The sequence below is a fragment of the Manis javanica genome, chromosome 14 (genome assembly GCF_040802235.1).
Source record: "Manis javanica isolate MJ-LG chromosome 14, MJ_LKY, whole genome shotgun sequence".
Classification (NCBI taxonomy): domain Eukaryota; kingdom Metazoa; phylum Chordata; class Mammalia; order Pholidota; family Manidae; genus Manis; species Manis javanica.
Window position 1 is genome coordinate 49,232,131 of NC_133169.1, and position 133,099 is coordinate 49,365,229.

At 48.2% G+C, this 133,099-nt stretch overlaps 2 protein-coding genes and 1 long non-coding RNA gene across 8 annotated transcripts; 2 read left to right on the top strand and 1 right to left on the bottom strand.

The window, feature by feature from the left end:
* Positions 1-11,160: 11,160 nt before the first annotated feature.
* On the bottom strand, positions 11,161-64,176 carry LOC118969047 (nuclear envelope pore membrane protein POM 121-like). Its single transcript, XM_073221450.1, has 3 exons — positions 63,911-64,176; positions 58,972-60,402; positions 11,161-11,407 (listed from the first exon to the last, which is right to left on the bottom strand). The coding sequence occupies exons 1-3, from the start codon at positions 64,174-64,176 to the stop codon at positions 11,200-11,202; spliced, it is 1,905 nt and encodes a 634-aa protein (XP_073077551.1). The 3' UTR covers positions 11,161-11,199.
* An 8,252-nt stretch (positions 64,177-72,428) lies between these two features.
* On the top strand, positions 72,429-77,411 carry LOC140846164 (uncharacterized). Its single transcript, XR_012125080.1, has 3 exons — positions 72,429-72,866; positions 73,415-73,490; positions 74,910-77,411. It is a non-coding gene; the product is annotated as an uncharacterized lncRNA (long non-coding RNA).
* A 6,980-nt stretch (positions 77,412-84,391) lies between these two features.
* Positions 84,392-120,329, top strand: FLT4 (fms related receptor tyrosine kinase 4). Of its 6 annotated transcripts, none has more exons than XM_037002067.2 (31): positions 84,392-84,540; positions 97,054-97,150; positions 97,754-97,998; positions 98,156-98,268; positions 98,403-98,565; positions 98,771-98,910; positions 99,131-99,299; positions 99,605-99,722; positions 102,164-102,318; positions 102,406-102,568; positions 103,705-103,828; positions 104,827-104,935; positions 105,809-106,171; positions 106,428-106,574; positions 106,669-106,800; positions 106,934-107,040; positions 107,332-107,467; positions 107,887-107,991; positions 108,207-108,320; positions 108,470-108,558; positions 108,690-108,840; positions 109,359-109,453; positions 109,824-109,946; positions 110,972-111,083; positions 112,213-112,312; positions 112,520-112,625; positions 113,163-113,314; positions 113,753-113,873; positions 114,884-114,969; positions 118,504-118,620; positions 119,593-120,329. In XM_037002067.2, the coding sequence occupies exons 1-31, from the start codon at positions 84,474-84,476 to the stop codon at positions 119,648-119,650; spliced, it is 4,077 nt and encodes a 1,358-aa protein (XP_036857962.2). In that variant the 5' UTR covers positions 84,392-84,473; the 3' UTR covers positions 119,651-120,329. The 6 variants fall into 6 exon arrangements, with proteins under 6 accessions (XP_036857962.2, XP_036857964.2, XP_036857963.2 ...); XM_037002069.2 differs by having other exon boundaries at positions 118,504-118,603; XM_037002068.2 differs by having other exon boundaries at positions 118,507-118,620.
* The last annotated feature ends 12,770 nt before the right edge of the window (positions 120,330-133,099 follow it).

Below are 133,099 nucleotides of genomic sequence, written 5' to 3' on the forward strand. Positions count from 1 at the left end.
CAGAGTAGAGGATCGTCCACGTATTGTAATAAGGTGGACTCGGAATGATCATGATTAAACTGTTTGAGGTCCTGAGCTAGGACCTGTCCAAAAATATGGGGACTATCTCGAAAGCATTGTGGCAAAACTGTCCAAGTGAGTTGTTCAGAATGTCTTGTGTATGGGTCTGTCCAGGTGAACATGAAAAAATCTTGGGAGGAGGGGTCCAGAGGGGTAGAAAAATGGGTCTTTGAGATCTAGGACTGAGAATTGGGATGCCAAGGCAGGGATTTGCAATAAAAGGGTGTATGGATTTGGAACTAAGGGATGGATAGGGACAACGGCCATGTTGATGAGGCGAAGGTCTTGGACGAGGCAGAAAGATCTGTTGGGTTTTTTTTAACAGCTAATATGGGGGTATTAAACGGGGAGTGAGTGGGTCTGAGATAATTTTTGTTTAAGAGATCTTGAATGATGGGTTGGAGGCCTATGAGGGCTGAAGTGGTTAGGGGGTATTGAGCCTGACAGATATACTGAGAAGGGTCACGTAATTTGATAGAGGCAGGAGGACATAGAGCCACAGAGGGGCTTGTAATGTCTCAAACTTTGGGATGTCTCAAACAGGGTGTATGAGGGCGAAACTGGAGCTTTCATTGTGTAGAGGGGTTTTGTCAGCTATGAGGGCTATCAGAAAGGGAGTACTGGGGACTGTGGGAGTGGATATAGTTATGGAAACGTGGAGGAGAGAAAGGATGTCCCGTCCTAGTACAGGGATGGGACACTGGGGCATAACTAGGAAGGAGTGGGAGAAAGGTATGGGATTGTCTTGGATTGTGCATAAAAGGGGGGGTGTTTAACGGGAAAATCTGTTTACTTCCTACCCCGACTATAGAAGTAACGGCAGGTGTGGTAGGGCCCCGGTATTCCCGCAAGACTGAGAAGGTGGCTCCTGTATCTAGGAGGAAGGAGATGGGGCGACTGTCTACTATTAAAGTAACCCTGGGCTCCTGTTTGGTGATGGAAATGGTTGGGCGAGAAGCTCCCGAGCCCCGTCAATCTTCTTCTGCCAGCCCCACTATGGCGGACTTAGGATGGGGCTTGTTTGTCCAGCCTCCCCTTCAGGTGGCTGGACAGTCAGACCCCCAGTGGCCCTTTTTGTGGCATCTGGGGCATGGGGTGGTAGGAGATCTGGGGGAGGGGCACACCCTTGACCAATGCCCTTCTTTTCTGCACTTGAAACAAGCTCTTAGGAGGGGCTTGTTTGTAGTGGGGCGCCCAGGTTGTGGTTTTATCAGCTGGGTCAACATTTGGAAATTGGCCTGATCAGCCTTTTGTTTACGGCATTCTTTCTCCTCCTCCCGATTATGGAAGACTTTAAAGGCCACTGTTAGGATCTCAGTCTGTGGGGTAGCGGGGCCCTGTTCTAACTTTTTGAGTTTAGCTTTAATGTCGGGTTAGCTTTGAGCTAGAAAGTATGTCATAAGGACATGTCTTCTATCAGGCGTTTCTGGGTCAAGGCTGGTATAGTGTAGTTGGGCTTGAGTTAGTCTGTCTAAGCTACATCCCAGAAGGGGGCAATAATTTTGGGAGGCCTTCGGGACCTAGTCTGAGGGGGACTGAAGGGTTCTGGCTCAGTCTGTGGGGCAGTGACGCGGTCCAGCTGCACCTAGTCGAGCAGGTCCTGAAGTGCGGAAGGGGGGCGAAGAAAATAAAGAAAGATAGAAAGAATTGGGAGAGCTGATGCTCCCATGCATCGCCAGCCAGCAGCCCAGCTGCTTGTTTCTGCCGCTCCAGTTGGGCTTGAACTCACAACTCTGAGGCTAAAAGGCCCATGCTTTACCAACTGAGCTACAGCAGGCCTCTAGTTAGTTGCTTATGGAATGTGTAAACAGAACGTTCTTTGTTCTCCATTCCTGCCACATTGGCAAGTGGGGGAAGGGCATAGCTAGAAACAGGGGCGCTGTTTCTACACATCTTCAAGGTCTCTCTATTTTCAGAGTGAGGAGTCTTGGCTTGTCTTCGAGGACAAGATATGTTTTTGTGGACAGATAACTTCCAAGGACTGCACCGGTTGTTCTCAAGCTTGTGCTTTCCCATGCTTTGTTCAGACATGGGGGAAGGTACTTTCCCATTCTCCCTACAAACATGTGAGAAGACAAAGGTGGTCCCCAACAGGGGAGAAACAGGTGATGAGGGCAAAGACAGAGGAGGCTCCGGGACCTAGTTCAAGGGGAGCTGAAAGGCTCAGGCTTAATCCACGGGGGACGAAGGTGGAGGAGGTGAGATGGGGAAGGAGATGGTGGGGGAGGAAGGGAGAAGGGCTGTTGTAGGAGAAGAAGGGGAAGGGAGTGAACGGGAGGCCTCTGCGGGGATGGCAGCTTGCAGGCTAGGAGAACTTGGGGGGGGCGGGAGGAGGAGGAGGCGGAAAGCTTCACTATAGGGAATCTCCTTCCTTTTTTTCAGGCACTGGCAGTAGTTAAAGAGATTGCAAGTGATGTTAGGATCAAGAGTTCCCCCTGCAGGCCATTGGTTGTTATTGTCTAGGGGTATGTTGGCCAATCTTGGGAGTAGTATTTACGGAGAAGTTTTGGTTTTATATCAAGCGTCAGGGAGAGGGTAGCCAGATGCTTAAGCAGGCATTCAAGAGGTGAATCTTTAGGGAGGGATGAGGAGGCTCCCATGGCTAAAGGACAGAGAAGGAGACAAACAGGGGAAGACGAACGGAGATCCTCATACTGGAGGCAGACCACAAGGAGACAAAGGTCGTCCCCGATGATCCTTGGTGGTCTGCGGAAACTCGTATACGAGTCAGAATTTCTTAGGAAGTGTGGGTCATCACCCAGACTTCCCTAAGAAGACAGAGTGCCGGAGTCACAAGGTACCTAGTACTAGGAATTTTCGGCAGACAGAACAGATTTCAGCAGACGGAACAGAAGGAGAAGGGGGGAAAAAGGAGCATTCTCATCCTCAAAGGAGTCACCTCGTTTATGGCTGTTGGAGGAGGGGGCCTGAGGGTCTGCTGCAGCGTGAAGGCCGGAGGCGGCAATTTATGGCTGTTGGAGGGGGGCCTGAGGGTCTGCTGCAGCCGTGAAGGCCTGAGGCAGGGAGAGTTCTCTCTTCATCTCTATCTCTGAGCGTCAAGGCCTTGCCGGACGATCACGGTCAATGGCACTGCGATAGCTCAGGGAAGAGTGGCCCACTCCGGGGGAAAACTTACCTAAAGGCCAGAGAGGAGTGGTGAGTGTGATGAGCCAGTGCCAGAAAAAGAGGACGAGGGCAAGCTGCTGCTGGTGTCGAGGGAAGACGGGGCCCAGTTGGGGTGTCCCGTCTCCTGGGTTTTGGCACCAATGAAAGGAAAGGAGCGACACACAGCAGCAATTCACCGGAGAATTCCGCTTTATTAGGGAAAGGTGCTGGGTTATATAGGAAGGGGTATGAGCTGATTGAGGTGTCACTTCTACAAGGCTGGTGGCTATTGGCTAGGTGCTAGGAGTGGGAGGGGGGAGAAAGGTGATTGGTCTTCAGGTGGTGCCTTCGGGAACCAAGAACCTGGAAGAGAAGCCGCAAGTTCGCCATCTTATGGGTGGGGGCCCTTCACAGAATACATAGCAACAGAATACATAGTCTTCTCAAGCTCATGTGGATCATTTACCAAGATAGACCAAATTATTGGCCATAAAACACAGTCCAACAAATTTAAAAGAAGAGAAGTCATACAAAGTGTGCCCTCAGACAGCAATGGAACTAAACTAGAAATAAGCAATGAACAGGTAGCTGGAAAATCCCAGAATACTTGGTGATTAAGCAACATACTTATAAATAACACATGTGTAAAAGAAGTCTCAAGAGAAATTAACAAGTATTTTGAATAAGGAAAATGAAAATTCATTTGTCAAATTTGTAGGATTCAGTAAAAGCAGTGCTTAGAGGGAAATTTATACCATTAAATGCAGACAATAAAAAAGAAGAAAGATCTAAAACCAATAATATAAGCCTACACTTTAGGAAACTAGAAAAATAAGAGCAAATAAAAGCCAAAGTAAGCAGAAGAAAAGAAAAAATAAAGCAGAAATCAATGAAATTGAAAACAGGAAACAGAGAAAATTCATACAGCCAAAACCTAAATGATGCATTTAAAAGACTGATGAGCTTGATAAAACTCTAGCCAGACTAAGAAAAAAAGAGAAAACCCATAAATTACTAATAGAAATGAAAGAGGAGACATCTCTATTGATCCCATGGACATTAAAAGGATAATAAATATTATTTATATTATGAATATGATATGGAATATTACGAATAAGGATATTATGAACAACTCTATGCCCACAAATTTGATGACCTAGAAGAAATGGCCCAATGTCTTGAAAGATACAATTTACCTAAACTCATATTAGAAGGAATAGACAATCTGAATAGGGCTTATATCTATTAGAGAAATTGAATCAGTAATACCTTTCCAAACAGATACCACCAGGTACAGATGGGTTCACTGGTGAATTCTACAAAACATTTAAGGAAGAAGAAATAACAATTCTTTACAATCTCTTCAAGAAATAGAAGCAGAAGCAATCATTCCTCACTCAGTCTATGAGGCCAGCATTAACCTAATACCAAAACCAAAGACATTTTAATAAAGAATTATTGTCCAGGAATATAGATCATATATAATATCTCAGCAAAATATGAGCTAATAAAATCCAACAAGGTATAAAAAGACACGAGGACTAAATGGGATTTATTCCAGATATTCAAGGCTGATTCAACATTTGAAAATGAAAGTACTTCATCACATCAACAGGCTAAAGAAAGGCTCATACAATCATGGCAATAGTTGCTGAAAAGCATCTGACAAAGTCCAACATTCATTCATGATTATAAAATATATATATATATATATTTATCAGCAAATTAAACATAGAAGGGAAATTCCCCAGTTGTTAAAGAATATTTACAAACAATCTACAGCCAATATATTTTTTGGAGAGCCTGCCTATTGTTTTCCATAGTGGTTGGACTAATACACATTCCTACACATTTCTTCTAGGTCATCAAATTTGTGGGCATAGAGTTGTTCATAATATCCTTATTCATAATATTCCATATCATATTCATAATATAAATAATATTTATTATCCTTTTAATGTCCATGGGATCAATAGAGATGTCTCCTCTTTCATTTCTATTAGTAATTTATGGGTTTTCTCTTTTTTTCTTAGTCTGGCTAAGGTGAAAAGGGCTCCCTTTTCACCACATCTCACCACCCCTGTTGTCTCCTACCTTCTTGATGATAGCTATTCTAAGGGGTGTGAGGTGATATCTCATTGTGATTTGATTTGTATTTCCCTGATGATTAATTATGTTGCACACCTTTCCATGTACTTGTTGATGATTTTGATGTCCTTATGGAAAAACGTCTATTTTCTGCCCACTTTTTTGACCAGATTGTTTGGGGGTACTTTTGTTGTTATTATGTTGTAGAGGTTCTTTATATATTTTGCATGTTAACCCTTTATCCAATATACGGTTTGAAAAATTTTTTCTCCCATTCTGTAGGCTGTCTTTTCATTTTGTTCATTGTTTTGCTTGCTGTGCAGAGGCTTTTAAGTTTGATGTCCCATTTGTCAATTTTTGCTTTTGTTATTTGTGCTTTGGTGTCATGTGCAAAGAAATCATTCCTAAAACCAGTATCAACAGCCTTCTTCCCTGCATTTTCTTTTAGGATTTTTATGATTTCAGGTCTCATGTTTAAGTCTTTAATCCACTTGAGTCAATTTTTTTTGTGAAGGGTGTGAGATAGGGCTCCAAGCACAAGTTCTACATGTGCTTCTCACTTTTTACAGCACCATTTGTGGAAGAGTATATCCTTCCCCCATCAGATGTTTGTGGAATCATTGTCAAATACTAGTTCACTGTCTTACACCATACACAAAAGTAAACTCTAAATATATTAAAGAACTAAATATAAGGCATAAAATCATTAAACCCTTAGAAGAAAACAGGCAAGAATCTCATGAACATCAGCATGAGTAATTTTTTTCTGGATACATCTGGGCAGGGGAAACAAAAGCAAAAATGAGTGGAACTACATTAAACTAAAAAGTTTATGTACAGTGAAGGAACCATCAACAAAACAAAAATACAACCCACTGTATAGGAGAACATATTTGCCAATTATATATCCACTAAGGGGATAATATCCAAAATATACAATGAACTCCTACAAATCAACACCAAAAAAACACCAAATAATCCAGTTAAAAAGTGGGCAGAGGGCCTGAATAGACATTTTTCCAAAGAAAACATACAGATGGCCAACAAGCACATGAAAAGATGCTCCACATTGCTAATCATCATGGAAATGCAATCAAAACCACAATGAGATATCACCTCACACCAGTTAGAATGGCCACTATCCAAAAGACATGAAATAACAGGTGTTGGTGAGTATGTGGAGAAAAGGGAACCCTCCTACACTGTTGGTGGGAATGTAAATTGGTATAATCACTGTGGGAAGCCGTGTGAGGATTCCTCAAAGAAACTAAAAATACAAATACCATATAACCTAGCAATTCCACATCTGGGAATTCACCCAAAGTAAACAAAGTCACTAATTTGAAAAGATAGCTGCACGCCTATGTTCACTGCAGTATTATTTACCATAGCCAAGATATGGAGGCAACCCAAGTACCTATTGATAGATGAATAGATAAAGACAATATGGTACATATACACAATAGAATATTGCTCAGCTGTAAAAAGAAAAGAAATCCTGCCATTTGCAACAACATGAATAGGCCTAGAGGGTATCACGCTAAGTGAACTAAGTCAGATAGAGAAAGACAAATACCATATGATTCCACTTTTTTGTGGAATATCAAAAATAAAAACAAACAAAAGTACATCCATAAATACTGACAACAGACTGTTGGTTACCATAGGGAGGGGGTAAGGGAGATGGAAGGGTGAAATAGGTAAAGGGGATAAAGAGGTACAAATTTCAAATTATAAAATAAAGTAGTCATAGGAATTGAAGTACACCTTTGAGAATATAACCAATAATATTGTAACATCTTGGTATAATAACAAGGAGTAACTACACCCACTATGGTGATCATTTAATAATGTGTATAGTTAAATCTAGTCACTATGTTGTATATCTGAAACCAATATAATATTGTATATTAGCTATATTCCAATAAATATTATTTTAAAAATACTAGTTGACCATATCTACCCGGATTTAATTTAGAGCTCTCTTTTCTGTTCCTTTGATCTGTGTGGTTTTTTGTAACAGTACCATGCTGTTTTTATTACTAAGGCTTTGTACTGTAGTTTGAAATAAGGAAGTGTAACCACTTTGGCTTTGTTCTTTTTTCTCAGTATTCCTTTGACTATTCAGGGTCTTTTGTGGCTCCACACAAATTTAGGATGGTTTCTTCCATTTCTGTGAAGAATGCCTTTGGCATTTGGATGGGGATTGCATTGAATCTGTAGATGGCTTTGGGTAATATGGCCTTTTAAACATTTCTTCCAATTGGTGAACCCCAGTTGCCTTTCCATCTGTTTTCATCTTTTCAATTATTTTCATCAAAGTCTTGCTGTTTTCATTGTACAGATCCTTCACTTCCTTAGTGAAATTCATTCCTAAGTATTTTATAATTTTTTGATGCTATTGTGAATGGGATAGTTTATTTCTTTTCCTGATGCTTCATCGTTAGTGTAAAGGAATGCAACTGTTTTCTCCCTGTTGATTCTGTATCCTGCCATTTTACTAAAGAGTTTGCTTAATTACAACAGCTTTTGATTGATTCTTTGGGGTTTTCCTATATATAAAATCATATCATCAGCATATAGCAACAGTTTTATTCCTTTCCAATTTGGATGCCTTTTATTTTTTTGTTTTACCTAAATGCTCTAGTTACGGCTTCTGAAACTATATCACATAGGAGTGGTGAGAGTGGTAAGCCTTATCTTGTTTGTGAATCTTACAGGAAATGATTTAAATTTTTCTCCATTGAGTATAATATTGGCTGTGGGTTTATTGTATATGGCCTTTATTATTTTGAGACATATTCCTTCTATACCTAATCTATTAAGTATGGATTTTATAGTTTTTGTCATGAAAGAATGTATTTTGTCAAATGTTTTTTCTGTGTCTATTGAGATGATGTGATTTTTATCTCTCATTTTATTGATGTGATGAAATACACTTACTGAGTTGTGCATGTTGAACCATTCTTGCATCCCAGGAATAAATCCCACTTGGTCATGGTATATAATCCTTTTAATAGGTAAGATCTTGATTTTGTTTGCCGGTATTTTGCTGAGAAATTTTACATCTGTATTCACATACAGTTTTTCTTGTGATGTCCTTATCTGGTTTTGGTATCAATATAACACTGACTTCATAGAATGAGTTTAGAGTGATTCCCCCAGCTTGATATTTTGGAAGAGTTTAAGGGAGGTTGATATTAATTCTTTAAACATTTGGTAGAATTCACCACTGAAACTCCTGGTACAAAAGTTTTCTGTGTTGGTAGTTTTTAAATTACTGACCCAATCTCTTAACTCGCTACTGGCCTATTCAGGTTTTCTATTTCTTCTTGATTCAGTTTTGGTAGGTTGTATATTTCCAGAAGTGTATCCATTTCTAATATGTCATGTAATTTATTGGCATGTAATTGTTCATAATGAGAATCTTTTGATTCTCAATATTTATAGTATCAGTTGTAATGTCACTTTCATTTCTACTTTGTTTGAATCTTTTTTCTTAGTCCAGCTAAAGGTTTGTCAATTTTGTTCATCTTTTCAAAGAACCAGCTTTAAATTTCACTGATCCTTTTCTATTATTTTTCTTGTGTCTCATTTATTTGCACTCTGATTTTTATTATTTTCTGACTTCTGCTAAATTTGAGCTTAATTTGTTCCTCTTTTTCTAGTTCCTTAAGGTATAAGTTAGGTTGCTTATTTGAGGTCTTTCTAATTTCTTACTATATGTGTTTATTGCTATAAACTTTCCTGTTAGAACTTCTTTTGCTGCATCCCACAAAATTTGATATGTTGGATCTCATTTTCATTTGTTTCAAGATAATTTTTTATTTCTGTTTTGATTTATTTGACCTATTGGTTGTTTAGAAGCATTTTGTTTTGTTTCCACATATTTGTAGATCTACTCACTTTCTTCATATTGATTTCTAATCTTATACTATTGTGGTCTGAGAAGATTGTTGGTATGATTTCAATGTTCTTAAATTTGCTAAGGCTTGTTTTGTGGCCTATCATATGATCTATACTGGACAATATTCCACATGCACTTGAGAGGAATGTGTATTCTACTGGGTGGAATGTTCTGTATATGTCTATTCAATTTCTCTAAAGTATGGTTCAATTCCAATGTTTCCTTGTTGAGATTTTATCTGGATGATCTATCCATTGCTAATAATGTGGGCTTGAAGTCCTGTGCTATTATTGTGTTTTTGTCTATTTCTGACTTAAGATTTTTTTAGTATTTGCTTAATATATTTCAGTACTCTGGTGTGAGGTGTATTTATGATCATTATATCTTTCTTGATGTATTGACCCCTTTATCATTATATAATGACTTTCTTTTTTTCTTGTTACCATTTTTGGCTTGAAGTCTATTTTGTCTGATATAATCATGGCTACATCCACTTTCTTTTGGTTACCATTTGCTTGGAGTATCATCTTCTACCTGTTTGCTTTGAGCCTATGTGTATCTTTAGAGCTGAATTGAGTCTCTTGACAGCAGCATATAGTTGGGTGTTCTTTATTAATCCATCCAGCTGCTCTGTGACTTTTGATTCCTGAGTTCAATCCATTTACATTCAGAGTGATTATTGATATGTAAAGACTCACTAGTGCCATCTTATCTTGCATTTTTTGGTTGTTTTGTATCTTATTTATTTTTCCTTGAATTTTTGTCTACCTTTTTAAATTGGTACTTTTCATGATGATTTGCTCAGTTTTTATTTTTTTTATGTTTGGGGTCTCTGCTCTAGATTTTCATTTTGTTGTTATCATGAGGTTTGTATGAAATGTCTCATGGATAAATATAGTCCTGTTTCTGCTGAAAGCAATCTTCATTTGCTGCTGGTGCCACTGGGATCACTGCTATGGTTCCACCAGTTGCACTGCCTCTGTGTCCCTGGTACCTCATCGTCCACAAAACCCAATTTACCCACCTTCAGGTGCACAGATGGATGGGTCTCTCTCATGCTCTGGTGTGCTGTGCAGAGAAACCTTTGTTGAATTACTGATGCCCTACTAGTAGGAAATTGAAGCGCAGAGACAAAGGAAATGACTCAAACTGCCATGATGCTCAGTAGGAGAATTTTTTAAACACCTTGATATAGTCTTACCATATGACCCAGCAATTGCAATCCTTGGTATTTTCCCAAATGAGCTGAAAATATGTCCACACAGAAATCTGCACATGGGTGTTTATAGAAGCTTTATTCATAACTGCCAAAGCCTGGAAGCAACCAAGATGTTCTTCAGTAGGTGAAGGATAAATAAACTGTGGTACATCCAGACAACTGAATATTATTGAGCACTAAAAAGAAATGAGCTACCAAGGTATAGGAAACATGGAGGAAACTTAAGTGCATACTATTAAGTGAAAGAAGCCAATCTGTAAAGGCCACATAAGTCTGATTCCAGCTATGTGACATTCTGGAAAAGGCAACATTGTGGGGACAGTAAAAGGATCAGCGGTTGCCAGGGGTTAGGGGACAGGGAGGGATGAATAGCAGAACACAGAGGATTTTTTGGGCAGTGAGAGTAGTCTGTATGATACTGTAATGGTGGATACTTTGCTGTGCTTTTGTCAAAACCCATAGACTGTGAACGGCAATGTAAACTTTGGTTAATAATAATGTATCAATATTGACTCAGTACTCTTAACAAATAGAGCACACTGATGCAAGATGTCAATAATAGGCGAACTGTGAGAGGAAGGAGTATACGCAGACTCTGTACTCCTGCTCAGTTTTTCTGTAAACCTAAAGCTACTCAAAAAAATAAAGTGTATTAACTTCAAAAAAAAAATACCCCAATAGAGGTTCCAGAGGACAGGCGAACAAAACCTAAGCAAAACATAGAAAAAGCACACAGTTCAACAACAAAAAATAAATTTATTGAAAAAAAGGTGGTGTTTTTTTTAATCAAGAGGTGCGGTTACTTCACTCTGGTTGGCCACTAAGGTGTGTGTAGGCGGGGGGGGGGGGAGGTGGATGATCTTCTGATAAAGGGGGAAGGGACTGGGCCCGACAGCAACAGGGTGGGATTCTGATGACGGCTCACTGGCAAGACCGAGATGGAGAGCACCACCGAAGCCGCGACAGTGGCTCGGAGCAGGTGCTGGTCCCTGCCGTCCCTCCTCCTCCGCATGGTTCTTCGCTCCAGCCTAGGAATGAGGGCGGGTGGTGTGAGCTCAGGCCCCCGAGACGGGGACCGGCACCTCAGGAGGGGTTGGAGTGCAAAGGTGTGGGGAAGAAAACCTGGACACAGTGGCAAGAATGGGAGAAGAGGGGCTGGGAAGGATGGAAGGAAGCCGGGCCAGCCGTGCGGCTCCCAGCACGGGACCGACCTGGGAGCTCCAGCCCCTCAGCGCGCCCTCCACCCCGCGCCCTTCCCATCCCCGCCCCCATCTCCGAGCTCGGGGCACCGTCACGGCCGCAGGCTCAGGCCCAGGCGGCACCCCGGGAGAGACCTGCCTCCATGTCCCTGCCGCGCTTCTCCCTGGCGGGGGAGCCGGAGCCTCCTGGGAGCCGAGGCCGGGCAGCCCTGGGGACGAGGGGGGACACCATCGCCTGACAGGGCCAGGCTGCCCGCTCCCCGCCCCGTCCGGTGCGGCCGCGAGTCCCGGCCCCAAGGCTGCCACTCCGAACCTGGTGAAGGAGGAGCCTCTCCGGCGCCCATGAGCCAGCCCACCCGAGGCCCGAGACGCAGCGGTTCCTGGGGCGCCGCCCTGCGCCGGCTCCCTGGGGGCTCCCCCAGACCGGGCAGGCGAGGGAGTGGGGCGGCCTGCGAGGCTCACCCTAAGTGCTCCCGGGACCCTGAGCAAGAGGAGCGGACGTGCCTGCTCGGGTCCCCGTCTGGAGTAACTGACCAGAGGTGAAACCCGAGATGCAGGAGAGAAAAATGCCTCAAAAATCTTAGTCCCTCGCCTCTGGGTATTGACGCTCTTTACCGATTCTTGGAGGAGCTGTCACAAACTGCAGTCACGGCTCCGGAACGCAGCTAGGTGATGGCCTGGAGAGGCTGTGACCGCCAGACATCGACAGGGGAACAGCGCCGCTTTGTCGTCAAGGTATTCAGTGGTGATGCGAAAATCTCAAGAGCTGGTGAAGCTCAGTAACAGCAGGCAAATCACAGAAGCTGCTGCGCGTGGGAAGGACTTAGAGCATATTGTTTCTCCTACCAAACGGGAGACGTTATAAAAATAGATAACCCCTAGAGTTGGCAGGAATACATGGGAACTGGCGCAGTTGTAAACTGCCTGAAGAAAAGGGAAAAAACGGGATGCCTTTGGAACAAGGACTCAAAAGGCTTTGTCAGAGTGCATGAAGTTGATGTAGCTATCTGTCTATATGAATTTATCCTTAAGGTTCTGACAAGTAGAAAAAAAGAGTAGCAAATTCAAAGATTGCACAGAAGCATTGGTTATCATAGCAAAATTAAGAAAAATATGAAGTTGTTTAAACACATTAATAAGATCCATATAATGGACTACTATGCAGGTAATAAAAATGATACTGTGACTATTTTGTTATTGGACTGACTACAAATATTGCTAAATTAACTGAAAAGAGTGTTTAAAACAATATGTACACTCTGCGTCACAGGTCAGGTTCTTTGGTCTTTGGAGCAGACAGTGGAGAGCCTGTGGTGTGTGGGGATCTCTTAGGGATAAACACCTCTGGAAGAAGCAAGCAGAAGCAGGCTTAAGTAGAGGGAGATACCAAATCCAGATTCAGGCTCAACAAAACCTCAGCCAGCTCCCAGGGACTCCCAAACGAGCATGACCCATCAGAGCTGTCTGAGTCAACACAGGATGGCCAGCTCTTTTCATTCCCTTGCCTCTCTCAGGCACGGGAGAAAGCTACCAGAGAAGGGCCTCACCTCAAGAGGCATCCCTCTGCAGCTGAGGCTGACGCTGAACCTGACCGCCCAGGGCTCGCCACTGAACAAACTCCCGAGAGGGAGATCTACGCAGTTCATCTCTACACCCACCACACTATATACATAGATGCTACAACATGTATCATGTATGTTTCTTGCTTTCTCTTTCACTCATCCTTCTTGCACTCCATCTTTACAATTATATTAACAATAAGAAATTAATAATTTGAGATTAGTAAGCAAAATATTGTCGAGGTGAAGTAGGGATTCCAGGTAAGCTCACAGTCTGATCTCCCTCTCTCAGGCACAGGCACGGAAAACCATTAGTAACCCTTGGTGCCAGGGCCCATTCAGGAAGGGGCAGCGAGTCAAAACCAGATCAGCCTCTGGGACAAAGCTGTCTCTTGAGCAAAGTCTTTAGCCCTCACTTAACCTGGGTTTCCCAGTCTGTGGTACAGGGGCCATTGAGGATAAGGCAGGGTTAGTTTAGGACATGCCTTTGTTATTTTAATTAGGAAATTATCAGGGGGAAACATCTGAAAGCAATATCCACAACCATAGTGGTACAAGATCTGGAGATACAAGGGAATTTAGAAATATTTAGGATATATACATGTCAGAACTTGATGTTGTTAGATTTCATAGGTGAGGAACATGAGAGTCGAGAAAGATCACAGATAAGATCAGGGTGAGTGAGACAGGCAGAAAAGTGAAAAGGAATGTGACAAGGGGATGGTTGAATTTATGGGAGTATCTCGGTCAATCACTGGGGAACAGACTCTTACCACTTTGTGTACTATTACTACACGTGAAAACTGAGATGTAGGCAATGATCATCCATCAACAACACCATAAAAAGAAAGACACCTAGACAGCCGGACAGAAGCCAGACAGCTCAGCCAAAGTTTCTTGGCAAGCAAACCAAACCTCAATGTGACCCAGCCTTTGGATCAACCACCAAGGCAGGGGAGGGCAGAACACACTAGAAAATACCTTGGGTTGCAGTCAGCCACATCTAGAGAGGGAGCAGCACCCTGGAGAGGGAAGGTTGGCAAGCATGAGGCTGCTGTTGTGAACCCCTGTGCAAGAGCTACCTGACATGCATGGATGGCCTCCGGGGGCTCCAGATCCCAGCTCTTGGTCCCCCCTCCCTCCACAAACATGAGCTGGCCACCAGCGGAGACTGGGGTCCTGCACTGGGCAGCAGTGCTGTAACTCCAGGCTGCCATTTCCAGGTGAGGAGGAGCCAGTGGTCAGCAGAAGCCCTAGCATCTTTCTTGGCTCTGGGTGGCTCCCCTCATCCTGACAATGCAGGGATCAGCATTTGGGCAGGAATCTGTTAGGCAGAAAGACAGACCTGAGCAGGGTGGAGAGAGAATAAAGCAAATAAAGCCCACTTATGGGGATTCAAAGAGTTAATCAGATAAAACCAGAGAGCCAGAAAGGACTCATAGTTAGTTAATTAGCTGATGTTTCAAAGGGCAGGTAAATAGGACAAGGGCTGTGCCATTGTAAAATTTACTTAGCCTGTGAAAAAAAAGCCCAGCTTATTCTTTGATTTAATCTGTATGCTGTTCTTCCTCTTCTTCCAGACCCTCAATCAAGTAACTTTGTAACCAGGACAGAAGATAGGCCTCCAAAGAGTAAATGAACCTATATGAATAAAGAATACTGAGATCTGGACCAACACAGTCACCTAAATAACCCTATTCTTAGGATAAAATTTCAAAGGAATTATAAATTGCCTGTATACATACATTATGCTGACCCCTACCCAAAAGGCCCTATAAAACTCCAAACCCTAAACCCTTAAGGGTGCCTGCATTCTTCTGAGGTTGCCACACTCTCCTTTCTTCAAGGGTGTGCTTTTGCCTTAAATAAAGATTTCCGACTGCTTAATGTCTTGCATTTTGTCTCTGTGCTCTTCCAGTGGTGTCTTTGTTACCTCACTAATTCATTCTATTTTCGAGACTTAAGCACAAGTCTTCACTCTCTCTTCCCCTTCAGATAAGTAGGGAGGAGCTACTGAGATCTCTGATTTCGGCTTCCTGTCACCTGGGTGACCCAGACGGGACTGCAGCTATAGGATCATGCTTTTTAGTAGCCTGTGTGAAAATCTTTTCTTTGCCTTTGGGAAGTTCTCAGAACATAATCTCACTCCATCCAGTGCTCTGCAGCTCCCCCACATCCTCGGGTGGAAGGGACTTGTTTTCTATGCCACGCAGATGCAAGTGAACACTGGACACCAGATGACACTGGCTTTAGGAGTTGGCAAGGGATTTGCCCTACGCTGAGCAGGAGCTCAATGAACTCTCCCTTCCTTCCTCTGCTCTTTCTTGCTCTCTCCTGCCTGCAGGGCAGATGCCATTCCCTGATATTCTGGCATTAACGAGTTCCTTCCTTACCTTTCACTCTTTAAGTTCCCTGTATCTCCGAACCAAATTCCTTCCCAACAAGTCCATGGGTCAAAAATTATTACTCATCCTTTATTTAGGCCCCTGTAAGGTACCTGCCACCTCTAGTAGGCTAAATTCCCTGGGAAACTGAGGGAGAAGGCTGGAGAGCTGGGGGAGCAGGGTCTCCAGACAGCCTGCCTTCACTGTCCGGGAGTGGGCTGAACCCCAGCCAGAGTCCTGCAGCCAAGCCTCTGGTCCAGGGGCAACTGCCCCACCAGCAGTGCTCCAGCAGGACTATGGAGGGACATCCCTCGTCTCCCAGGCAACCCCTGGCACCAGCAGCCTTGAATGCCCAGAATAAAGAGACCCTCCCCGACCCCCAGACTCCAGGAAAGGCTGTTAGGGCAGCAGCCTGGCTCCAGGCTCTGCGCTCCACCCCAAAGCCATAAGAACCTCGTCTCCCATGTCAATTTCCCCAAGAAATAATGGGGTCCTCAGGGCACTGTGGATACAAATGTGGGGGGGGGGGGCATGAAGTTCCTGCCCCCAGTGACCTCAAGGTAGCAGAAACTGAATTGAATGTGAGTGTGACGGTGGTGCCGAGAGAGCAGAGGGTGGAGGTACAGGAGGACAGCATGGTTCCTGCTGGAGAAGGGGGCCATCAGCTGGGCTGCACCAGACCCAACGTGGAGGTCTGGGGCCCTGCGGCCTGGGTGCCCCTGCGCGGGGGCGGGAGGGAGCAGCTGCACCCTGGATTCTGGAGGCCCTGAGCCCAGAGCGTCTCCAGGCCGCCCCCAGGACTTGTTTCCTCTGGGGTTTGGCTCCTGGCAGGGCAACTGTGTGGGGGCTTTAGAGGCATGCGGGACCAGGAGAAGGGCCAAGCCTTCAGGATGGGAGGAGATGGAATGGTCAAGGGAAAACATCTAGGAGGGAAGTGGGGTGGGATGGGGGAACTGGGGGGAAGCAAGGGAGTGGTGGGAGCTGTGTTCCTGCCAGAGTAAGAAGTAGCTGGTGGGCAAAGTTAGGTACTGGAGCCCCGACTAACTCCCCTCTGCCCAGGAAGAGGAGAGTCCAGGAGCACAGCCCGGGCATGGCATGGTGAATTGCAGTCCTGTTACCTGTGTCCCTGGAGGCATCTCTACTGAGCAGCCCCTTCCCCTTGGGCTGCAAAGGACCCTGCCTGCCAGTGTGCCCAGAATCTCCAGTCCCCTAGGATGGAGGACCCCAGTGAGTCTTCTGCAGTAGGCCAATAGATGGGCCTGCAAATGTGTCCACATCTTTAACCCCAGAGCCTGGAAATGTCACCTTATATAGCAAAAGGGATTTGTAGATGTCAAAGAATTTTGAGATGGGAAGATTATCCTGGATAATCTGGCTGGGCTGCATGTCCTAGTAAGAGGGAGGCAGGAGAAATCTGTCAGAACTAAGGGGATGTGATGATGGAAGCAGAGATAGGAGTGGTGTATTTGAAGACAGAGGCAGGGGCCACAAGCCACTAGTAGCTGGAAATGGCAATAAATGGATTCTCCTCTCAGCCCCTCCAGAAGGAACCAGACCTGCCAACAGGTTTTCAGCCCAGCAACTTCTGACCTGCAGAACTGTGGAAGAATAAATGTGTGCTGTTTTAAGCTGCTAAGCTTGTGGTAATTTGTTCCAGTGGCAACAGAGAATTCACGCATTCCCAAGGTAGCAGCAGGCAGGCTGTTCTCTCCTGCTGCTCAAGGTGCCTGGATGGCTGCTGTCTCTGATCTTCCCGCATGGCACCCTGTTCCTGTGGGCTGGGCTCCCATTAGGCCTGGGGAGAAATGGTCACTGCCAGCTCTGTCCACCAGAGCCCTAGGCCTCAGCAAGCTGTCCAGGCCTGTCTACTCATCCACAGCCCTCTTGCCAATGGGACTCCCTGCTGGACTAGAGAGGGTGGGAGCCCGACCACCATGCATTCAAGCTGCCATGAAACCAGGATCCCCAACGTGAGTTCAAAGATGAGTGAGACAGTGTTCAGCGTCAAGACCTTAGAAACGTCTGAACACCCCCCTTGACAGCTGCAGGGAATCTCTGTCCATCATACAGGACAAACCAATATGACTAGAAGCATACAGCAGCCAGAGAGAGAAAAGCACAAGTGAAAGACCAGGGACAGAGTGCAGAGTGTCCCTGGGGTCGGCCCCCCTCTAGGACCCCTCCTGAGAGTGTTTTCCTCCTGAACAAGCAGAGCTGGCCAAGAGGCCCCTCGGGTGGAGTTTTCATTGCTCTGTTTCCCAGGCCCCCTTCTGCCAACACAGCTGAGTCCCACCTCCTAGAACCCCCAGCTCTGCCCCCTCCTGGAGGCTGTGAACACTGAGCAGCCCCTTCTGCCACAGACCCTAGCTGAGTTGCTGACCTTGACTTTTCCTCAATCCCGGAAGTACAACAAGGAGAGCGAATGGTCAGCCCAGATGCCACTGCAACGAGGCGGGGCAGGCATGCCCCTGGAGGGGGCGCACCTTTATTTCTCGTCGGCCCTCTTTACACTCCATCTCTCATTTTGTCCTGTTCTCTGTTTTCTTCCCTAGAAATTCTCCACCTTTTTCATTTTCATGATGCTCTTAAAACAGGCTTGCCCCATGCGTTAGTGGAAAGGGGGGATCCTTCCTGGCTTGAGTCGGGGGAGGCTGTGGGCAGCAGCGTGGACCAGACCCCTAATGTGCACCCTCCCAGACCCCAGGGCAGGGGCTGCCAACCGTCCTGTGCGTGACAGGTCCTTCGGTTCCTCCCGCGTCTCCCCGATTCCACTCTCCTGTGGCCCCCTCATCGTCTCTGTGGCCCACTCCATGCTGCCTTTGGTTTACGTAGGGCTTATGTGGGTTCTGGCCCCCATTTTTTCTTGCCGTGCTCTGTTAGATTTCCCACCCCAATGAAACATGTGTGCTCCGATTTTTAACGTGCAGGTGGCTTGCTCAGAGAAGTACCTCCTGTCCACAGGGCCTGCTGGCCTTGCCCAGTTGGGCTCTTTCGGGAACACCTAACAGTCAGACTGCAGAGGTATCCCACTTCAGTCAATGAGAGCTGGGGGTCGCTGCCCTGCCCCAGGAGACCATCCCTCTTCCTTACCGTGTGACAAACGCCCTCCTGGGGCCTCTCTCACCTCCAGGGGGCCATCCCCAGGGACCCTCTGAGAACGTTAGCACAGAGAGCGGAGGTGGGTGTCAGAGCCACCTCTTCCCAAGCCTCCTTCCTCTCTGAAGAATTGGATCTCTGGAGAGCTTTCTGGGCACCCCAAGTCCTTTAGTTTTAGGAATGAATGGGTGAAGACTGAAACAGCCTTCCATCTTTTTTTTGGAAATCAATTTGGGAACATCCAATAGAATTAAAATATATCTACCCATAGAGCAAATAATCTCATCCCTGAATACCCATTTTGAGAAAATAAGTAAAGATCACATACAAGGATTTTCCCCAGTGCTCCTCCCTAGTGAAAGGGTACATTGCCATTTATCTCCTCAGAATCAGTGGTAGGATTAGTAGGATTAGGGCCTGAGCATTAGTGTTCTTGTGAGGAGTTAGGAGTTAGGGTATGTCCTCAAGGTTGGGGCCTTACACTCAAGACTGTAAGGTTAGGATTTGGGATGTTGCCTTAGGGTTAAGGTGACTGTCAGGGTCAGGGTCTTAAAAGGACTGTGCTAGATCCCCATCAGCTGATTCACATAGACCTCTCAAATGTATTAGAAGAAAGGTAAGATGCCAAGAAATGCATATAATATAACCCAATTTTGTAAAACAAAAGGTGACTTTTTCTGTGTGCCATTTATGTTTTTACATATATACATTCATATGAGAATGTCACTAACATTGGATATAAGCAGGGACGGGAGGGGGAAAGAATTTTTTTTAAAGCTGCATTTTAAAAGAGGTGTCACCCAACCCTTTTGACCTCAGTGACCTCACAGGGAAACAATCACTGGTCCCCAGGTTCTCTCTTCTGCCTGGCTCCCGTCCACCTTTCCATTTTAGTCACCTGTCTGTGGGCACCTTAATTTCCAAATTGAGGACTACAAATGATATCCACATCCTTTGGGAAAGATACAGATACTGCCTCTCATGGCCACAACAGACAAAACAGAATATGACACAAAATGCAACATCTCAGATAATAAACTGAGGGCCTCTAGGAGAGAGTCTCACCTACAGATGCCAGGGTGTTGTCGTTTTGCAGAAGACCATGCAGGAGCGGCGGAGATTCCTGCCCCAGGTCAGCACTTGCCTCATCTAAGAGGCTACCACGGCAGGAACCCAGGGTCTCTTCAGTTGTGCTAGACACTGCCCTTGCACACAAGCCATGTGGAATTTGGTGTGTGTCCCCTGAATCACCCATCATATTGTAGGGCCCTGAGCTGAACGCCAGCCTGCTGTGCACCTACACTGCTGGGGGTCACAATCGGTCTTCCTAGTCCCCTGGTGCTTCCATCCCACTGCTCAGCCAGCAACACCAGGCTCCAGCCCTAAGCAACGAGGGTCATAGTTGCCCTATCAGGCATCTGTCATTCCACAATGACTCTGCCCAAGACAGGCTACTATGGGACTACCTCTTCTTCCACGCCTGTGAAGGGACATTTGTGGATAATTCAGGATAGATTGTTTCTCTCTCCATCTAATGCTAGGCTGTCCCCTCACCATGTCTGTATGTAAAATAGGATCAGTAACCTACCTAGGACATGTACCAGGATGTACAAGAGTCCACATTCAAATGGCTGCCCCTGACACCACAACACAAAATCTTTATCCATGGAAATCTGCTTTCCCAACAGACTTAAACTTTATACTGTCTTTATATGACCAGGCCCTAATAGCAACTGGTAAGGAGATTTATGAGCCAAGCCAAAATTGTCTCACCCATGGTCTCTTTCAAAGGAGCAGCTAAAAAACGTCACTGAAGACATAAAATGATTGAGCACTTATTCCCATACAACCTCACCAAAAGAACTACTGAAGAATCATTTGAGCAACAATAAAGATGGGCCTAGAAAAGAGTCACAAATACAGGAAAAATGATCCCAGAAACGTATAATTATATGATACAATCAATTTCTTTACCCATTTAAAAAACCCATATCTTTAAGTAACAATGAAGTATTCATGGAATAGTTGATGGGTATTTAGACTATGCTAGGACCTTTGAGAAGAAGATACAAATCTGAAATAAATGTAACTTTTATTAGAAAATTTATAATTAAACTCATCTTGTAATGGGACTTCCAGAATGGCAGAGCAAAGAAGTCAGCGAATCCATTCCTCATAAAGCAGTATTAAGACACCAGCTCTATAATGAGATAGTGTGGATTTACTTTTCCCTACTTCTCCCTTCTAATGCAACTAATTACTTCAGAAATTATTACACAGAAAAAAATAAAAGGACTCTGAAGTCTGGAACAAGAAAATGTTCCCTCACTAGGGACCCTAGGGCTTGAGGAATGACATGTGGTGAGTTCTCTGTTTGTTTTTTAACCTCTCATATAACCAGGACTTGCTGTCAGGGAGGTCTGAAATCTGAAATCACCAACAGGCATACACAACAACAGCTACAGCAAAAACCTGTTCCCTCTGGCCAAAGGACAAGAAAGGAGAAGCCCAGCAGAGACTGAGTTGGGTGACCCAAACCTCACTCTGCAACTGAGTCACCAGCGAGCAGCCCCAAGTGTCTGAGGCAGTGATGGCAGGAGCAAAGTGCTGGATCTCCCTTTCCGCCACCAGCTGCAAAAGGATAACCAGGAGAAATGGCTTCTGATCCAAACTGTCTCCAACAGAAGGTGGCCTAATGACACCAGGGAATACTTTCTCTCCCCACAACAGCACCAACAGGAATTAAGCAGGAACCCAAGGAGCTCCAGAAGAATGAAGAAGACAAGAATAGTATTGCAGGACTCTGAAAATTAAACTGTCAAGCTCACAAAAATAGGCCAAAACATAGGCTAAAGCTAAGCAGCAAAACTGCCTGCCACTGGAGACAGTTTTGGAGATTGATCTAGGGTCAAAAGTCTCTTAATATAATAACCGAAACACTGAAGACACAACAGCAAATCATTCCTCATATCAAGAATAGTGGAATCAAAATTTGAATGAGAAAAGACAGTCATTGACACCAATACCAAGATAAGTAAGATATTCAAATTGTCAGACAAGGATTTTAAAGCATTCATCATAAATATGCTTCAATAATCAACTGTAAATTCCCTTGAAACAAATTTTAAAAATTAAAATGCCATGCAGGGGAAAAAAGATGGCAGTATGAGAAGTAAGGAAGAAACCTCCTCCCAAAACCATGTGTAACACCAAACTATAGCAAATACAATGCATCCTGAAAAAGCAACCAGAAAGAAGACAGTGACAGATGGCCTACATCTGAGGAAAAGAGAATGCTTCACAAAAAAGGGTAAAGTAGCAAAGCCATGATCCAGCAGGACCCAAGCCCTCCCCTGACCTCAGCTCACAGGTCAGAGGAAGAGAAGCGGAGTGGGAATGGAGTAGAATACAAGGACTGCTACATACCCAACCCTGGAGATATACTCCAGGAGCACAAACCTGCATTACATGGTGCTCTGGAGATTAGAGGGGTTGGAAAGCAAAGACAGGCAGAATACTCAGAAAGACAAAGATTCCAGCTGCTTGAAGAGAACAGGTTCCCACAGCTAGCCACTCCAGGACAAAAGAAAGGCAGGCACTTTAAATATTTCCCAACACTGAGAGGGGTGCTAAAGGGGCAAGGATTACAGAGAGCTTGCTGCTCAGGAGAAAGGACAGGTGGTCAAAATCATCCCAGCACATTCAGCTCAGCTCCGTCCCTTTTGCTGGCAATGCAGCCTCGAGGCTCCCCCCACCACCACTGTGATACACAGCCTGCTGCTCCTTCCTCCTGGCAGGCAACAGTCCACACACATGCTGCACCAAAACTGCACCAGGCCAGCTGGAGGGCAGCCCTGCCTATGGCAGTTACAGGGGCATAAGGTAGAGGCTCCTCCCTACATGCTCAGCCCACTGGACCTGGCAGTGGAAGCAGGCATTGCAGCCAGGCAACTCCAGAAATAGAGCTACTGGGCACTAGAGGGCACTACCTACACAAAGTTATTCCATAGTAACCATTAGAAATATGAAATAGCAAAAGAATTTCATACAAACCAAAAATACCTCAAACATCAGAAAGAGGGCTAAGTGAAACTGAAATCACCAATCTTTTTGATAAATATTTCAAAATGAAAAATGTAAACATGCTCATGGAGCTAAAGAAAAATATTCAAGATATCAAGGAGGACTTCAGGAAAGAGATAGATACTTTGAAAAATACAGTATCTGAAATGAAACATACAATGGAGCAATTTAAAAGCAGATTAGATGAGGTAGAGGAAACTGTAAATGAAATAGAAATTAGAGAACAAGAATATAAAGAAGCTGAGGCACAGAGAGAGAAAAGAATATCTAGGAATGAAAGAATAAGAGAACTGTGCAACTAATCTAAATGGAATAGTATTCTCTTTATAGGGGTACCAGAAGAAGAGAGAGAAAAGGGATAGAAAGTCTCTTTGAGGAAATAATTGCTGAAAACTTCCCCAGTCTGGGAAAGGAAATAGTCTCTCAGGTCATGGAAGTGCACAGATCTCCCAACACAAGGGACCCTAGGAAGACAACACCAAGACATATAATAATTGAAATGGCAAAGTTCAAGGACAAGGAGAGAGTCTTAAAAGCAGCCAGAGAGATAAAAAAGATCATGGACAAGGAAAGCACATCAGGCTATCATCAGACTTCTCAACAGAAACCTTACAGACCAGAAGGGAGTGGCATTATATATTTAATGCAATGAAACAGAAGGGCTTCCAACCAAGAATACTCTACCTGGTAAGATCATTATTTAAATTTTTTTTTTTTTTTTTTGAGAGGGCATCTCTCATATTTATTGATCAAATGGTTGTTAACAACAATAAAATTCAGTATAGGGGGGTCAATGCTCAATGTATAATCATTAATCCATCTCAAGCCTAATTCTCGTCAGTCTCCAATCTTCTGAAGCATAACGAACAAGTTCTTACATGGTGAACGAATTCTTACAGAGTGAATAAATTCTTACATGGTGAACAGTACAAGGGCATTCATCACAGAAACTTTCGGTTTTGATCATGCAATATGACCTATAAACCATCAGGTCAAATATGAATATTCATTTGATTTTTGTACTTGATTTATATGTTGATCCCACATTTCTCCTATTATTATTATTATTTTTCTTTTTAATAAAATGCTGAAGTGGTAGGTAGATGCAAGATAAAGGTAGAAAACATAGTTTAGTGCTGTAAGAAGGCAAATATAGATGATCAGATGATCAGGTGTGTGCCTATGGACTAAGTATTAATCCAGGCTAGACAAGGGCAGCAAGACATCCACGGATGCAGAAGATTTCTCTCAAAGCAGGGGGGGTGAGGTTCTGAGCCTCACCTCTGTTGATCCCCAAATTCTCACCTGATGGCCCCCCTGCGACTGTGCCTGTCTTAGGTTGTTCCTCCCTTGAGGAATCTTACCCGTCTCTGGCTAACCAGTCATCTTCCGGGGCCATACAGGGAAATGTAAAGTTGGTAAGTGAGAGAGAAGCCATATTGTTTGCAAAGGTTAGCTTTTTACTTCTTTGCAGATTTATGCCCTGTGGCTTCTATGCCCAGCACTTGTCTCGAGGTATCTTTACCACCTGGAGGAATTATGATACTCGGTAAATTCGATATGAGGCACGAATTCTATTTAAGGTTTGTAATTAGGAAGGAAGAAGAAAAGCTATAGATGTAGCATATGAAGGAAACTTGGGAGGATTGATTATTTCTTTGACATATCTTCTTGTATAGTACCTTAAGTATGTATAGGTTTTAAACTACTAACTAATTTGCACACACATATTAACATAATAGGAATACGGTGACATAAACAAAGCAAATCTATAATTACCAGCCATCTCCAGTGAAGCCAAGAAAACCATTTAGGCACCCTAGGCATTTGTGAAAATTTATCTATGATATGATGGATATTGTCCAACTGTACTTGAACCATCAGACAAATTAAAGCAGCCCATTTCTGGGATCTGTTCACATCCCATATGTTCTTTTAACCATAGATAGTCTATAGTCATGAGATTTTGGGGTGCTACAACTTGCACCCCTCCCAACTCCTGGTTGAGTTCCAACAGTACAGATCCAGTCAAATTCGTTGTCTCACTGTATGCACATGCCAGCCTAGACATCTCCCTCCTCCTTCTTATGGCAAGTCCAGGAGACGGTGGGCTGGATGCAGCCACAACCGCAGCATCGTCCGGATCCCTGTGGAGGCTTTTTGATGATCATCCCCCGGCACAAGTCCTCCAGAGAGTGCTGATGCCGGAAGCTCCTCCTCATATCGTATCTTAGTTCATTTTCTGGGTATCCAAGCTAGGCCTTGATCTTCTGCGTAGAAACAAACAGACCCTTTGCCCACACTTTGACATGCCCTCTATACCACTGTGCAGAACTCATTGGAGGTCAGCACACAGTAACTGCTTTTTTTTTTTTTTTTTAATTAAGAGAAAGGAATATTATCAGAAAAGAGTACCTCCATAGCTGATCATCTGACACCCTTTAAGTGATCAACATTAAGGATATTTAAAGCATGCGTTGATCTTTGATTTACCGATAGTTTTATCCTGTTAAGGAGTAATCCCCCTTTTCTTTCTTTCTTTCTTTTTTTTTTTAAATTTTTAATCTACACTTACCTGAAGAATACTATGTTTACTATGCTCTCCCCTATATCAGGTCCCCCCTAACAACCACATTACGGTTACTGTCCATCAGCTTAGCAAAATGTGGTAGAGTCACTACTTGTCCTCTCTGTGTTGTGCAGCCCACCCTCCCCTTTCTCCCTCCCCCCCATGCATGCTAATCTTAATACCCCCCTTCTTCTTCCCCCCCCTTATCCCTTCCTGCCCACCCATCCTCCCCAGTTCCTTTCCCTTTGGTACCTGTTAGTCCATTTTTGGGTTCTGTAATTCTGCTGCTGTTTTGTTCCTTCAGTTTTTCCTTTGTTCCTATACTCCTCAGATGAGTGAAATCATTTGGTATTTCTCTTTCTCCGCTTGGCTTATTTCACTGAGCATAATACTCTCCAGCTCCATCCATGTTGCTGCAAATGGTTGGATTTTTCCACTTCTTATGGCTGAGTAGTATTCCATTGTGTATATGTACCACATCTTCCTTATCCATTCATCTACAGATGGACATTTAGGTTGCTTCCAATTCTTGGCTATTGTAAATAGTGCTGCGATAAACATAGGAGTGCATCTGTCTTTCTCAAACTTGATTGCTGCGTTCTTAGGGTAAATTCCTAGGAGTGGAATTCCTGGGTCAAATGGTAGGTCTGTTTTGAGCATTTTGATGAACCTCCATACTGCTTTCCACAATGGTTGAACTAATTTACATTCCCACCAGCAGTGTAGGAGGGTTCCCCTTTCTCCACAGCCTCGCCAACATTTGTTGTTGTTTGTCTTTTGGATGGCAGCTATCCTTACTGGTGTGAGGTGATACCTCATTGTAGTTTTAATTTGCATTTCTCTGATAATTAGTGATGTGGAGTATCTTTTCATGTGTCTCTTGGCCATCTGTATTTCTTATTTGGAGAACTGTCTGTTCAGTTCCTCTGCCCATTTTTTATTTGGGTTATTTGTTTTTTGTTTGTTGAGGCGTGTGAGCTCTTTATATATTCTGGACGTCAAGCCTTTATCAGATCTGTCATTTTCAAATATATTCTCCCATACTGTAGGGTTCCTTTTTGTTCTATTGATGGTGTCTTTCGCTGTACAGAAGCTTTTCAGCTTAATGTAGTCCCACTTGCTCATTTTTGCTGTTGTTTTCCTTGCCCGGGGAGATATGTTCAAGAAGAGATCACTCATGTTTACATCTAAGAGGTTTTTGCCTATGTTTTTTTCCAAGAGTTTAATGGTTTCGTGACTTACATTCAGGTCTTTGATCCATTTTGAGTTTACCTTTGTATATGGGGTTAGACAATGGTCCAGTTTCATTCTCCTACATGTAGCTGTCCAGTTTTGCCAGCACCATCTGTTGAAGAGACTGTCATTTGGCCATTGTATGTCCATGGCTCCTTTATCAAATATTAATTGACCATATATGTTTGGGTTAATTTCTGGGGTCTCTAATCTGTTCCACTGGTCTGTGGCTCTGTTCTTGTGCCAGTACCAAATTGTCTTGATTACTATGGCTTTGTAGTAGAGCTTGAAGTTGGGGAGTGAGATCCCCCCTACTTTATTCTTCTTTTTCAGGATTGCTTTGGCTATTCGGGGTCTTTGGTGTTTCCATATGAATTTTTGAATTATTTGTTCCAATTCATTGAAGAATGTTGCTGGTAATTTGAGAGGGATTGCATCAAATTTGTATATTGTTTTCGGCAGGATGGCCATTTTGACGATATTAATTCTTCCTAGCCATGAGCATGGGATGAGTTTCCATTTATTAGTGTCCCCTTTAATTTCTCTTAAGAGTGACTTGTAGTTTTCAGAGTATAAGTCTTTCACTTCCTTGGTTAGGTTTATTCCTAGGTATTTTATTCTTTTTGATGCAATGGTGAATGGAATTGTTTTCCTGATTTCTCTTTCTATTGATTCGTTGTTAGTGTATAGGAAAGCTACAGATTTCTGTGTGTTGATTTTGTATCCTGCAACTTTGCTGTATTCCGATATCAGTTCTAGTAGTTTTGGAGTGGAGTCTTTAGGGTTTTTTATGTACAGTATCATATCATCTGCAAATAGTGACAGTTTAACTTCTTCTTTACCAATCTGGATTCCTTGTATTTCTTTGTTTTGTCTGATTGCCGTGGCTAGGACCTCCAGTACTATGTTAAATAACAGTGGGGAGAGTGGGCATCCCTGTCTGGTTCCCGATCTCAGTGGAAATGCTTTCAGCTTCTCGCTGTTCAGTATAATGCTGGCTGTGGGTTTATCATATATGGCCTTTATTATGTTGAGGTACTTGCCCTCTATTCCCATTTTGCTGAGAGTTTTTATCATGAATGGATGTTGAATTTTGTCAAATGCTTTTTCAGCATCTATGGAGATGATCATGTGGTTTTTGTCTTTCTTTTTGTTGATGTGGTGGATGATGTTGATGGATTTTCGAATGTTGTACCATCCTTGCATCCCTGGGATGAACCCCACTTGGTCATGGTGTATGATCCTTTTGATATACTGTTGAATTCTGTTTGCTAATATTTTATTGAGTATTTTTGCATCTACATTCATCAGGGATATTGGTCTGTAATTTTCTGTTTTGGTGGGGTCTTTTCCTGGTTTTGGTATTAGGGTGATGTTGGCTTCATAGAATGAGTTTGGGAGTATTCCCTCTTCTTCTATTTTGTGGAACACTTTAAGGAGAATGGGTATTATGTCTTCTCTGTGTGTCTGATAAAATTCCGAGGTAAATCCGTCCGGCCCCGGGGTTTTGTTCTTGGGTAGTTTTTTGATTACTGTTTCAATTTCTTTGCTTGTAATTGGTTTGTTTAACTTTTGTGTTTCTTCCTTGGTCAGTCTTGGGAGGTTGTATTTTTCTAGGAAGTTGTCCATTTCTTCTAGGTTTTCCAGCTTGTTGGCATATAGGTTTTCATAGTAGTCTTTAATAATTCTTTGTATTTCTGTGGAGTCTGTCGTGATTTTTCCATTCTCATTTCTGATTATGTTGATTTGTGTTGACTCTCTTTTTCTCTTAATAAGTTGGGCTAGAGGCTTATCTATTTTGTTTATTTTCTCAAAGAACCAGCTCTTGGTTTCGTTGATTTTTGCTATTGTTTTATTCTTCTCAATTTTGTTTATTTCTTCTCTGATCTTTATTATGTCCCTCCTTCTGCTGACTTTAGGCCTCATTTGTTCTTCTTTTTCCAGTTTTAATAGTTGTGATGTTAGACTATTCATTTGGGATTGTTCTTCCTTCTTCAAGTGTGCCTGGATTGCTATATACTTTCCTCTTAAGACTGCTTTCGCTGCATCCCACATAAGTTGGGGCTTAGTGTTGTTGTTGTCATTTGTTTCTATATATTCCTTGATCTCTATTTTGATTTGTTCATTGATCCATTGATTATTTAGTAGCATGTTGTTAAGCCTCCATGTGTTTGTGAGCCTTTTTGTTTTCTTTGTAGAATTTATTTCTACTTTCATACCTTTGTGGTCTGAAAAATTGGTTGGTAGAATTTCAATATTGTGGAATTTACTGAGGCTCTTTTTGTGAGCTAGTATGTGGTCTATTCTGGAGAATGTTCCATGTGCACTTGAGAAGAATGTATATCCTGTTGCTTTTGGATGTAAAGTTCTATAGATGTCTATTAGGTCCATCTGTTCTAGTGTGTTGTTCAGTGCCTGTGTGTCTTTACTTATTTTCTGCCCGGTGGATCTATCCTTTGGGGTGAGTGGTGTGTTGAAGTCTCCTACAATGAATGCATTGCAGTCTATTTCCCTCTTTAGTTCTGTTAGTATTTGCTTCACATATGCTGGTGCTCCTGTATTGGGTGCATATATATTTAGAATGGTTATATCCTCTTGTTGGACTAAGCCCTTTATCATTATGTAGTGGCCTTCTTTATCTCTTGTTACTTTCTTTGTTTTGAAGTCTATTTTGTCTGATATTAGTACTGCAACCCATGCTTTCTTCTCACTGTTGTTTGCCTGAAATATGTTTTTCCATCCCTTGACTTTTAGTCTATGCTTATCTTTGGGTTTAAGGTGAGTTTCTTGTAAGCAGCATATAGATGGGTCTTGCTTTTTTATCCATTCTATTACTCTATGTCTTTTGATTGGTGCATTAAGTCCATTTACATTTAGGGTGACTATTGAAAGATATGTACTTATTGCCATTGCAGGCTTTAGATTCGTGGTTACCAAAGGTTCAAGGTTAGCTTCTTTAGTATCTTACTGCCTAACTTAGCTCGCTTATTGAGCTGTTATATACACTGTCTGGAGAGTCTTTTCTTCTCTCCCTTCTTATTCCTCCTCCTCCATTCTTCATATGTTGTGTGTTTTGTTCTGTGCTCTTTTTAGGGGTGCTCCCATCTAGAGCAGTCCCTGTAGGATGCCCTGTAGAGGTGGTTTGTGGGAAGCAAATTCCCTCAGCTTTTGCTTGTCTGGGAATTGTTTGATCCCACCATCATATTTAAATGATAGTCGTGCTGGATACAGTATCCTTGGTTCAAGGCCCTTCTGTTTCATTGCATTAAGTATATCATGCCATTCTCTTCTGGCCTGTAGGGTTTCTGTTGAGAAGTCTGATGTTAGCCTGATTGGTTTTCCTTTATAGGTGACCTTTTTCTCTCTAGCTGCCTTTAAAACTCTTTCCTTGTCCTTGATCCTTGCCATTTTAATTATTATGTGTCTTGGTGTTGTCCTCCTTGGATCCTTTCTGTTGGGGGTTCTGTATAATTCCATGGTCTGTTCGATTATTTCCTCCCCCAGTTTGGGGAAGTTTTCAGCAATTATTTCTTCAAAGACACTTTCTATCCCTTTTCCTCTTTCTTCCTCTTCTGGTATCCCTATAATACGAATGTTTTTCCTTTTGTATTGGTCACATATTTCTCTTAGTGTTGTTTCATTCCTGGAGATCCTTTTATCTCTCTCTATGTCAGCTTCTATACGTTCCTGTTCTCTGGTTTCTATTCCTTCAATGGCCTCTTGCATCTTATCCATTCTGCTTATAAATCCTTCCAGGGATTGTTTCACTTCAGTGATCTCTTTCCTGACATCTGTGATCTCCTTCCGGACTTCATCCCACTGCTCTTGCATTTTTCTCTGCATCTCATCCCATTGCTCTTGCATTTTTTTCTGCATCTCTGTCAGCATGTTCATGATTTTTATTTTGAATTCTTTTTCAGGAAGACTAGTTAGGTCTGTCTCCTTCTCAGGTGTTGTCTCTGTGATCTTTGTCTGCCTGTAGTTTTGCCTTTTCATGGTGATAGAGATAGTTTGCAGAGCTGGTACAAGTGACCGCTGGAAGAGCTTCCCTTCTTGTTGGTTTGTAGCCTTTTCCTGGGAGAATAACGACCTCTAGTGGCTTGTGCTGGGCAGCTGTGCGCAGACAGGGCTTCTGCTTCCTGCCCAGTTGCTTTGGGGTTTATCTCCGCTGTTGCTGTCGGCTTGGCCTGGCTGGGGCTGTTCCTCCAAAATGGTGGAGCCCCGTTGGAGGGGGAGCAGCCAGGAGACTATTTATCTCCGTAAGGGGCCTCTGTGCTCCCTGCTGCCCAGGGGGTTAGAGTGCCCAGAGATCCCCAGATTCCCTGCTTCTGGTCTAAGTGACCTGTCCTGCCCCTTTAAGATTTCCAAAAAGCACTCTCCAAACCAAAACAACAGCAGCAACAATGAGAGAGGGAACAGAAACAAAGAGAAAAAAAAAAAGGAAAAAAAAGGAAAAAACAAGCGATTTTTTTTTTTTTTTTTTTTTGTCCTCAGGTGCCGGTCCCAGGCACCCGCTCACTGGTCCTGCTGCCCTGTCTCCCTAGCACCAGGGTCCCTGTCCTTTCAAGGCTTCCAAAAAGCACCCACCCACCGGTCCCGCAGGGAAGGAATGCTCAATATTCTTTGTCCTCAGGCACTGGTCCCACGCACCCGCTCACCAGTCCCGCCGCCCTGCCTCCCTAGCACCGGGGTCCCTGTCCCTTCAAGGCTTCCAAAAAGCACTCGGCAAAAAGATAGAAAAAAAAGGGGAAAAACGCGCGATTTCTTCCGTCCTCAGGTGCTGGTCTCAGGCACCCACCCACCGGTCCCACAGGGAAAAATGCGGGATATTCTTTGTCCTCAGGTGCCGGTCCCAGGCACCCGCTCACCAGTCCCGCCGCCCTGCCTCCCTAGCACCGGGGTCCCTGTCCCTTTTAGGCTTCCAAAAAGCACTCGCAGAAAAGAGAAAAAAAAAAGGGGAAAAACGCGCGATTTCCTCTGTCCTCAAGTGCTGGTCTCAGGCACCCGCCCACCGGTCCCGCAGGAAAAAACGGGGGATATTCTTTGTCCTCAGGCGCCGGTCCCAGCCACCCGCTCACCAGTCCCGCCACCGTGCCTCCCTAGCACTGGGGTCCCCGTCCCTTCAAGGCTTCCAAAAAGCGCTCGCCAAAAAGAGAAAAAAAAAAAAAGGGGAAAAACGCGCGACCTCCTCCGTCCTCAGGCACTGGTCTCAGGCACCCGCCCCCAGGTCTCGCAGGGAGAAACGCGGGATATTCTTTGTCCTCCGGCGCCGTTCCCAGGCACCTCCTCACCAGTCCCGCCACCCTGCCTCCCCAGCAACGGGGGCCCGTCCCTCTAAGGCTTCCAAAAAGCGCTCGCCAAAAAAAAAAAAAAAAAAAACCGCTCCGGTTTCTCTCCACCCGCCAGGAGCCGGGGGGAGGGGCGCTCGGGTCCCGCCGGGCTGGGGCTTGTATCTTACCCCCTTCACAAGGCGCTGGGTTCTTGCAGGTGTGGATGTGGTCTGGATGTTGTCCTGTGTCCTGTGGTCTCTATTTTAGGAAGATTTTTCTTTGTTATATTTTCATAGCTCTATGTGTTTTTGGGAGGAGATTTCCACTGCTCTACTCACGCCGCCATCTTGGCTCCGCCCCTCCATTATTTAAATTTGAAGCAGGGATTAAATTATTTCCAGATAAGCAAAAGTTGAGGGAATTTACCTCCCACAAACCATCTCTACAGGGTATTTTAAAGGGACCGTTCTGGATGGAAGTGCTCCTAAGGCTAAATAGCTGTCACTAGAGAAAATAAAACTACAATAAAGGAAGTAGATGAATAAATTACTGAGAAAATGCAAAAGTAAATCAACTACCCACAAAGTCAGTCAAGGAATATACAAAGAGTACAGAATATGACACCTAATACATAAAAAGTGGAGAAGGAAGAAAAAGGGAGAAAAAAAAGAAACTTCAGATTGTGTTTGAAATAGCACAGTAATAAGGGAGTTAGCTGATAGTAAAGAAGCTGTCCTTGAATCTTTGGTAACCAAGAATCTAAAACCTACAATGGCCATAAGTACATATCTATCTATCAATAATCACCCTAAATGTAAATGGACTGAATGCACAAATAAAAAGACACAGAGTTACAGAATGGATAAAAAAACAAGACCCATCTATATACTGCCTATAAGAGACTCACTTCAAACCCAAAGGCATACACAGACTAAAAGTCAAGGGATAGAAAAAGATATTTCATGCAAATAATAAGGAGAAAAAGCAGGAGTTGCAGTACTTGCATCAGAAAAGATAGACTTTAAAACAAAGAAAGTAATAAGAGACAAAGAAGAACATTACATAATGATAAAGGGGTCAATCCAACAAGAGGATATAACCATTATAAATATCTATGCACCCAATAGAGGAGCACCTAAATATATGAAACAAATACTAACAGAATTAAAGGGTGAAATAGAATGCAATGCATTCATTTTAGGAGACTTCAACACAACACTCACTCCAAAGGATAGATCAACAAGACAGAAAATAAGTAAGGAGACAGAGGCACTGAACAACACATTAGAAGAGACAGACCAAACAAACATCTGCAGAACACTCTACCCAAAAGCAGCAGGATACAAATTCTTCTCAAGTGGACACATGAAACATTTTCCAGAACAGAGCATATACTAGGTGACAAAAAGATCCTCAATAAATTCAAAAGATTGAAATTGTGCCAACCAGCTTCTCAGACCACAGAAGTATGAAACTAGAAATCAATTATACAAAGAAAACAAAAAAGCCCACAAACACATGGAGGCTTAACAACATGCTCCTAAATAATCAATGGATCAATGACCAAATAAAAACAGAGATCACACAATATATGAAGACAAAGGAAAACAACAATTGAACACGCCAAAACCTGTGGAATGCAGTGAAGACAGTTCTAAGAGGAAAGTATATAGCAATACAGGCCTATATCAAGAAATAAGAACAATCCTAATTGAGCAGTCTAAACTCACAATTAATGGAACTAGAATACAAAAAAAAATGAGGCTCAAAGTCAGCAGAAGGAGGGAAATAATAAAGATCAGAGTGGAAATAAATAAAATTGGGAGGAATGAAGCAAGAGGAAGAATCAAGGAAAACAGGAGCTGGTTCTTTGAGAATATGAACAAAATAGATAAACCCCTAGCAAGACAGCAAGAAAAAAAGAGTGTACACACATAAACTGAATCAGAAATGAGAAAGAAAAAATCGCTATGGACACCACATCAATACAAAGAATTATTGGAAAATACTATGAAAAATTATATGCTAACAAATTCGATGACCTAGAAGAAATGGACAACTTTGTAGAAAAATACAACCTTCCAAGACTGACCCAGAAAGAACCAGGAAATCTGAACAGACCAATTACCAGCAATGAAATTGAATTGGTAATCAAAATACTACCTAGGAACAAAATCCTTGGATGAGATGGCCTCAATGCTGAATTTTATCAAACATTTAGAGAAGACCTAATACCCATCCTCCTTAATGTTTTCCAAAAGGTAGAAGAGGAGGGAATACTTCCAAACTTATTCTATCAGGTCAGCATCACTCTAATACCAAAACAAGGCAAAGACACCACAGAAAAAGGAAATTACTGACCAATAACCCTGATGAACATAGATGCAAAAACACTCAACAAAATATTAGCAAACCAAATTCAAAAATACATCAAAAAGGTCATCCATCCACTCCTAGGAATTTACCCTAAGAATGAATCAGCCCAGTTTGAAAAAGACAAATGCACCCCTACGTTTATCTTAGCACTATTCACAATAGCCAAGAAATGTAAGCAACCTAAGTGTCCAGCAGTAGATAAATGGATAAAGAAGATGTGGTACATGTATACAATGGAATATTACTCAGCCATAAGAAGAAAACATCCTACCATTTGCAACAACATGAATGGAGCTAAAGGGTACTATGCTCAGTGAAATAAGCCAGGCAAAGAAAGACAAGTATCAAATGATTCATTCTTCTGTGCAGTATAAGAACAAAGGAAAAACTGAAGGAGAAAAACACCAGAAGACTCACAGAACCCAAGAATGGACTAACAGTTACCAAAGGGAAAACGACTGAGGAGGATGGATGGGAAGGGAGGGATAAGGGGGGGAAATAGAAAGGGGGCATTACAATTAGCATGTACAATGTGGGGGGAGCATGGGGAGGGCTTTACAATACAAAGAAGACAAGTAGTGATTCTACATCCTATAGACAATGACTGCAAAGGGGAATGTGGGGGGAACTTGGTGATGGGGCATGTCTAGTAAACATAATGTTCCTCATGTAATTGTAGAATAATGATATCAAAATAAAAAATGATAATAAATAAATGATTATCCATCATGATCAAGTAGGATTTATGCCAGGGATGGAAGGATAGTGCAATATTCAAAAATCCATCAACATCATCCACCACATCAATGAAAAGAAGGACAAAAACCACATGATCATCTCCATAGATGCTGAAAAAGCATTCGACAAAATTTAACATCCATTCATGATAAAAACTCTCAACAAAATGTATAGAGGACAAGTAACTCAACATAATAAAGGCCATATATGACAAACTCACAGCCAACATCATACTTAACAGCAAAAAGCTGAAAGCTTTCCCTCTGAGATCAGAACAAAGACAAGGATGCCCACTCTCCCCACTTTTATTCAACATAGTACTGGAGGCCCTAGCCACAGCAATCAGACAACACAAAGGAATAAAAGGCACCCAGATTGGTAAGGAAGAAGTTAAACTCTCAGTATTTGCAGATGACATGATATTGTACATAAAAATCCCTAAAGAATCCACCAAAAAACTACTAAAACTAATAACTGAATTCAGCAAAGTTGCAGAATAAAAAATTAACACATACAAATCTGTTGCATTCCTCTACACTAACAGTGAACTAGCAGAAAGAGAAATATGGAAAACAATTCCATTTACAATTGCATCAAAAAGAATAAAATACTTAGGAATAAGCCTAACCAAGGAGGTGAAACCTGTATAGCCTGAACACTGTAAGAAGCTCATGAGAGAAGTGAAAGGAGACACCAATAAATGAAAATACATCCTGTGCTCATGGGTAAGAATAATTAATATTGTCAATATGGCCATTCTGCCTCAAGCAATCTACAGATTCAATGCAATCCTTTTTAAAATACCAACAGCATTCTTCAACAAACTAGAATAAATAGTTCTAAAATTCATACAGAACTACAAAAGACCCAACGTAGCCAAAAAAATACTGAGAAGGAAGAATAAAGTTGGGAGGATTACACTCCCCAACTTCAAGCTCTACTACAAAGCCACAGTAATCAAAACAATTTGGTACTGGCACAAGAACAGATGCATAGACCTGCGGAACAGAATAGAAAGCCCAGATATAAACTCATACATATATGGCCAGTTAATATATGATAAAGGAGCCATGGATATACAATGGGGAAATGACAGGTTCTTCAACAACTGGTGCTGGCAAAACCTGACAACATGTAAGAGAATGGATTACTGTCTAGCTCCATACACAAAAGTAAACTCAAAATGTATCAAAGACCTGAATGTAAGTCATGAAACCATAAAACTCTTAGAAGAAACCATAGGCAAAAATCACTTGAATATAAACATGAGCAACTTCTTCCTGGACACATTTTCTCAGGCAAGGGAAACAAAAGCAAAAATGAACAAATGGGACTACATCAAACTAAAAAGCTTCTCTACAGGAAAGGATACCATCAGCAGAACAAAAAGGTACCCTACAGTATGGGAGAATATATTTGTAAATGACATATCCAATAAGGGGTTAATATCCAAAATATATAAAGAGTTCCCACACCTCAACACCCAAAAAGCAAATGACCTGATTAAAAAATGGGCAGAGGATCTGAACAGATATTTCTCCAAAGAAGGAATTCAGATTGCAAACAGGCACATGAAAAGATGCTCCACATCGCTAATTATCAGGGAAATGCAAATTAAAACCACAATGCGATACTACCTACCACCAGTTAGGATGGCCAACATCCAAAAGACAAGGAACAACAAATGCTGATGAGGATGTGGAGAAAGGGGAACCCTCCTACACTGTTGGTGAGAATATAAATTAGTTCAACCACATGGAAAGCAATATGGAGGTTCCTCAAAACCTAAAACTAGAAATACCATTTGACCCAGTAATCCCACTCCTAGGAATTTACGCAAAAAAACAAGATCCCTGATTCAAAAAAAACATATGCACCCCTATGTTTATTGCAGCATTATTCACAATAGCCAAGAAATGGAAGCAACCTGAGTTTCCTCCGTAGAGAAAGGGATAAAGAAGAGGTAGTACATATATACAATGGAATATTATTCAGCCATAAGAAGAAAACAAATCCTACCATCTGCTACATGGATGGAGGTAGAGGGTATTATCTCAGTGAAATAAACCAGGTGGAGAAAGACAAGTACAAAATGATTTCACTCATTTGTGGAGTATCACAACAAAGTAAAACTGAAGGAACAAAACAGCAGCAGACTCACAAACTCCAAGAAGGAACTAGCAGTTACCAAAGGGAAGGGACTGGAGAGGGGGTGAGGGAAGGAGAAGGGAATATAGGGGCATTATGATTAGCACATATAATGTAGAGGGGTCACAGGGATGGCAGTATAGCACAGAGAATACAAGTAGTGACTATGCTGATGGACAGTGACTGCAAAGGGGTGTTGATGGGGACTTGATAATATGGGTGAATGTTGTAACCACAATGATTCTCATGTGAAACCTTCATAAGATTGTATATCAATGATACCTGAATAAAAAAATTAAAAAGCTATGAAATATAACTTGTAAAAAAAGAACAAAATGGGGGTGAAGGGCCAACACCAGTAAGATGGCAAACTTCCGGCTTCTCTTCTGGGTCCTCGGTTCCCGACGGTGCCACCTGAAGACCAATCACCTCTCTCCCCCCTCCCACTCCCAGCACCTAGCCAATAGCCAATATCCCCATAGAAGTGACACCTCAATCAGCTCATACCCCTTCCTATATAACCCAGCACCTTTCCCTAATAAAGCAGAATTCTCCAGTGAAATGCTGCTGTCGCTCCTTTCCTTTCATTGGTGCCAAAACAGGGGATACGGGACACCCCAACTGGGCCCCGTCTTCCCCCGACACCAGCAGCAACTTGCCCTCGTCCTCTATTTCTGGCGCTGGCTCATCACACTCACCACTCCTCTCTGGCCTTTAGGTAAGTTTTCCCCCAGAGTGGGCAACTCTTCCCCGAGCTATCGCAGTGCCATTGACCATGATCGTCTGGCAAAGCCATGATGCTCAGGGACAAGGAGTGAACTCTCCCCGCCTCAGGCTTCACGGCTGCAGCAGACCCTCAGGCCCCCCTCCAACAGCCATAAATCCCCACCTCCAGCCTTCACAGCTGCAGCCGATGCTCAGGCACCTCCCTCCAACAGCCATAAATCGCCGCCTCAGGCCTTCACAGCTGCGGTGGACCCTCAGGCTCTTCCTCCAACAGCCATAAATGAGGTGACTCCTTTGCAGATGAGAACGCTCCTTTTCCCCCCTCCTCCTTCCGTTCTGTCTGCCGAAATCCGTTCTGTCTGCCGAAAATTCCTAGTACTAGGTACCTCATGACTCCGGCACTCTGCCTTCTTAGGGAAGTCTGGGTGACGACCCACACTTCCTAAGAAATTCCGACTCGTATACAAGTTTCCACAGACCACCAAGGATCATCAGGGACGCCCTTTGTCTCCTTGGATCTGCCTCCAGTCCGAGGATCTCCGTTCATCTTCCCCTGTTTGTCTCCTTCTCTGTCCTTTAGCCATGGGAGCCTCCTCATCCCTCCCAGAAAGTTCACCTCTTGAATGCCTCCTCAAGTATCTAGCCACCCTCTCCCTGACACCTGATATAAAACCAAAACTTCTCCATAAATACTGCTCCCAAGATTGGCCGACATACCCCCTAGACAATAACAACCAATGGCCTGCAGGGGGAACTCTTGATCCTAACATCACTCGCAATCTCTTTAACTACTGCCAGTGCTTGAAAAAATGGAAGGAGATTCCCTATATCGAACCTTTCCTCCTCCCCCCCACAAGTTCTCCTAGCCTGCAAGCCACCACCCCTGCAGAAGCCTCCCATTCACTCCCTTCCCCTTCTTCTCCTACAACAGCCCTTCTCCCTTCCTCCCCCACCATCTCCTCCCCCATCTCACCTCCTCAGCCTTCGTCCCCAACGGATTAAGCCTGCACCTTTCAGCCCCCCTTTAACTAGGTCCCGGGGGCCTCCTCCATCTTTGCTCTCATCACCTGTTTCTCTCCTGTTGGGGACCGCCTTTGTCTTCTCACATGTTTGTAGGCAGAATGGGAAAGCACCTTCCCCCATGTCTGAATGCAGCATAAGAAAGCACAACCTTGAAAACAACCGGTGCAGTCCTTGGAAGTTATCTGTCCACAAAAACATATCTTGTCCTCCAAGAAGAGCCAAGACTCCTCACTCTGAAAGTAGGGAGATCTTGAAGATGTGTAGAACACCACCCCTGCTTCTAGCTATGCCCTTCCCCCACTTACCGATGTGGCAGGAATAGAGAGCAAAAAACATTGTTTACACATTCTATAATCAACTAAATGGAGCCCTGCTGTAGCTCAGTTGGTAGAGCATGGGAGTCTTAACCTCAGAGTCATGAGTTCAAGCCCAACTGGAATGGCAGAGGCAAGCAGCTGGGCTGCTAGCTGGCAATGCATGGGAGTGTCAGCCCTCCCAGTTCTTTCTATCTTTCTTTATTTTCTTCACCCCCCTTCCGCACTTCAAGACCTGCTAGACTAGGCGCGGTTGGACCACGTCACTCCCCCACAGACTGAGTCAGAACCCTTCAGACCCCCTCAGACTCTGTCCTGAGGGCCTCCCAAAATTATCGCCCTGCTTCAGGACGTAGCTTAGACAGACTCACTCAAGCCCTATTACACTATACCAGCCTTGAGCCAGAAACGCCTGACAGAAGACATGTCCTTATGACATACTTCCTAGCTCAAAGCTACCCTGACATAAAAGCTAAACTCAAAAAGTTAGAACAGGGCCCCGCTACCCCACAGACTGAGATCCTAACAGTGGCCTTTAAAGTCTTCCATAACCGGGAGGAGGAGAAAGAACACCATAAACTAAAGGCTGATCAGGCCAATTTCCAAATGTTGGCTCAGCTGATAAAACCACAACCTGGGCGCCCTTCTACAAACAAGCGCCCCCCAGGAGCTTGTTTCAAGTCCAGACAAGAACGACATTGGTCAAGGGTGTGCACCTCCCACAGATCTCCTACCACCCCATGCCCCAGATGCCACAAAAAGGGACACTGGGGGTCTGATTGCCCAGCAACCCGAAGGGGAGGCTGGACAAACAACCCCCATCCTAAGCCCGCCATAGTGGGGCTGGCAGAAGAAGATTGACAGGGCCCGGGGGCTTCTCGCCCAACCATTTCCATCACCAAACAGGAGCCCAGTATTACTTTAATAGTAGACGGTCGCCCCATCTCCTTCCTCCTAGATACAAGAGCCACCTTCTCAGTCTTGTGAGAATACCGGGGCCCTACCACACCTGCCATTACTCCTGTAGTCGGGGTAGGAAGTAAACAGATTTTCCCATTAAATTCCCCCCACCTTTTATGCACAATCCAAGACAATCCCATACCTTTCTCCCACTCCTTCCTAGTTATGCCCCAGTGTCCCATCCCTGTACTAGGATGGGACATCCTTTCTCTCCTCCACGTTTCCATAACTATATCCACTCCCACAGCCCCCAGTACTCCCTTTCTGATGGCCCTCATAGCCGATGACCCCCTCTACCCAATGAAAGCTCCAGTTCTGACCTCATACTCCCTGTAAATCCCAAAGTTTCAGATATTACAAGCCCCTCCGTGGCTCTATGTCCTCCTGCCTCTATCAAATTACATGACCCCTCTCAGTATAGCTGTCAGGCCCAATACCCCCTAACCACTTCAGCCCTCATAAGTCTCCAACCCATCATTCAAGATCTCTTAAACAAAAATTACCTCAGACCCACTCACTCCCCATTTAATACCCCCATATTAGCTGTTAAAAAAAACCCAACAGATCTTTCCGCCTTGTCCAAAACCTTCACCTCATCAACATGGCCATTGTCCCTTTCCATCCCTTAGTTGCAAATCCATACACCCTTTAATCGTAGATCCCTGCCTCGGCATCCCACTTCTCAGTCCTAGATCTCAAGGATGCATTTTTCTATCCCTCTGGACCCCTCCTCCCAAGATTTTTTCACCTTCACCTGGATGGACCCATACACAAGACATTCTGAACAACTCACTTGGACAGTTTTGCCACAAAGCTTCCAAGATAGTCCCCATATTTTTAGACAGGTCCTAGCTCAGGACCTCAAACAGTTTAATCATAATCACTCTGAGTCCACCTTATTACAATATGTGGACAATCTTCTACTCTGCAGTCCCTCGTGGGAACAGTCTCAACTTGACACTGCCTCCCTACTTAACCTTCTAGCTTCCAGAGGTTACCGGGTATCCCCCGTCAAAGCTCAAATCTCTTCCCCTCCTGTCACTTACCTCAGATTCCTTCTATCTCAACAAAGAAAGTCCATTACCTTAGACAGAAAATGGCTCCTCTCTGACCTGCCCGTTCCCAAAACCAAGACAGAAATCCTTTCCTTTGTAGGCCTGGCTAGATATTTTAGAGCATAGATCCCTAACTTCTCCCTGTTGGCAAGCCCCCTATACGACCTCAGGAAAAGCCCCCCTAAAAAACCATTATCCTCCTCACCCCGACACTCCTTCATTAAGCTCCGTCAAGCCCTTGTGGAAGCCCCAGCTCTCCATCTTCCTGATTTGTCGAAGCCCTTCTCATTATACATTCATGAGAAGTTCAGTCAAGATCTAGGAGTCCTAGGCCAATATTATGGCCCATCCTTTGCCCCAGTAGCTTATCTCTCCAAGCAATTAGACCCCACAGTTCGGCGATGGGCCCCCTACCTACGGGCATTAGCCGCTGGACAGCTCTTGCAGAAGGAAGCTCATAAACTAACATTCAGGGCGCCCCTTACCATTCTGTCCCCACATCACCTAAAAGATCTCTTGACCTACAAAAGTTTACAGACTCTCCCTCCCTCCAGACTCCTGACCTTACTGTCCTCTTTCCTCCAAAATCCCATTCACCCCCTTTGCCATCCATACCCGAATCATAACTTTTTCCTCCTTTACTGCTCTCTCGCTTTTTTTCCTCATTCCTATTGTCTTCCCCGCCACCCCAGCCTCCTTTGTATGATGATTCAAAGTCAGACAGACTTACACACAGCATCAAACAAAAGTTACTGCCCTCATTGCCACATCAGACTGCCCTCTGAAAAGCTGCTCTGAGCCTTTATACCTCCACTTTCCTCCCTCCACCAAAGTGTTCACTAGCAGCTGCCCTTATTCTCCCTACCTCTGCTTCCTCTATGATCAAAAACAAGCCTATTGCAGGCGATGGCCAGACACCTATGGGAGATGTTCCTACTGGTCTTGTGCCATTCACTACATGGGTAACTCCCGGTACCCACAGTATTACTCCTCCAACCGTTTCATGAAATATCCCAACGGCTCATTCTCCTTATCAATCCCAGATCCCTGGGACTCTCAATGAGCTGCCAGAGTCACAGCCTCAGGTTACTACGGGGGTCCTCGATCCACCACAGTACCCTTCATATCTCTCGAAAGTATGTTCCCTCTCACTCCCAGATCTCTCAAGTTGCATCAGATATCAGACATTCCGAAAGAGTCATTATCCAAACTCTTGATGGCGCCTCTTCATCTTCTTATCCCCGCCCCTCTTCCAATTTCTCCTACTCTTGGTTACAGCTCATTGAGGACACCACTATCTTTCTCAACCACACCCTTAACACCGCCAATTGTTTCTTGTGCGCATCACTACAGCGCCCACTGCTGGCCGCCATGCCCCTTAATATTTCCAACTACTCCTTCCATGCAGAAGGAAAACCCCTCTGCCTCCTGGCAGACATACCCCTATGGGAACCAGAATACGCAGATAATCTCACCATCCACCACTGTGTAGGCCCGACTCCACTCCCCTCCAGCGCACTTCACTGCCTCCCAACTTCAGCACACCCTGCATTCTCGTCACCCTAATCCCACAGCTTACACTTTACAGCATGCCAGAATTCCTTGAGCTCCAACCTCCCTTGCACTCATGCACAAAAAGGGCTGCTTTCCTTCCCATCATGGTCGGTATCTCTTTGACCACCACAGCCATTGAGGCAGGATTTTCTGGGGGAGCCTAGGGTCACTCTCTATGGGCAATTAGAGATCTCAACGCCAATCTTGAGAGAGCCCTGACATCCACTGCCTATTCCCTGGCCTCTCTCCAAAGACAGGTCACTTCGCTAGCTAAGGTCACCCTTCAAAACCGGCGGGCCTTAGATCTGCTTACAGCTGAGAAGGGCGGCACCTGCGTCTTCCTCTGGGAAGAGTGCTGCTATTACATCAACGAATCCAGCATTGTAGAAACTGACATTACCAAACTCACTGACCTTGCCTCCAGTCTCCACTCTGCTTCCAATTCCAACCAATTCTCGTCAATACTAACAAACCCCTTCCTCACCTGGCTCTGGCCCATTGCAGGCCCCATAATAATCATTCTTCTTGCCTGTCTCTTCTTACCCTGTATAATAAAGTTCATCAAATCCCAAGTAGGAAAAATCTCTAATCAAATTTTCAACCAGCTTTTACTCAGGAACTATCAGCTTCCAGCCACCGAAGATCCCTCACCCTCATGTAACCTCCTCACCACACGCTGAGATGGACCCCTCTCTCCACTAGAAATTGTTCCTAGAAACAATGGCCACAGACGCCTGGCTTCTGGCACCCATATCCTCCTGGCACCACCATTAGAATCAACAAATCCTCGACCTATGGTTACAGGGAACCTTCATTGATTTCCAACCTGAAGAAGTCCATATCTATCCATCCTTACTGTGAAGAGTCCTATCAACCCTTTCCCCCCAATCCTCAAGCGCTCACTCCGTTTTCCGCCCCTGTTCAGCAGGAAGCAGTCAGAGAGAAAAACAACGTCCACAACCCCATAGAGGAGAAAGGGGGGAATGAAGGGCCCCCACCAGTAAGATGGTGAACTTCCGGCTTCTCTTCCAGGTCCTCGGTTCCCGACGGCACTACCTGAAGACCAATCACCTCTCTCCCCCCTCCGACTCCCAGCACCTAGCCAATAGCCACCAGCCCCATAGAAGTGACACCTCAATCAGCTCATGCCCCTTCCTATATAACCCAGCACCTTTCCCTGATAAAGCAGAATTCTCTGGTGAATTGCTGCTGTGTGTCGCTCCTTTCCTTTCAGGGGGGAAGAACCAAGTGAAAATGATATAACTGAAAAATACAATTAACTACAATTTTTAAGTTGCTATCTGGAATCAGTAGAAAGTGAAGATGACAGAGAATAGAATCAATGAACTTCAATTAGAATAGAGTGAACATAGATTTTTTAAAAAGACAAATCCTCAGAGACTTGAGGGTCTGTAACAGAAGGTGCAGTATTCATATCATTACAGGCCCAGAAAGAAAGAACAAAGTGTGGAACTAAATAAGCACAGGAAGAACTTATGGCTGAAAATGTCCCAAGGTTGGCAAAAGCTATAAACCTGCAGATTTGGGAATTTCAGCAAATCCCAAAGCAATAACAAAAAAATTCCATACCAAGACACAGCATAATTAAACTTATGAAAATCAATCATTAAACTTCTCAGAACTAACAAGAAAACAATTGTATACAGCCAGAGAGAAGCAAGATATTGCACAGAAAGAAAGACAATTGGAATGATAGCAGATTTCTCATTTAAAACAATGAAGACCAAAAGAAGTGGTATAGCGTCTTTCAAGTGGTACGAGCTGCCAGTCCTCAATCTCACATACTATCCTTAAAGAATAGAAGGGAAATAATGATATTCTCATACAAAGGAAAACTGAGAGAATTTTTTTGCCAGCAGCCCTACCCTTTAATACTCACTAAAGAAAGCTCTCCAAGCAGAAAGGAATAGTAACAGAGGGAGATTAAGAACTTTTGAAAAGAAATAACAACAGAATGGGTAAAAACAGAAGTAAATAGACAATCCTTCCCTCATGAATCTGTTTAATTATATTTTATAGTTAAACAAAAGTTATTACACCATCTGATGTCGTGTTCAATGTATATAGTAGAAACACTTAAGACAATTATACTTAAAAAGTGGAGAAGGCAAAGGGAAGTAAAGTTTGTACATTTCACTTGAAGTGATAAGATCTCAACACCAGTACACTGTGATGTTACATATATGTATGGTTATACATGGAGCAACTACTAAGAAAACTACACAAAAAGTGATATGCTGAAGAACATTAAAAATAGATCAAAACAGTACCCTAAAAGAATGTTCAAGTAGCCCACAGGATGGAAGGAAAAAGAAACAGAAGAATAAGAAATAGAAGGAACAGCAAACAAATAACAGAAGTATTCCCTAGTGTATCAATAATTACTTTAAATGCAATCTGAATACACAAATTAAAAGACAGATTGGCAGACCTAGCTATATTATTATCTATGAACATTCTTTTTTAAAATTGACAAATTAATATCAAATAAAGTACACTTCAGAGCAATGAAAGTTGCTAGGAACAAAGACGGACATTACGTAGCAATAAAAGGATCAATCCACCAAAAAGATCCAGCAATCCTTAAATTTATACGTACCAAACAATAAAGCTTCAAAATACATGAAGCAAACTTTGAAAGAGCTAAAAGAAATAGGCAATCTACAAGTGCAGATGGGGACCTCAATCCCCATTCCTCAATTGATAACAGTCAGAAAATCAACAAAGAAGAATTGAACAATACTATCAACAAAAAGAATTTCACATTTATAGAACACTCCAACAACCTCAGAATACACATTCTGCTTCAGAAATCATGCAATATATACCAAGATAGCTCTTGTCCTGGGTCATAAAACAAACTTTAACAAGCTTGAGAGAATTGAAATCATAAAGAGTACATTCTCTGACCAGACTAGAGTAAAATTAGAAATCAATTATGGAAAGGCAACAAAAAATCTCCAAATACTTGGAAATTAGACTCAATACTTCTAAAAATTCATGAGTTAAAGAGGAAGTCCCACAGGAAGAAAGTATTCATAGATTTAAATGAAAATGAGAGTGTAATATATCGAAATTTGTGAGATGCATCTCAGAGTGCTGAGACGTATTTATAGCAATAAATGCTTACATTAGAAAACATTGAAGAACTCAGTAGAACTCAATCTAGGTTCCTACTTCGACAAACTAGAAACAGAGCAAAATAAATACCAAGCGAGCAGAAGGAAAGAATTAATAAAGGCAAAAGCAGCAATGAAATTGAAACAGACAATACAAGTCTGGTTTAATATTCTAAAATCAATCAATGTAACCCACCAAACTGACAAAAGAAGAAAAATCACATATCAGGCCATTTGGCACAGAAAAAGAATTTAACAAGATTCAACAACCATTCTGACTTTTTTTAATCTATTACACTAAGAACAGAGATGATCATCCTCAATCGTATAAAGAAAATCTTACGAAAAAAAATACAGCCAACAACATAATTAATAGTAAAAAGATGTTTTTCCTCTAATAGGAAGAAGGCAAGAATATTCACCCCCATTCTTATTCAACATGAGAAGCTCTAGTCACTGTAATAAGGCAAATAAAAGAGGTATTGGTTGGAAAGGAATAAAGGTGAAACTCTCTCCATTCCCAGGTCACATGATTGTCTATGTAGAAAAATCCCAGAAAATCTTTTAGATCAGTAAAACTTCCTAAAATGGATAGTGAGTTTGATCTGCTCTCAGGATACAAGATAAAAACACAAAAATGCTTTTCTATGTACTGACAGTGAGCAGGTAGAAACCAAAGCCAAAGCCACAATACCACTTAAAATTGCACAGAGAAAGGGAAATATTTAGACAAAAATCTAATAAAATGTGTACAGAATCTGTCTGATAAAATTACAAATTCAAGTGAAATAAATCAAAGAAGACCTAGATTCTTTGAGAGACATACCATGTTCAAGGACTGAAAATCTCAATAAAAAAGGATACCAGTTCTCCCTAAATTCATCTATGTGCTTAACACAATTCTTACCAAAATCTAAGCAAGAGTTTTCATAGACCTAGACAAACCAATTCTAAGTTTTTTGTGGGAAAACCCCTAGAATACTCAAAATCGTTTTTTTTTTTTGAGAGGGCATCTCTCATATTTATTGATCAAATGGTTGTTAACAACAATAAAATTCTGTATAGGGGGGTCAATGCTCAATGCACAATCATTAATCCATCTCAAGCCTAATTCTCGTTAGTCAATCTTCTGAAGCATAACGAACAAGTTCTTATATGGTGAACGAATTCTTACATAGTGAATAAGTTCTTACCTGATGAACAGGACAAGGGCATTCATCACAGAAACTTTCGGTTTTGATCACACATTATGAACTATAAACAATCAGGTCAAGTATGAATATTCGTTTGATTTTTATACTTGATTTATATGTGGATCCGACATTTCTCCCTTTATTATTATTATTATTATTATTTTCAATAAACTGCTGAAGTGGTAGGTAGATGCAAGATAAAGGTAGAAAACATAGGTTAGTGTTGTAAGAGAGCAAGTGTAGATGATCAGGTGTGTGCCTGTAGATTATGTGCTAATCCGAGCTAGACAAGGGCAGTAAAACATCCATGGATGCAGAAGCTTTCTCTCAATACAGTGGGGGTGAGGTTCTAAGCTTCACCACTGTTGTTCCCCAATTTCTCACCTGATGGCCCCCCTGCGACTGTGCCTGTCTTAGGTTGTTCCTCCCTTGAGGAATCTTAGCCGTCTCTGGCTAACCAGTCATCTTCCGGGGCCATACAGGGAAATGTAAAGTTGGTAAGTGAGAGAGAAGCCATATTGTTTGAAAAGGTTAGCCTTTTACTTCTTTGCAGATTTATGCCCTGTGGCTTCTATGCCCAGCACTTGTCTCGAGGTATCTTTACCACCTGGAGTAATTATGATACTCAGTAAATTCGATATGAGGCACGAATTCTATTTAAGGGTTGTAATTAGGAAGGAAGAAGAAAAGCTATAGAGGTAGCATATGGAAAAAAACATGGGAGGATTATTTCTTTGACATATCTTCTTATAGAGTACCTTAAGTATGTATAGGTTTTAAACTACTAACTTGCGCACACATATTAACATAATAGGAATACGATGACATAAACAAAGCAAATCTATAATTGCCAGCCATCTCCAGTGAAGCCAAGAAAACCATTTAGGCACCCTAGGCATTTGTGAAAATTAGTCTATGATATGATGGATATTGTCCAACTGTACTTGAACAGTCTGAGAGAAATCAGACAAATTAAAGCAACCCATTTCTGGGATCTGTTCACATCCCATATATTCTTTTAACAGTAGATAGTCTATAGTCATAAGATTTTGGAGTGCTACAACTTGCACCCCTCCCAACTCCTGATTGAGTTCCAACAGTACAGATCCGGTCAAATTCGTTGTCTCACTGTATGCACATGCCAGCCTAGACATCTCCCTCCTCATTCCAGTGGCAAGTCCAGGAAATGGTGGGGTGGACACAGCCACAACCGCAGCATCGTCCAGATCCCTGTGGAGGCTTTTTGATGATCATCCCCCGGCACGAGTCCTCCAGAGAGTGCTGATGACGGAAGCTCCTCCTCATATCGTATCTTAGTTCATTTTCTGGGTATCCAAGCTAGGCCTTGATCTTCTGCATAGAAACAAACAGACCCTTTGCCCACACTTTGACATGCCCTCTATACCACTGTGTAGAACTCATTGGAGGTCAGCACACAGGAACTGCATTTTTTTTTTATTAAGAGAAAGGAATATTATCAGAAAAGAGTACCCCCACAGCTGATCATCTGACACCCTTTAAGTGATCAACATTAAGGATATTTAATGCATGCATTAATCTTTGATTTACCAATTCTTTTATCCTATCAAGGAGTAATCCCCCTTTTCTTTCCTTCTTTTTTTTTTAATCTTTAATCTACACTTACATGAAGAATACTATGTTCACTATGCTCTCCCCTATATCAGGTCCCCCCTAAAAACCACATTACGGTCACTGTCCATCAGCATAGCAAAATGTACAATCACAACTTGTCCTCTCTGTGTTGTACAGCCCACCCTCCCCTTTCTCCCTCCCCCCCATGCATGCTAATCTTAATACACCCCTTCTTCACCCCCTTTACCCCCTCTGCCCACCCATCCTCCCCAGTTCCTTTCCCTTTGGTACCTGTTAGTCCATTTTTGGGTTATGTAATTCTGCTGCTGTTTTGTTCCTTCAGTTTTTCCTTTGCTCTTATACTCCTCAGAAGAGTGAAATGATTTGGTATATCTCTTTCTCCGCTTGGCTTATTTCACTGAGCATAATACCCTCCAGCTCCATCCATGTTGCTGCAAGTGGCAGGATTTTTCCTCTTCTTATGGCTGAGTAGTATTCCATTGTGTATATGTACCACATCTTCTTTACCCATTCATCTACTGATGGACATTTAGGTTGCGTCCAATTCTTGGCTATTGTAAATAGTGCTTCAATAAACATAGGGGTGCATCTGTCTTTCTCAAACTTGATTGCTGCGTTCTTAGGGTAAATTCCTAGGAGTGAAATTCCTGGGTCAAATGGTAGGTCTGTTTTGAGCATTTTGATGAACCTCCATACTGCTTTCCACAATGGTTGAACTAATTTACATTCCCACCAGCAGTGTAGGAGGGTTCCCCTTTCTCCACAGCCTCGCCAACATTTGTTGTTGTTTGTCTTTTGGATGGCAGCTACCCTTACTGGTGTGAGGTGATACCTCATTGTAGTTTTAATTTGCATTTCTCTGATAATTAGTGATGTGGAGCATCTTTTCATGTGTCTGTTGCCCATCTGTATTTCTTTTTTAGAGAACTGTCTGTTCAGTTCCTCTGCCCATTTTTAATTGAGTTATTTGTTTTTTGTTTGTTGAGGTGTGTGAGCTCTTTATATATTCTGGATGTCAAGCCTTTATCGGATCTGTCATTTTCAAATATATTCTCCCATACTGTAGGGTTCATTTTTGTTCTATTGATGGTGTCTTTCGCTGTACAGAAGCTTTTCAGCTTAATGTAGTCCCACTTGCTCATTTTTGCTGTTGTTTTCCTTGCCTGGGGAGATACGTTCTAGAAGAGGTCACTCATGTCTATGTCTAAGAGGTTTTTGCCTATGTTTTTTTCCAAGAGTTTAATGGTTTCATGACTTACATTCAGGTCTTTGATCCATTTTGAGTTTACCTTTGTATATGGGGTTACACAAAGATCCAGTTTCATTCTCCTACATGTAGCTGTCCAGTTTTGCCAGCACCATCTGTTGAAGAGACTGTCATTTTGCCATTGTATGTCCATGGCTCCTTTATCAAATATTAATTGACCATATATGTTTGGGTTAATGTCTGGAGTCTCTAATCTGTTCCACTGGTCTGTGGATCTGTTCTTGTGCCAGTACCAAATTGTCTTGATTACTATGGCTTGTAGTAGAGCTTGAAGTTGGGGAGTGAGATCCTCCTTACTTTATTCTTCTTTCTCAGGATTGCTTTGGCTATTCAGGGTCTTCGTTGTTTCCATATGAATTTTTGAATTATTTGTTCCAACTCATTGAAGAATGTTGCTGGTAATTTGATAGGTATTGCATCAAATCTGTATATTGCTTTAGGCAGGATGGCCATTTTGACGATATTAATTCTTCCTAGCCATGAGCAGGGGATGAGTTTCCATTTGTTAGTGTCCCCTTTAATTTCTCTTAAGAGTGACTTGTAGTTTTCAGAGTATAAGTCTTTCACTTCTTTGGTTAGGTTCATTCCTAGGTATTTTATTCTTTTTGATGCAATTGTGAATGGAATTGTTTTCCTGATTTCTCTTTCTGTTGGTTCATTGTGAGTGTATAGGAAAGCTACAGATTTCTGTGTTAATTTTGTATCCTGCAACTTTGCTGTATTCCAATATCAGTTCTAGTAGTTTTGGGGTGGAGTCTTTAGGGTTTTTTATGTACAGTATCATGTCATCTGCAAATAGTGACAGTTCGACTTCTTCTTTACCGATCTGGATTCCTTGTATTTCTTTGTTTTGTCTGATTGCCATGGCTAGGACCTCCAGTACTATGTTAAATAACAGTGGGGAGAGTGGGCATCCCTGTCTGCTTCCCAGTCTCAGAGGAAATGCTTTCAGCTTCTCGCTGTTCAGTATAATGCTGGCTGTGGGTTTATCATATATGGCCTTTTTATGTTGAGATACTTGCCCTCTATTCCCATTTTGCTGAGAGTTTTTATCATGAATGGATGTTGAATTTTGTCAAATGCTTTTCCAGCATCTATGGAGATGATCATGTGGTTTTTGTCTTTCTTTTTGTTGATGTGGTGGATGATGTTGATGGATTTTCGAATGTTGTACCATCCTTGCATCCCTGGGATGAACCCCACTTGGTCATGGTGTATGATCCTTTTGATATACTGTTGAATTCTGTTTGCTAATATTTTATTGAGTATTTTTGCATCTACATTCATCAGGGATATTGGTCTGTAATTTTCTTTTTTGGTGGAGTCTTTGCCTGGTTTTGATATTAGGGTGATGTTGGCTTCATAGAATGAGTTTGGGAGTATTCCCTCCTCTTCTATTTTTTGGAACACGTTAAGGAGAATTGGGTATTATGTCTTCTCTGTGTGTCTGATAAAATTCCGAGGTAAATCCGTCTGGCCCCGGGGTTTTGTTCTTGGGTAGTTTTTTGATTACCGTTTCAATTTCTTTGCTCGTAATTGGTTTGTTTAACTTTTGTGTTTCTTCTTTGGTCACTCTTGGGAGGTTGTATTTTTCTAGGAAGTTGTCCATTTCTTCTAGGTTTTCCAGCTTGTTGGCATATAGGTTTTTTTTTTTTTTTTATTTCTTTGACATATCTTCTTGTATTGTACCTTAAGTATGTATAGGTTTTAAACTACTAACTAATTTGCACACACATATTAACATAATAGGAATATGGTGACATAAACAAAGTAAATCTATAATTACCAGCCATCTCCAGTGAAGCCAAGAAAACCATTTAGGCACCCTAGGCATTTGTGAAAATTTATCTATGATATGATGGATATTTTCCAACTGTACTTGAACCATCAGACAAATTAAAGCAGCCCATTTCTGGGATCTGTTCACATCCCATATGTTCTTTTAACCATAGATAGTCTATAGTCATGAGATTTTGGGGTGCTACAACTTGCACCCCTCCCAACTCCTGGTTGAGTTCCAACAGTACAGATCCAGTCAAATTCGTTGTCTCACTGTATGCACATGCCAGCCTAGACATCTCCCTCCTCCTTCTTATGGCAAGTCCAGGAGACGGTGGGCTGGATGCAGCCACAACCGCAGCATCGTCCGGATCCCTGTGGAGGCTTTTTTGATGATCATCCCCCGGCACGAGTCCTCCAGAGAGTGCTGATGCCGGAAGCTCCTCCTCATATCGTATCTTAGTTCATTTTCTGGGTATCCAAGCTAGGCCTTGATCTTCTGTTAGTCCATTTTTGGGTTCTGTAATTCTGCTGCTGTTTTGTTCCTTCAGTTTTTCCTTTGTTCCTATACTCCTCAGATGAGTGAAATCATTTGGTATTTCTCTTTCTCCGCTTGGCTTATTTCACTGAGCATAATACTCTCCAGCTCCATCCATGTTGCTGCAAATGGTTGGATTTTTCCACTTCTTATGGCTGAGTAGTATTCCATTGTGTATATGTACCACATCTTCTTTATCCATTCATCTACAGATGGACATTTAGGTTGCTTCCAATTCTTGGCTATTGTAAATAGTGCTGCGATAAACATAGGAGTGCATCTGTCTTTCTCAAACTTGATTGCTGCGTTCTTAGGGTAAATTCCTAGGAGTGGAATTCCTGGGTCAAATGGTAGGTCTGTTTTGAGCATTTTGATGCACCTCCATACTGCTTTCCACAATGGTTGAACTAATTTACATTCCCACCAGCAGTGTAGGAGGGTTCCCCTTTCTCCACAGCCTCGCCAACATTTGTTGTTGTTTGTCTTTTGGATGGCAGCTATCCTTACTGGTGTGAGGTGATACCTCATTGTAGTTTTAATTTGCATTTCTCTGATAATTAGCGATGTGGAGCATCTTTTCATGTGTCTCTTGGCCATCTGTATTTCTTTTTTGGAGAACTGTCTGTTCAGTTCCTCTGCCCATTTTTTAATTGGGTTATTTGTTTTTTGTTTGTTGAGGCGTGTGAGCTCTTTATATATTCTGGACGTCAAGCCTTTATCAGATCTGTCATTTTCAAATATATTCTCCCATACTGTAGGGTTCCTTTTTGTTCTATTGATGGTGTCTTTCGCTGTACAGAAGCTTTTCAGCTTAATGTAGTCCCACTTGCTCATTTTTGCTGTTGTTTTCCTTGCCCGGGGAGATATGTTCAAGAAGAGATCACTCATGTTTATGTCTAAGAGGTTTTTGCCTATGTTTTTTTCCAAGAGTTTAATGGTTTCGTGACTTACATTCAGGTCTTTGATCCATTTTGAGTTTACCTTTGTATATGGGGTTAGACAATGGTCCAGTTTCATTCTCCTACATGTAGCTGTCCAGTTTTGCCAGCACCATCTGTTGAAGAGACTGTCATTTTGCCATTGTATGTCCATGGCTCCTTTATCAAATATTAATTGACCATATATGTTTGGGTTAATTTCTGGGGTCTCTAATCTGTTCCACTGGTCTGTGGCTCTGTTCTTGTGCCAGTACCAAATTGTCTTGATTACTATGGCTTTGTAGTAGAGCTTGAAGTTGGGGAGTGAGATCCCCCCTACTTTATTCTTCTTTTTCAGGATTGCTTTGGCTATTCGGGGTCTTTGGTGTTTCCATATGAATTTTTGAATTATTTGTTCCAATTCATTGAAGAATGTTGCTGGTAATTTGAGAGGGATTGCATCAAATTTGTATATTGCTTTCGGCAGGATGGCCATTTTGACGATATTAATTCTTCCTAGCCATGAGCATGGGATGAGTTTCCATTTATTAGTGTCCCCTTTAATTTCTCTTAAGAGTGACTTGTAGTTTTCAGAGTATAAGTCTTTCACTTCCTTGGTTAGGTTTATTCCTAGGTATTTTATTCTTTTTGATGCAATGGTGAATGGAATTGTTTTCCTGATTTCTCTTTCTATTGATTCGTTGTTAGTGTATAGGAAAGCTACAGATTTCTGTGTGTTGATTTTGTATCCAGGTTTTCCAGCTTGTTGGCATATAGGTTTTCATAGTAGTCTTTAATAATTCTTTGTATTTCTGTGGAGTCTGTCGTGATTTTTCCATTCTCATTTCTGATTATGTTGATTTGTGTTGATTCTCTTTTTCTCTTAATAAGATTGGCTAGACGCTCATCTATTTTGTTTATTTTCTCAAAGAACCAACTCTTGGTTTCATTGATTTTTGCTATTGTTTTATTCTTCTCAATTTTGTTTATTTCTTCTCTGATCTTTGTTATGTCCCTCCTTCTGCTGACTTTAGGCCTCATTTGTTCTTCTTTTTCCAGTTTCGATAATTGTGACATTAGACTATTCATTTGGGATTGTTCTTCCTTCTTCAGGTGTGCCTGGATTGCTATATACTTTCCTCTTAAGACTGCTTTCGCTGCATCCCACAGAAGTTGGGGCTTTGTGTTGTTGTTGTCATTTGTTTCTATATATTCCTTGATCTTTATTTTGCTTTGTTCATTGATCCATTGATTATTTAGGAGCATGTTGTTAAGCATCCATGTGTTTGTGAGCTTTTTTGTTTTCTTTGTAGAATTTATTTCTAGTTTTATACCTTTGTGGTCTGAAAAATTGGTTGGTAGATTTTCAATATTTTGGAATTTACTGAGGCTCTTTTTGTGAGCTAGTACGTGGTCTATTCTGGAGAATGTTCCATGTGCACTTGAGAAGAATGTATATCCTGTTGCTTTTGGATGTAGAGTTCTATAGATGTCTGTTAGCTCCATCTGTTCTAGTGTATTGTTCAATGCCTGTGTGTCCTTACTTATTTTCTGCCCGGTGGATCTATCCTTTGGAGTGAGTGGTGTGTTGAAGTCTCCTAAGATGAATGCATTGCAGTCTATTTCCCTCTTTAGTTCTGTTAGTATTTGTTTCACAAATGCTGGTGCTTCTGTGTTGGGTGCATATATATTTAGAATGGTTATATCCTCTTTTTGGACTGAGCCCTTTATCATTATGTAGTGTCCTTCTTTGTCTCTTGTTTCTTTGTTTTGAAGTCTATTTTGTCTGATATTAGTACTGCAACCCCTGCTTTCTTCTCACTGTTGTTTGCCTGAAATATGTTTTTCCATCCTTTGACTTTTTGTCTGTGCTTGTCTTTGGGTTTGAGGTGAGTTTCTTGTAAGCAGCATATAGATGGGTCTTGCTTTTTTATCCATTCTATTACTCTGTGTCTTTTGATTGGTGCATTCAGTCCATTTACATTTAGGGTGACTATTGAGAGATATGTACTTTTTGCCATTACAGGCTTTAGATTCGTGGTTACCAAAGGTTCAAGGTTAGCTTCTTTAGTATCTTACTGCCTAACTTAGCTTGCTTATTGAGCTGTTATATACACTGTCTGGAGATTCTTTTCTTCTCTCCCTTCTTATTCCTCCTCCTCCATTCTTCGTATGTTGTATGTTTTGTTCTGTGCTCTTTTTAGGAGTGCTCCCATCTAGAGCAGTCCCTGTAAGATGCCCTGTAGAGGTGGTTTGTGGGAAGCAAATTCCCTCAGCTTTTGCTTGTCTGGGAATTGTTTAATCCCTCCTTCATATTTAAATGATAGTTGTGCTGGATACAGTATCCTTGGTTCAAGGCCCTTCTGTTTCATTGCATTAAATATATCATGCCATTCTCTTCTGGCCTGTAGGGTTTCTGTCGAGAAGTCTGATGTTAGCCTGATGGGTTTTCCTTTATAGGTGACGTTTTTCTCTCTAGCTGCCTTTAAAACTCTTTCCTTGTCCTTGATCCTTGCCATTTTAATTATTATGTGTCTTGGTGTTGTCCTTCTTGGATCCTTTCTGTTGGGGGTTCTGTGTATTTCCGTGGTCTGTTCGATTATTTCCTCCCCCAGTTTGGGGAAGTTTTCAGCAATTATTTCTTCAAAGAGACTTTCTATCCCTTTTCCTCTTTCTTCTTCTTCTGGTACCCCTATAATACGATTATTATTCCTTTTGGATTGGTCACATAGTTCTCTTAGTGTTGTTTCATTCCTGGAGATTCTTTTATCTCTCTCTATGTCAGCTTCTATACGTTCCTGTTCTCTGGTTTCTATTCCTTCAATGGCCTCTTGCATCTTATCCATTCTGCTTACAAATCCTTCCAGGGATTGTTTCACTTCTGTGATCTCCTTCCTGACATCTGTGATCTCCCTCCGGACTTCATCCCATTGCTCTTGCATTTTTCTCTGCATCTCTGTCAGCATGTCCATGATTTTTATTTTGAATTCTTTTTCAGGAGGACTGGTTAGGTCTGTCTCCTTCTCAGGTGTTGTCTCTGTGATCTTTGTCTGCCTGTAGTTTTGCCTTTTCATGGTGATAGAGAGAGTTTGCAGAGCTGGTACGAGTGACAGCTGGGAGAGCTTTCCTTCTTGTTTGTTTGTGGCCTTCCTCTCCCCCTTTGTGGCATGCTGGGTTCTCGCAGGTGTGGATGTGGTCTGGATGTTGTCCTGTGTCCTATGGTCTCTATTTTAGGAAGAGTTGTGTTTGTTATATTTTCATAATTCTATGTGATTTTGGTAGAAGAGTTCCACTGCTCTACTCATGCCGCCATCCTGGCTCCGCCCCCTCAAAATCATTTTTAAAAGAACAATGTAGTGGTAGGAATCACTCAATGTTAAATCATACCAGATAGCTACAATCATAAAACAATGTGGTACTCGAGGAAGGAAAGACACATAGACTAATAGACAAGAATACAGAACCTACAGAAATATGACAACCAGAGACAGACCTACACAAATATGCCAAATTGATTTTTAATATTGATATGCATTAGTTTACTAATATTATATATTAACTTTATTAAAGTATAGTTTATATACAATAGTATATTGGTTTCCAGTATATAACATAGTGATTCAACAGTTATATATTATTAAATCCTCACCCCAACTACTGTAGTTATCACCTGTCAACAAAGAAAGATGTTACAGAACTGCTGACTATATTCTCTATGCTGTACTTTCATCCCTGTGACTAATTATATTATGGTTGAGATTTTGTGCCTCTTTGTCCCCTTCAGCTAGCTCTGCCAAATAAATTTTTGATGAGGAAACAAGGAATAAAATAAATATTGATGAGTTCAAACAGATACAAATGATTCATTCAGTCAATCAGTCAAACTCTTAGAGAAGACTTGATTAAATGCAGGAGCAACAGAAAAGTAGAAAATCACCATTAGAACACCACTATAATAATTGCCGGAGGCAAAATTCACTGATGATGCTAAAATCAGCAGTGGTCATTTAAGGATGAATAGGATTTCTGTGTAGCATCACAACCCCCCAAATATTTTTCATAAGGGAAAATCATAACTACACAGTGGAGAACCCTGGCAGACACCACCTTGACCCCGTGGTAACAGTTAACATCTCCTATGTCTGATTATGTGCCCTTGAGACAATGTGCTGAGAAGGGTGACTTGCCTCTGTGGGGTTCTTCTCAAAAATCCATGATCTCAGTGTACTCAAGGAAACAGCAGACAAGTCCAAATAAGGGAAATTCTACAAAATATCCATTACTCTTCAGACACATCAAGGTCACACATACCTTATGTAAGACAGAAATAGTCACAGTCTGGAGGTAATGGAGGAGAAATGACATGAAATGCAATGTGTAGTTCTAGATTGCTACTGGAACAGATAGACAACTTTACTGAAAAACAGGGGAAATCCATTTAAAGTCAGAGGTTTAGGAAACAGCATTGTATGAATGTTTTCTGGTTTCAACCAATGTTTTGTGAAATATGAACATGGAAGAAGCTCTATGAAGACTGCATAGAAATTCCCTCTACTATCTTTGCAGCTTTCCTATAAGTCTAAAATTACATCAAATTAAAAAACTTTTTTAAAGGCTAACGTTGTCATGAGTCATTTCCTAACATACACCAAGCATGATCTAGCCCACAGTGAGGTCAGGTGGGCAGGGGAGAAGCAGAAGAGTGGCCATCCCACAGACTCAAACCAGAAATCAGGCATCAGCATCCAGAGTCATAAAACTCAACCCATTTTCCCAACAGCTGAGCCACAGAAAAACTGACACAGTTAAGTCTGGCCACTCATACAGTTCACTGCTTCCTCCACTATGGATGCAAAGAGCAAAGACACAGTTAACATCCAGGAAATTAACAAAAAGTCATCCATATATTCAAAATATATGTTACATGTAATGCAACACATACTATTAGATATTCTATACATAATTCATATGTATATATACCTATGTGATGTGCATTAGTATACATATTACATGTCTGTGTATGTATACATGTAATATATACAGGTATATATTTCAATATATAATTATATACTAATTACATTTATACATATATATTATATATGTGTGCTATGTATTGTTATATAGTACATGTATTACATTATCTATGAACATACACATATAATTTACAAATTATATTATACATATTATATACATGACTTTAAGTGATACTATGACATATATAAATGTATGACTATATATATGTGACATATATGACTGTTCATTTACCAAATGTTTATACAAAGAATATACAGATTCTCAGCCAAACAGGCCAGGGCCTAATTAAGCAAACGGGGAAGGTGCGAAGAGGCAACTATAGCAGTAGTGGACGCCCTGCCCGCTCCTGCCTGGAGGAAAACTAGTCCAAAGCTTCCCTCTTCTGTTGCAAGGATCCTGAGCACTGGGGTGGGCCAGCCTAACAAGCTCCCATCAGCCAGCGTGGAGGGGCCCACCTGGCAGAAAGGGGAGAAAGCTGACCCACTTGGGGCACCCTGGGCCCTCTCAGGGCAAAGCTGGACTCATGAACTCCTACAATGCTCATCCAAGGACCTGCAAAGGCCTGGTGAGCAGACCCTGGAGGACCAGGAAAAGGGAGCCGATTTTTTTTACAGCCAGGCCAATAGATCCAAGACAAACAGCCCACAGAGGCGCCCCTCCGGCGGACTACAGGAAGGCAACCGGGCCCCGGAGAGTGCTGCCCCTCCCGGAAGCTCCTGCGCTGTGAGTTAGTGCTGGGGGCTGGCGCAGGAAAGTCCTGCCGCGGGGTAGGGATGGGCACCCAGGCGGGCAGAGAGACGCAGAGTGACATGGCCCGCCTTACCCTTCGAAGACCTTGTTGATCCCCTGGATCACAGCTCTCTTTTCTAAGTCAAGGTCCTCAGCAGTGACTCGATAACCTGTCCAAGGGTGTAGGGGCAGATCCAGTGGGTCATTTCTCCTGCAGCGCAGCAGAGAAATCTTGCGCTTCTGGGGCCTAGAAGTGTACGATGGGGGTGAGCAATTCCTCAAGCTTTGTTTCTGCCCTGAAGTGGCTTTTGTAGCTTTGTCGTGCTTGATGGTCGTCTGCGGTTCCAGGGAAGCCGGAGCGCTTGGCTGTAGGCCCTCCTCGGGGGCGCTCTTGGAGGACACGTTAGGAGAGGATGAGGCCTGGCCTCGGGGCGCGCCCCTCTGCGGGAGTGGGAAACCTCCGGCAGAGCTGTAGGGACTGGCAATGGCATTCCGTTGGCTGCACCAGCTCAAAAAGCGGGTCTGGGATTTCTTAGTCAGGCCCTCTTCTGAGTTCTTGGAACCTAAGTCCATCTTCAGAGGCCCGGGCCTGGGTACGAAGGAAGAGAGGGCTCCGTTGACCATGAGGCGCCTGAACGCGGAGCCACTCCTCTGGGCGTCCTGCCGCCCCGGGGTCGGGCGCCCTTCCTTCCGCTTGGCCAGCTCTTCCCTGCTGTCGATGGCGGCCCGGTCCTGGTCTTCCTTGGCCCGCGGCTCACCTCCCTCTTCGAGGGCCCTCATCAGGGTCCCCTTTACACACGGGGCTGGGAGGTGACCAGATCCTGAAGGGCACGTCAGTTTGCCCCTGGCAGATGCCATCTTCGGGCTCACTGAGGTGCAGAACATCCTGGAGCTGCAGGCGGGCAGCACTGGCTTCTGATGGCACCTCTGGGGCCCCGGGGAGAAGACCCCCGAGGGGAAACAGCCGGCCTGCTGGCTGGGATATTGCCCCCGATAGTCTGTGACAAGCCACTGGCGGTACCAGCGCCGCTGGGGGGAATCCACAAGGTCCTCGTAGGACAGCCTGCGAGCCAGGACTAGGTCGGGGGCCGCCGAGTGACCCTGGCAGGTGGGGTGCGGGGGCCGGACGCGCTCGGGCCTCTCCGGGGGGGCCGCGTCCAGCACAGCCGGAGACGGCGGCTGTGAGCGGTCTCTGCTCAGGTAACTCCCCATGAGGAGCGGTCGTGCTCGCTCGGGTTCTTGACAAGGAGTCAGTGCCTCGGAGAGGTTTCCGTTAGTGCCGACGGCGCCCGGAGCAAGGCGCGTACGCGGGCGGCACGTGCCGCTTGTGACGCGCCGCTGGAACGCGTGAGCGGGGTAAGGGCGCGCGCACCCACGGCGCTTCGGGGCCCGCTGGCCGCGCTCAGAGGGGCGCGAGGGAGACGCGCTCCCAGCCGCGCACCCGCAGCTCGGCCGGCCGGCGCGGGACGCGGGCCCGGAGCCTGAGAACCGCTCTGGGCTCAGCAGCGCCCACTGGAGGCCGGAGCTTCAGGGTCGGCACCCTGCGTCCACAGGTGCGCATAACCCAGCGGAGATCCCCTCATAACACCTGCCCCCCACATTCTGCGGGGTAGCACTGCCACCTGAAGGTCCAGGGGGCGGGAGGACCCCAGAAGGGAAGCAGCTAGAGGGGCCGGATGCCAGAGCGGAGTCACTGCCCCAACCGGCTTCTCTTCTGTACAATCTTACTGTCCAGGTACCCTTTCTTGTCTCCTCCTCCCCTTCCTGGAAAATAAGAATTCTAGACAAGGTTTACAGAATCAGAATATAGAGACATGGAATAGCCAAAGCAATCTTTATCATATTTTTTAATTGAGGTATCACTGATATGTGATCTTATTTTGGTTTCAAGTATACAACACTGGTTCACCAGTTGCCCATATTATTAAATCCTCACCCCCACTAGTGCAGTTATTATCTCTCAACATAGGAAGATGTTACAGAATCACTGGCTATATTTCCCATGCTGTACTACCATCCCTATGACCAGCTTACATTATGATTGAGAATCTTTGTGCCCCTTTATGCCCTGACCCTTTCCCCCACCCCAACCCCTCCCCCATGGTAACCACAAGTCACTTCCCAGTGTCTATGAGTCTACTATCTTGTTCATTTTGTTTTGTTTTTATATGTCTCAAATAAATTAAATCATATAGTATTTGTCTTTCTCCACCAGGCTTATATCACTTAGCATAATACCTTCTAGGCCCATCCATGTTGTCACAAATGACAGGGTTTCTTTTTTCATGGCTGTATAATATTCCATTATGTATATGTACCACCATCTTTTTTATCCATTCATCTATTGATGGGCACCTTGGCTACTTGCATAACTTATCTATTATAAATAATAGGGGTGCATGTATCTTTTTGAATTATAGCTTGCATTTTCTTCCAGCAAATTACTAGAAGTGGAATTATTGGGGTATCATATTTCTATGTTTAGTTCTTTGAGAACTCTCCATACTGCTTTCCACAGTGGCTGCACCAACTGATGTTCCCACCAACAGTGTAGAGTTTTCCCTTTTTTCCACATCCTTATTAATATTTGTTATTTCTTGTCTTTTCCATAGTGGCCATTCTAACTGGTGTGAGGTGATATCTCACTGTGGTTTTGATTTGCATTTCCCTGATGATTAGTGGTGTGGAGCATCTTTTCATGTGTCTGTTGGCCATCTGTATTTCTTCCTTGGAGAAATGCCTGTTCAGGTCCTCTACCCATTTTTTAATCGGGTTATTTTGTTGTTGTTGTTGAGGCTTGTGAGTTCTTTGTATATTTTGGGTGTTAACCCCTTACATATTCTATACTGTAGGCTGGCTTTTTATTCTGCTTATGGTGTCCTTTGCTACCCATACAGAAGCTTTTTAGCTTGATGTAGTCCCAATTGTTCATTTTTTATTTTGTTTCCCATGCACACGGAGATGTGTCCGGGAAAAAATTGCTCATGCTTATGTTTAAGAGAGTTTTGCCTATGTTTTCTTCATGTCTTACATTTAGGTCTTTTAACTCATTTCTAGTTTACTTTTGTGTATGGAGTTAGACAGTGATCCAGTTTTATTCTCTTGCATATCACTGTCCAGTTTTCCTAACACCAGTAATTGAAGAGGCAGTCTTTTCAACCTTGCATATCCATGGCTCCTTTATCATGTATTGATTGACCATATATGTGTGGGTTTATATCTGGGCTCCCTATTCTGACCCACTGATCTATGGGTCTGTTCTTTCACCAGGACCATCTATTTTGAGTACTGTAGCTTTATAGTAGTACTTGCTTGATAAGTGATTGGTCTACTACCTTTTTTTTTTATAGAACCTTTTGTTATTTATTGCTAAATAACAGGGTTCCATTCTTTTTATAAATTTGTTCACTGGTATCTATAACTTTAAAGAACATGACTAGCTAGTAGACTTTTCCCTAGGATACCTTTGTTCTTCTGCTTTCGTCAGCTGAACTTATGCTCATGATATAGCCGTTCATTTAAATTATACTTGGTATTTTTATCCTGCAATCTACTAAAAAACATGTACATTGAAGCAATATATTCACAAAAAGAAAGGTTTCTTTTTATGAAATCTAAGTTGAATACTTTGGAAAGACTTGATAAAATAAATAAACTGCCTGATAAAATGTTCAGTTAAGTTGTAATAGAATGACTGTAAAGGATAGAGGAAAGTGGTAAAAAAAACTTCTAAGTGTCTTAAAGCACTCATTCTCCTTTAAAAAAACTGACAAATGAAATGGGTAATATTCTCCATGAAAAGGCCTTGGCTCTAGATCAGAAAGTTGCTAAATAAAAGACTTGCTATATTTACTTTGAAATAAGCTGTTGAATGTCTTGTATATATTACTTTTCATTCTTGCATATATATTCTGGAAACCTAATGTAGCATGGCAAAACACTCAAAAGTTAATGGCTTCAAGTAGCATTGGTCTACTATCATTATTGTGGATTTATTTTCACTGCTAAAACTATTTAGGCTTAGGAACATTTCCATCTACAGAAGTTCCTTTATGATATCCTGTAATGCTGGTTTTGTGGTTCTGAATTCCTTCAGCCTTTGTTTATTTTGTAAATGTTTAATCTCTCCTTCAAATTTGAATGATAATCTTGCTTGGCAGAGGGTTCTTGGTTGAAGGTCCTTCTGTTTCAATACTTTGTATATTTCATGCCTCTCCCTTCTTGCAGGTAAAGTTTCTCCTGATAGCCTGATGGGGTTTCCCTTAGAAGTAATCTTTTTTCTCTCTCTGTCTGCTTTCAATACTCTCTACTTATTCTTGATCCTTGTCATTTTTATTATGCTTTAGTGTTGTCCTCCTGGTATTCCTTTTGTTGGGGGCTCTCTGTGCTTTCATGACCTGGGTGTCTGTTTCCTTCCCCAAACTGGGGAAGTTCTCAACAATTATTTCTTCAAAGATAACTTTTGATCCCTTTGTCTCTCTCTCCTCTCTTCCGGTACCCCTATTATGTGAATGCTGTTTTGTTTGAAGTTGCCACACAGCTCACTTACCATTCTTTCATTCTTGAAGATTCTTTTTCTCTGTTCCTCAGCTTCATTGTGTTCCTGTTCTCTAATTTCCATCTCCCTGATTGTCTCCTCTACTTGCAGGGATGAAGTAGATAATAATTCATTCCCTCCCTTGTGTATTTCATTCAGTTGCTGTATTCTTCAGCTCTGGGTAGCTCTTTTTCAAATCTATCTCTTTGTTGAAGTCCTCCCTGAGATCTTCAATACTTTCCCACAGGTTAGTGAGCATATTTATGACTATTTCTTTGAACTTTTTATCAAGATGATTGATGATCTCCATTTCACTTAGCCCCCTTTTTGGTGTCTTTCCCTGTAGTTTTGTTTGGAACACATTCCTCTGCCTCTTCATTTTGTCAGACTCTGTGATTCTCCCTTTGTATTAGGCAGATCTGCTGCACTTCCTGGTCTAGAGAATAATGGCTTCATGAAGGTGTCCTGTGGTGCCCAGGAGCTCAGGACTGTTTACCTTCCCTTGCCTGTTTCTCTCTTGTGGTGGAGCCCCAGCAGCTGTTGGTGGGCTGTGGGCAGGACTGCCTTTCCATCTGTCTGATGGCAGTGGTCTATCTGCTGTGGAAGGCAGTCTGCCTCAGCCCGCCCTTTGTGACCAGAGCAGTGGTACTTCTGGGATCTTTGTGGTGGAGGCTGCCTTCTGCTTGCCCTGCAGTGATGGCAGCAATGGGCTGGGCTGCCTGCCAGGAAGAAGGAGCACTCTGAGCTGCCTCCTGCAGGCATCTAATTGTGCTGAGACAAGGCTGAGAAAGATGGGAAAGCCTCTCTGCCTCCCAGGCAGAAAAGTCTGATGCCACTGGGCTGAGTGGGTGGGGGTGGGTATGCTGGGAAGCACCTTGAGGCTGAGCCACCATTGAGGGGGATGGAGCACCTGGGGCTCCCGAGAATGCCCGACCTGTTGGGCTGAGGGAAGGGTGAGTATGTATCATCCACCTGCCCTTTCTCCTGCAGAGAGAGGTCTGTCCAACCCTTGCCACCCTGGCTCCACTCCCGCTGCTGGTAAGTCTCCCAAACTGCTGCCTCTGTGTTGAAACTCAGGAGGAGTAGCAGAGCATGCCTGTCCTCTACAGGTGGCTGGTGTCTCAGTCTCCCAGAGGGTCCCAACTGTCTCTGGTGTCCAGTCCTACTAATCACCAGAACTCAGTACAATGTAAACTCATGTTCCCAGAGCAGATCTCCAGGGCCAGGTGCACAAATTTCCTGGACACCTATGCCCTCCCCGCTGTGCTCCTCTTCCTCCCACCTGTAGGCTGGGATGTGGGAAGGGCTTGGGTCCTGCTCAACCACATCTCTGCCCCTTTACCCTTCTCTGTGTGGGCTTCTCTTCTCTCCCAGGTGTAGGTGGTCTGTTCTTCAGTCTTCAGGTCATTTTCAGGGTTAGCTGTATTTGCTGTAGTTGCTTCCTTGGTGTGTGTGTGGGAGGAGGTTTCTGTCTTGCTTTCCTGCTCCACTCTCTTGAGCCTCCTGATCCCTTGCCTTCATTACTTTTTACAGCTAAAAAATATTCCATTGTATGGGTACACCATGTCTGTTAAATGACTAACCAGTTGTTGGACATTTTAGCTGTTTAGACTTTTATGCATTGTAAATAATTCTGCTGTGACCATTCACATATAATCTTTGGGAGAACATGTTTTTGTTTGGGAAGTAGATGCTTAGGAGTGGGGTTGTTGGGTGATATAGTAAATCTAAGTTTAATTTTTGAAGAAATTTCCAAACTTTTTTCAAAGTGGCTGCGGCATTTTAAAATAACACCAGCAAAGTATGAAAGTTTTCATTTCTGCATATTTTCACCAACAGTTGTTATTGTCTATCTCCATGTGTAGCCATCCCAGTTAGTGAGAAGTAGTATTTCATTGTGGTTTTAATCTGCATTTCCCTAATGACTTATGATAGTAGCATCCTCTTAAAATGTTTTTTAATTGAAATTTAGTAGACATACAATATTACATTAATTTTCATGTGTACAGCATAGTGATTCAACAATCATGTGCTTTAAGAAATGCTCACCACAATAAGTGGAGTTACCATGTGTCACCATACAAAGTTATTACAATAGTATTGACTATATTCCTTATGGTATGATTTTTATCCCAATGACTTACTGTAAACATTACATTTTTTCTTTGGTGAAATGTCTATTCAAATATTATTTCTTTGGTGAAATGTCTATTCAAATGACCCATTTTTTAAATTGGGTCTCTTATTACCAAGTTTGAGTTCTTTATGCATTCTGGACACATGTTCCTTCTCAGATAAGTAAGTTGTAAATACTTTCACCCAATCTATGGTTTACCTTTTCACTTTACTAATGAAGTCTTCTGAAGCACAAAAGTTTTTTATTTTGATGAAGTCCAATTTATCGTTTTTTTTCTTTTATCACTTGGGCTTTTGGTGTTACAGCTAAGAGATCCTTGCCCAATTCAAGGTGTGATATAGTGGTTTATAATAAAAAACATATATTTGGTTTTCAATCCTGTTCTTGGCACAGAGTTCTTAAACCCTTGTAAACCCCTAGGCAGTGAGAGCACTAGAATCATCTTTTGTTCTGATGAAGTAATACTGGATGTCTCCTGGATGGGGCTGGTCACAGAAAGACCAAGCCATGATTAGAAGCTTGGCATTTTTGGTTTGACCCCCATTATCCAGGGACAAGAGAGGGCCTGGAAATGGAGTTAATAATTGGACATATCTACATGAGGAAGCCTCCATAAAATCTCACTCATCTGGAGTTCAGAGGGCTTCCAGGTTGGTAAACACACCCATGAATGGGGAGGGTGCTGTACCCCAACTCCATGGGGACAGAAGTTTCTATGCCCAGGACCCTTCTAGACCTTGCTTATATTCAACATTGCATTAGAGGTTCTAATCAGAATAATAACTCAAGATAAAGAAATACAAGGCATCCAGACTGGAAAAGAAGTAAAATTCTCTTCATTTACAGATGATATAATCATCTATGTAGAAATTTCCATGGGATCTACCAAAAACTACTAGAAATAAGTGAGTTTAACAAGGTTGCAGTATAGAAGATCAATTAAACAAAAATCAGTTGCATTTCCATAGACTCAAAAAGGACCATTGTAATTGGAATTTGAAAAACAATAAAAAACAAAATAAATGAAAAATTTTAAAACACTGAAATTGAAATTAAGAAATAATACAATTAAAAATTTTAAAAATTCTTCAAACTTGCAAATAAAGCTAACAAAAGGTACACATGACCTGTGCACTGAAAACTATAAAACATTGCTGAGAAAACTTCAAGCAGACCTAAGTAAATTGGAAAAGGGTCTTTGTTCGTGGATCAGAAGATTCAATATTGTTAAGATGCCAGTTCCTCCCAAACTGACCTATTGATCCAATGGAATCTAAATTAAAACCCCAACAGGCTATATTTAAGACAGAAAATGACGTGCTATTTCTAAAATTCGTATTTTTCTTTAAATATAAAAGGAAGCTTGACTTGTATTACCAGCTGCTTTATGAGGGCTGAGCTCCCTGTCACTGAAAGTATACAAGCCAAAACAGAAGCCCCCTGCAGAGGGTGCTGTGCTGGGCTAGAGGGCAAGCTGGATCATCTTTAAGGGGACTTCAAACTTCAGGTTCCCCCTCAGTAGCCCCGAAGGGTTATTCATTTATGTCTCTTCAAGAGCTCTGTGTACAGCACTGATTGATCCCTGTTGAGTGAGCAAGTGAGTGAGAAATCCACAGATGAGGGAGGTGTGTGGAGATATCCTGACATGCCAGGTGGCCCTCCTCACATGTTTGGTCCTTCCTGGCCACATGATCCATCCCCCCAGAGATGGCCTCTGCTGGGGACCATGGTTGACAGAGGCATCTCCAAATCACTGACACAGGTCAAGCCATAGGGCAAGTTGTTCTGTGCCTCAGTTTCCCAATATGAAAAGCAAAGATGAACAGGGTTGTTGTGAGGCCAATGGATTATTTAGGAGCAAGGAGCTCCTGCTCATTCACCCCTATATCCTAAGTGCTTGCCAAATGGTAGGAGCACAAGAAATAACTGTTAAATAAGTAGGTACATAATTAAATAAATGCATGAAGAGCTTAGCATGGAGACTGGCCACAGTCAATGTCCAGCAAATATAACCATTCCTGGATATGTCACCGGCTCTAACGAGGGGTTTTCTTGTCTGGCACAAGTACCCCAACAAAAGTGAAAAGAAGGAAGATGGACCCTCTTGATTCACATTGTCTATACAGCTCTTCTTCAAAGAAATTCAGCTCAAGTCTCTCCTGGTGTACTCATCTTTCTTATAGGTACAAATTATGTGAATTTGAAATTGCATGCTACATATAATTCATAAAGCCTTACCTTGTGTTCAACTTAGTATAATGTGAGAATCCCTTTAAATTAAAATTTTTAATTGGGGCGGTGATTTTAGAGATCACCAGTCTTGGGCATGTGGCCACATGGCACAATCTGGCCACATGGTGGCGCCATTTAGGCAGTAACCAAATTGTCGAAAAGACAATGTGGAGAAGAAGATGGTATGAAAGTATAAATGCATGACAACACCCATAGATAGATGGGCACCAAACACACACACACACACACACACACACACACACACACACACAGGTTTAAGGGAAAAATCAGTCTTGATCAATGTGTGTTTTCCATTATGCAGGGTGTTCGAAAGCACATTACTTTGAAATGGAGTCACAGAAAATTTTATTGTGTTCTCAAATTGGTCCCCATAACAGCCCATTGGATATTTGAGGATGGAGTGGCACTGCCCCCATGTGGGCCAATCTTGGGTGAAATGAAGTCACAGTCAGGCACTGTGTGGTGGGAGGGAACAAGAATATATTAATTTATTTAACTAAATCCCTTCTTGGGGCTTCTTTCTCTCCCACCAAAGATGGAGGTTTTGACATCTAACATTATTTCTTTGCACTATCTGTGGAAATGGGAGTGGTGTCCGAGAATAATTTCATTCCATTATGGATAAAGAAACAAATTTCTGTGCCTCTGAGTTATAAAATCATGCCTACACAGGTGTTCAGCCATTTCTAGAATGAGCCTCAGATCCCCTTAAGCTGACTCAGGCTCTCTGGGTAAATGCTTGGTCAAGTTCCCCTGACTCTCCACTGCCTCCCCTCCTCCCTGTCCCCAAAGTGTGGATGTCACAGAGGCTCCCCGGAGTCCGCTCCACCCTCAGCTGCTCAGGCAAGGTGAGGGTCTCCTCTGTCTTTGATCACTGGCGTGTGGCTGGCCGGAGCCATAGCCCTGCTACAACTTCCTGTTGTGACCAGGGTTCTTCAAGCCACACCTGCTGGGTGTGCTCTGTGGAAACCGGCTGCATGACACCTCTTCAGCCTTCCTGGTGTGCACTGTGCAGGACCCACCTTGGCCCGTCACTATGGGATCCTCCCTCAGCCCTCACTCTTCTCCTCTCCACAACCAGGCAGCTCCAGCATGGTGCTGGACATGGGCTTCCCTGTGGTGCTGGAATTATTCCTGGGACACCCCCAAGCAAACAAGGCCCTGCCTCTGTGCCCTGAGATATCCCCCAACCACCATCTCAAGACCACCTTCCGGGAGCCAAGGCCCCATTACTGGGCACACTGAGTCCCTCTGGGGACCCAAGACTCCTACTCAGGTCACTGCTCTTCCTCCTGACTACCTGTGACACACATGTCTTTCCTGTGGGAAGTAGTTCTTATGCCATAGCTGCTTCACTATTGTGTTGCTTCATTTTATAACCTGCGGTCTGAGTCCTCTGTGCTTGGCCTTTTCTGGGATATAACCCAAAATCTCTTTTATTAATTTCTACCTTTATCTTTATTATTACATTTCATCTTCTTTCTTTACACTAGTGTACCTTTCTTTTTCTAGTGTCTTGAGGTCTAGTGTCTAGAATACTGATGAGATTTTTCTCCTTTTCCAATATAGGCCTTTACAGGTATAAATTTCCTTCTAAGCACTGCCTTAATTGCATCCCATAAGTTTTGGAGTTGTTTCTTTAGCCCAGTACAGCTTTGCTCATACCCTCCTCCTTTGTGTTCTTACTGGAAATATATTACATTTCCATATGTTAAAGGCCCCAAAACGCAATTATATACATACTATTTTATGCAATTATTTTCTAAATCTGTTAGGAATAGAAAGGAAATGAAATATTTATATTGCCTTTTACAATTAACTTTATTGTTGTTCTTTGTTTTTTCACTTGAAATTGAATTACTATCTGGGATCACTTGCTTCCAGCCTGAAGAAATTCCTTTAGTATTTTTTGTGAGGTGAGTTTTCTAGCAAAAAATTCTCCATTTTTCTTTATCTAGGAATGTCTTTATTATACCATCATTTTTTAAAGAAAGTTTTATTGGATATAGGATTCATGGTTGACAATTTTTTTTCTTTGAACACTTTGAATATGTCATCCAAGTGCCTCTGCCATCCATTGTTTCTGCTGAGAAGTCAGCTGTTAATCATACTAAGGTCACCTTTCAGGTAATGATTTGTTTTTCTCTAGCTTTAAAGTCTTTTTCTATGTCTTTGACTTTCAGCATTTTTACTAGGATGTGTCTGTTTGTGGATATCTCTGTTTATCCTCCTTGCAGTTCACTGAGTTACTCAAATTTGTAGATTAAGATTTTTCTTCAAATTTGGGAAATTTTCACAATTGTTTCTTCAAATATATTTTTACTTTTCCTGTCTCCTTCTCCTCTCATTACATATATATTGGTACACTTAGTGGTGTCCCACATTTCTATGAGGTTCTATTCATTTTCCTTCATTCTTTTTTCTCTCTGTTCTTCAGATTATGTAATCTTTAAATGGTCTATCTTCAAGTTCACTAGTTCTTTCTTCTGTTAGTTCAAACCTGTTAAGCTTACTATAGAGAATTTTTCACTTCAGTTATACTTTTCTGCTCTAGAATTCCATGTGATTCTTTTTAATCATTTCTACCTATTATTAATATTCTTTATTTGATGAGACATTGTCCTCATACCTTCTTTACTTTGAACATGGTTTATTATAGTTCCTTGAAGATATTGTGGCTACTTTAAAGTCTTCATCAAATCAAATACTTGGACTTTCTCACAGGAAAATTCTGTTGCCTGCTTTTTTCCTCCATGTATGGGCCAGACTTTCCTGGTTTTTATGATGTCGTGTAATTTTTTTTCACTTTTTGGAAACTAGAAATTTGGGGTAATATATTGTAGCAACTCTGGGTACTGGGCTCCACCCTCCCATTTCCTCTAGGACTTGTGTTGTTATTTGTTGTTTATTTGTTTAGTGATTCACTGGATTATTTTAATGATATCAATTTCTCCCCAGCAGGGTGAAGCCTGTGTTTCTCCTTGGCAGGTACAGCTTTAAGCATATGCAGTCACCCTGGATCACAATGATTTGGGCCTTTTTGATGTTCTCACTCCATGCCCACTGCTAGATGGTTAAGCTCCGCTAACTGCTGACTGATTATTCTATTGTTTTGAACAATATCTTGGGGCTTAAATTGCTACACAGACCAATCAAATTAAATTTGGGATCCTTTATGGGAATAGATTTTGAAGTCAGTGTTTGAGATTTGTTCTGACCCAGGAGGGTTCTTCTTAGCTGCTTCATTTCCTGGTTCTCTCTAGTAAACTAGACACCCTATGGTTTAGCTTTTATCTCTAACAAATATACTAGTGTCTTCTTTTATTATTTTTCAGAAGAACCTCCTCTGTTTTTTAACATACCCTTAGGCTTGAATAATCCTACTTTATGTTGGAAATGAACTCAGTCTTTTTTGGAAGAACTTCAAAGTACTCTATTTTATGCCTACCTCTTGCTCTGGCAAAATCTCTGAGCCACAGCTCTAGAGCTGGGAGCAGGGACAGTAGCATACTTCCTTCTGGGATAAATACCAGCGTTAGGATCTGGATGCTCCATAGAAGAGGAGGAGAAAGGGCAAGCTCTTTACTCTGGGCTTGCTTCTCCTGGTATGGAAATTCCACTTTAACAAAGTAGCTAGGGTGAGGGCAATCAGAGCTATTGTACTTTCAGTGCATCACAACCAAGGTAGAGCTTCATCCCATGATCAGGAACTGAACAGAAGATGAGAGCATCAGGTCTTAGCCACACTTGCCCAGAGCTCAGCCTCTGCAGTGGATAGCCAGGGGCAGGATGAGAAATGCTGATGCCCTGCCCCTCCTGGAAAGATATCATGGGCCTCCAACTGAGGGCGAGGGGAGAGGACACCCTGTGTTCATGGCTACACCCATGGAGAGTGGGGTTTCCATCACTCTGAGCTGGGAGAGGGGAGGGAGGTAGCAGGCTGTAGTTCAGGTACAAGACTCTCATTGTTCTTACTGAGTATTAGTAGGTTTTCTGGAATAAACATTCCTTTACTTTCTGTAAGCCCTTAGGACCATTGCAGAGTTTATTTTATGTGGTTGTTTTTAAATAATTTTCACCAGTGTCCACAGAGATCCTTATGTTGCCATGCCAGAAGTAGAATCTGTGCTACCATTTTTACTAAATTCCTGTCTTTTTTTTAACATATTCTGATGAAGTTTTTGAGTGTTATGCCCCTGGTCCCATTTTCCTCATACACTCTGTGGTTCTTATTGTGGAATTCTGTGTAGTATGGTGATTTTTAGGAATGTATATTTGAATGAGAGCAGAATTGACAGTGGGTTAGAAGTAAAAGGATGTTAAAAGGTAGACCATGCACATAACCAGCAGGAAGCTGATGTGACTATTATAATGTCATACCAAGTAGACTTTAAGTTCAGATGTGTTACAAGAGGTCAAAGTTACAAATACATACAGCTAAAAAAGTCAATTCAACAAGAAGATAAAACAATCTTAAATTCTCATGACCCTATTAGTATTTTTCCAAAATATATGCGATTGATGAGAGGAGCTGCAAAGTCCCATTGTGAAGGGCACCGGTACAGAGACAAGTGAAGTGAAAGGGCAGGCTCCCAGATTCTATTTCAGCCAATTGGGACCCGGATCCTACCTCAGCCAATCGGGACCCGGATCCTATTTCACCCAATCAGAGCTTGGTCTCTCTCCTCTCCAGTCAGCAAGGAGCTCACCCACCACCCTTAGACCCTGCCAATTGACCAGAGCCACAACCTATCACCCCACCAACTACCCCTAGATCCAGCCAGTCCGCCAGAGCCACGACCATCACCCCACCAACTGCCTAGAACCCCATAAAACCTTTGTGATATTGAAACTCGCTCTCTTTTCTGGCATCTTGCCACTGCCTTGGTGTAGATGAGAGATTGAGCTCGAGCTAGCTCGAATAAAGGCCCTTTTCTTTTGCATCGGTGTTGGCTCCTTGGTGGTCTTCTGGGATTCACGACTTTGGGCACAACATTTGGGGGCTTGTCTGGGATCCCAGAGACCCCCAGGACTCCCAACCTGGAGGGCCCTGTGCCGGCTGGTGAGTGCACTCAGTTATCTGTGTATCCTTGTCTACCTGTGTCTCACTCTGTCTTTATCTGTGTCTTACTGTTTTTGTTCACAAACAAGCCTGTATAAGCCTGTAGGAGCTCCAATCCATATCTGGGTCGGCATTGACTTAGGCGGACGTGCTGGCGGGTCGCCGACCAGGGGTCTTGGGAGACGTCCCTTGCCCCCGTCTGGAGGACAAAGTCCTCATCTGTGAGGAAAGCCAGCTGCCACTGCAGTCTGACAGGCCCTCAACTTACTTTCAGTTTTGCCTCCGCGGCCGCCGCAGATTCTTCTCTGTAGGCACCTGTTTGTTGTTTGTCGTGTTTGTTTTAGTCTTGTGGTTGACAGAAGAAATGCAGATGACCCCCTTGTCACTCATGACAGACCATTTTTCTCAGACGTTAAGGAGAGAGAGCTCACAATTTGAGCATGGACGTCAGGAAGGGAAAATTTCGTGTTTTCTGCACCTCCGAGTGGCCATCCTTTAATGTTGGCTGGCTGCCGGAGGGAACATTTAATCCAACCACTCTTTTACAGGTTAAAGATATCAGGGGAAGAGCTAACAATCTCAGTGTGGAAGTCCAGAAGGGTCAGTGACAGACTTTTTGTTCTAGTGAGTAGCCAGTTTTCAATGTCGGATGGCTGCCAGAGGCAACCTTATCATTATGCCTCAGTCTGTATGTTTGTGTGTCTAAGTGTGTAAATGAAAATATCTTTCTACCTCCGGATGGTATTAATGAAATTGATTTAAAGACAAGCGCTTGTGAAAATTGGGCATTCCAAAACTTCCAGAAAATCTGATAAAAAATGTTAAGCATTAATGCTAATTTGGGTTTGGCTGAGGCGCGCATGTCCTTGTAGTTATCAGCTGCCTACGTTTACCTAAGGTCATTTAAGTGGATGTTATCTGCTAAATCTTTTAAGAATAAAATGTTTAAAGGCTTGGCTTTGTCTAATATTCAGTAAAGGTCTTGTAAGTAATCTATCATAGTTGTTACAAATGAGTGTGGCAAGTGAACACCTTTTTAATTGTGTGTTACAGTGTGTATACCTACCTGCAGCCTGAGAATCTTTGTAGTAACCTAAAATCTTAAAGTTTTGCTAAGTTGATATACTTTATGTTTAGTGAGATATTGTGCTGTAAAGCTCATAGTTACAGAAATTATAAAATGTTCATAAATGTGTCAATCTAAAGAATGCTAGTGTAATAGTTTACAATAGCCTGCTTCTCAGTGTTCACTAGAAATTAAGGTACTTAATGGTTTTAAGTTTTAATTAAAACTACTTAAAGTAATAAGGAAAACATTTCTGCATGCTAAAGAATGTGTCTTTTGATAACAGAAAGTAACTTTGTTCTAAAGTACAGCTGTTTATTTAGAGGGAGAACTAAATATAAGAAGAAGGTTGTAGAAAGTTTTGGAAGAATTTAATATGGTCATCTATATAAAATTAAAGCAAATGAGTCTGTATCAAGTACACAGCAAAATTAGAATTTCGTTTTCAGTTAAAAAGACAAAGTTTTCTTAAACTGTTAGTCTGCTCTTAATGTTGAAAGATTGCAAAAGGCTTTCTAATTGTTTTATCAAAGAAGTTTCTCATGCTTAAAGTCTCAATGAGTTGTCTGAGTATTTAAGAAAATGACATCTTAATATTAAAAAGACTAAAAGCTAAAGTTTGCTAACAACTGTGTAAACTTCTTTATTTGCCTTTGAGGTATTTTGTCATTCTGGTTAAATGGATAAGTATTGCTTCATAGCAACCTATAATACTATTTAAGCAAATGCCAAATAAACTTTCTTCTGACAACTTCCCAAAATCAAATTCAAAAAGGTACTTTTACCTCTAATTAACTCTGATATTTTCCAGAGGGCCCCCGGAACATGTCAGAGGAATTTTTTCTGTCATTGGAGAAAATATTTGACTAATTTGGCTTATTTATCTGATATATACTTACCTGCTTAATTACCTGGAAAGCACTGTGAAAGGGAATGATGCTAAACTTTGTTACTGAATGTTTTTTTTTTTGTTACAGAAATATCCGAATTTCCTTATGTCTACTGTCTTGCAGTAAGCTCTCATCAGATCTTTAACCATTGACATTCGTAAGTTTTTTGCCATTTACAGTCACTGTTTTATTACTCCTACACTAGTAAAGAACTATATTTCAGCAGAACAGGTATTGGTTACACAGGATTAAGTGAACTAAGGAAGATGGTTTTGTGACTTTTTGTTTCAGATGTTGCTGATAAAGTGTTTTAAGCTTTTTCTCTTAAGCTGACAACAGTTTCATGAATAACAATACCTTTATAAGCAGAATTGAAACATTTACCTTTCTCTCTACCTGACCCCTCAAGAATTTAAAAGCTTTCAGTATTTTTATGTTTCATGGCAGTATGTTTATTTGCATAAGTTCAATAAGAACCTGCATTCCTTGTAAGAGGACCAATTAAAAACACAGGTTATACTACCAAGGCTTTGACTGGAATGTCATTCCTGAGAGACACGTGCATAAACTCAGATATGAACAGACAGCTTTACGGGACTAAGGTTGGCTTTATAAAGCCAACAAAGCCCCTTGGAAGAACTGGCCTGGTACCTTGCTTACAAGGTTCCCAGCAGCCTTACCAGGTGAGTAAGGAAGGTCACTTCCTGGAAGGTGCAGGAACCCCAAGATGTCTAGAGGACCTAGAGAAGAGAGGAATTCACCCAAATCTACAGGTACTGCAGGCAAAACCTGATGGCAAGTCTGGCTTGGCTGTCTGGCCTCCAGAGGCCTTTAAAAGTTCAATCTGAAATTCCTTACAAAAAGTTCCAGCAAGGCACGTTTAAAAGAGCCTAGGTAATCAATTGCTCTTCTTGCTGCACTTATGCAAATAATCAAGCCAACTGTTAATTGTTTTCTTAATCTGGCTAATTCTAATAAAAATAAGGGTGATTTTAGAGAAAAGTGTTGTTTCAATAATGCTGTCTTATCTATACTAAATCCTAATATCCAGAATTCTAGTTTCCCCATAATACCTGACTATGATTCTCAATTAGAGTCTTCATATTTCTAGTTCTCATATTCAGCCATGCATTCTTAATCTCGTCAAGTTTGTCCTTCCAGAATAGAAAATCCAACCCCAGATGTTGCTACTTAACCTAATAACACAATTTGTTTTATCTTGCCTAGAAGCCACAAAACTGCAAATAGTAATAGAAATGAAACCCAGAATAGAAGCACCAACCTTCTGAGGCCCTCTCAACTGACCAGTGATGGAGACCTAGCTGCACTCTTTACTGCGCCCCCTTCTCAGCATGAAGCAGCCAGAGTGGTCATCGCCCCTTTTCCCTAGCAGCAGCTAGGGTCTCTATCTGTAGAGGGGAGAATGAGACAGGGACCATAGGCTTAGACAGAATAAGGTGAGAGCCTCTGGAGAAAGCAAGGCAGGATATTTGCAATCCGAGCAACGTAACTACATGCTGGAACCCCCCCCCCTACTAAAACTATGTTGAACATTAAGCTCTAGAATCATTCTTCAGTGAGATCAGTTAATGTTCCCCAGATAAAGAAGAGTAGCACATGTTTTATTATGCTAATCATTTGTAATCGTGTATAAGATTCACTTTAGCATACTAAAAGGCCCAGGCCTATGTGCTGTCTTTCCTCCTTCAGATCTGACTAGGTAATTTTGTAAGCTGAGCAATTGACTTAGCATGCAGACCCAGCTGTAGACCGCACAGTAAAAGGCAGGATTCTTTAGCAAATAGACAATATCTTAGCCCACCTTAGAGGCTGGGCACGCAGTCTTGTGATGTACACCCGAACCAAGGTGCCAGTGTCCCAGAGAGAAATCAAGGCAGGAAATTATCTTTAATATTCAAGGACCCCTTGCCATCCTACTCCTTTTACTAACCCTTGGGCCCTGTATCATCAACAGGCTGGTCCAGATTGTCAGAGACCACGTGGGGGCCATCCAACTGATAGTCCTCTGTGCTCAATACAAGCCCCTAGTAATCTTGTTACTCCTGCTTACCTTTAGACCATGTATCCTCAATAAACTGATAACTTTAATTAAAGATAGAATGAATACAGTCTAGCTAATGGTGCTAAGATAATAGTATCAGCCTTTATCTCCTTACAACTGCAAAACCTTATTAGACCCATAATTGGGTCCCTTCTTAAGATCCAGAGAAAAAGTGGAATGAAAGGGCAAGCTCCCAGATTCTATTTCAGCCAGTTGGGACCTGGATCCTACCTCAGCCAATCGGGACCCGGATCCTATTTCACCCAATCAGAGCTTGGTCTCTCTCCTCTCCAGTCAGCAAGGAGCTCACCCACCACCCTTAGACCCTGCCAATTGACCAGAGCCACAACCTATCACCCCACCAACTACCCCTAGATCCAGCCAGTCAGCCAGAGCCACGACCATCACCCCACCAACTGCACTAGAACCCCATAAAACCTTTGTGGTATTGAAACTCGCTCTCTTTTCTGGCATCTTGCCACTGTCTTGGTGTAGATGAGAGATTGAGCTCGAGCTAACTCGAATAAAGGCCCTTTTCTTTTGCATCGTTGTTGGCTCCTTGGTGGTCTTCTGGGATTCGTGACTTTGGGCACAACAGAAGGGTGGTGGCGATCTTTGCAATCTACCACACTGACAGAAGAAAAAAAGTAACAGTAAAAAAATACTTGAGTAATCAATTAAAAAGAAAAAAGTACTTCATTAACCCATAGAAAACAAATACATAAATACAAAATAATATACATTCAAACTACATACATCAAAAGTTAACAAAACTAAAAGGGAAGTGGAAAAGCCAAATTATAGGTGGAATTCTAACATACCTCTTTCAGTAATTGACAGAAACAAGAAATCAAACAAAATGTAAAGATACAGAAGATTTGAGCAACATGATTAACCAACTGGATTTACATTCCATATATAGTGCCATGCTACACTAAATTACTTTTTCAAGTATATTACTTCCAAGCACACATGGGACGTTTACCAAGATAGACCACATGCTGAGCCTAAAAGCAAGTGTCAGTGAATTTCATAGGATTGAACTCAGAATACATCCTCTAATCACAGACAAATTACACTAAAAATCAAAGGTAACCAAAATTTCCCAAGTATTTGTAAATTACACAACATATTTCTAAATAACCCATAGCTCAAAGAAGAAATCATACTGAAAATTAGACAGTGCTATCTACTATCTTGGTTACCGTGAAACCTAACAAATCAAAACAAAACTATGTATTTTACAGATAGAAGAAGAAAGAAAAACTAGATAAATGGATGAACATAGCATATTTGCGATTGAAAACTGTTAAGATGATAATTCTTCCAAATCCATTCAATATTGTTCCGATCAAAGTTCTAGCACATTTTTCATTTCTGGAAATGAAAGCTTATTCAAAAATTAATATGGAAATGCAAAGGACCAATAAAAGTTAGCCATTCTGAGAAAAGAAGCACGAATTTTAAGGACTAACACTACATCTTACAAGTTTTTATAAAACCATGGTAATTACAACATGTGGTATTAAGACAAGAATAAGCATGTAGGCAAATGAAACATAACAGTCCAGAAACAGACCAACCCATATATGATGACATGGTTTATGACAAATATGCCTCTGTAATGCAGTGAGGACTGACTGGTTATTTCAACAAATTATACCAAGCTAATTAAATAGCAATATGAAAACAATGAATGCTGGTACCTATCTTACACAGAAATCAATTCTAGATGGATTGTCAATCTAATTGTGAAAACAGAAAACTAAGACAAAAAAATGTGGTGCAAAATATCTTTATGACTTTGGAGTAAATTGAAAGTTTTTAGACTACAACACAAAAGTTTTTAGATGGAGTAAACAAAGATTTTAGACTATAACATAAAAAAGGCTATGCACAAAAGACTATGAAAAGTACTATATTAAAATTAATAAATTCCATTTATCAAAGAGAACATTAAAATAATGCAAAGTCAGGTCACTGAGTAGGTGATTTTTGCAATGCATATAGCCATCAAAGGATTATTCAGAATATATAAAGAAGTTCTACAGATTAACAACAAAAGACAATCAAATAGAAAATAGGCAAAAGAACAAACACTTCAAAACAGAGACTATCCAAATAACCAATAAGCATATAAGTGCAAATCCAAAGTGAAAAGACTTTCACTTTCACCATAAACTTTTCTTCCTACCATAAACAACTAGAAAACTGGACAAAACATGAAACAATGTTTTTCAACAACTAACCAGGTGAGTCCTGAAAATATTTCAACTTTCTGGCTGGGTAAGTCCTACAAATTCCCCAACTTTCTAGAACTTGGTACAAGACGAGGAAACCCAAATAAAGCACAGAGGTCCTGTTGAATTGAGATAACAGTCCTTAGAACTAGAGAGGCCAAAGTGGCTGGAATTCGTGGTACAGGGTATAGGACAAGACTGAGTTATGCACAGAGAGTACTCCAGAAATCTGCAAATGGGCTACCTTAAGTGTTTTGCTGATTGCTAAACTGCATTTGCCTTTGCATAAGGCAAAACTCCAAGAAGCTGAGCAAGGGGCTATAGGCTGAGCAATTCCCAGAAAGCACAAAGGACTGAAAGCAACAGTCAGAATGAAAAGACCTTGTTGAATACCTGAGACATTCAGTAGAAACCTCAAAAGAATAAAGCCTTAGTGGGAAGGTACCACATCTCCACAGCAAAGCTTAATAATAAATGTCATAAGAAACAAGCTGATCTACAAGTAACTGTCTGCCAGAACAAATAGTACCCTTTGAAGGAACATTACAAATCCAGACATTCATCAGTGTAATATTAAAAATGTCCAACGTCCAATAAAAATTACTAGACATGCAAAGGAGCAGAAAAAAACAAGAGAAAAGCCATTCACACAGGAATAAACCCAATGAAAGAGACATTTTCAGTTCTAGCATATAATGACTTTAAAACCATTATAAATAATGTTGAAGAATTTAAAAAGAAAACAAATGAACATGATGAACATAGAAACAGAAGAAATATAAAAAAAGATCAAATGGAGTCCTGGAGCTAAAAACTAAAATACCAGAAATGAAAATTTCACTGGAAGGGCTTAATAGCAGAAGAACAAAACAGGGAACCTGAAAATATCAATAGAAACTGCCCAACTGAAACACCCTAGGAAAAAAGGCTAGAAGGAAAACAAAACAATTTTTAAAATGGACAAAGGACTTGAACAGACATTTTGCCAAAGAAGATGTACAAATGGCCAATAAGCACATGAAAAGATGCTCAACATAACTTTTAGGTAAATGTAAACCAAAACCACAATAAGATACCACCTGGCGCCCATTAGGATGGCTACTATTTGAAAAAGAAAAAAAAAAAAGCCAGAAAATAGCAAGTGTTGCTGAGGATGTGGAAGAATCAGAACACTTGTGCAGTGTTGGCAGGAGTGTAAAGTGGTGCAGCTACTGTGGAAACTGTTCCTCAAGAGAAATTAAAAATAGAACTACTATATGGTCCAGCAATTCCTTCAGGTATATACTCAAAGGAACTTAAGTCAGGGACTCAAAGAGATATTTGTAAACCCACATTCATAGCAGCACCATTCACAATAGTCAAGAAGTAGAAACAACCAAAGTGGACATCAATAGATGAATGGATAAACAAAATGTGGTATATACATACCATGAAATAATATTCAGTGTCAAAAGGAAGGACATTCTTGACACATCTTAAAACATAGATGAATACTGGAGACATTATGCTAAGTGAAATAGGTCAGTTAATGAAAAGACAAATACTGTGTCCACATACATGAAGTCCCTAGAGCAGTCAAATTCATACAGATAGAAAGTACAATGGTGGCTACCAAGGGCTGGGGACAATGGGGATGGGGAGTTTAATGGGAAAAAAATTTCAGTTTTGCAAAATGAGGATTGTTCTGGAGAGGATGGTAGTGATGGTAGCACAACTTGAATGTAACTAAATGCCACTGAACTGTACACTTAAAAATAGTTAAGATGGTATAAATTTCCTATTGTGTGCATTTTACCACCATTTTTAAAAAGTAGTACAGTCTTGGGAAACTGTGGGATAATATCTAGTGGTCTAATACTCTTGTACTTGGAGTCCTAGAAGAGTGGAGAAATAAGGACTTTTCAGATATTCAAAAGCTGAAAGAACTCTTCACGAGCAGACCCACACTCCAAAAATGTTGAAAGTTCAAGTCCTTCAGGCAGAAGAAAAATGATACCTGATGGCATTGTGATCAGAAATGATAAATATACAATATTTTCATTTTTATTTGAATGTCTTTAAGAAAATAAGTGACTTCTTAGACAAAAGTAATGACCATGGATTGTGGGGTTCATATTATGTACAAGTAAAATCACAACACTGGCCTAAACCTGAGTGGGGAGAATAGTGTAAGATTTTGTTTTATATTAGATATGAAGCAATACATTATCACCTGAAGGTAGACTGTTATGAGTTAAAGATGAGTCACCTTATTTTTAAAAATAAATTTTGCAAAGAATAAACAAATTAGAAAATGAAGTATCAACATGATTATCTTTACAATAGCATAAGGATATTAAATATGTACAAATAAATCTAATAGAAAATATCCAAGAGTTCTCACAGAAAACAAGAGACCATTACAGGTAGAAATTAAAGCATTTCTAAAACCGGAGCGATATACCATGTTTATGGATTGGAAGAGGGTCAGTTTTCTCTAAATTTATTATAGATTAAATATAACCCTAGTCAAATCCCAGCATATCATCTGTGTGTAAAAATTCACAAGATAAATCTAAAATGGAAATGGAAATATAAATTGTAAAGACTTTCAAGGTCACTTTTAAAGAATAAATCAGAAGGACCTTCCAGATATGAAGATTATTATATAGCTTTGGCGTGATGATATCAGTACAAAAATAGGCAAGCGCCACAGACACCTACACAAAGCCCCCAAAATTATCCAAGCAATGTAGACTAATTTACAGCCAAAGCAGAACTAGAGAACACTGTGGGAAGGATGGTCTTTTCATGAACAGTGACGGGACAATTAGATATCCTTTGGGGGGAAAAAAATACTGACTCCTCTGCTTCACACTATACAGAAACAATCACAGGTGCCTGAAGATCTAAGTGGAAATTTGTAAATGATAAAATGTTGTAAATATCCTCATGACATCAAGGTTGAGAAAGATTTCTTTAAAAGGTTACAAATAGCACCAACCGAAAGGAAAATAATTCATAAGAGTTCTGCATCAAAATTAAGATCTTCTGTCTCCCCATCCCTTCTCCCCCCAAAACAGGTAACCATTAAGAGACTGAAAAGTAAGATCCTGAATGGAGGGAGGATTTGTAGCACATTGTGTCCAAGCGTGTTTTCCAAAGATGGCTTCAGCAATATCTCCCATCCCACATGCTCTTCAGCAGTGTGACCTGGTCTCTCCCTATCCTGGGATGCTTAATCTGAGGAAGCCAGCTCAACCACCTTGAGATTGCTTTGCTGGAATGAGTAAGCCATGAATGAGTAAGCCAACTGACAGCACCAGCTGAGCTCCCAGATGACAGCCGGCATCAACTGCCAGCTGTCCACCCCAGTCCAGCCTTTGGAAACCTGACAGCAACTACATGAGCCCCATGCAAGAACTATGCAGCCAAGCCCTTCTCAAATTCCTGACTCTCAAAAGCATAAGCTAAGTAAAATGGTTGCTGCTTTACACCACTACATTTTGGAGTAATTTGCTGCAGAGCAATAGTACCAGAACTGGCAAAGGACTCATATCCAGAATATATAAGGAACTTCTATAAATCAATAAGGAGAAGACAATAGGCAGTAGTAAAGAACAAACATCTTGAAATTCAAATGGCCAAATTATATAAATGTGTTTAATTAGGGAATTAGGGGAAAGCTAATGAAAACCATAATGAGATGCCACTGCAAACCAACTAGAATGGCTAAGTTAAAAAATCAAAACTGACAATACCATGTCAGTGAAGGTATGGAGCACAGAGAACTAGTTACACAGCCGCAGAGTACAAAATAGTACAAATAATGAAAAGATAGCTGACACTGTCTGCCATAGATGCAGATACACATCCTAGGACCTAGCAATTTCACTCCTAGACACATACCTAAAGAATAGGGTATATGTACACCAAGAAACATCCAAGTATGTTCATAGCAGCAGAAGTTGGAAACTAGTAACAAGACCTTCCATCAACAGCAGATGAACAAATCCATTGTGGTTTTCACACAGTGGAAAGGCTATAACAATGAATATGAGTGAAGGGTAGGTTATCTAAGTGCTACAGATAAATCTCACAAAAGATGCTGAGCAGAAGAATACATGTATATGGGAAGCATTCCATTGATATAATGTTTAAAAAGACAAGTAAAATATGTATTTGAGTAATGACAAGACATGGAAAAGCAGGGATATGATAAAGTCAGGATTTGGGGTTTAGGGAGGAGTTTGTGATGGGAACGGAGGATGACATCTGAAAAGCTAGTGCCATTCTATTTTCCTTGATCTGAGGGTGGAACCAGGTTTAAAATTTACATTGGCATATACTGTCTACATGTGTGTTATATCTATTTTTTAATTTTAAAACCAAAAACAAATTAGAAAATCAATATATAGTTGAAAATGAATCTAACTTTACTATTTAGTTGCCTAGTTTCTCCAACTTTATTTATTAAATCATTATACTATTTGCAGTGATATGTGATTCCAGCTTAATAATATATTCAATTCTTGCGCCTGAGAATTGGTAATGGTTGTTATCAACAATCCAGGCTTGGTTTCTGGCAAGAATGAGTGGACTTTTGCTGAGGTCGGCGGATGGGAAAAACTGAATGAAGTAGAACAAAAGCAGGGAAGGGAGGCTGCGAAAGTCATCGTCATGGGACTTATTTTCAAATAGGAACATTGTAGAGACAGAACTGAAAAGAGAAAGGAAATCCATGAGAGGGTTGCCAAGTCAGATAGTGAAGTGTCCCCTGATACAAGGACTGATGAATGAGCTCAGAACAAAACTATTTGGGGGAGATCTAAAGAGGCCATGACTTTAGGGTGGGGGCTGGTTACACTGGGTGCGGGCCTGCGCAGGGTACAGCCTCCATCCACACCTGGTAGGTGATAAGATGGGGTTTGCCGCATGTCCTCAACCATTTCACATACTGGTGTTTTTAAGTAATAGGCATTGCTTTTTTTTCTTACTTTAAAGGTAATTTTTATCGGCTAAAGGAAATTGCAGAAAAATACTCTGGCACATTCTGTGCAACCTTGACTGCGAGGTCCATTCCCTAAAATCGCAGTGGAGACTGGTGCTTTACCCATCTACGCCCGCCCGCAGCGGCTGGAGACTTAAAGGCCGCAGGGGACACGTGCGGGGTTCACCGACCAGCCTCCCGCCGCGGGACACAGCGGGCACCTCGCCGCCCGCGGTCCCGGCTTGGGGCGGAGCTGGAAGGGCGTGGGGCGGCCCGAGCGCCTGGCCCCGCCCCGGCCCCGCCCGCGCCGGGGCCGCGCGCCCGCACTCCGAGCCCCGAGCGCCGCCGCGCAGGTCGGATCCGCGCCGCAGCGGCCGGAGATGCAGCGGGGCGCCGCCCTGTGCCTGCGCCTGTGGCTCTGCCTGGGACTCCTCGAGCGCGAGCGCGGTGAGCCCGCCGCCCGCCCGAGGGCGCGGCTGGCCGCGAGGGGGGACGCTGTCCGGGGACGAGCGGAGGGGCCGCACCGACGTGAAACGGGGTCCGGGGGCACCAGGAGAGGCAGGGAGGGGAGCCAGGGGTGCGGACGCCGGCCGGAGCACAGCGGGTCGGGCCAGGCCCCCGGGATGAGGAAAGGGCGGGCAGCGACTGCAGCCGGGTCAGGGACGGGGCGCCGGGCTGCAGCGCAGCGCAGGGATGGTGCTCGGGGTCCACCTCGCTCCTCCACCCGCGGCTCAGCGACCCTGGATCGGCCCCGTCGCGCCGCATCCTCATCCAGGATCCCTGGCTTGCTTGCTTACTCGCTTCCCTAAGGAGCCCCGGCGCCGCACCGGGCAGCCTGCGACCCGCGCGCACCAGGGACGGTCCCGGGCGCCAAGGCGGCAATCCCCGCCGGGCCGCAGACCGGGGTGCGCACTTCCCGACGCCTCGTCTGCGCTCGAGGTCGGTCCCCCAGAGGGCGCTCCGGCGGGCGTCCACCTTCCACAGACCAGGGACTCCAGGGGACAGATGTGGGGACCGCGGGACATAGGCGCCATGGCGCGGATTGCGCGCAGGTGCGTTTTGGACCTTTAGGCGAATCTCGGATAGGCAACTCGTGAGCGACCCGCGTGGCAGAAGAGGCAGAAGGCCGACCTCCCTCTTTTCGACGGGGCAGGAGCCCTGAGGGCCGAGCTCAGGAGCCTGGCACAGAAGGCAGGGGCCACCACGAAAGGGTCTCAAACACAGGAGAGGCAGGGTCCGGTTGCGTCGGGAACAAACCCGGAGGTGCGGCTGTTGAGCTGGAGAAAATGGAGCGTAGGACGTAAGGGAGGGAGTAGAGAGAGAGCTGTAGTGAATGGGACTTCAAGGATGAAGTCAGGGGTGGAGAGAATGGGCTGGAAGTCTATGGCAAGATCTAGTGAGTGAGCCTGGAAATCAGAGGGTGGAGGGAGGGTCGTGGACCCCGCGTGGCTGGGGAAGGAGTATGGGAGGTCTGAAGGGAGAGATGGGGACCTTGCTTTTTGAGTGCTGTGGGCCCTGAATACTGGCTTTACGTGCTTCATCATTTAATCCTCACAAGGGCACATTAGACCCATTTTACAGATGGGGAAGCTTAACCCAAGGTCATTTGCATCTTCCCCAAGGTTCCCAGGAGGTCAGTAGTGAGGAGAGTGGTCCGTACGGGTCTGTGGGATAGCAGGACCCTGTTCTCAGAGCCTTCATAGGCTGAAGGGCTGAGGAAAGGGAAGGTGAGGCAGGTGTGAATGGACCTAGGGGCAGGAGGGCAGAGGACATCTGTCTAGGCCTCTCGGTCCAGGCAGGTCTGGACAGAAGGGCTGCCTTTTGGCTGCCTGTGCTCCTCTGAACCCAACTCAGGCCAGTCTCTCACAGACATGTTTGTTGAGTGACTGAATGAATGTGGGAGAGGAAGTGAATGGGGCCCTGAACTGGACTGCCAGGCTGAGGGGTGGGAGACCCACCTTGAGGAGATGTCTAGCAGGCAGTTGGGTGCAGCATCTGAGGCTCAAGGGAGAGGCTGGGCTAAAGAGCTGGAGAGGGAGCAGAGCAGAGGGTCCAGGATGGGACCCCCACACCGCTGGGGAGGGCACTAGAGAGGGAGAGGCTTCTAGGAGGCAGGGAACATTCCACAGGCATAAGAACCAGGGAGGCTGGTGTCTCGTGGAGGAGGGAAGGGAGATGAGGCCAGGCCTGCAATGAGTGCATGTGACTTTTACCAAAGTCGCAGTGAAAGGAGGACAGAGAATGCTAGCTGAATGGCGCCATGGAGGGGTGGCCCAGGCTGGCCAGGGAGATGCCAGTGGCGAGGCGCCTGTGCGGCTGCCCTGAGCCCTGCATGTGCCTCACCTGCTGCTGGCCTGAGGACACTGAGAGCCCCCCACCCAATGCGGGAGCAGGAACACGAGGACTTAGGTGCTGTCAAGGGTCAGCACAGGCAGAATGGGAGGCCAGGCGCTGACAATGGAGAAGCCTGGGGACCCCGAAGCTGACTCGGGGCCCAGCTGTGTGGCATGGGCCCCTCCCTTCCTCTCCCTGCATCTCCGTTTCCCCATTGTAGCAGAGCAACAAGCTGGGGTCTGTGCCGGGGCTGAACTTCACTGCTGGCGTCCCAGTCCAGCTCCAAAAGGCCTTGCCCTGGCAATGTCCCTGTGGAGAAGGTAGGTCACAGAGGTCAACCCCAGGAGGCTTCATCTCTTGGGCTTAGTCTAGAGAGAGGCTGTTTACACCTCCAGACAGTGGGCAGTCAGCTTAGGGACTTGCAGGGGAAAGAGGCGACCACTTGGCAGCAGATTGGCCTGGCTCAAGGACACTGGCTCCTGCCATGGGCTATGTCACGTGTGGCCATCCCAGCTCTCTGCTGTCCCTGCTTCTCAGCCCTGAGCCAGGCCCAGATGTGGACAGGAGTGTGCAGAGGTGGGCCAGGGAATACAAGTGGGTGCAGGCACAATGTGGGGGCCGGCCCCGCCTTACTTGGTCCTGTGATCCACTGGCCCAGCTCTGTGCTCTGGGGACCCAAATGCTGCTCCTGTGCCCCCCACACCTGAGGTTAGGGGTCTGTGTGACTGAAGGGCTCTGCTGCCTCCCCAGAGCACAGAGCCCACACAGCCAGGCACCAGATCGCATGTGAGGTGTGACAAGGAGACTGTCTGGCCAGCTACTGGCTCTGCCATCCCCACCCTGCCCCCAGGCAGCAGAACCCAGACCCAGGGGACTGCAGTTCTGTGCAAGTTACAAGCTCTGGTGCTGCTCAGGGTGGCCCAGGGAGGATTTGGACCTGGCTCTGCTCCTGAGTGCCACACTGGCAGGGACAGACATGCTGTCAGACATCCATAGCTCAGGGATGAGTGCTCAGCGACCTCGCTGAGTCCCAGCTGGTAGCTGTGGGCTGCACAGGAAGGTGACCTTTCTACCAGCTCATGGCTTCCTGGAGGGGTATGCAGACTCCAGAGAAGGTAATTCCAAGGAGAGAGAAGGACCCCTCAAGGGCCCAGAGGCAGTAAAGTCCAGGGGGTGTATGGGGATGGGGTAGTCAGATGAGGCTGGAGTTTGGTGGGGCCAACGAAGCATGTGCAGGTGGCGGGAGCCGACAGCACACCTGGGTAGCAGAGGTTCTGAGCAAGGAGCCACCAGGTCAGATTCCCTGAAGGTATTGCCAGAAGGGCAAAGCCACACAGCAAGCAGGCTGCGGGTGACCCTAGGAGGCAGCAGGGGAGGATGGGGAAGGAGGGATGAGTGCCAGTCCCTGACTAGCAACAGAATGGCTCATGAGCTTGTTTACTAGATGGGGACCCTGAGAGGAGGAGAAGATATGGGAAGGTGAGGTGCTCCACTGGACAGCAGGTGCCTCAGGTGGAGGTGCCTAGAGAGACTTCCTAGGAGATCCCAGTTGATGCAACTATGCCAGACATGGGAGGAGGAAAGTTGGGGGCACTTGAATGCAATGGGACAGAGGGGCATCAGGGAACCCAGGGGCATTAAGTGGGGTCCTAGCTATCAGGGGGATGTCCTTCTGTGTCTAGTTTACACTCCTGTCATTCAAGCGTTTTCCTCCACGAGGCAGATTCATCTGCACCAGGGCCTAGCCGATGCCCCTGGGAGAGGAGGGTGGACAGGGAGAGGGTCCCTCTCAGACTCCCTGGACCAGCCTCCAAGCGAGACACAGCCGGCGTGTCCGGCTGGAGCCAGGGATTCCTGAGTCTCGATCCTTTTCAGACACTGGCTTCCTCTGGGATCTCTGTTTTCCGGTCATGCCGAAGGAGAAGTCTGGGAGCAGGAAGGTGCGGGCACTCACTGTTGGCGGTGGCTGTGGCTGGGTGGGGCAGACAGCAGGCACGCCCCCGCCTGGCTCACCAGACCCAGGTCACCCCCGCAGCCAGACTGGGGTGTGGGTGGCCCCCATGAGCAAGCACAGGTCAGGGTGGCAAGTGGGGGAGCCCCGCCACGTGGCCAGCAAGGTCAGCAGGGGTTCATGGGAAAGGACTTGTCAGCCATAGAGAGGACATCCTGCCTGCGTTTCCCTCTTCCTGCAGCAGGAGCCCATGTACCCAATTTAGCAGCACTGGGGGGCCACCTCTGAGCCAGCTGTGCTGTCTGATAAAAACGCCTGTCCTGCCTCCGAGGAGCAGAGTCCTGACCCCAGGCAGGCCAGGGCAACTCCTAGGACAGCTGGCTGCACCTGGGAGCTCTGCGTCTGTGGGACACCCCTCCTTCCCATCTCAGCCCCAGAGGTATCCTGGCAGCCACATACCTACTCAGCTTCACCACTGCTCCCTGCTCCCCAGAGGCACCTTCAGGCTCCCAAGGGGTCTCTTCACCACAGAGTCAAGCCCTCAGCGCTGCCCCAATGATAAGCACCAGTTTCTTAGACTGGTAGCACAGACCCTTCCTGCTGGGATCCTAGGGACACCCTAGCCCCATGCCCACCTAGCCTGCACCCACCACACACCCAGCCCCAGCCCATGACCTTCCTCCTGCTCTCCACCCTACCTTGGGGAGGCTGCTGAGAAGTCCAGGCAGAGGGTGGCACTGCTCCCAGTGTGAGGGTCTACGATGGGCCGGGTTGTGGGGTGCTCCATTCCTCCTCACTGTGTGCCTCCCAGAGCATGGAATCCAGGCTTCTGGGGTGAGCTCTTATCCTTACCCAAACTGAAGCGCCACTCTCAAAGTCACCCTGAACTCTACCAGGTGGAGATTCATTTGTAATAAGCTGCATGCATGTGCACATGCACACACATGCACCCACACTGGGAGTGCCTAGCAGCTGAGCCAAATTTTGGCATAAAATGGTTAATCGAATTGCTTCACACTCAGGTGCATGAAGGTTTTAGCCTTTTGACATATGCGTATTGTGCCCATTTTGGAGATTGGGAAATAGAGGCCAGAGGGGTGAAATGGCTCGCCAGGTGCTACGCAGCTTGATGGAGATGACAGGTGCCTGGTGTCTGGTCCCAGCTGGCATGGGGGCTGAGGAGTAAGAAGGAGCAGGCATGGCAGGCGCTGGTCCACATTCCCCAGGGAGAGGTCGAGAGAGGTGCACATGCAGGGTTCTGAATTTCTGACCACCTCTCAGTTTTACCTGGATGTCCCAGAGACCTTTCAAAAACAACAAGCCTCACAGACGTCCCCATCCTCAGGGTCTGCCCCTGGTAATCTGCCTACCTCAGTGCAGGACACTGCCACCTCCATCCCTCGCCTCCACATCTGCCCACACACTTTGTTCCCCAGATCCTCAGACCCCCAGGGGCAGTCATGAGCCAAGTCCCTTGCGATGGGTGCTTTCTTCCTCGCATTCAGGAGCTGTCAGATGCCGGGTCAGTGGCATTCGGAGTCCAGCTCCAAGGCCGGAGCAGGCACTAGGAGGTGGTGGGTGGCAGGGCTCACTGCAGGGTCTTGTGAGCTCAGATTCTGCTCCCAAGCAGCTGGGAGGCAGGGAACAGTTTTAAGCAGGAGGGGAACTTGTGTCCTAGAAAGATCATCTAACCACGGGGTGAGGTCTGGACGAATGGGGAGACACTGGTGTGGTGAGCCAGGGGAGGCTGGCCAGACAGTGGAGTGAAGAGGAGGGGGACTGGACGGGGGCAGCCTCGGGATGTCCAGGAGTGGCTCTGTGACTGGAAGGTGTCCCCTGCTGTGCATCTGAACTGTGTGAGTGCAAAGCACTTTCCCAGAGTGGCAGGGAGAGGAGACAGGTATGCCTGGCATTCCTGGCCACCTGCCTTCAGTCCTGGCTCTGAAAATGGGTACAACTTGGTGGTCAGTTGGCTGTGGGGGATGAGTGGCATCAGGAATGCCCAGCATGTGACCCCTGCTCTGATAGTGAACCTTGAGGGAGTGAGAGCAATATTTCCAGGGCTGATGCAAGAAAGATGATTTGATCAGCTTAGGCCCCTCCATTCCGTGAATGCGGGTCCTGGCACTCATGGACTTCACCCTTCACCTCCGGAGGCACAGAGGCTGCCAACTAGGTGTGGGTGGGGGACTCCATGAAAAAGCACCCCCGTGCTTCCCCCAGGTCTATGCATAGGCCTGGCCCAAAGGTGTGGGGTAAGGGCCCTGGGGCGGGTCTCCCTCCCGCCACCCCCTAGGACTGATGCACAGAGTCCCCAAGCCCAGGCTCTGCTGGCCAGCTGCCCCCTGTGCCCCCAACTTGGTTCACCTCCAGTCTGCAGCCACGGGCCCTTGGCTGCCTCTGTCCTCCTGGGCACAGCTGCTAAAGAGAGTGCAGGCAGACTGGCAGGGCAGCCCCGTCACTCACAGGCAGGGCCTGCAGGAGGGAGTGACCATGACCACTGCGCTCAGCCAGGGCGTGGAGGGGGCCCCTGAGTTCACAGGCCATCCTGACATTATCCCAGAGTTGGCCATGCTGGGCTTGGGGCCCCTTGGATCCACCCGATGGCACACACCCCCACCCACCGTGTGCTGGGTCAGGGCTGGGTGGGGGTGATGCTGTGAGTCTTGGGCCCTGGGCAGGCCTCACAGGTGCTGAAACAGGAGCAGCAGATCTCCAAGGCACAGGGAGCAGAGAGGGACAGAGGACACATTTGGGCCGGCCGGGAGGCAGGTGACGGCCTGCTGTGCTCGGCGGGCAGATGCTGGATGTGGCAGGGGCACTGAGGGTAGTGCTGGCCAGGAAGGCTGCGCTCTGCTCCGTGGCTTGGCCAAGGGCGTGCACAGTTCCAGAGGGCACTAGGAGCCAGTGAATGTGTCCTCAGGGCACAAGGCCCCTCTGGGCTGAGGAACAACCAAGAGGCCAGGAAGGAGGCTGCTGGGAAGCACGGGGGTAGAGAGGCTGGCACTCAGGGTGGTGCTGGAGGGAAGGGGACAGAGAGATGTGAGGCTGGCTCTGGGCTCCTGGGCTTCAGCCAGACCTCGGCTCCTGCACAGCTGTAGTGGGGCCTGGTGCCTCAGTTTCCTTATTGCTGATGGGACTCGTGGCCCCTCCCTCCCTCCCTGGCTGTGTGAGGATCAAATGAGGCAGTGACAGGCAGCCATGGTCAGCGCCTCACCCCCAGGACTGCCGGCCCCTCACCCAGGAGCCCCGTGGGCTGCTCCCACAGTCAGACACCTGTGGCTGATGCCAGGGTCCCTGCCGCCCAAGGCTGCTGACAGCACACAGAAGAGGAGGTGTGCGCTCTGGCTCCACTGACCTCGGTGCAGCGCCTGCCGGGGCTGCTCTCCTGCAGGCTGGGGGGCCAGGGCCGCTGGCCAGGGGAAGGAAGAAGCCAGTTCCTGGGCCAGGAACAGGAAGGCAGGGGGAGTGCAGCAGAGGCCAGGATGACAGCGCTTCCTGCTGCGGGAAGGGAAAGACAGCAGGGACAGACAACAGCCAGGCAGGAAGGATGCGCCTTCTTTGGGGCTGGGGGTGGGGGTGGGCAGCATGGAGGCTCTGGGCATAGCAGCCCTCGGCTGACTGTGCCCCAGCTGCTGAGCAGCCCAGGGTGCACACAGTCCCCAGGGGGCCTGACCTTTACAACTAGAATCATCTTTTCCAAAGTAACAACAGGGTCTAACACAGTACCAACCCAAAGGGAGACCTCAGAGGTTGTTAGCCACCAGTCTGCCGTCCACCCATCCTTCCGTCCATCCTTCCAACCATCCATTCACCCATCTTTCCATCCTTCCACCTGTCCATTCTTTTGTCCATTAGTCTATCCATCCATCTGTCTATCCATCTACCTGTCCACCTGTCCTATCTAGCCATCCTTCCTTCCATTCACACATCCATCCAACCATCCATGACTCTATTCATCCATCCATCCTTGCATAAATCCATCCTTCCTTCTATTCATCTGTAACCATCCAGCTAATCATCCTTCCTTCCTTCTTTCCACCCATCCTTCCTTCCATCCATCCATCTATCCACGTGTTCATCCAGCTAGCTATCTTTCTACCCATCCATCCGTCCATCCATCTGACCATCCATCCATCAGTTTATTCACTCAACAAGTATTTACAGAGCCTTGACTTTGTGCCAGATGCAGAGCTAGGCATGGGATAGAGTGAAAAAGAGGACTGTCTTGGTCCTTATCCCACTGAAACTCACTGTCCAGTAGAGGAAGTGGAAAAACATAACTCAAACAAATATGAAGATAATATCATTATGAACTGTGATGGGGAGGATGAAGCAGCAGCCAAGAGGTTGAGGTGGAGCTCAAAGGGGGACTGAGGTTTTGGAGGAGGCACAGAGATTGTGTCTAAGCTGAGGCCTAAAGATGAGAAGAAGCCAGCTGAGCAGGGCATGTGAGAGCGGGCAAGTCACCAGGAGAGATGTGTGCACAACCCCAGCGGGAGGAAGGCGCATGCATGCACGTCATGGAACAGCCTGGAGGCCATGGGCTCGAGGATGTGAATACAGGGTAAGGGTGGACCAGGAGCGTGTGGAGAGGCGGCAGGGACCAAGGCACAGTCTGGATTTTCCAGAAAGTGTAGTAAAAGTCACTGATGGGATTTAAGCTCCAGTATGACATGGCCCCTTACTCACAACTGTGTGGAGGAGTGGGGGAGGGCAAGAACAGGTCCAGGGGGCTCTTTGGGGGTGAGTGCTGTTGGACAGGCCCAGCAGGAGAGCAGAGGCTGCCTCTGAGATGCTCTGGTGGTGGACAGATGGCTGGGGTGGGAGAGGCAGGCATGCACAGCCACTCTCAAGTCGTGAGACACTGGGATCAAGAAGAAGCCCTTGGCAGAATGGAGAGGGTGTGAGTCGGGCTCAGCATCCGAGTGCGGTGCTTGGAGTGTCTGCGGGCAGTCATGCGCATTGACAGCTGGGTACCTGAGGCTGCAGTTGAGAGAAGAGGGCTGGGTGGGAGGTAGAGATTTCGAAGGGAACCATGGAGAGGAGTGAACAGTCTTGGCGTCCGTGCTGGGTAGAGGGGAGGGGACGGCTCCCTGCCCTGGAGCACCCACTGGCCACCAGCTTGGAGGTCACAAGACTCCTCGGCCAGCAACTCCGTGAAGCAGAGGTGGGGTCTGCGCCCCAGGGGAGGATGAGCAGGTGTGAGAGGCGCCAGAGAGCTGTGAGGAGGCGCAGGAAAGGGGCCGTGGCTGGAGGGGAATATAGGGTCAAGGAACAGGTGGGGAGTTTGCGCAGAGAAAGCCTGGTGATAAGGACTTGGATGCAGAGGTCCAGTCTGGGGGGAGCGACCACAGCACATGGGAGCGGGAGCGGGTTTCCAGGGCCCAGGCGGGGGGTTGAGGTTTGGACGTGGGAGGGCGACGCACCTCCCTCTGGTGGACTTGCTTCATTGACGTGAAGGTGGGAGAGGAGAGCCCGCCCTGAGCTCCACACCCAGGTCCTCCTGGGGCCTGCCAGCAGGGAGAGAAAAGGGGAGGTGGCAGTGTGAGACGCGGCGTTGCCCTGCATGCTGAGCTGCTGACGCAGGGCTGCTGGGGGTTGGGGGGGATGGCAAGAGGCAGGCGAGCAAGCAGAATGACAGCGGTGGGCCATGCCCAGGCCGGGGTGAGGCCAGGAGGGACTGGCGAGGGGGAGGGTCCCCGGCCTGGGAGTCTCGTGAGGCTGAAGGACTCTGCGGGGGTGCGGCAAGGACACCGGCGAGAGGCAGAGAGGCAGGGAGCACTTCTGGGCTGCGGGGAGGAGGGCGGACAATGGAGAGGAGGCCCGCGAAGGCCGGGGCACTGGTGAGTCACCCGTGTGGATGCCGTGTCACGGGGAATGGCCGAGGTGGGGTGGGGGAGCTGCAGGGCCAGGAGCAGAGAATGCGGGGAAGTGACCGGGACAGCAGCTGATGACAGCTTTAGTAGGGGTGGCTGGCGCCCCTGGAGAAGGGGAGGTGGCCCCAGGGCATTCTCCAATGCCCTGCATGCAGAGAGCAGTGACGCCCCAGGGCCGTGGTGTCCTCAGAAAACCAGTTAAGGCAGGAAGGATGGAGGACAGCGTGTTCCTCCGTGAAGCCTGCCGACTGCACATGGCTCTGTGGAAGTGAAGACAAAGGGGCTTCCAGACAAGCAGGGTCCTGCACCGCTGGGTGAAGGCGCTGGATGGCCCTCCTCTTCACTGCGGGGATGTGGATGCTTCCCTGGTGGTGCCGTGGCCTCTGGGGAGGAAGTTCCTATAGGCCCCACACATGCACCCACCCACCCACCAGGCACCAATCTCCCCGTCCTTCATCCACTACCCATCCTCCCACCATAAATCTATCCCACTGCCCACCCACCCCCGACTCTCCCACCCATCCACAGTCAGCCCTTGAATCCATTCTTGAATCCATCCCTCAAGCTGCACTGAGCTCAGGATGAACAAAATACAAGTTGTGTTCAGCTGTCACCAGAAAGCACAGCTGTGTCCAGTGGATGTCCTAACAGTGGGAGCCCAGAAGGCCAGGCCGATCAGGGGAGGGACGCGTGAACTAGACCCTATGGAGGGGCTCTGAGGGACGGAAAGAGTACAAATGTCCTGGCGAAAACACAAGCAGGGGCCAGGGCCTGACAACAGGAAAAGCCCGACACCTGGGGCCAAGGTCGAGCGGCTCTGCCTTTGGGAGGTGTGTCGAGAGCGAAGGGGTAGGCAGCAGGGACGGCCTGGCCGAGGCGAGGAAGCCGGGCTCACATCTGCTATTGCCAGAGCCAGAGGGTCCAGGTGTGTGCCCTGGATGTGTACCCCAGTGAAGGGGACCCCAGGCGTCCCTGTGGGCCATGCACAGGCCCCGTGCAGGTGGTGCCCAGATGCCGCCTCAGGCCTCGCCCCAGCTGATCTTCCTGGAGTGCCAGTTGGTTCACCCCCTACAGGTCCAACCAAGCCTGTCATTCTCCGTCTTCAGTAGCTCACAGACCACTCATCTGCCTCGTATGGCTTTATTTACTGTCCGCTGCCTAGAAAATCTTGTTTCTCCTTTGAGGACCGGCTTGGAGGTGCCTCCCCAGATTCCTTCCCAGCCATTCACCACCCAAGGGGAGCCTGCCCTCTGTGGGGCTTGCTCTCCCCAGCAGCAGAGCGGGCATTGTGGGGGCCAGTGTGCATGAAGGACCAGGGCCACCCTGGGGAAGTGGGCCTGGTGGCAGAGCCCATATGGAGAAGGTCCCTGGGGACAGAACCCCACGCCACCTTCCCACCTTTGGGGGCTGGGGCAGCTGGGCATTGGGTTCAGACTAAGGAAGGACTTTGCAGGGTCACAGCTGCTGGCTACAGCGGAGGCAGGGAGACTGCCTTCTGGCAGCAGTGGTGCAGTGCAGCAAGAGGGTGCCTCAGTTTCCCTTTCTGTACAGTGGGGTTAGACGCCTGGTGCCAATGAGGGCCTTCCATCTCTGACCTGTGGTGGTGCGGCACCTAAAAGGTTTGGCCAGAGGAGGCATGAAGGGAGAGGCTGGCCAAGCTTTGGCTGGTAACTATCTTGTCTATGTGACACCAAAATCAGAGGGTGTCACCCCAGTGCTGCTTCCCAAGGCAGCTTGGGGTAGGGGTGGTGTAGAACCATCTATGGTGGGGGTCCCTTGCACTCCACGTCCCACAACTAGCTTTCAGGGTGGGACCATGAGCCTCAGGGAGCCGGGCTGTGGGCCTGGAGGGGGCTAGCGGCTGGAGCAGGATAGTGGGCTGTGCCCCCCAGGAGGACAGGGACTCCGGGGCAGGGACAGGACGCAGCCCTGGGCCTCCAGCCATGCAGTCTTCTCTTCCTGTTGTCTCAGGATGGTCCTGGCAGGATGCATCTGCCAGAGTCCAGGTCCAGACCTCCCTGGGGCCTGCTCCCCCCGCACTGGGGTCCCCCCGTCACACAAGTCCATGTGCATGCACGCACTGACATGTCAAAGCCACACATACCACTCACACACACAGATCCACACCCACAGACACACACACACACACACACTGTCCTGCTGGGCACCCCCCAACTGGGCATACGCACCCCTGTGTGGCAGCTGGGAGGGGATCCTGAAGGGTGCAGGAGGGCTTTCAACCAGATGAGGAAGAGTTATGTGTGTGACAGGGAGGGGCCCCGAAGGGAGGATGGGGGTGAGGGAGGCGGGGCTGAGGCAGCCAGAGGGGGCTGCGATGTGGACAGAAGCTGATGGAGCCACGGACATGGGTGGTGGACGCAAAGGGGTCTGGGAGAGGCGAGGTCACAGGCAGAATGTCAGGGGAAGCCGAGGTGCTCCGTTCTGGAGTTGGGAGAGGGTCTACACTGTCAGGAACCCCTCCCCGGCAGTGGCCGTGCCTGGGGTTCAGGAGGGTGGGGCCGCCGGGCTGATGCGTGGGCTGCACGCCGAGATGATGCACTCCAGGCGGACTTTGTTCTGGCAGCTCAGCACAGCTGGGGCCTGGAGTCGGGGTCCTGCAGGCCCCGGTCAGGGCCCTCTGGGGCTGGCCGTCTGGGGCCGCGGGCAGGGGCTGCCTGAGGTGGTCACTGGCTGCCGTGGGGCCCAGTAGTTGCTGCTCTGGGCCAAGAGCACCTGCTGGATCCTGTCATGTGAACTCACCACCCAGCACCACACTGACCCTGTTTCCCACCCCAGGCCTGGCAACTGGCTACTCCATGACCCCCCCGACCCTGAACATCACAGAGGAGACACACGTTATTGACTCCAGTGACAGCCTGTCCATCTCCTGCAGGTACTCAGCTCCCTGCCAGGGCAGCAGGGTCCTGGGTCCCTCCGACCTGGCAGGAGAGGAGTCTGGAGAAGGTGGAGGACCCAGAAAGCAGCCCCTCCACAGGGCAAAGGGGCCCTGAGGCTTGGTGGGGCTCCCAGTGGCCTAGGTGCGGATGCCTGGAGGCACAGACCCCTGCCCTGCAGACACAGGCATCCTGCACCCACAACCTTATCACTTCACATGAATCATGAATCAGTCCCTTCGTACCCACCACTGGGTCACCCCACACTGACCCCAGGTCACCCTGCATGGACCCCAAATGGCCTGCACCCACCCCAGCCACCCTTCACAGGCCCCAGGCCCACTCATACATTCCAGGACTGTTTTCCTCCCTGCAGACCCACCTATAAACTGAGGCCCAGGCGTTTCTGCAGGCCAGGCAGAGGCCCCTGGGGGCTCAGGAGCACCCCACCCTGGGGTGTCAGAACACTGGGCTGTCCTGACCTCTGAGTGTGACAAGCTGTGGACAAAGCTCCTCTGGGGAGGCTCTGCAGGGACTGTGTCCCCCCACCCCAGCTGCGGGCTACAGCCCTGCCCCTCTTGACCTCTCGCATCCTCTGCCAGGGGGCAGCACCCCCTCGAGTGGGCCTGGCCCGGGGCCCAGGAGGCACCAGCCCCCGGAGAGAAGGACGGCGAGGACACAGGGGTGGTGCGGGACTGCGAGGGCACAGACGCCAGGCCCTACTGCAAAGCACTCCTGCTGCCCGAGGCCCATGCCAACAACACGGGCAGCTACCACTGTTACTACAAGTACATCAAGGCGCGCATCGAGGGCACCACGGCAGCCAGCACCTACGTGTTTGTGAGAGGTGAGAGGGCCCCCCACCCACCCCCACTGCCGCCAGGCCTGGGTGGCACCCACACCCACACACCTGGGGACCCCATGGGCTGCCCTGCTGCCCCCAACCCAGGCGGAGGCACCCTGAGCCCCACCTTCCCCTCCCTCAGTCTGCTCCCTCTCCTCAGACCCAGAGCAGCCATTCATCAACAAGGCGGACACGCTCCTGGTCAATAGGAAGGACGCCATGTGGGTGCCCTGCCTGGTGTCCATTCCCGGCCTCAACGTCACGCTGCGCTCGGTACAGCCCCCACCCCCACCCCCACCTGCAACCCCACCCCGGATCCGGCCCTTCATCCTTCCCTGGGACAGGTGGCTGCTGGTCTGGCCAGGAGGAGGGGCAACTGGGCCCTGACTGCTGCCACGTCCCCGCAGCAAAGCTCGGTGCTGCAGCCTGATGGACAGGAGGTGGTGTGGGACGACCGTCGGGGCATGCGGGTGCCCACGCCACTGCTGCGCGACGCCCTGTACCTGCAGTGCGAGACCACCTGGGGTGGCCAGGCCTTCCTATCCAGCCCCTTCCTCGTGCACATCACAGGTAGGGGCCGCCTGAGGCTGCAGGGCCCTCACCCCATCACCACCCCCACGTCCTGCGAGAACTGCAGGAGGATGGGGAGCCCCCAGGCCTAAGAAGGGGGTTGTAGGGTCCTGGGTCACCCGGCTGCCCTCAGTGGGCACCCTGTGCCCCACACTGTGCATGCTGTCCTGTGAGGGCGTGGGGGTCACTGTGCGTGTGTCGCCAGGCAATGAGCTCTATGACATCCAGCTGTTCCCCAAGAAGTCCCTGGAGCTGCTTGTCGGGGAGAAGCTGGTCCTGAACTGCACAGTGTGGGCCGAGTTCAACTCAGGCGTCACCTTTGACTGGGACTATCCGGGGAAGCAGGTGAGGTCAGCAGTGCTGTGCGGGGCCATCTCCATAAGCCCCCGTCGCTGCCCACATCATCCCCAGGAGCCCTGGCTAGTGGGGGGTTTGCCTACCTAAAGCACTGGGTCTGGGTCCAGGGCTTCCAGAGCCATGTGGGCCGGGCCAGGTGAGTGCCCTCGGCAGTCAGCTCTTCCAGAGCCCACCTGCTCTAACCCCGGGCTTCCCTGGGCATGGGCAGGCAGAGCGGGGCAGGTGGGTGCCGGAGCGGCGCTCCCAGCAGACTCACACCGAGCTCTCCAGCATCCTGACCATCCACAACGTCAGCCAGTATGACCTAGGCCCCTATGTGTGCGAGGCCAACAATGGCATCCAGCGATTCCGGGAGAGCACCGAGGTCATTGTGCACGGTACGGCCAGGGGTCAGGTTGGCATGCCCAGCGTGGCCTATGCTGAGTCAGGTGTCCGTCTTCAAGCCTGGGGAATGAGGGTCTTCATGCACTGTGGGCCCAGGGTCAGAGGTCGTGGGGCACCTGGGCAGCATGGAGTCTGCCAGAGGGAAGGGAGGGCAGCAAGTGGACCCCAGAGGGCAGGGCAAGCCCCCATCTGCAGGCGTCTGGCCACTGGGAGTGTGGGGCCATGCTAGGAGTCCCTGGGCAGGAGTGGGCCAGCGACTCCAGGCCCCTGCTTTACGCTGATGCCTTCCGTCTGGCAGAAAAGCCCTTCATCAGCGTCGAGTGGCTCAAGGGTCCCGTCCTAGAGGCCACGGCAGGAGACGAGCTGGTGAAGCTGCCTGTGAAGCTGGCAGCGTATCCTCCGCCGGAGTTCCAATGGTACCAGCCCTGGCTCCTGCCCCTCTCTACCCACCAGGCCAGGCACAAGAACAGACCGGGGGGCAGGAAGGGCAGCTTCCTCCCCATCAGGGCCTGCACCCTGAAACCCTGTGGGGACCCCTCTGAAGACACTCTACGGAAAATGCACAGAATGTGTTATTTCAGCCAGAGGGAAGGTTGGCCTGGGTTGCTATTGAACTGTGAAAACTTTGAAATACCAGCCTCCTATGACATGTGGGTGTGGTGGGCACAGTGTAGGGCTTCATTTAACAGCTTGCTGCATGCACTCAGTATCTCTGAGGGCTCTGCCAGATGGAGAGGGTCATGGAGCTCTGGGTTTCCTAGGCCTTCCTCCCAGCAGGCTGCTAACCCCAGTGCCCCCTATCCAGAAATTCAGTGATGCTCAAACTGTTCCAGAGGCAGGCCCTGGCTGTAGCAGTGAGACCCTCCAGGAGGCCCACAGATTCCAAAGCCCTGGCTCTGGTCTGTGACCTAAGAGGAAGGCCTCCTCTGTGAGGTGCCAAGGGTCAGTGAGGGGGCCCTTCTCTGGTGGCTCTGCCCGCACTGGATGTTCCCCGAGAGCTCGGGAAGGCACAGCAGCGTTGGACCATCTGAGCAGTCCATGTGGCCCACCCTCGTCCCCTGGGAAGTCACACTGTAGCCTGACCCCCACTGTGCAGATGAAGAAACAAGAGGCCAGAAAAGTGGGAAGTTGTTCCTACCTGAACCTCCTGGGAGGGCCCTGCTCCTTCCATTCCCAGCTGTTCAGAGGAGCCTTGCCCTTCCCAGCTGGGAGCACCTCCTTCCAGGCAGGATGACCTTTTCTGAAAGCCTGGAGCTGGGCAAGCAGAGCCCCTGACATTCTCAGCTAGGATCCCACCACCCTGGCCATAGGCTGGAAGCAGGCTTCTCCCAAGAGGGCCTCAAGATGCCCTGGTCTGGGCCTGGTGTGACCCTACCTGTGAGGCCATAGGCTTTGGGGCCCACTGGGACACCTGGTGCAGGACCAGGGCCCTTGGCACAGGGTCTTGAAGGGCACTAATGTGGCCTAGAGCCTCCCTTTTGGGTGCAGCTTCCTGGAGATACTGTGGCCCTGTCCCCTGCCCTCCAAGGCCAGCAGGACTAGCCCAGCTCTGGGAGGGTGGCCAGCGCTGCTGCATCTGGCCCAGACTTGATCCTCCACAGAGACTCCTGCCCCGGGGCCACCTCAGCCCCACAGGGGCCCACTGTTCTGGGTCAGCGTGCAGTGATTATGAGTGAGTAAATGGATGTAAATCTAGTAGACAGACAGGCTGGTCCTCAGCTCCCAAAGTGCCCTTTGTGTGCCCAGCATGGTGCTGTCACTGAATGCCACATCTCAGTTAGACCTCATGATCCCTGCAAGAAGGTGCATTGCATTTCCCTGGTTCTTAGATGAGGTCATGGGGACTTCGGGGTGTTGAAGGAGTTTGCCTAGGGTCACAGATGCAGTCATAGGTGGCCTCAGGATTCTGCATCAGAGCCAGGCAAGCCACATGGCCGCCACTGGGCCCTGGCCTGCCATGTGATCCCGGGTGAGTCAAGTCCCCGTGTCGTCAGGCTGTGGTGTCCCATCTGAGATCCAGGCCCTGCATCACCCTCACTTTGGTCTCTACTAGGCTGTGCATGTGGCTGAGCACACCCGGGGAAGGCACCTGCCTCAGGGAGGACCGTTTCCAGGTGGAGTCCAGAACTTTGGCTATGGGGGCAGCTACCTGCAGCACTCCCAGCTCAGGACAGGAGAGGAGCCACCGCCTGGGGTGGGAGACATCCGTTTATTCCCACATGCATTGAGCACCTACACCCTATACATGCTAAGCTCCACTTTACATGTAGGAGAATAGCAGTGAGGGGACAGTCCCTGCACAGCTTGGGGAAGACTGATGGTCAGCAGACACTTGTATGAAAATGAGTGTGCAAATGAGCAGGCAGGCAGAAATGGAGCAGCAGGTGGTGCCAGTTCATAGGACAGTCAAAGAAGGCTTCTCTGACTAGTGGGTATTTGAATACAGCAGGGAGGAAACCATTCAGGCATCTAGAGGACTGAGCAGCCAAGGAAGGGGGACAGGCAGTGCAGAGGCCCCAGATGGGGATCTGGAGACAACAAGGAGCGCCCACACCTGGAGAGCTGATGGAAGGTCAGCGCCTGCTCCCCAGGAGAGGGATCTGCACCCACCAACGAAACCTATGGAAGGAGGCAGGGCCCACAGGGCCCTCCAGCTGTACCTGAACCTGTGGGTGCATGACATGGCAGGTCAGGCCCAGAGTGCACCCCCGTGGCCTTTAGTTGGGCAGCTTAGAACTGGTAGCCCCAGCCTGCACCCCTGCCTCCCAACAGTATATTTCAGTTGTGGCATTGGGGTGTGTCAGGTGGCGCCAGGGATGGAGCCAGTGCGGCCCCCTGAACTCCCTTCCTGGGCCAGGTACAAGGACAGAAAGGCAGTCCCCGGGCGCCACAGTCCACACGCCCTGGTGCTGAAGGAGGTGACTGAGGCCAGTGCTGGCATCTACACCCTCACCCTTTGGAACTCTGCGGCCGGCCTGCGGCACAACATCAGCCTGGAGCTGGTGGTGAATGGTATGGGCAGAAAGGACAGAAGAGGGGACACGGCAGGAGGGTGGGGAGGTGGGGGCTGGCTGACCGGCTGCCTGCCTGTGCCCCCAGTGCCCCCCCACATCCACGAGAAGGAGGCCTCCTCCCCCAGCATCTACTCCCGCCACAGCCGCCAGGCCCTCACCTGCACTGCGCACGGCGTGCCCCCTCCTCTCAGTGTCCAGTGGCACTGGCGGCCCTGGACACCCTGCAAGACCTTCACCCAGCGCAGCCTGTGAGTTAGGCTCCACCCCATCCTCCCCTACTTCCCAGCTCTGTCCCCACCTCAGCTGTGAATCCCACTTGCTGCCTCAGCCCACCACAGCCCTGCTCTAAACTCGAACCTATCTTCACCTCGCCCGAGCAAGGTTCAAACCCTCCCTGGTATGAGTCAGGCCAGGCTGGACAATGGGGATGGTCCAGCCTCCACCCATCTCTCTTAAAACAAAGTGCCCAAACACATAATTGCATCCTCCAGAGATGTCCAAGGGACGTGCCTCTGGGAGGAGGACACCTCCCACCAAGCAGGTGGACCTGGGCTAGTTTTACGGGACTTGCATTGAGTCCCAGGCTTGCCAAGTATGTCCATGTCACATTTGCCATTTAGCAAGAGATCCTTGAGGTGGAAGGGAACAGGCTGAGGAGGGACAGAGCCAGGAATCCAGGGAGGAGACAGGGCAGCCACACCAGCAGACGGGCCATGGCCAGTCTTCAGTGGGGGGGCTTAAGTGTGGCCCACAATGTCCACAGCTCATGAGAGATTCTTCTGGACCACAAGGCTGCAGGTCACTGCGGGTATCCCCAAATGTTCTTCCCTCTGATGCTCTACCTTTCTACTGCATCAACTAGCTGAACCCTGGGGTTCCGCTCTGCTTCCCTACAGGCAAGCAAGAGCCTCTTTTGGGGTACCAGACCCACGTCCCAGCAGAGGACCAAAGATGCTGGGATGCCCACCCAGCCCAGGGAGGGGCTTCAGTGCCAGATGGGGGAGGGAGGAACAGGAGTGGTGCTTTGCCCCTGGGAGATCTGGGTGGATTCTGTAGGGGGACCACATGCAAGTGGGGGAGGGTGAAGAGTGGGCTGGAGGGTGAGCCACAGGTGTGTGTTGCTCTGTGGGCACCAGGCCCTGGCCTGCAGGAGAAGGTGGTGTCTGGCAACCCTTGAAGGGTCGCTTGCAGAGGCCCTGGGCACAAAGGGTGGGCGAGTGTTCCAGAAACAAAGCCCTGGTTCCCCTCTCCATCACCTGAGAGCCAGCCTCACCCACCATGATGTGAAGGGTAACCCTGCGTATCCCAAGGCTCAACTCCAACCCGCAGTGGGCCCTCCCTGCCCAGATCTCTGACCTAACCCTTACCTCCTCATGCCTGGCAGCCGGCGGCAGCCACGAGACCGCATGCCACAGTGCCGGGACTGGAGGGAGGTGACCACGCAGGGTGCTGTGAACCCTATTGAAAGCCTGGACACTTGGACAGAGTTTGTGGAGGGAAAGAATAAGGTAAGAGTGGCAGAGGGAGGAGAAGGAGGTGGGGAGGGGCCCTCTCCTAGCCTTGGTGTCTACCAGGCCTGCAGAACTGTGAAAGTCGGTGACCTTTCTGCAGTTTCTCAGGGTCTCCCCTGCCTGAATGTGGATGAGGGGGCCAGACCTCCTGCCGCTTCCCAGAGAAGCTGAGATTCAAGGCCAAGTGGCCAGGCTCTGGGCCCCAAGCTCCTGGAAGGGTCAAGGGGAGGGACCAGCAGCCACAGGCTCAGCAGCTGGCCCGGTGTGGGGGCAATGCCTAGAAGAAGCCAGGCCAGGGGGAGGGGACTGAACAAAGGCACCCACTTCCTACAGTCACTTCCTGTTTTCCAACACGCCTCCAGAGCCTCTTCCTGTTTGAGGCCTGGCCAGGAAGTGCCCCACTTGGGGTGGAAGGATCTTTGGATGGTAGGCAGAGCCTGTGGCCCTCTCTCCTCCTCTGCTTCCAAGCTTCCTATTCCCCGAGGCCAGAGTCCTTCTGCAGGCCTGGAACCTAGCACCTCCAGTCCCCACTACCCAGAGTCCCAAGGGAAGTACCATGGGCAGCCCTGGGGTGGAGGTGGTACATCCCAGGGGCTTACCGGTGAACAGCAGCCAGCCTTGCACCACAGCCTGAATCCTAACCCCGGCTTGGATCCCCCCCAGGGCCAGACTGGCCCTGTCCGCTCCTCAGCACAGCCGTGTATTGGGCCCATCCACACCCAGGTCTCTCTGGCCCTGCCCTACTCCACCCTCTGACCTCAGCTACAGCCAATACTAGCTGGCCATAGCGTTGATCCTTAACTTTCCTGGGGATCCACCTCCGTCTGCTGCTGGAGGGCCTCAGCTTCTCTCTGCCTCACCCGGCCCTGCATTTTGGTCACCCCCAGCCCGAGCCTCAATTTCCCCCAGTACTCTTGTGGGCACACCAGCCTTCCTGCAGAAAGGTGAGAAGAGCTCAGGTGGGAAATGGGTCCTTATGCCTGTGCTCTGCCCAGACGGTGAGCAAGCTGGTGATCCAGGATGCCAATGTCTCCGCCATGTACAAGTGCGTGGTCTTCAACAAAGTGGGCCAAGATGAGCGGCTCATCTACTTTTATGTGACCAGTGAGTGACTTAGGCAGGCCTGGGTGGAGGTCGGGAACCAGGTGGGCACTGGAGAGCAGGCCTGGGAGAAAGGCTGATGAGCCCGGGTTGGGGCCCACTGAATTTCTATGACCGTGGGGCACACAGGAGAGGGACCTAGGGCGAGAGGGATGGATTTAGAGGTCAGCAGCGTATGGACGGGGAGCTGGTCCACTTCACCCCCAGCCCTGCAGGCGCTTCCCCAAGGGTGGCCTCCTGCTCCACACAGACCCCCGGCCCCACCTCCCCCCCACCCCTTTGCCAAGCCCAGGCTGGCTCACCTGTGCGCTTTACCCTGTGGGAGGGTCCCTGGTTTGTTCCCTCTAGTTTTCAAACATGATAGTGACTTCAGGAAGGCCATGAAAGGACAGTCACTGGGAGTAGGTGAGGGCATCACCCAGGGAATTGGAGCCAGACCGAACGCTGCAGGAGGGGGAGGAGGAGAACCCACAGGAGCCTGACCAGCAGTGGCCAGAGGGACAAAAGGAAATTGGGAGTGGAGCATTGCTGGAAGCTAAGGGAACAGTGAGGTTCTTCCAAGGAGAGGACGGTGGTCAGCTGTGGTCAGCAGGGAGGGACCGGACTCCGCCAAGTGCACTGCAAGGAGCTCACCCGTGGTCTGGGAGGGTGGGGGCGGCAGCCGGCCGGGGCTTGTCCAGGATGGAGTTGGATGGAGGTGAGGCGATAGGGGGCAGTGGCGCTGATATCAGCGAGCTGGTCTGGTTGTGATGGTGAGAAGGGGTTGGTGCCGCTGGTGCACACCTTTGGTTCAGTGCTGAGTGAGTCCAGAGCTGACGGAAAAGGGCAGCACCCACACTGGGTGCAGTGTCACAGCGGCACGTCCTCCCTCCCCAGCCATTCCCGATGGCTTCAGCATAGAATCGGAGCCATCGGAGGAACACCTGGAGGGCCAAGCCGTGCGCCTGAGCTGCCGGGCGGACAACTACACCTACGAGCATCCGCGCTGGTACCGCCTCAATCTGTCCACGCTACACGACGCGCACGGGAACCCGCTGCTGCTCGACTGCAAGAACGTGCACCTATTCGCCACGCCGCTGGCCGCCAGCCTGGAGGAGGCAGCCCCCGGGGAGCGCCACACCACACTCAGCCTCACCATCCCCCACGTGGCGCCCGAGCACGAAGGCGACTATGTGTGCGAAGTGCAGGACCGACGCAGCCGCGACAAGCACTGCCACAAGAAGTACCTGTCTGTGCAGGGTGAGGTGGGCAGGGCCGGCGCGGGGGGCGGGGGGCCCTCACCCCGGCCCGCACACACTTGGGCCGGCCGTCCCGGACCCTGGGCCTGCAGGCGCAGCCCCCAGCTCCGCCGCAGAGGGGCGCAGCCCTCCCCACCCCGCCTCAAGCCTTGACCTCTCCTTGCGCCTCGCTTCGTGCCACCCTCCCAGCCCTTCCCGATCAAGCTCCCTCCTTCGCTCTGCAACTGCGCTCAGTTTCCTCTCGACCCCTCCCGTAGCCCTGGAAGCCCCGCGGCTCACGCAGAACTTGACCGACCTTCTGGTGAACGTGAGCGACTCCCTGGAGATGCGGTGCCCTGTGGCGGGGGCGCACATGCCCAGCATCGTGTGGTACAAAGACGAGAGGCTGCTGGAGGAAGAGTCCGGTAGGGGGTGCACCCCAGGCGCACCCCGTACGGAGGCTCGCAGGATCAAGGCCCAGACCCCCCTGAACCGGAACCTCCACCCCGCCCCCTGCAGGAATTGACTTGGCGGACTCGAACCAGAAGCTGAGCATCCAGCGCGTGCGCGAGGAGGACGCGGGCCGCTATCTGTGCAGCGTATGCAACGCCAAGGGCTGCGTCAATTCCTCCGCCAGCGTGGCCGTGGAAGGTCGGGTCTCCCCTTCGCGCCCCTCCACCCACCTTCCTCCCGCACGTAGCACAAATGGTGCCCACAGGAAGGGGTGCTTCCCACAGGTGCACCCTTCCCACACACACACACTTGCCCCCTTCTGCGCACTCAGGTTCTGAGGATAAGGGTAGCATGGAGCTCGCGATCCTTGTGGGCACCGGGGTCATCGCTGTCTTCTTCTGGTTCCTCCTCCTCCTCATCTTCTGTAACATAAGGAGGGTGAGTGCTCCTCAGCCGGCTGCCTCTCCCCAGCTCCTGGCGAGGCGGGGGGGAAGGAGGTACACTCTCTCCACTCAGCCCCTAAGATAAGAAATAAGGTCCGCCCTGTCTCCCAGGAAGCCTCTCTGACGCCTCTGTGCTGGGTCCTTACCAGACCAGAGAATTTCTCTCTCCCTGTCCCCTCCATGATTGAGAGTCCCCAGGGAGACCTCACCTATCCTGGGCAAAGTTTTAACCAAGCCTGTGGTGATGTAAACCAAATCCGTGAGCTGCCCCACCCCCGCCCCCCAGCCCGCCCACGCAGACATCAAGACCGGCTACCTGTCCATCATCATGGACCCGGGGGAGGTACCCCTGGAGGAGCAGTGTGAATACCTGTCCTACGATGCCAGCCGGTGGGAGTTCCCGCGGGAGAGGCTGCACCTCGGTGAGGCCACACCCAGCCTGCCCCCCTCCCCTCTGCTGCTGGGCCAGCAGGCTGGATCCTCGCAATGCCTGCATTCTCAGAACCTGCGCCAGAATGCCCCGCCTGGCCTGACCTGTCTATCTGGGCACGCATCCCCAGGACAGCCGGGGCACCCAGTTCCCAGGCCCTGAGGTCACTTCCTGCTGCTCTGAGCGGGGTGGGCCCGTCACACCTGCTGGGAGAGGATGCAGCCCTTCCTGTCTGCCTCTCCTCTCCCTCCCTTCCCGCGCCGCTCCTCGTGCTCTTCCTGTTTGGCAGGGGGCTCCCGACTTTCCTCCCCATCTTGGGCCTGCCTTCCTGGGCCTGCCTTCCTGGCCCTCCCAAGGGGTCCACCCTCACCCTCATACAGCTCACCTGGAACCGGCTCCCTGCCCCCACAGGGAGAGTTCTCGGCCACGGGGCCTTTGGGAAGGTGGTGGAAGCCTCAGCTTTTGGAATCAACAAGGGCAGCAGCTGTGACACTGTGGCTGTGAAAATGCTGAAAGGTGTGGAGTCGGTGGGTGGAGGCGGTGGTGAGGAGCAGCAGCCCTGGGTGGGCTGGTGTGCAAAGGGAAACCGAGGTGCTGGAGGCCCTGTGCCCTCACCAGCAGTAGCAGTGGCGGTGCCTTAGCTAAGAAGGTGGCTGGGGAGGAAGGACACGCACGGGTTGGGGCCCAGGCGACGGGCCAGCACCAAACGAAGTCCCCGGTGTTCCCTCCAGAGGGCGCCACTGCCAGCGAGCATCGCGCCCTGATGTCGGAGCTCAAAATCCTAATCCACATCGGTAACCACCTCAACGTGGTCAACCTTCTCGGGGCGTGCACCAAGCCCAGCGGTACGCAGTCTGGGGCGGGCGAACAGGCTCTCCGGGTGGGAGGGGCCTTCTGGGCTTGGACCGCATGCGGGCGGGGCGTTGCTGCGGGGATTGCGCGGCAGTGTGCCCTAGGTCACCAAGCGTTCGTCTCCTGCCCTGTCCTGCCCCAGGCCCTCTCATGGTGATCGTGGAGTTCTGCAAGTACGGCAATCTCTCCAACTTCCTGCGCGCCAAAAGGGAGACCTTCAACCCCTATGCGGTAGGTGGGCGCCCTGTCAAGGGCTGTAGCTCCGCAGTGAGCCAGTGGGGTGCCAAGGTGGGCTGGGGTTGAGGGGATTCCCTCTTCAGTGGGTGGCAGCGACCCGTGGGACCCGCTTTGTGCCTCGGCAGGAGAAATCCCCAGAGCAGCGAAGGCGCTTCCGGGCCATGGTGGAGGGCTCCAGGGCTGACCACAGGAGGAGGGGGAGTGGTGACAGGGCCCTCCTCTCCAGGCTCCTGATGGTCAAAGGTGCGACTGGATGGAACCCTCCAGTCCAAGAAGGTAAGGGCTGGGCCTCCCCTTGCCTAAGATGTCTAGCTGGAAGGATGATGCCTCATGATCAGGGGGCTGTGGGACAAGCTGGTCTCTGGCCCTCCTGGAGGGGCTTACCCCCTCCACACAGGGGCTTACATGGGAGAGCAAGTGATGGGCTCTGTCTTAGGAAGGAAGGACACCTCAGGGACATTTTTCACAGAGACTTGATAGTTGATTTGGACATCACTGGATGAATAGGAGTTTGCCCTCCAGACGGTAGAGAGCAGACAGGCAATTGCATGTGCAAAGGTCCAGGGGTACAACAGTATTCACTGCTGTGGGAGTCATTAGTGGGTGTTGCAGACAGGATGGAGGTTGAGGGGCAGAAGAAGGGTCCCGAATACTTGTTAGCTAGTGCCAAGGGCCTTGGGGGCCCGGCCAGGAGGGATGCAGCCAGGGTCGAAGGAACAACAATCACTTTGGGGTGGTTGGAAGATGAGTCATGGATGGGGCCTTTCCTGAGCCCATCCTGCTTCTTCATGCAGCCGAGGACCTGTGGCTGAGTCCACTGACCTTGGAAGACCTTGTCTGCTACAGCTTCCAGGTGGCCCGAGGGATGGAGTTTCTGGCCTCCCGCAAGGTGACTACCCTGGCAGGCCTTTCAGAGGGGAAGAGGGGGCAGACCCCACTTCCAAGGTGCATGTACTGTCCCAGTTCACCAGCAGCAACCCCACGGTCGAGGCACATCTCTCCTGCTTTGCAGAGGGGGACACTGAGCGCTAGCATGGAAGTAACTACCCAAGATCTCCAACTAGTCAGTAGGAGAGCTGAATGTAGAATCAGAGTCTGCTCCACCCTACAGCCTCCGCTGCTGTGCCCATGGCTCCACAAGTCCTCGCCATGGGGAGTCCTGGGGACACAGAAATATGTCCCCAAGAGAGCAGGGCTCAGGTATGGTATGGCCCCAGGGGACTTTGCTGACCAACCCCTGGTACCTCCTCTGCCCCCAGTGCATCCACAGAGACCTGGCTGCTCGGAACATCTTACTGACAGAAAGTGATGTGGTGAAGATCTGTGATTTCGGCCTGGCCCGGGACATCTACAAAGACCCGGACTACGTGCGCAAGGGCAGTGTGAGTGCAAGCCCCAGAGGGAGGCAGGGGCATGGACTCCTGTGCAGGAACAGGGACTTACCCCCATATATCCATGGAAGGTCTCAGGGCCGGTGCCTGCAGGGACCCTAGTGACCCTGCCAGGGCACCTGGGTCAGGTGAATGGAGGCAGGAGCAGATGAGCAGGGACTGCTGTGCTCTGACTGGAGCTTGTGTTCGGCCTGGGTCTCAGTCCAGTAGGTGGACCCTGACTCCCACGCCTGCCCTGTGGGGGCTGAATGTGCAGAGGTGGACGCCACATGGTGTCTGTCCTAGAGATGGACAGGCCTGGGGCAGGGGGTCACAGGGGTTCCTTGTGTATCTCAGTGGCACTCAAGCAGGCACCTGAAGGAGCAGCCAAAGCTGATTAGGGGTTTGCCTCCCAGGAGGAGGGCAGAGGAGGCAATGGGCAGGGTGGGTGCAGGCTGTGACAGGCCACCCTGCTGGCACATGGCTTTTGTCCTTCTTTTGAATGGGCAGGTATGTGGGGCACATGGAGGTGAGGCTCAGGTGTGTGTTCCAGAAGCTCCCTCTGCATCTGCTGAGGGGAGTAGGGGTGCTGGGGTGGAGGCAGAGGCCACTCAAGACGGGCCATAGCCCTCAGGACTCTCAGGCAGAGGCCATAGAAGGGAGAAAGAGAAACTATGGGGACACCCAGGAAGCACTGTGGGAGGAGGGGTCCGGAGGATGCGGGCTTCCAGTGTGGGGACCGAGTGAGCACATGAAGTGGGGACGGTGAGGGTGGCCAGGGACCCACGTCTTCCAGGGTCTGGAGGAGGGGGAGCAAGTGCTCCCCAGGAGCACCCAGGGGAAGAGAAGCCCAGAAAGAAGCCTTCAAGGGAGGCGTCCAGCACCACGGGATGGGGCAGGGGGCCCAACGAACACTCACAGGGTGGGTGTGGCCCCTGAGCCCGGGGAGAGTAGGGGTGGTGGAACTGCCTAAGGGTTTGGCCTCCTTCTTCCCTGCCCTCAACTAGTGGGGACACACTTCCCTCCACTTCCCATAGGCCCGGCTGCCCCTGAAGTGGATGGCCCCTGAGAGCATCTTTGACAAGGTGTACACCACCCAGAGCGACGTGTGGTCCTTCGGGGTGCTGCTCTGGGAGATCTTCTCCCTGGGTGAGTGCAGGCGGGGCGCAGGGAGGGGACAGGCAGGCCTGGTTCCAGGCCTCACGGCCAGCTCCTCTGCTCAGGGTCTGGGCCACCGGGGGAGGAAGCAGCTTAGGTTTCTGAGGCAGGTGGGTTGAGAGTCCCCACCTGCAGCCTCGGGCACCATCCTGGATGGAGCCCTGTCTTCACTCGGTGGCCCTGGGCTCCCCAGAACTTCCCCTCCCTGGCTGAGCCCCTTCCCCACCTCCGCTGGGCTGCCTAGAGGACACTGGGTGCTTGTCATGCAAGCCCCACATGGGCCACTGGGACCAAGATGGAGGTCCTGGGCTAGGTGCAGAGAGGCAGCGAGCACAGAGAAGCACCCAGTGGCAACCATGACAGGTCACTAACAGTAAAAGTGCAGAGCACAGGAGAACCGGGCTGTGCAAGCCAGGAAGGCAGGCTGATGGGGGACGTGCAGCAGGTGGGCCTGCCAGGACAGCCATTCTGGGCAAGGGCGCAGCCAAGCCCAGGGGCCCCGTGTCTTGGAGGCGGGCCAAGCGGGCGACAGGAGACACAGTGTGAGGTGCGACAGGGGGTCCACGAAGACCCTGCAGGCGAACCGGGGAAGACCTGGAATATGAATCCAATGGGGGCATGCAGGGAGGGCTTTGAGCTCGGGAGACAGCAGACTGGCTTCACCCTAAAAGGGCCATGCGCTGCTGTGGAATTGACCCTTAGGGGCAGAGGAAGCCCTAGAGGCCCTTAGGAGCTGCTTTTCCTGGGGTCAGGAGTGGTGAGGTCCAGGGTGTGTCTGCAGGCAGAGCCACAGGGTTTAGGGGAGGATTGGACAGACATCTCTGAAGAGGGGCCATCACTCGGCTGGCTCCACACAGCTCCCCCACCCTGGTGGTCCCGACCCTGGTGATCCTTGTGGCCGTGTTTTCATCCATTCTCCTCTCTGAACCAAATGAAGAACTAGTGTTGGGGGAGGGGGGAGCACCTTGGCCAGGCCCCCTGTGCACACCCAGGAGCAGCAGGACAAGCCCTCTGCCATGGAGGCCAGGACAGATTTGGGGGCCGGGCTGTGGGGGTCTGGGCTGAGCAGCAGGCACTTACTCCCCGGGTATCCCCACCTCCATCCCATTCCTGCCACCAGGGTCCTCCCCATATCCCGGGGTGCAGATCAATGAGGAGTTCTGCCAGAGGCTGAAAGAGGGCACCCGGATGAGGGCCCCCGAGCTGGCCACTCCCGCCATGTGAGTCCCCAGACCAGCCACGCGGGTGTTGGGGAGCCAGAGGGGCAAGCCAACATGGTGGGGCACAGGAAGGGCCGCCCACAGGTGGAGGCAGCGGGGTGGACTGTTGTGCAGGCAGAGCTGGCAAGTGGGACAAGGCGAGGCGGGGGCTAGGGTCTGCAGGCGTGGGTATGCTCAGGCCACAGCCCAGCTCCGCTTTATCTGTAGATGCCACATCATGCTGAACTGCTGGTCGGGAGACCCCAAAGAAAGGCCTGCATTCTCAGATCTGGTGGAGATCCTCGGGGACCTGCTCCAGGCGGGCGGCCGGCAGGTGAGCCCCCCTCTCTGCCCTGTCCTGCTGAAGCAACCTCTGGCCCACAGTCGGAGGCCATCGTGCAGGTGGTCAAGCCCAGGCTGGTCGTGCCGGGCCTGCAGGGAGCCCCTGTCCGAGGTAGAAGAGCAATGTGCAGCCCCAGGCCCTCTACCTGCCCTTGACTTATGTCTCCCTCCATGGTGTGCACCCGGGGGCAGGAAGCAAAGCCAGCTCAAGGCCACACAGGTACCCTAGGACCTGGAGGAGGGAGCAAGCAGCTGCTTGTGGCCTCAGCCTTAAGTGCTAGGGACAGGCATGCATGTGGAGTCCATTTCTGCCCCAAGTGAAGGGGGCATGGTGTGAGGACACCCCCACTGTCCCTCCTCCTCCATAAGCCAGCGCCTGGGAGGGCTGGGGGGAGGTCAGAAATTGGCCCAGCAGGCTCATTTAATCCCTGCTACCTCAGAGCACAGCACTTCACAGGAGCCCCTGGAGTAGGGGTGGGTGACCAGGGCCCAGTGGACTCTGAGCCAGCTGCCTCTGCCATTCCTGCAGGAGGAGGAGGCCTGCACAGCTGCCCGCAGCTCTCAGAGCTCAGAGGAGGGCAGCTTCATGCAGGCGTCCACCACTGCCCTGCACGTCGCTGAGGCTGACACAGACACTGAGGACAGCCCAGCGAGCCTGCATCGGCACAGCCTGGCCGCCAGGTCAGCTGCCCTCCCTGGGTCTGGGGTCTCCCAGTAGGGCACAAACCCCCAGGTCCCAGGGCCCCAGCTGGGGACAAGCAGTTTGGACATGGCATGTTTTACCCTCATTAGTCATCAGGTAAAAGCAAACTACAAGGTCTGCAGAGACCATCTCTCGCCAACTCAAAGCAGCAATTCTAAGTGACAGTCTGGCATCAGGGACACTCCTGGTCAGCCTGCGGGCCCCGCCAGGGCCACACACCTTGTGACTTTGCTTCTCTCTGCACCTGCTCCGTCCATCTCCACCCTCCAGCTTCCTCTCCACTCCCACCCGCAAGCCCCTGGCTGCAGTTTCCAGGGAGCCCCATCTCGGCACAGAGCCCGGGCAGGAGAGGTGGAGAGGGCTTCCGGGAGGTGTGCTGGGGTGGCCTTCCTAAGCACTCTGTTTTCTCCCTGCAGATACTATAACTGTGTGTCCTTTCCGGGGTGCCTGCCCAGGGGGACTCAGAGCCAGGGTCCCTCCAGGATGAAAACGTTTGAAGAATTTCCCATGACCCCAACAACCTACAAGGCCTCGGTGGTAAGTGGGGTGGTGGACCTGTGCGCCCCAGGTCAGGATTCTGGGCTCTCTGCAGGGGCAGGTGGTGGGAGCTCCTGAGGCAAGCAGCAGAAACCAGCTCAGGAGAGGGAGCTGACTTGAGACACTGAGTGCAGGTTGCACCCCCGGCGCGTTGGGGTCTGTGTTTCTGCCGCTGTGAGCTACTGTCATTCAGCCAGGGTTTTCCTGCTTGCTGTGCAGCCCTCTCTCCTCCAGCAGCACAGAAACCCAGTGGAAAGACAGCTCCTCTTTCTGGATGGTTCTGCTTGGACCGGCCCCTTTGGTGGTCCCCTATCACATGCCAGAGAGAAAGGGAGGGCATCCCTAGAGGAGGAGGCTGGGGTACAGGCACAGGAAGAGGGAACCTCACACACAGGTGAGCTGGAGCCAGTGTGTCCATCTTGCAAAGACAGCCTCCCAGCTCCACACAGCCTGGACCCTTCCTGTCCCACACCTGGATGGGCCTGTGCCAGAGGCACGCAGACCCAGACTCATGTCCCCATGACCAGAAGAAGGCGTTGGGACCCCCAGCTCTGATAAGACCACAGTGCCCCTCCATGTCATTGAAAATGGAAGCCATGCCAGGCCACACATGGTCTAAGGGCGGGAAAGACCACCAACCTGGGCTGTGTCTGCCTGAGGACCTTTTTCTACCCTTTGAGCTGCCAGATCCTTTTGCCACCATCCAGGTGTCACCTGGTGCTCCTGCTCTGCCTACACCTTGCAGGTCCCCCAGCATGGGGTGTCCCAGCTTTGCCACCTCCTGAGCTGGGGCCAGGCCCGCTCCCTGCCCTGCAGTCCTCAGTTCCTCTCCCTCTGTGGTGGGGGGCATGTGACCCTCTCTTGCACACTAGGTTGAGGAAACGGAAGTCCGTTTCCCATTTACATCCCACAGGACAGGGTTAGGGGTCCATGTGGCCCATCCTGCCTGAGTGGCAGAGCCCACGGGCAGGCCAGGGAGACCCACAGCCTTGGCTGGTGCTCTCACGCAGGATAACCAGACAGACAGTGGGATGGTGCTGGCCTCTGAGGAGTTCGAGCAGCTGGAGAGCAGACACAGACAAGAAGGCGGGCTCAGGTAGGGCTCCGGGAGCGCCCTACCCTGCATGCACCCTGTCACTGTCTTCCCTAGTGCCGTTCTGGGTGTTCAAGGCAGGCCACCTGGGACTTGAAGCCTTTGGCCACCAGCTCCCCAAGGAGCCCACTCCCCCATCACTGTCCTGACCTAGCAAAGCTGGTGATGGCCCCACACTCCCCTTCCAGTTGACAGATGCCCAGATGCCATCTCTTTGTGAAATCGAGCGTGAGGCACATGTCTGCACCCTGCCCCCAGCCAGTGGAGGCCTCTGCCATCCCCAGGCCCCAGCACTTAGCCCAGTGGCCCCAGGACCCACAGATCACATGACCTGGCAATGGCTGGTGTCTTGTGTTGATAGGAATACGGTTACAGAGCAGTCCTTGTGCATGCCTGTGCAGAGGATGACCTGAATAGAAGGTCACCTCTATTTGCCCTAAAAGATACTCCCCCAAAAAACCTGCATATTTAAAATTTAAAGGGTATAGATAAGAGAGCTGCATGTCTAGCTGTTCATTTGATTAGCTGACTGGCACACAGCTGTTTGAATGAAAGCTGTTAAATACGGTATTACAGAAAACATTGCTCTTTCCTGCTTTCTGCAGGCCATGGTGTTCAGACCATTTGCTTCCACCTTTCACATCCATGTCTTTGTCAGGAGCCCCTTATGGGTCATCTGACAGTTTTCCAGAGCAAATCCTGGCTCTACCCACACTGTTTTTGAACCAATATATGATGTTGTCATTGAATATTTTACCCTAGATTGTATCGTATTAATACCACGTTAGGATAGTTGAGATCATTTTCCACCTTTCTAGTAGGTGTATTTGTGACCTCTTAACCAACTCTTATTTTCCCAGCAGTTTACAAAGAACAGGTTTAGCACAGGGAATGCTGAAGGATCTCAGGTCATTTGTGCAGGCATAAATACTGCATCTGTATCTTGTCCTTCTTTTGTTTGTATTGATCCTATCAGGTGATCTCTATTAGTAACCTAGCTTTGGAAAATTAATGCTAATCAAATTGATGGAAAGAATTCATGACTAATACTCTCTTTATCAAACAGTATTTCATCTCTCAAAAAGAGTAATTCCTAAGAGGGTGAGCCAGAGGATGACAGAACTATTTAAATTCAAATCTCCACACATCTTCCTAAAAACAAGATATAGAGTAAAGCCCCTCAGAGCCCATGCCTATGCTATAGTCAGGCGGGTAATTCTGGTCTTTGTGTGAGTAGGGAACTTAGCTCTGGGACCAGCAGAGCCATGCCTGAGCCACAGTGGGAGGAGGGTAGCATGGGGACTGCCTTGTGATAGGGGAGCATGACACAGACCAGGGTGCTAATGGAGGAGAAAGAGATCCAGTGGAGCAGAGCAAGTCTCCTGAGGCAAGCCTAAGGCACGGGGGACAGTCGCCTGGGAAGGCCATGAGCAGGAAGGGAGTGTGTATCTCAGTGCTCAGTGGTGAAGGAGGAAGAAAGTTGCAGAAGATCTATGGAGGCAAGATTGTATCAAGAATCCAGAAGACAGATACACAGCCAAGGGAACCAGAAGCTGTACCTCACAATGACAGCAACAGAGGGCACTATTCTGTGCAAGGTCCCTTGGAAACACATCATGGTGAGCCACAGAGCATGGCACTGGGCAGGTGCATGCACTTGACATACGGAGCATTCTCCAAACAGGTGCAAAGACAGAATGTGCCTTGGAGGAGTCTATGGAGGGAAAGGAGGAGGGAGTTTATCTGCCCAGCCCTTTCCTGTTTCCTGTTAACCACTGGGCCACATGCACACCACAGAGAGTTAACTCACCCTCACTTGCAGGTTGCTCACTGGCCTTTCAGTGGGATCCAGCATCAACACCCAGTAGTTTGTAGGTAAAAGAAAGATCTGGAGACTCCAGGCATGTGGTAGGTTGGCATGGCTGCATGGCAGTAGCCATGAAGGGGCCCACACTTCTGGCTGAGTGACTGGTTGGTCTCTGGTGATGATTCAATAGGGGACATGAATGAAGACTTTGGAAAGAAGGATGCAATTGAAGGAATTCAAGGTGAAACCAAAGATGTTGGGCTGATCCAGCCCTCCTCAGTGAAGAACCCTAGAAAGCCACTCACATCCCTAGCCTCTTGAATAGGGTAACCTGCTATTTCTGGTCTAGGAAATCCCAGAATGAATGATCATGAACAGGAAAAAGTACACACTATTTATACAGAGTTATTACAAGAATAAAGAAAATTAGAATGAAAACTTCTCAGTAGATATAAACACAGAGAAACAAATTAAGCAGAGAAAAACTGATACAACACTCCAACATGAATTAGGTGTACAATTAGACAACGAGCTGTACCATGACTGAGAAGTTGGAACTCAGGATGGAAATGGACAGTGTGAAGATATCAAATGGGAGCTGATTAAATCCAGGAAAGAAATGGAAATAAAAGGCACCTTCTCTCAAAAATTTAGACCAGTGTGCCCAAGGAGCAGTAGATATGGTCAGACTTATGTAGAGAACACAGAAGGTGGACATGAAAAGAGTTGAGAAAATATCAAAGAGGTATGAAGGGACAGAAAGAAAGTGATAAATGTTGAAGTTGAGTAGAAAAGATCCAACATATGTACAATTGGAGTCTCTGAGGAAGAACATGCTGTCAGTGGAAAGGAACTAACATTTCAAACTTGTTATTCAAGATAACCCTCTTAAATAAAAGAAGACCTGAACTGGCATATTGGAAGGGAGCCTGGGAAAACTGGCCCAAAACAGTAAACTCTGAGACATATCCCAGTCAGACTATGACTTAAAAGGTACACATTTAGGGAATTCAAGAAAAAAGACCAAGCGACTTGCAAAGAAAAGAGGAGATTGACATCAGGTTTCTCAGTAGCACCATGCGAAGCAAGAGCAACAAAGCCACATTTTTCAACAATTTCAAAGGCAGTGGGAGTCTAATGGGGAGCAGGCTGAGGCCATCAGGAAGGCAGATGGGTCTGGGCTCTCATTCCAAGAGGGTTGGGAAGGCACTGGAGGGTCTGTCAGGTGCAGAAGGACATCATCTAACTTTAAGGACCTCTGAAGAGTGGCTACAGGGAGGACAAGTGGGAGGAGGGACATGCTAGAACAGTGCAGAGCGCAGCGTGATGGCAGGAGGGCCAGGACATGGAGAGGCCAGGGCGCACTTTGGAGTTTGAACAGACAGGACTTCTGATGGATTGGATGTGAGGAGTGAGGAAAGGGAGGAAGCAAAGGTGACCCTCAGGGGCCTGAGCCATGGCATCCATGGTGGTACCATTTATGGGGATGGACAGTTTAGGGGATGGAGCTGGCATTCTGCGGTGTCCATGCCCAGGCTTGTATCAGAGAAGGCTCCAGTTTTTGCCAAGTCAGATCAGTCTGCTTTGCTGTTTAAGTTTAGTCTGGGTGTGTTTCTGTTGGCTTTGCACCTGCTTAACTTAATGCCTCAGTTGTATCTTTGATGATTCTGATCAGACCCCAACCTGGGTCTGGTCCCTCTTCTTCTGTCATACCACCTGCCCTGTCTCAGCAGCTGTAAAGGACCTGGCCAGAATGTGGATGTGACCAGGGCCCACCCCAACTCCCAAGGACGGCAGCGGCAGCCGGACCCGGGCGCACAGGGAGGCCAGGTGTTCTACAACAGCGAGTATGGGGAGCTGGCAGGGCCACACAAGGAAGGCGACAGCGCCCCATCCACCCGTGCACCCTTCCTCACAGATGACAGTTACTGAGGCAGCCCCAGGCAGGGCCCCCACAACCCTGGGCTCTGACATCTATTGGGGGCCATGCCTGGTGGGGTTAGCAGAGGGCTGGAGGTGGGCTGGGAACTCCTCTCCTTTAGGAGTTTCCTCCTCCCTACCTAGAAGAGCAAACCCCAGGCTCCAGGGCACCCTCAGCCTCTATCACAATGCCTGCCCAGGGCCCTACAGACCTGGGTCCTTCTCCAGATTCAGATTCCATTCAGCTCACTATTCACAGGGGGCAGCCCTGAGCTGGGCACTCCTGTGGGGAATGTCTCTTTGACTGCCTACCCCCACAGAGGGTGGGGATGTGATCCCCATGTTCTGAGGAAGGAGTATGAGGGTCTGAGGGTCACACAATGATCATTTAGTTGTGGTCTCCTAGCCTCTGTGCCAAATGATGCCCCCTCTGTGTAGCCCTCCCTTCTGGTGGGGAACAGCTTTCTTCACCTGCCTCTCCAAGACTGAAGAGGGGGCACCAGATTTCCATCTCAAAGCAACAAAGGAGCAATTGGTGGGGGGCCTCCCTGGAGCCGGGCAAGCAACTGACCACCTTAGGGGCAGCTGCCCTGCAGCACCGAGCCAGTTACAGCCACTTTCCCCTGATTGCCTAGAACTATTCAACAGATATTTTTTTCATTAGAGCTTCAGAGACTATGTGAGCTGCTGTGAAGAATTTACTTTTCAAAACTTTGGTCTGAAGGGAGTCCAGGGATGGGCTTTCTGAATCTAGATGACTTGCCTCTGATCCAAACGGGATGCCATAGCTGAAGCCACCGTGAACACCTCTTCTGCGGCAGTCCCCAGCCCCACCTGCAGGGACCAGGACTGGGAGAATCAGAGATGCCCCATGTGAGAAATGCTTGTTCTTCCCTCAGGGGCCTGGATCTGCCCCCACAGCCACTGCTCAAGTCAGAATGGCTCTGTGAGATGTGAGCACCGTGGGCTACCCTGAGGAAGGCTTGAGTTGGCCCAGAGGACCCACCAGCATTGCTCTGTGCCAGGCTGCAGTCAGCATTCCTGTGGCTCTGGGGGGCCTCTGCCCTCCCACGGGAGTGACCAAGAGCCCTCTGGGGGCTGGAGTTGTTCTGCCCAAGCCACACGGCAACCCAGCTCCGTTGCCCAGTCACACCCCACCTGGGCAGGAGAGGGACCCTCTTCCAGTTATCGCCACGGACACTGACGCCCACCCCCACCCATGAGATGCTTGCGGGACAGGCGGCCGTGCAGCCAGCAGGACTTGCCCGGCAGACCCCCTCCCACCCACTGTGTGTCAGTCCTTTAGGACACATCAAGTGCACATGTGACTTATATCCTCATCATACCCAGGGGACTTCGTCCTCTGATGTCACCTGACTGGGAGACTGAGGTCTCAGGTTTACCTGGTGGGCGTTCAGAGGCTGTTCCCAATCAGAGGAGCGACCTGCGTGATGCAGGTGCAGGCTGGGCCCGCTGGCCCCTCCCACGTGCCTGCCACCTTTTGGTGTCACTCTCTCGTCACATAACTGTGCACATAAAAATGTACCGGGAAAAAAGCCTGCCACACCCTTGTACACCAAGTGCCACATCATGTTAAAATATTTAACGGAAGATAATAATAAATTCAGTGCCAGTGTTTGAGTTACAGTGAATGGGCCATCAGTAAAACCCCAGCTTTCTGTGCAGGTTTGACTCCAGCGGGCCTCCCACTCAACCCTCGGCCCCACCAGGCCCTGGGACCTTTCTCACGGAGGAAAGGGCAGCGTGGAGCTCAGCCCCACCCTCCTCTCCAGGGGGCTGCAGAGACCCCCAAGGCAGAGGGTGCTGAAGCCCCGGGACCCCTGGCTCCTTTGCCGACCGCTTCATAGATAAAGTGACATGCACTTGTCCCCACCTACAAAGGCCAAACACTCAGGTTGAGCCCGGTGGCCATGGGCCTGGAAGCTCTGTGAGTTCCTGCCATCAGCCCCACAAGGCTCACCACACTGATGGGTGCCTCCGATCACCCCCATCACCAGGGGGTGGCCCCGAGGGGTGCAGCATGCCCAGGGTCACCTGGTTGAGTGTGTGCCCAGATCCCGGGGTCAGGGAGGTCTGAGCTGGGACCCCAGCTTCACTGCCTGCTCAGGGATATGTGCTCCGCCAGGAGAGCAGGCCAGCCTCCACAGCCCTGCCCTGCAATATGTGTGCAATTGCCCTTCAAGTGAACGGCCGGCAGAGAAGGCTGCAGACTGGAGTGTGACTGGCCATTTGGATGCGGCCTTAGCAGGCTCCCTGGGAGGGGCCCAGGAGAAGTGAGCAATGACCCCCAGGCCCAGGCACATGTGGGCCAGGCAGGGCTGTGCACACAGTCCAGGGAGCAGATGGGAGCCCAGCAAAGGTCAGCAGCCACCCCATCCTGGCCTCCTCCTGGGGAGCCTGCTGGGTGTCAACTCCCCATGCCCCTCCCCCAGGCTGTGATGCCAGCTGCCCCACCTCCTCACAGCTCCTGAGAGGAGACCTTCCACAGAAACAGCTGGTGGTGGTGGGATTGTGGCTCCTCCTTCCATAATCTAAATGTGAATACAGGGAAGACCATCTCCCCAGCTAGGTGTGGGTGTTTAACTACTATGTTGTTGGCTGAATTTAGCCATTTTCCCTGCATGAATGCCTCAACCCAGGTGTGGGCCACCAGGGGGTGCCTGCTGGGTTATCCAGGCAAGTGTACCCACCTGTGGAGGGACCTGGCACCCCACTGTGAAAGTCCCAGGTGGGGCCACACTCACAATTCCGGGTTCCTGTGTTCCCACCTGGGCTGGGCCCTCAGGGCCACGCTCAGGCCCCAGTCCCGCCCTCACTCCCCAGACCACAGGGGCCCCAGGTATGACTGGGAATGGGCCAGCAAGGGGAATGTGGGGGTGTCCCGCCAGGCCACAGTGTGTCCACCTTGGGCTCCTTCGGCCTCTTCCACTTCCCAGGAGCCTTCTCTCTTCTCCTCTCAGGTCCCAGCCCCTCATGGGGTGCCCCCCTGCCCCACATCCCACCTCCCCTCCTCCCCAGCCCCACCCTCCTGTTCCTTTCTGCCATGGGGTCGTGAGTCACCTCCTTTAGGAGACATCAGGCCAAGAGCATGCTCTGGTGTCCCTTAATGGCATTGGTTCTGTCCAGATGTCACCACTGCCCCTCGGCATGCCACGCTACAGGTCAAGGATCCACACATACCCAGGAGGCAGCCTTCCGGGCCCTGCTCTGAGCCACTCATGGTCTGAGGCCCTAGGATACAGCAGAGTCCCCATTCCCACAGAGCTCACAGGCCAGTCCCTGCAGTAAGGAGTGACACGTGCGCGGAGCTCCACACCAGAGGAACATTGGCAGCAAAGACCCTGGGTCAGAAGGAAGAGTGAGCCAGGAAGCAGTGCGGAGGAGAGGTCAGCAGAGGCCATCCTGCAGGGCCTGGGAGCCCACAAACTGTAGTTGGCTTTAAGTCCAGAGGGAAGTTTTGAGAAAGGGTTGATGTGCTCTGACTTAATTTATGCTATGAGAGACATGCATCTCAAAGGAGCAGAGTGGGTTCCCCAGAGCTGGGTGGGGCCTTGGGGGCAGGTTGGCTGCACTCGGGCTGGGGTGCCGGGGCTCTGGAAGGCCAGAGACTCAGGAGAAGAAGAGGAACTCAGCCATGAGTTGGGTCCCTATCCAGGCTGGATGTGTGGAAAATGCTTTTCCTAAGCAGGCTTCTGCAGATGCTGGCCATGCACCCCGCCTCACCCACATCGCTTAAGGCCCAGGGGAAGACTCAGGAGACAAGGGCAGGAGGGGGATGCAGGGCCTGACCCACACCCAGGGGTCTTCCTGGTTTCCTCGGCTCCGCAGAGACCCCCAGAGGGGAAAGGCCAGGACTCCAGCCCTATCAGCACCCTCATACCAAAAGGGGCTCTGGCCTTGATGCTCAGCATGGTGGTGGAAGCCTGGGAAACGGCTTCCAGCCCCAAACTGGCCCTCTGAACCCTGTGGTGTGCCTGCACCAGGTCCCAGCAAGTCCACACCGACTTGTGAGGTCAGGCACTCAGCCCAGCCCAGATTATCAGCCACAGGGCATGTCCAAAGCCCTGGCCAGTGCCCACAGCACAGGCTCTTCCCCACCAGATGTCTACATGCAGGTTTGGAGAGAGGACGGCAGCATCAGTGGGAGGGAGGCCTGCCTTGGGACCAGAATGAGGCTGTGCTGCCCTGGGCTGTCAGGCAGAGAGCCTGGGCCGCATTCGCTTCTGGGGGCTGCTCAGGGCTGAGAGTGGAGGATTTGGCACCCTGAGGCTGGGTGACCCTGGGTCAGGCACTGCCCCTTAGGGCTTCAGTGCTCATCTGTGATTTGCCAAGCTTTGGTGATGAGGTAACAGTTGAAATACTCCTGGGAGTGACCACACTGAGGAGAAAACTCTGCCCCTACCAAGCCATGTCCTCAAAAGCAACATTAAAAGTCAACTGGGAAAGACACTGTCTCTGACCTCTTCCTTCCATTGACTCATCCACCTACAAATCCCCCAGATAACCTACTGCCTCACCCACCCATCCATCTATCCATCCACACATCCATATGTCCATCCATTCATCCACCCATCCATCCGTCCATCCATCCATCCATCCACACATCCATCTGTCCATCCATCCATCCATCCATCCATCCATCCATCCATCCATCCTCCCTCCCCATTCATCCATCCATCCATCCATCCATCCACACATCCAGCCAGCCAGCCAGCCACCCATCCATCCATCCATCCATCCATTCACCCATCAATACATCCATCCATCCTCCCTCGCCATCCATCCATCCATCCATCCATCCACCCATCCACCCATCTGCTTGTCCATCCATCCATCCATATCCATCGATCCATCCATCCATCCATCCATCCATCTGTCCATACACACATCCATCCACACATCCATCCATCCATCCATCCATCCATCCATCCATCCACCCATCCACCCATCTGCTTGTCCATCCCTCCCTCCATCCATCAATCCATCCATCCACCCATCCATCTGTCCATCCACACATCCATCCATCCATCCATCCATCCATCCATCCACACATCCATTTGTCCATCCATCCATCCATCCATCCATCCATTCATCCATCCTCCCTCCACATCCATCCATCCATCCATCCATCCATCCATCTGTCCATCCACACATCCATCCATCCATCCATCCATCTGTGCATCCACACATCCATCCATCCATCCATCCATCCATCTGTCCATCCACACATCCATCCATCCATCCATCCACCCACCCACGAACCCACCCGGCCATCTGTCCATCCATCCATCCATCCATCCATCCTCCCTCCCCATCCATCCATCCATCCATCCATCCATCCATCCATCCATCATCTCTACCCATCCATCCATCCATCCTCCCTCCGCATCCATGCATCCATCCATCGATCCATCCATCCATCATCTCTACCCATCCATCCATCCATCGTCCCTCCCCATCCATCCATCCATCCATCCATCCATCCTCCCTCCCCATCCATCCATCCATCCATCCATCCACACATCCATCTGTCCATCCACCCACCCATCCATCCTTCCTTCCATCCATCCATCCATCCATCTTCCCTCCCCATCCATCCATCCATCCATCTGTCCATCCATCCGTCTGTCCGTCCGTCCGTCCATCCATCCATCCATCCATCCATCCATCCATCCATCCATCCATCCATCTGTCCATCCATCCATCCATCCATCCATCTGTCCATCCATCCGTCCATCCATCCATCCATCCATCCATCCACCCATCCGTCCTCCCTCCCCACCTATCTATCCACCTGTCCATCTGCAACACTTGTCTACCCACATAAACACCCCTCTCAGAAACCAGAGAGAGACCTTCAGGGGCTGCATTCATGGAGGATGGGGACAGAGACATTCTCAGCTATGGGGGGCCTTCTATGAGAACAGGCCAGGGGGACTGGGGAAGATTTGGGCCACAGTGATGTTAACAGGGGAAAATACATTCCCTGTATAAGATCAAATGGGGGGTTCTGGAAGTCAGCCAGCAGCCTTTGTGGGTCTGCTCTCCATTACTTCAGGAGCAGCTGGGGGCAGCCAGCACTGCAGGGTGAGTGAGTTACTCCTGTCCTCGGCCACAGCACAGCCAGCATTTGCTGTCAGACAGAGACCCCCTTACTTTCCAGCTGGAGCGGGAGGTGACAATAGTTGGCTATAAGTCAGAGGCGGGGGCATGTATGCACAGGGGTGACTGCAGAGGCTGGGAGAGAGGACCCAGGAATCTGGAAGGCAGTGGGGCGGCATCCTTGAAGGCCTCACCTGCTCCGAAGCACCACCAGAAGCCCGTCAGAGCTGGTTCGCGTGCAGCCGGGCAGCTGGGTGTGGCCCTCTAGAAGGGGCCAACTCTTCCTCTCAAGAAGGGAGGGCCTGAGCCCTTGGGTACAGCAGGTGTCACATGCCCTCCAGGGATTCTAAGGCGGGAGTAGCAGATGGGATTTCTTTAAACACTTGGGTTTTAAGCCATTGAACCAGCTTCAGACAGCCTCACTTTGGGATGGCAGTGAGGACGTCTCTTTGTGGGAAGGGACTGGCCTGGAGTCGGGGCTGGGACATGCCCCGGGAGCTGACCCGACTCCCACTCTCACCGGGCCACCTTGGTGCTGCTCAGTGGGGGACCTTCCAGTCCCAGAGGCACCAGGCATGGAAAGGGCCTTGGGCACTGGGCAGGCCCCCTGAATCTGGTCCAGGGATCTCAGTGGGTCACTGACATTCTCTGAGCTGCATTTCCTCTGACTTCTATCTTCCACCCCACACCATTCCACTGGGGGACCAGCAGCACAGATGATGGGGCCCCACCAGAGCCCAGGCTGAAGCAGGCATCCAGGACCCATTACATGGGTCATGGAGCTAGTCGATCCAGCTGCAGCAGCCAGCATGGTCACCTAGAGCCATGGGACCTGGTGCCCTCACCAGAGGCCCTGGGATGGCAGCTCATCCAGAGCCTGGACCAGTGTCAGGTCTGGCACTGCCAGTGGCTGCTCGTCACCCCGGGAGGACACCTATCTGAAAAACTAGTCTTCAGTTTGCTTAAGCCAGGCAGTCAGCTTTTCCATCACTTTCTTTAGCACCTGGACCCTGCACAGCAAAAGCCATGTGGCGCCAGCTGACCTGCCCATGGGGCTCAGTGGGGACAAGGGCCCTGCACAGGGAAGGCAGAGGGAAGAGCTTGAGGGAGTCAGGTCAATATTGACCCAAGGGAAGGTGTCCAGGAGGCAGGAACAGACACGCTAGTGACACTGCCATGCCCAGGGCCCAGGTGGCCGAGCTATGAGGAAGAAGAAGAAGAGGGAGCCGGGGTGAGTAGCTGGTGGGGAGGAGGGAAGCTGGCACAGATTCATGGCGTGACTCTCTCCCCCAGCGGCTGCTCTGCACCTCCCGCCCCGGCCCCGGCCCTGCCACCAGCCTGCTCCTCTTCAAGCCGCTGCAAGCCCCACTGGGATGACCTGGCCTCGCCTGGCTGGGGAGACAGTCCTGGCCCAGGAGGACTTCCCAGGGGGAGACACAGCCCTGCACTGGCTGTGGGCCCTGCAGGCTGCCCAGAGGGCCCACCTTCTGTGGGAAACAGCTCAGAAGGAACGAGGAAGGGAGCACCTGGGGCTGAGGCCAGGCTCCTGTGCACACCGGCTGCAGAGATGAGAAGACGGGCAGCATGACAGACACATCCTAAAACAAGGTCATCACACTGCCAGGGGCCAGTCTGACCCTACACCCTTAAACTCCAGGAGCCACGAGGGAACAACACGATAGTGAGTTATACTAGAAAAAGCAAGCAGTGGGCATGGAGGGTGCCCCCACAGCTCTGGGGATGCAGTGACCACAGCACCTAGGGGAAGGGGCTCCAGTCCTCCCACCAGGAGCAGCCCCTCCTCACTGAGAGGGCACTGGTGTCCGCCATCTGCACCAGGCTGCTTAGTGACTCACCTAGCTGGGCTGCCAGGGCCCAGACAAAGAGGTGCTGGTCTGACAAAAGGGAATGAGGAGAATAAGGGAGCTCAGGACCTCAGGGGTGGGGAGCCGTGCCTGGAGGCCCCAGCCTAACCTGTGTCATAGCATGGAGACAACTGCCCAACACTCTCCACAGGTGTTTGCTAAGTCAGAGCCATGCAGGAGGTCCAGGCAGAGGTGGCTGGCATGCACCCCTCAGCTCCCTGCCAGCTGGCACCACCACCAGCTGGCACCTGGCTCCTGGGCCAGGTGGGCCCTGTGGTCCTGTGACAGCTCCAAATTCAGTATTTGGCCTGTGCCCCAGGGCCACCAAAGTTCTTGTCTACCTCCAGCACCTCATTCCCAGAGGAGCAGGCCAGGTGCCAATGTTTGCTTTGGCCCAAAGAATGTCCTGCCAACATTGTCCAGGACAGGCTGACCATGTCATCTGTAGGAGAAGCACTGCGGTGCCACCTCAGCACTCTGTCGGGGGAGGCCAGTGTGCGGGAGCTGGCTGGGAAGGCCCAGCTGGGTGCTGGTGGCCACTGCCTGTGCCTGACGCTCTCCTGTGACAGCTGGGTTCGGACAGCCTGGGCGCCCCCTCTCCTGGCTCTCAGGGTATGGAAGGCTAAACCCCAGACTATCCAGGTCCTACACTGGAACCTGCGAATGTTACTTTATATGGAAAAAGAGTCTTGGCAGATGGGATCAAGTTAATTATCTTGAAATGAGGAGATTATCTGTGTTATCTGGTGAGCCCTGAATGCGAGTGCCTATAACCTTGGAAGAAGGATCCAGAGAGGTTTCACAGACATGGGACACACACACACAGCAGAGGGAGAGGCAGTGTGACAACAGAGGAGAGCCTGGAGTGGTGCAGCCACAAGCCAAGGGGTGCAGGCCACCAACAGGAGCTGGGAAAGGCTTTGACACCACTTCCATCTCGGCCCAGGGATCCTGGACTTCCGGCTCTGGCACTGAGCAAACGTCTGTTGTTTCCAGCCACTTGCTATGTGGTGAGCTGTCACCGCCGCCTCAGGAAACTAATACAGAGCCCCCCTCTGGCCCACTCTGCAGGCCACCCCCAGTACCTCCTGCTACAGATGGTTCATGGAGGGGCTCTGAAGGCCAGTGTGGAGTGAAGGGTTCCACCTGTGGTAAGTCCTGGCCATGAGCTGTGGGATTCAGGGGCCTGGGCAAGTCCCCTGGCCTCCTCCATGGTGAAATGGGGGCACGCTGACATACACTTTGCTGGGCAGCTGGGTGAATTTTTGGAACTGGAAATCTTGGGGTGCATTTGACAGAGGCCTGCCATCCTGCAGGCTCTTGGGAAGCCAGAACCAGGCCTGCTCCAACTTCAGGCCAGAGGCGGAGGAGGGCGGGTATCTAAAAGATGGAGAAGGGCAGGAACCCCATGCTGCGGGGGGCCCCCGCAGACAGCACGCCCCGCCTCTTGGGGCCCTGGGCTTTGTTCTGGTCCCTCCCTGCAGGCAGGTGTCCCTCACCTGTCTGCATGGGGGAAAGTGCCCCCAGGTGGGCCCGAAAGATCTACCCAAGCTGATCACTTGGACCAGGGCCAGCACCCCTGGCCCGCAGTGTGGAATCCTGGGAGGGGTCCCAGCTGGGAGGGGCCTTTCTGGGCCAGGGCTGAAGTTCCTCCAGTCAAATGGGGCTGGGGCTGTCCCCTGCCTCTGTAGTGATGTGGACTCGGAGGCAGGCCAGGCCAGCAGAGCAGACACACCGGAACGTCCACACTCAGCCATCCCAGCACATGAGAGAACAGGCCTCCCCTCTGCTGGCCTGCCTGCCTCGGTGTCAGATGGTGGCTTTGACTTGGCAGAAATTGTGACACCCTGATGGCATGTCAGTGGCAGAGCCAGGCCCTGACTTGGACCCCAACCCCTACCCTTACAGGGCAGTGCCCAGGGGACCTGGGGCACAGGGTGGCAAGGGGTCTCCACACACCCCACCCCAGTCCAGATTGACAACAATTTCCGGCATCATTTTGGCCAGTGGCACCAAAAATAGAGCCTGAAGCTTCTGACAGCACACTGGGCAGTCTTGCACTGCTTCCTCTCAGGGTGGACAGATTCTTCCCCGAGGTACAGGAGGCCCGAGGTACAGGAGGCCCAGAGCTGAAGGCTAGTGAGGCACTTAGGGCCATTTTAGTTTCTCTTTGAATCAGAACAAAAGGTAATATAGAATATGTATATGAATGCACTCAGCCTGGATCATATTCATTTTTATGATAGTTCAGTCACACACTATGTATTCTCTTAATTTTTGTGGAAGAAGACACCCATCCACAAAGGCAAAATTGTCTGAGGCCATCAAAGGCACACTGGAGACCTGCCTCTCCTATATATAACTGTCGTAGACGTTCTGCTTAAACAAGTTCTGCCTAGTTATGCCTGCAGGACTAATTTCTAGAACTAGATTTGCAGAGAGAGGTTACTGAGATCGGATCTGAGCAGTTTAGACCATGAGGCATCTCAAAGCCCACCAGGGATTTCTTTTGTCTACAGGACTTTGTAAACACTGGCATTTTTTTCCCCCAAAGTCTTCTCTCATCTTCTACCAATAAATGATTGAAAATTTCAAAACAATTTTAGTCATTGCTTATTTGGGAAAACATGGGGCTTTCTTTCTCTGTGCTTGAACTTGACTATGATCATTAGAAATGGAAAGTTTTGCTCCCATTAGTGAGATAAGAGCAGGAGAATGAAGCTGGTAGGGGGGAACCAGAGACCTTTTCCTTTACACCTTGTGATATCCCATTAAGCACAGTAGATTCAACATGTGTATTTATTGTCTTCCAAACTTCTACTAAAAATGGACTTGATTGTTCTAAACTGGGGACCCACAAGGACAAAGAAAATTGGAAAGAAAACAACACAGACAAAACATGCCAACAGACGTTTGAAAGGTGACAAGGGAATGAACTGAACGCCCACGTGTAAAAGAATGACATTGGAACCCTGCCTCACACCATGTGCAAAAATTAACTCAAAATTGATCAATGACCTAAATATAAGAGTAAAAGCCATAAAACTCTTGGAAGAAAACAGAAGGCTAAATCTTCATGACCATATCTTGGATTGTCAGTGGATTTTTAGATAAAACACCAAAAGCACATACAAAAAAACAAAAAAAAAGATAAAAAACTGGGCTTCATCAAAATTAAAAACTGTGCATTAAAACACCACCAAGACAGAGAAAAGACAACCTACAGGATGGGAGGAAATATTTGCAAACCATATGGCTGATAAGAGTCTAGCATGTAGAATATATAAAGAACTTGAATACACATTTCTCCAAAGATAAATTAATGGCCAATAAGGACAAGATGCTCAATGTCATCAGTCATTAGGGAAATGCTAATCAAAACTACAATAACACAATTTCACACCCATGAGAATGGCTATAATAACAAGGAAAAAAAAACCCCAAAAAGTAACAGGTATTGATGAGGATATGGGAAAATTATACCTTCATACATTACTGGTAGGAATATAAAACAGTGCAGCCCTGTGGAAAACAGCTTGGGGGGTCCTTGATAAATTAAACAAAGACTAACACTATGATTGAGCCATCCCACGCTGGGTATATGCCCCAAAGACATCAAAAAGGTACTCAAATAAATGCATGTATACACATGCTCACAGCAGCACTACTCCCAACAGCCAGGAGGTGGAAAGAGCCCTGTCACTGGACAAGACAGTAAGCAAACTGTGGCATAGTCATACAATAGAGTATTGTTCGGCCATTCAGGAATGAAGCACTGGTCCATGCTATGCCATGGATGAACCTCAAAAACATCATGCCAAGCAGAAGAAGCCAGACACAAAAGGTAGTACATTGTATGATTCCATTTACATGAGCTGTCCTGAAGGAAATTTTGAGACAGACCACAGCTTGATGGTTGCCAGGAGCTGGGGAGGAGGCAGGAATGGGGAGGGATTGCTTTATAGGTACAGTTTCCTTCAGGGGTGATGAAATGTTCTGGAACTAGATAGAGGTTATGGTGGCAAAACATTATGCCACTGAATGGTTCACTTTGAAATATTAGCAGTATGTTATGTGAATCTCAATCATTTTTTAAAACTCTACTAGATAAATAAAGGAAATTGTATCGCCTGCGAGTGAGGTGAGGGATTGGCAGTGCGAATTCACAGGACAGGGCAGCCCTGGGGACCCTCACTGGAATGGAGTGGGGAGACTTGACAAGGGTGTCTCCATGAAAATCCACAGAGGACCTTGCTGAGGTGCTCCATGGGAGGCTTCAGGACAACCAGCAACAGCTGCAGACACCACGGAGCAGATAAAGCCCACATGCCCTGGTCTCAAAGGAGCAGAAGGGCCTGTGAGGATGTTCTGGCACCCCCACCCCAATCCCCCACACACCTTGGAAACCACTGACAGGTCTCAGCTGCCACACAGCTGCTCCTCAAAGCCTCCAAGCGGAGGTGGTGCACCTGAGGGGGACACAGTGCAGAGGACCCCACAGCCCTGTGCTGGGCCTGAAAAACGCAGCAGCTCCTGCTGATGCGTGTGCTGGAGCAGAAGGGAGCAAAGACAGAATCTCCCACAGCTAAAACCTCTTAGCTGTGTCCACAGTTCCCTTATCCACCTTGTCTGTGTCCCCGCTTGGCCGGCAAACAGGCTCCACTTTGGGGAGCTCTTGGCCTCCATGAAGTCGCAGAGAAATCCACTGGCCTTCACCCCAGCTCCCGGCCCCTCTACCTGTGGGTGGCAGGAGAAGGTAGTTCCACCTGCTGGCCCAGGCCTTTCACCGGGGACTGGCCAGAGCAGCGCCATTTGGTACAGGTCTCCTCGAGAGGATGAGGCTCTGGGCACATGGGGCCGGCCTCCTCCCTCACCCTGCTGTGTCCACAGAGTTCCTACTGAAATGACCTCCTCAGGGACCAACAAAACACATGTGTGTAATGCAAAAGCCCCCCAAATAAAGCAGTCAGGAAAAAGTGTTAAGAAATGACTAAATACCTGTGAACGTGGGTGCACAAATCGCGGCCACTACCAGGCCACACACTGTCTGCAGTGAGACGGTGAGAAGCTCCTGCAGAGGTGAGTCAGCAGGGACCCAGCAGGCTGCAGACGTCAGGACCTGCTTGTAACCAAGTTGGGGGGTTTCAGGACACTCCCTGAACAGTCTCATACTCCTTTCGATGGGCCCGTGTCACCAGGCTAGGTGTGCTTGCCCTCCATCATCACGATCTGTAGTGACAGAAGTGCGAAGATTTTAGGGCAACTCTGTAGCATCGAGACAGATTCAAGGACAGAAAAATGTCCCGGATCCTTCTGTTCCCATTAGTAGCTGCCTGTGGCCCCACCAGGGGAGTGGGCAGGTGTGAGTCCTGGCCCCAGGGAGCTACCCTGTGTTTCCTGTCTGCCTCCGCAGGACCACAGAGGCTGGAAGGACCCCCACTGTGTGACAGCTCCTGGTCTGGGAGTGGGGGGAAGCCCAGGGTTGCAGACCCACCGCCCCTTACCTGGGTGCACGCACTGCTGGGAGGGCCAGAGGGGGTCAGACCAGTAAGCTCTCCATCAAGGCCAAGGCCTGGGTGGGCCTGTGCAGACACAGCACGGCCTGCCTTCCTGCTCTCCCAGAAGGCCCTGGCCCTCCGGTTCAGGAGACCTGGCCAAGAGGAAGTCCTCGAGCCCTGGGCAGGGTAGGGGGGCACAAGTTTCCCAGGGCCCACCAGCCTGAGCAGAAAGTTCACCGGGGATCTGCCTATTAGCTGAGCAAACAGTGCATTTCTCAGGTTGGGGTGGGTGAGGCCCCAGCCCTGGAGAGGGGCAAGACGAGGTATATGAGGCCTGCAGGGAAGCGTCTCTGTTCCCCAGGAGCATTCCTTGAGCCCCAGGCCACCATGAAACTCACTGCCACCCTCCTGGTATTCGCTGCCACCCTGCTTGGCCACTCCGGTGAGTGGCCTTGGCCATGGCTCTGGCCCTTCGCTATGGGGCCCCCGCAACCACTCCAGCTGGTCCTGACCCTGCTGCCTTCACACTGTGGGTACCAGGCCCCTCCTCTGACTACCACCTCCCAGGGCTCCCCGACCCTCTGTGCAGGAAGCTCTGCTCCTTCCTGGGGCCTTCAAGGTCCTCTGGGGTCTGCCTGGTCTGAGCCCTCGGGCCTCCTCTCATGTCCCGAACTGCCTGGCTCTCTTTTGCTCCCACCACCACCAGGCTCACACTGCCTCAGGCTAGTGCAAGTGCTAGCCCTGGTCTGGAGACACCTGTCTTCTCTGTCTCATCCTCTAAGGCACCTCCAGGTGCCCCCTCCTCCAGAAAGCCTGCCAGGCCACACAGAGCTTACCTCTCCTCCCACCTCTGCACCCTCAGGCCGCCTCCTGTGCCCCTGTCCGGCCAGCTCTTGGTTGGGTCCCGGCACTGTTTCATG

What these genes read in the sequence shown, in the direction of transcription:
- FLT4 (XM_037002065.2), top strand. Translation starts at nt 84,474, where the DNA reads ATGCAGCGGGGCGCCGCCCTGTGCCTGCGCCTGTGGCTCTGCCTGGGA. An exon ending in AGCCTGTCCATCTCCTGCAG is followed by an intron (nt 97,151 to 97,753) that starts GTACTCAGCTCC and finishes ATCCTCTGCCAG; the next exon opens with GGGGCAGCACCCCCTCGAGT. An exon ending in CATCTACTTTTATGTGACCA is followed by an intron (nt 104,936 to 105,808) that starts GTGAGTGACTTA and finishes CTCCCTCCCCAG; the next exon opens with CCATTCCCGATGGCTTCAGC.
- LOC118969047 (XM_073221450.1), bottom strand. Translation starts at nt 64,176, where the DNA reads ATGCCTGCAGGAGGCAGCTCAGAGTGCTCCTTCTTCCTGGCAGGCAGC. An exon ending in AGAGAAACAGGCAAGGGAAG is followed by an intron (nt 60,403 to 63,910) that starts GTAAACAGTCCT and finishes CCGACCCTGAAG; the next exon opens with CTCCGGCCTCCAGTGGGCGC. An exon ending in ATCAACAAGGTCTTCGAAGG is followed by an intron (nt 11,408 to 58,971) that starts GTAAGGCGGGCC and finishes CCTCATTCCTAG; the next exon opens with GCTGGAGCGAAGAACCATGC.